This window comes from Jaculus jaculus, chromosome 3 (assembly GCF_020740685.1).
Source record: "Jaculus jaculus isolate mJacJac1 chromosome 3, mJacJac1.mat.Y.cur, whole genome shotgun sequence".
Classification (NCBI taxonomy): domain Eukaryota; kingdom Metazoa; phylum Chordata; class Mammalia; order Rodentia; family Dipodidae; genus Jaculus; species Jaculus jaculus.
Genome location: NC_059104.1, coordinates 29,971,563 through 30,115,741, shown reverse-complemented (window position 1 = coordinate 30,115,741; position 144,179 = coordinate 29,971,563). Strand labels below are relative to the sequence as shown.

At 41.6% G+C, this 144,179-nt stretch overlaps 1 protein-coding gene and 2 long non-coding RNA genes across 3 annotated transcripts; 2 read left to right on the top strand and 1 right to left on the bottom strand.

Moving 5' to 3' along the window:
- Window positions 1-54,408: 54,408 nt before the first annotated feature.
- Spry2 (sprouty RTK signaling antagonist 2) lies at window positions 54,409-59,630 on the bottom strand. The gene is made up of 2 exons (XM_004651039.2): window positions 59,090-59,630; window positions 54,409-56,217 (listed from the first exon to the last, which is right to left on the bottom strand). Exon 2 carries the CDS (start codon window positions 56,164-56,166, stop codon window positions 55,219-55,221), a length of 948 nt encoding a protein of 315 aa, XP_004651096.1. The 5' UTR covers window positions 56,167-56,217; window positions 59,090-59,630; the 3' UTR covers window positions 54,409-55,218.
- On the top strand, window positions 57,555-58,429 carry LOC123459571. The gene is made up of 2 exons (XR_006636341.1): window positions 57,555-57,799; window positions 58,349-58,429. It is a non-coding gene; the product is annotated as an uncharacterized LOC123459571 (long non-coding RNA).
- A 20,357-nt stretch (window positions 59,631-79,987) lies between the features above and the next one.
- Window positions 79,988-137,080, top strand: LOC123459529. Its single transcript, XR_006636318.1, has 3 exons — window positions 79,988-80,171; window positions 134,776-134,860; window positions 135,884-137,080. It is a non-coding gene; the product is annotated as an uncharacterized LOC123459529 (long non-coding RNA).
- Window positions 137,081-144,179: the final 7,099 nt, after the last annotated feature.

The following is a 144,179-nucleotide window of genomic DNA, read 5'->3' as shown; positions in this document are numbered from 1 at the left end:
ATCACTGATGAAGATCTAGCAGCATTGGTGAGGGGTTGTGCAGGAGAGTCATGAGCCAGCCAGATCTTGATGCCCAACCATGGTTATGGGAACAACAAGAAGAACAAGCCCATGCTGCCTCATAGCTCCTGGAAGTTCTTACTCCCCAACGTTAAGGAACTGGAAAAACCATGGTTGTCTTCTCAGTGACAAATCTTACTGAGCGGCCGGGCATGTTGCTCAGTGGCAAAGTGTTTGCTCAGCATACACACAACCTAGAGTCCAATCCCTAACTCCACATAAAGAAAAACAAAATGTCTTTCTGCACTGAAATTTTTCAGAAATTTTCCAGGAACTTCAAAACCTTTGTGGAAAGAGCGGGCAGTCATCAGAATCACTAAGACCAGTGTCAAACTGCTCAGTGAAGAAAATGAAGAGAAAGTACACACAAGGCTTTTACCTGTGCTTACATCCATAAAAACTACCAAGAAATTAATTAAATCAATCAATCAATCAATCAATCAATCAATTAATAGTAAGTGGCAAAAACAAACAGGGAAGGTTTCAAGCTGAACAGGCAATATTTCTTTTCTTTAACTTTTTATTGACAACTTCTATAAATACAATATACAATGATCACAATCACCTATCACCACCTTCCCTTCCCCCCTCAAATTCTCTTTCCACTGAATCCCTTCTTTCCAACTAGTCTTTCTCCTATTTTTTTAAAATTATTTATTTATTTATTTGAGAGCGACAGACACAGAGAGAAAGACAGATAGAGGGAGAGAGAGAGAATGGGCGCACCAGGGCTTCCAGCCTCTGCAAACGAACTCCAGACGCGTGCGCCCCCTTGTGCATCTGGCTAACGTGGGTCCTGGGGAACCGAGCCTCGAACCGGGGTCCTTAGGCTTCACAGGCAAGCACTTAACAGCTAAGCCATCTCTCCAGCCCCTATTTTTATGTCATGATATTTTTATCCTCCTGTTATGCAGATATTGAGTAGTTACCATCAGTCATTGTGAGGTCATGAACACCAAGGCCACTCTGTGTGTGGAAGACAGCACTGTAAACACTACTCCTTGTCCTTTGCTGCTTACGTTATTTCTGTCACCTCTTCTGAATTGGTCCCTGAGTCCTGGAAGGAGGGATAGTGATGTCTCAGTGCTGAACACTCCACTGTCACTTCTGAACATTTTGGTGAGTTTTCAGTCACCCCAGTGGTCCCCACCATCTGAAAAGGGGAAGCTTCTATAACCAAAAGTAAGAATAGCATTAATATATGGGCATAAACATAACTGTTGGGAGGGGAGTTTGGTGGGCATAATATATCCATTCAGCTGGAAAACAGCAGTACTCCCCCTCCCAATGGATTATGACCTCCCAAGCCATAGGTTTTCAGTGCCAGACAGGAATTCACTCCTGTGGAGTGGGTCTCAAGTCCAGAAAGTAATTGGTTTCCCCCATAAAAGTCACGCCACCATTGCACCAGTTAGTACATTTGTCCTGGCTGCTCAGCCTGAAAGCCTGTAGAGTCCACTGCTGGTTAAAACCCTTGATGGCTTTTCTCCCCTATTAGGCTGCATAGGTCTTTCCACCATCCTGACAGCTTGTCAACGGAGAGGAAGCATCCAGCTCAGCTCCAGCTTGCTTTCTCGGTGACCAGGCAGGCAATATTTCAGTATGCCATCTTGGCCATGCGCTAGACTACGGCCTCTTTTTTTTAGTTGTTGTTGGGTTTTTTTGTTTGTTTGTTTTTCTTAGCCTTTTTATTTTTCTTTTTTAGTGACAGCTTCCATACTTACAGAAAATAAGCCATGATAATTCCCTCCCCTTCCTCACTTTCCCCTTCATAGATCTACACTGAATCCTATCCCCTCCCTCCCTCCATTAGTCTCTCTTTTATTTTGATATTATCATCTCTTCCTATTATGAGGGACTTGGGCAGATAGTGCTAGACACTGTGAGGTCATGGATATCAAGGCCAGTTTCTGTCTGGTTGATTGCATTGTAAGCAGTCCTACTTTTCCTTTGGCTCTTACATTCTTTCCACCACCTCTTTTGCAGTGGACCCTGAGCCTTGGAAGGTGGAACAGGGATATTCCAGTGCTGAACACTCCTCTGTCACATCTTCTCAGCACCATGGTGCCTTTTGGGTTATCCCAGTGTCACTGCCACCTGAGAAGAGAAGCTTCTCTAACCAAAAATGGCTTAGTGGTTAAGGTGTTTGCTTACAAAGTCAAAAGACCCAGGTTTGATTCTCCAGTATCCATGTAAGACAAATGCACAAGGTGACAGATGTATCTGGAGTTAATATGCAGTGGAGACAGGCTCTGGCACACCCATTCTCTCTCTCTCTCTCTCTCTCTCTCTCTCTCTCTCTCTCCTTCTCTCTCTCTCTCTCTCTCCTCTCTCTCCCTCTGTTTCTCATTCAAATAGATAAATAAAAAGTTTTTTATTTTTGTAACTTTTCGTTATTAATTACTTTTGTATTCAGCAAATACAGTCAGTTTGGTAACATTATTAGGCTCATCCATGACCTACCCCATCCTCTTGGTCCCTCCTTGTTGAGGTATATGGGTCATGCATTATAGAGTTAGCCCACAGCTATGGGTAAGATAAATGTCTCTGCAAATCATGATCCAACATGTGGCTCTGGCATTCTTTCCGCCCCCTCTTCCGCAAAATTTCCCTGAGCCATGTTGATAAATAAAAAGTATTTTAAAAATCACAGAAGTATGTTTTGGAGTGTATCAGAATTGTTGAAAATTATTCTAAGACCAAGCCTAAATTCATCTAACAATTTTTTATGCAACTCAAACAGCAGTTTTTAAAAAAAAATCAAACATTTTAACCAGGTTTGGTGACACATACTTTTAATCCCAGCACTTGGGAGGCAGAGGTAGGAGGATCACGGTGAATTTGAGGCTACTCTGAGACTACATAGCAAATTCCAGGTCAGCCTGAGCTAGAGTGAGACCCTACCGTGAAAAACAAATGAACAAACAACAACAAAAAAAATTAAACATCTTGGGCTGGAGAGATGGCTTAGTGGTTAAGTGCTTGCCTGTGAAGCCTAAGGACCCTGGTTCGAGGCTCGATTCCCCAGGACCCACATTAGCCAGATGCACAAGGGGGCGCATGTGTTTGGAGTTCGTTTGCAGTGGCTGGAGGCCCTTGTGCGCCCATTCTCTCTCTCTCTCTCTCTCTCTCTCTCTCTCTCTCTCTCTCCCTCTCTGTCACTCTCAAATAAATAAATAAAAATAAAACAAAAAAAATTAAAAAAAACAAACATCTTAACACAACATAATTCAAAGATATCTACATACTGAGGAATTATGTTACTAAACTATTAATGTCTTTGTTTTCTACAACTAGGCCACTGTTTCTATATGTTCAGAAACTTTGTATGTCCAGTGATAACACTGCAAATCATAATATACAATAGTCTAGATTGTGAGACAAGGTGTTTCAGGCAACAGTCACTGGTGTTACATAGGTCGGCAGCACGCTCATTTCAAAGTGCACATACTGTGTATTCAGAACCAAGACTAGAGAGAAGTTGCACATTACAACGTGGGCCAAAGCTATTAGGAAACGCCTCAGATTTGTATCTGTACATTCAGAAACTTTTATTTGTTGCCAAGTTTTCAAACTGTTACCATAGTTTAGGAATCTGTGTTTGGCCCAACAGGGTGGGGCAAGCTTGTAAACTGGGCACTTGGGAGGCGGAGACCAAGGTTGCTGACCTGGAGAGCGCTATGTAGTCTCAGGGTGGCCTCAAACTCATGGCGATCCTCCCACCCCTGCCTGCCAAGTGCTGGGATAAAAGGCGTGTGCCACCACACCTGGATAGAAAGGATAAATCTAATCAAAGAAAATAGACACATTTTCTGTGCCATGCTGGTTTGTGTATATCACCCAGCCTTTGTGATCAGCCCGCTCCTGTACAGGCTGCCGCCATTCCCAAGACTAAGGCATGCCTGTTTAGGGATCATCAGAAGCTCCGCACATAATCCAAGGTAATCTTAAATTTTTCAAGCCATCTAACTTTTGTAAAATATAATTGTAATCTTTAGGATTTACTTAGAACTCTTGTTTAAAAAGTATATAAATTTAAAGTTCATTTTAATGAAGGTACCATTTCCTCCATAAAGATGAACTTTAATTACTCTTCAAATTATATATTTTAAGTTTAATTTCTATTAAAATTCATATTTAAAAAAAAAGAATAATCAAGGCTGGAGAAATGGCTTATTGGTTAAGGTGTTTGCCTGGGAAGCTTAAGGACCCATGCTCTCCTTTCCAGGCCCTATGTTAGCCAGACTCACAAGGTGACGAAAGCATGCAAGGTTGTATACACATACAAGATGGCACATGCATCTGGAGGCCCTGGTATGCCAATTCTCTCTCTCTATTTCAATCCCTCACTTAAAAAAAAAATATATCAAAGTAAGCTCCAGGTTAGGTATGTAGGCTAGAGTGAGATCTTGCCTCCAAAATATAAGTCAACAGGGCTGGGCACTTGCTAAGGCACTTGGCTGTGAAGCAAAGGACCTAGGTTCAATTCTCCAGTACCTGCATAAGCCAAATTCACAAGGTGGCACATGGGTCTGGAGTTCATTTGCAGTGGCTAGAGGCCCTGGTGTAGCCATTCTTTCTTTCTCTTTCTCTCTCTCAAATATATAAAATAAAGACATTCTCTTAAAAAAAAAACACAAGCAAACAAAAATTATTCAGAGGCTGGGGAGATGGCTCAGTGGGTAAGGTATTTGCTTGCAAAGGCCGCCTACCTGGCTTCAAACCTTAGTACCCAAGTAAAACCATATGCACTAAGTGGCGCATGCATCTGGAGTTCCTTTACAGTAACAAGAGGTCTTGGCCAGCCAATTTTCTCTCTCTCTCTCTCTCTCTCTCTCTCTCTCTCTCTCTCTCTCTCTCTCTGATTCCTCTCTCCTTGCAAATAAACAAAAACTTTTTTTATTTACAGTTTCCAGAAATTATATACAATATCACATGGTAATTCCCTCTCTCCCTCCACTTTCCCCTTTGAAACTCCACTCTCCATTGTATTCCCTCCCCCTCTCAATCAGTCTCTCTTTTCTTTCGATGTCATCATCTTTTCCTCTTATTACAATGGTCTTATGTAGGTAGTGTCAGGCACTGTGAGGTCATGGATATCCAGGCTATTTTATGTCGGAGGAACACATTGTAAGGAGTCCTGCCCTTCCTTTGGCTCTTACAGTCTTTCCACCACCTCTTCTGCAATGAACCAATGAGCTTTGGAAGATGTGATAGAGATATTGCAGTGCTGAGCACTCCTCTGTCACTTCTCAGGAAACTTCTGAGTCATCCCAAGGTCACTGCCATCTGTAAAGAGAAGGTTCTCTAACCAAAAGTGAGAATAGCATTAATATATAGGTACAAACATTAAAGAAAGTGCTTACTGGGCAGTTTGGTGAGCATAGTGTGTACATTTAGCCAGTCAGCAGCAGATGTTATACCCCTCAGGCTCATGACTACTTGAGGTAGGTTTTCAGTATCAGGCATATATTCCCTCCCATGAAGCAGGCCTCCAGGCCAATTAGACAGTGATTGGCTTCCCCCATACCAAACATGCCACTATTGCACCTGTTGGCTCATTTGGCCTCACTGGCCAAATGTAAGGCTTGCAGTGTCCACTGGTGTGTATCTCCACTGGCGATTTCTCTGTCTTCCATTGAACATGCAATGTAGCTTTTTCCAGCTTTCTGTCAGTTAGTCTATATTAATAATAATAATTATCAGGTTGTAGAGATGGCTCAGTGGATAAAATACCTCAGTTCGGATGCCAAGCACCCATATAGATGCTGGGGTGGGTGTAGGGGCCAATTGCAGTCCCAGCACTTAGGACTGACAGACCCTGCTTCAGTAACACAAGGAAGAGAGCAAGAAAGGAAGACACCCAACATCACCATCTGTCCTCCACACATGCACCCACAAGCATACACACCTACACACACAACCTGCACATATACACAAACAAAATTAGATAAAGCAAAGAATAAGCTTTCAATCTTGCAATAGATACATTTTAAAGTTGAGAACTGGCTGGGAATCCTAGTACTCGGGAGGCAGAGGTAGGAGGCTCGCCACCCTGAGACTACATAGTGAATTCCAGGTTAGCCTGGGTTAGAGTGAGACCCTACCTCAAAAAAAATAAAATAAAAATAAAAATTAAGAATTGTAGCCAAGCATGGAGGCACTTTAATGCTAGCACTCAGGAGGCTGAGGCAGGGGGATCACAGTGAGTTCAAGGAAAGTCTGAGACTACATAGTGAATTCCAGGCCAGCCTGAACTAGAGCAAGACCCAAACTTGAAAAACAAAACAAACAAAAAAAAAAAAAATTGAGAGTTGGGGGCCACCTGCTCAGTGGTTTAGGCACTCTTCTGCAAAGCCCAAATGGCTACCCATGTAAAGCCACGTGCACAAAGTGGCACATACATTTGGAGTTCTTTTGCTGAAGCTGGAGGTCCTAGCACAACCATTCTTTTTGTCTGTCTCTCTTCTCTCTGCTTGCAAATAAGTAAATAAAACTAAAACTTGAGGACATAAACCTAGGTGTTGGCGCTGTCCTCCCAACACTGGAGAGATTGTACTACTTAGCAAGGACCAGGCTAACCTGGACTAATACTGTCTCAGAAAAGCAAAGAAACAAAGAATGAGAAACGTATCAGTGACAAAATTAATTATTTGGATTGAGACATCTCAGTTTTAATTACATTTTCTTACCATAGTCATTTTTGTCAATGGCATTCTCTCTTTGGATTTCTAATGTATTTTTAAAAATTAGGATAATGAGGGCTGGAGAGATGGCTTAGCGGTTAAGTGCTTGCCTATGAAGCCTAAGGACCCCGGTTCGAGGCTTGGTTCCCCAGGTCCCACGTTAGCCAGATGCACAAGGGGGCACACGCATCTGGAGTTCGTTTGCAGAGGCTGGAAGCCCTGGCGCGCCCATTTTCTCTCTCTCCCTCTGTCTTTCTCTCTGTGTCTGTCGCTCTCAAATAAATAATTTTTTTAAAAAAAATAGGATAATGACAATGGCACACGTTTGATTAGTATCCTAACCTTGTGAAACAAGGCACTGTCCCTATCCTTACATAATGAAAAGCAGACAGGGTGAGTGGCTTGGAAAAGGGACAGAGGTATCAGACACCATCACCCAAAAATGCCAACCAGGCTCAAATTGTATTAGTGATACAGGTTAGTTACCCCTTCCTTCCCACAACACATTTCAATACCTCGCTCCCAAGGGACTCCACTTTCAAGGTGCGTCCATTCCCACCCACCCCTTTAACACTGTGCCCTGGGGTGTTGGAGGGGGGGAATGGGTACCTGAATCTGAGCTGTGAAAAGATGTCCTTGGACTGTACCAAAACGAGTAAAATCCAGAGCCAGTTTCTATCCATCCCTGCCCCCTTCCCCAGTGCCCACCAGAAGGAGAGAGTGGTGGAAAAAAAAAAAAAAAACCCACAGAGCTGTTTGATTGCTTAAGCCGGGTGGTCAGACAATAGGACCAGAAAGAATGGCCGCTTCCTTCCTTCCTGTTGAGGGTTCTGCCTGAGTGAGCAAGCTCAATAGCACTTTGCTTCACAGCAAAACTGGGCTCTAGCATGAGGGAAAATCAACAAAGAGCCATTCTAGGGCATTTCCAACCCCACCTAAGGCAAGCTGAGCTATAGAACCAGGGGCGGGGGGCGGCGATTCAGGCCCTCCTGGGGGAGCGCCTCGCCAGCGCACTTATTTACATTAGGGCCTTGTTCTCGCTGCTCCGTGGATTTGGAGGGGCCCCGCTCAGTCACCGTTTTCACCTTTCTCGTGTGCAGTTCGCACCAGGGTTTCAAACTTCCTTCACATGGGCCTATTTTGTAGTGATAACAACAAAGTCAAAATCGGTACAACTTCGATGACATTAAATTTAGAACCATCACAAATTAATCATCCTCTCCCCAACTGGCTTGCAGAGATCTGCGTGGAGGAGACACGTGACTTGGCCATTCTGGAAGTTTGAGAGGAGAATCCGGAGACAGTGTCAAAGACATCAGATATGTATTTTCAGTGGCACATTATCATGTGGTGGCAGAAACGTGCATGTGGCTATGGAGAGTGTGCTTCCAAATATCTTTCAAATTGTCTCGCATTCATGCACAAGAAAAATAACATGAAGGACGACTGGCTCCATATTTATTTCAACGTTTTTACCTAACTGAAAAGTTTTGCAGCCAAATCTAGGTTGCCCACGTTTCAAATAATACACCTTTCAACTGACTGCATTACCTTACAGAATCTACTTTGCTCGTTTTTCCTACAGTATCTGACTCAGACTTAGAACCTAGTATTCTTCTGTGTGATGGTCCCAAGATGCCAGCACTTTACTCTTAGGGACTTGTAAAAGTGATGGCTTGTCACTCCTTAGTTATGCTAAATGGAACCATTGACCTTAAAAAGGGTAGATTATCCTCAGAGGTCTTTGCTAATTACACAAGCTCTTAAAAAGTAAAAAACTTTCTCCAGATGTGGCACGAGAGGAATTAAGAGACAAAGTGTGCAAAGGACTCTGACCCATGGTTCCTGGTTTGAAGATGGAAGAGGTTTTGTGAGATGCAATGTGTGTGGTCTGGCCTTGGGCTAAGAGTCAGCCACAGACAACAGGGAAGGAAGCAGAAAACCCGTCCTGAAACTGTAAGGGACATAATACAGTCAACAGCCTGTTTGAGCCTGGAAAAAGATTCTCTCGCCAGTAAAAGGTGCACCCCAGCAAGTAACCTGGGTTTCTGCTATGTGAGGCCTCCAGCAGGGAATCCTCCACCCAGACTTCTGCTTCAGAGAACCATGAGACATTAAGTGGATGTGGTTTTAAGACACTAACCAACCAGGGAAACAGTCCCAGTCACAACTGCAGTCTCATGAATATGAAAATTTGTCCTCTTTTGTGGTTGATTTGTCGACACAGTTTCTGTCTCTGAGCCATCCATACCGCTAGAATATTTCTGACTATGAAATCCTATACATGTTTATTTACACTTGGGTGCTTCCACAACTGGAAAGATGGTTTAGTGGTTAAAGGTGCTTGCTTGCAAAGCCTGCTGTCCTAGGTTCTATTGCCAAACCATCCACATAAACTGGACACAAAAGTAACTCAAGTGACTGGTGTTCCTTTGCAGCAGCAAATGGCCCTGGCATGTCCATACACACACATGCAAATATATTAATAATTTCTAAAAAAATAAATAATAAAGGCAGCCGAGTAGTTCAAAGCCCATACTATGTTTTCATTGTTTTTCCTTCTGATAGATTTTAACAAGACCATAACTTGGATTCAAAAAGGACAACAGGGCTGGAGAGATGGTTTAGCAGTTAAGAGGCTTGCCTTTGAAACCAAAAGACTCAGGTTCAATTCCCCAATACCCATGTAAGCCAGATGCACAAGGTGGCACATGCACCTGGAGTTCGTTTGCAGCAGCTGTAAGCCCTGGTGTGCCAATTCCCTCTCTCTGTCCTTGCAAGTAAATAAATAAAAATATTAAAAGAAATATTTTTAAAACGATGCTGCATTCTCACTGTGCCGTATCTAGTGGCTCATGATGATGTTCAAAGTGGTCTCTTGATTAAGGTGGCATCTGACAGACTTCCGTGGATTTGTTTTTAATTTTTTGTTATCAAGAGCTTTGCCGAGGAAGTTATTTGTAGTATGAAATAACTTGTTCCTTCTTTTCTAGAAAATTATCTATTCATTAATTTATTTGAGAGAGAGAGAGAGGGTGAGCATGGATGTGCCAAAGCCTCTTGAAACTGCAAATATACTACAGTTGTATGTGCTATTTTGTGCATCTTGCTTTAAGTGGGAACTGGAGACTTGAACCCAGGCCGTCAGGCTTGTCAAGCAATTACCTTTAACCACTGCGCCTTCTCTCTAAGCTGCCCCCTTGTTCCTTCCTAAAATTTTACTCTGTATTATTTTATTGATTTATAGCAATATCATCTCATATAACTCTAGTTTATTCAGTAATTTGTAATCCATTACTACCTTACTATTATTGTGTATTTTTATATCTATCAAGTGAGAACTAATTTATTCTGCCTTCTGGTATTCTGCCTTCTGGGTCTAGTAGACTCTCTCTCTCTCTCCATATATATATATATATATATATATATGTCTTTGATGCATTAATTTACTTTCCCATGACACTCTAGTCATGGATTATGCCATGAATCAGAAAGCCTACTGAGTGACTTGGGTATCATATAGAGTAAGTACTTCAGTCCTTGGCTATAGAATTAACAGCTCTTGGTTTCACGGCCCCACAAGCATTCTTTGAAATGTTCTTGATTATTTATTTATTTATTTATTAGAGGTAGGAGAGAGAGAGAACAGGCATACGAGGGCCTCCTGCCACTGCAAACAAACTCCAGGTGCATGTACCACTTTGTGTGCACCTAGCTTTATATGGGTACTGAGGAATCAAACCCAGCTGGTTAGGCCTCACAGGCAAATGCCTTCATGGCTGAATCATGATTTTTCCAGCCCTGTTCTAGATTTTGTGTGTGCATATTTTTTTTTTTTTTTAAGGTAGGATCTCACTCAAAGCCAGGCTGACCTGGAATTCACTATGTAGTGTTAGGCTGGCCTTAAACTCACAGCAAACCTCTTATGTCTGCCTCCTGAGTACCGGGATTAAAGGCATGCATCACCACACCCAGCAGACTACGTGTGTGTGTGTGTGTGTGTGTGTGTGTGTGTGTGTGTGTGTCACTGTCTTACCTCTGATGTAGCACTTTTCTGAAGCAATGGTCTCAAAATCAACCATTTCTTTCAAGTTTTCTGATTCCTCTGTGTAGAGAATAATTGCTAAGAAGACCAGATTTTGGGGTATTGCAGTCAGGTTTGCATTGCTGGCAGAAATCACCCAAGGCCATATCTCTTAAATCTATTGCATTAAGATCAAGTTTTAGGCTGGAGAGATGACTTAGCCATTAAGGCACTTGCCAGTGAAGCCTAAGGAGCCAGGTTCGATTCTCCAGGTCCCATGTAAGCCAGATGCACATGGTGGCACATGCATCTGGAGTTGATTTGCCCATTCTCCCTCTATTTCTGTCTCTCTCCCTTCTCTGTCTCTAATAAATGAAAATAAAACTTTTATTTAAAAAAACAAAAGAGAGATAGGGCCTTTAGGAAGTGAATAGTCCATGGGGGCTCCACCCTCATGAGTGGGAGTAAAACCTACATTAAAGAGCCTTTACCAACATTCCCTCTTTCACCCTCCTGCCATATGAGAACACAATGAAGTCCTTTCTTGGATGCAGAAAGCAACCTTCAGCAGACAAAACTTGCTATGGCCTTGACTCAAAAATTATGAGAAATAAATTTCTGTTTGTAACTCACCCAATCTCAGATTGTTTTGTTATAGCAGCCCAAATGAACTAAATACTGTGCTTGGGTTCACAAGTCCACCTGAGGCCTAATTGCCCTAGCCAGCTTTCCTCAAGTTAGAGCTCAGCTCTCATTCACTTACATGAGCAAGGAGAAAAATAAACCTATTGCACTTTACCACATAACGATTTCATTCATAAATATTTGGCACCTGGCATGGAAGGATAAAAGTTGTTACTGAACTTGTCCAGAAAAAGAGAAGTTTAAGTAACTCCTTTTACCCTAATTTCCTAGGCACCCTAATAAACATTTTTTTAAAAAAAGTTAGAGAATTCTGTTTTGATGATGCCATTTCATCTGGTAATCTCTCTCTTTTAGCACATTTATTTTTGAATAGTTTTGTAAGGTATTGGGGTCTGCCTTCATGAACAAAGCAAATTTGGTTTTATTTTTTATAGAAAATACTGTAGTATTCACCTATTTAGAAATAGTCCCTGTCAGCATAGAGAATGTGTTCTTTGACTGATGAGCTCTGCTCTTTCATAGAGAGTATCATGTCTAAATTTGCCACCAAAAGCATATTAACTAACTGTGGCAGTTTGGATGTATGGCCCCATAGACCTGGGCATTTTTCATTAAACTTCCTATTTAAGGCCCCAGCAGACAGATCCCTGCTTAGGGCATGTGTCACTGGGAACAGATCTCTAGTCCAGCCCTACTAGGTAGGTTGAATGCAGTTGGAGCTCTGGCCGTTCATTTTTGCTGCTGTTGGTGTTCACGTTTGGCGATGCCTCTGTGCTTGGATCTATGGAAATGATCCAGCTTCTTCCACCATCGATGGTGCTGCCCTGGAAGTTATGTGCCTGAAATAAACCCTTTTCTCCCATTAAGTTGTATGTGGTGCGGCATTTGTCCCAGTAAGGAGAAGTCGGCTGCAAGAGTAAATTGGTACCAGGAGTGAGGTCATTGCTGCCTGGCTACAATGGGCATTCTTTAGAACCATATTCTAACAGCCAAGCAATGGCTGTTTTTCCTCCCTAAATGAGGAGTTTTGGAAAAGCGGCACCAGGCAAATAACCTTGAGGCCAAAGAACAAATGTGGAAACTGCATATGCATTTTTGGCAGGAGAAAAAAGCATCTGTTCCAACTCATGGATCTTGAGGGACAAACCACTGAGTAAAGACAGGCTAGAGCATTCAGGGAGCTGAGGTTGGGAGATAAGTTCAGGCCAGGAAAGATTTACTCTCATTACAGAGGGGTTGAGGATGGATTTTAGCAGCAGAGAGAATCCTGATGAGGCTCAAGAGGAAAGTGTGATTGTATTTTTTTTTTAATTTTTATTTATTTATTTATTTGAGAGCGACAGCCACAGAGAGAAAGACAGATAGAGGGAGAGAGAGAGAATGGGCGCGCCAGGGCTTCCAGCCTCTGCAAACAAACTCCAGACGTGTGTGACCCCTTGTGCATCTGGCTAACGTGGGACCTGGGGAACCGAGCCTTGAACCGGGGTCCTTAGGCTTCACAGGCAAGCGCTTAACCGCTAAGCCATCTCTCCAGCCCTGATTGTATTATTTTTAATTAATCAATTTGTTTAGTTATATTGCAATAGGGTCTCTTGTATCACAAGCTGATTTTGAGCTTGCTGTGTCACTGAGAATGACACTCTAACCCTAACTGCTGAGATTATAGGTCTTGATACCCTACCCTTGTGTGAGGTGCTGGGGATCTATCCAGAGCCTCAAGTCTATTAGGCAATCACCCTACCTGCTGAGCTAATCCTCTGCCCCTATCGGTTATTATTTTTAAATGTCTTTATATACTGTATTTATTTATTTACAAATGAGGGGGGCAGAAGACGGGCATGCCAGGGCCTCTAGCCACTGCAAATGAACTCCAGATGCATGTGCTAGTTTGTGCTTCTGGCTTTACATGGGGAAATTGAACTGAGGTTGCAAGCAAGTGCCTTAACCACTGAGCCATCTCTCCAGCCCCTTGGTTATTATTTTTACAGAAATGCAAGCAGCAGTGAGAGGTATAGATAATATTGAGAAAGAAAGGATATAATTTTAAAAATAAAAACACTGGGTTGGAGGATGGCTTTACTGGTTAAGTTGCTTGATTGTAAAGCCTGAGGATTCATGTTCAGCTCTCCAGGTCCCACAAGAGTCAGATGCACAGAGACGCAAACATGAAAAGTCACACATGCACACAAGATGGCTACATGTCTGGAATTTGATTTCAGTGGCTGGAGGCCCTGACATGCCAATTCTTTCTCTTTCTCTCTTGCTTTTTCTATGATTTAAAAATAATAATAACAAAAAAAAAAAAAAAGAACTGAGCCAAGGTTTATTTAAGCTATCTATAGCAAGTGGGTGGGAGTAAAGTCTGGACAATTATCTCAAGTTTCTCACCTTTTACTTCAGAACTCTGTTGGCTAATTGGTGATATCCTGAAAGAGTCCCTTTTTTACAAGTTTCCTTTGCATCCTCTGCCAGAATTCTGAAGGGACTATGTCTTAATTTAGTTTATAGATAAACAGCAACGTTTACTCTCATTTTCATAAAGGACCACACAATCTCTAACAACATCTGTTCAGTTAATGCCAGTGATGTTCACGCCTGCACTAGAAAGTTGAGGTGAGAGCTGGAGAGATGGCTTAGCGGAAGGCAATTTCCTATAAAGCCTGAGGGCCCAGGTTCAATTCTCCAATACCCACTAAACCAGATGCACAAGGGAGCACATACATCTGGAGCTCTTTTGCCTTAGCAGGAGGCCCTGGTGCACCCATTCTTTCTGTCTCTCTATCTGCCTTTTTCTCTCTCAAATATATATATGTATGTATTAAAAAAAAGAAGTTTGAGCTGGGCGTGGTGGTGCACGCCTTTAATCCCAGCACTCGGGAGGCAGAGGTAGGAGGATCTCCGAGAGTTCGAGGCCACCCTGAGACTACATAGTGAATTCCAGGTCAGCCTGAGCCAGAGTGAGACCCTACCTCGAAAAACCAAAAAAAAAAAAAAAAAAAGAAGTTTGAGGTTGGATGAAGCTTACTTTCCTCTAGCTGGTTTATGAATACAACTCCAGAGTGGGGAATAACAGCCACCTTCTTTCAGCAGGTCTCTGGGCCCCTTTCAGTTAATTAAACACTAGACTGGACTACACATGCTAATTATTCATAATGCACTGTCTTCTATGCACTGTTGTTTACTTAGTTATAAATATTAGAATATATTTTATTTCACCTCACAAAAGAAAGATCAGAAAACCTTCATTCTTTTTGAAAGACTGAGTTGTGCCCTCAGAGAAAGAATAAAACAGCAGATGGAATTAAACCAAGGTTTTATTTACTTGTAAACTACAAAGCTTTTTGGTAGGGCTATTTCAATTATGGTGGTTTTCTATGAATATTGTGTTGCCCAAACTCTATTGATAATGGGAAAAATATTGCCTATTGAGGTAAAATATTTGGCATTTTCTTTCTTTCCCTCCTCAGCCTCACAGTACAAATTTATCTCTTTCAAGATTAATAGATGCTCTTTGAGTAGTACGCGTGTATGTGTGCGTGAGAGAGGGACGGAGTTTGTACGCGAGAAATGGAAGCAAAGGCTTCATGAATGTCAAGCAAGTGCTCTGCCACTACTCACAATCCTTTAATTGAAAAAACAACTTGCGCTGCGTGAGAAGGAAAATACTTAGTAGCAGAGGCCAGTAAGTTGAAAAGGAGACATAAAGGGCAGAGAAAGGAAGGGAGGAGGATACTTAATAGGTTGATATTGTATATATGTAATTACAATGGTTGTAATGGGGAGGTAATATGATGGAGAATGGAATTTCAAATGGGAAAGTGTGGGGGTGGGGAGGGAGGGAATTACCATGGGATATATTTTATAATCACGGAAAATGTTAATAAAAATTAAAAAAAAAAAAAAAAGGAAGGGGCTGGAGGGATGGCTTAGCGGATAAGTCATTTGTCTGCAAAGCCAAAGGACCCAGGTTCAATTCCCCAGGACCTATGTAAACCAGATGCACAAGGTGGCGCATGCGTCTGGAGTTAATTTGCAGTGGCTGGAGGCCCTGGTGTGTCCATTCTCTCTGTCTGTCTGTCTGTCTGTCTGTCTGTCTGTCTCTGACTCTCTCAAATAAATAAATAAATAGAAAAAAAAAAAAAAACTTGTGAAGGGGAGCTGGAGAGATGGCTTATCAGTTAAGGCACTTGCCTACAAAGCCAAAGGACCCACGTTTGATTCCTTAGGACCCACATAAGTCAGATGTACAAGGTGGTGCATGCGTCTGGAGTTCATTTGCAATAGTTGGAGGCCCTGGTGTGCGAATTCTCTCTTTGTCTATCTACTTCTCATTCTCTCTCTCTAATAAATAAATAAATAAGAATGAAATATTAAAACAATGAAATAGGGCTGGAGAGATGGCTTAGTGGTTAAGCGCTTGCCTGTGAAGCCTAAGGACCCCTGATCGAGGCTTGATTCTCCAGGACCCACGTAAGCCAGATGCACAAGGGGGCGCACACATCTGGAGTTCATTTGCAGTGGCTGGAGGCCCTGGCACGCCCATTCTCTCCCTCTCTCTCTCTCTCTCTCTCTCTCTCTCTCTCTCTCTGCCTCTTTCTCTCTCTGTTACTCTCAAATAAATAAATAAAAATGAACAAAAATAAAAACAATGAAATATTTTAAAATTAAAAGCAAAATGGTTTTGGGACAGCCTTACTAAGTTTCCTAGGCTGGACTTGAATTTACTATAGCTCATGCAAGCCTTGAACCCTTGATCCTCCTGCATCAGCTTCCTAAGTACCTGGGTGGACAGGATGACAGGCTTTCATGCATTTTGGAAATCTGGTACATCATTATTCTTACATGATTACTATAATGAGATAATTTCCCGAAACAAAATTTTAGCAAACCTATTTAGTCCAACCAGGCACCATCACAGAAGTTTTCGTGAGGGTCTCAGTTCTCAAAATCAGAAGGCTGTTTTAGATGCTTTATCAGGGGTAAATACAAAGTTAAAGTTCTGCAGGGTTCTCCCAACACTCCCACTTCCACCCCAGGGAGTTTTCTCTCCCCCACACCTAGGGAAAGAAGCTAATCAACATTACCACACGAATGCAAAGTTCCCAGCCAGGCTGCTCCTGGGAACAGAACCCAGCAGCAGGTAGCTGACTGCATGGAGCGCTAAGGTGACTCACCAGGAAAGGATGACCAGAGAGAGTGAAAGCGGACCTAGTGTAACTTTTGTCATTTTAGGTGACATCTTGAACTCTTTGACTTCTATCCCCACCAAGTAATAGAGCTTCACAATGGAAAGTTCACAGATTCAAACGGTATTTGAGTTTCTTTTTATAGGAGGTAATGATAAAAATTGAATATTGGTTTTACTAGGACATATAAATACAATAAAGATTCGGTGATGTTAAATAATTGGTCTCTATACCTTTTCACTTGCTTTAATTTAAAAAAAAAAAACTGAGGTGCACATTAGCTGAGTGTACATTTCCTTTTGTCTTTTGGTCTCTAAATTGCATGCAAATTAGGCCTTTTGATGTTTATACTTTTTGGCTTGGGAAGACAGAATTTGGCTGAAAGCTGGAATCCTGTTTGTTTGTTTGTTTGTTTGAGGAAGGGTCTCTTTCTAGCCCAGGCTGACCTGAAACCCTTTCCGTAGCCCCTGCAGATTTTTCACAAACTCACTGCAATCCTCCTACTCAGATTTCCCCAGAGTGCTGGAATTAAAGGTGTGTGCTGCCACTGTGCCTAGCATGAATTTAATTTTCTATTTAGATAGATCTTTTCTTTCTTAAAAAAATTTTGTCTGTTTGGTATGCATGCATGCATGGGGGTTCATATGTATCTGTCCAGGTGCACACGCATGAATGCATCTATGCATGTGGAGAATAGAGGTCAACATGTCAACATCAGGTGTTTTCTTCAGCTCCTGCCCACCTATCTTTGGTGATAGGATAACTCACTGAACCTAGAGTTCACGGATGTGACTGAGCAGGCTGGCCAGCAAGCCCTAGAGATGCTCCTGTGTCAACCTCCCCAGCACGGAGATTACAGGCACACACTAACACTCTAGTTTACATAAGGGTCCTAGGGATCTGATCTCAGGCTTGCACAACAAGCAATTTTCCCAGCCCTTGAGCTATCTCGTTGGTAACCAGTGGAGTCCCACCAGTACATTTTGTGATGATTTTGACATCCATGGCCAAGCAAGTATTCTAGATTGTTGAAACTTTGGATATCCAGAAAGTCATATTCCATGCAGAGCAAGTAACAGCCTGCACATGCTGTAACTGGGAGATTGGGGTCCCAGGGTGCTTCCTGGAACCCCAACCCCTGAGTTCATATCTGCAAACTAACCAAAGAATAGGCAATTCCAGATTCAAGAGAAGGATTTTTAAAATACCACATTTGATTCAGATTTTATAAAGGAGTGCAGAAAGGGGAAGGCTGGGAGGTAAGGGGAGATAAAGTGGGGAGAAGAGTACACCATCATGGAGCCTAGGAGTGAATGTGACCAGATACGAATCTAGAAAGAAAAGAAGAAAAGAAAGTTCAAGGACCTCCTGCCATGTGGTGAGCGGGAGGAGATGAAGAACCCATGCCAAGAGTAAGAGCTAGGGGGCCCTCCTGGCTGGGGCTGGGCCTAGCCAGCCCAGGCCCAGCCCAAGGAAAAACTCACCCACAGCTGAAAGTCCCAAGTTATCAGAGAGAGCAAGCATCTGCCCTCCCCTTGCAAAGGTATTTATAACCCTAGGGTGGTGAGCTGTCTTTTGGCCCAGGTGAATCAGAGAGCCAGCTGGTTGGTTAAAGGGCTAGGGGATGTCTCAGCAAGAGATTAGCTCTGGCACCAAGTTCCAGGAGCTGAACTTGATTAATCACAATGTTTAAATCCTATGAAAGACCTCCCTCCTAGGAGGGGTCCTGATGGGTGGAAAAACAGTTCTACCGAGCTATGCAAGAGGCAAGAAGTCAGATCACCTTGGATTTTTAGCAAGTGCAAACTTTGCTGCCCGTTTTACCTTCAGGGGTCCAGTCACCCTAACTCTACCCCACCTTAATACCTTCTCAAACTAAAATACAAATCATTTCTGCTGCCTCGGTGGCTCAAAAGAAAGGAAAACATCTGATTATAAAACAACAGTGGAACACAGAAGTGCATAATTAGCCAAGAACACGGTTTCTTTCATGCAAGAGGGGATAGAAATAAGAACCAGAAGACAGAGAAGTGCTCTGGAACCCTGTCTTCTGGGCATGAAGAGACTGTCGCATTCATGACTTCATAATGACTACTGTTACTACATAAGACCTGTACAATATTGGGCCCATCAGCATGCCGTCATGTATGCTGGTGAAGGGGGGAGAAGACATCAAAGCAGAAGAGGGGCTGGGTTGGAAAGAGGGAAGGCTTCAATGGAAGTGGTGAGGAGAAGGGACAAAAGGAGGTAGTAGACTATATGACCCAGCAGCACCACTCCTGGGCATACATATGCCTTAAGGACTCCATACTTAACGATAGAGGAACTTGCTCACAGAAACTTGCTCATACATGTTTATTGTTGGTCTATCCACAATAGCAAAGAAATGGAATCAGCTTAAATTGGTGAATGGGTAATGAAGATATGCTGCAAGTATACTATGAAGGTTTATTCACCTTTAAAGGAAAATGAAATTTGCAGAAAAAAAAAATGGGTGCATCTGGAAAATTGTACAAGAACGATAAATGCAGATTCTAACTTCCAAATTTTTAGATTAGTATGTAAGTTAGAATTAGAGTGAGGAGAACCCAGGAATCCACAAGGGAGACTTGAGATAGGAGGAAGGGTAGGGCTTAAGAGGAGGGAATGAGGGAAGAATGGATACGTTACCAGAAGGACAGAATACCAAAGGGTGGAAAAGTTAAAATGAGATTCAAGGAAGGGAATGTAAGATGGGGAGGGTTAATCAAAACTAAGATGTTAGCCAGGGGTTGCAGCCCACATCTTTAATCCCACCACCCTGGAGGAAGAGGCAGGAGGATTGCTATGAGTTCAAGGCCAGCCTGGTACTACAGACCAAGTTGCAGGTCAGCCTGGGCTAGGGTGAGACTCTACCACAAAAAAAAAATAAAATAAAATAAAATAAGATATTATAAAACCTAGAGAAATCCACTTCTTTGTCAACTGATTTCAAATATAATTAAGAAAAAAAGAGATTGAGAGAGAGAGAGAGAGAGAGAAGCTGGACATGGTGGCACATGCCTTTAATCCCAACACTCGGGAGGTTATAGTGAATTCCAGGTCTGCCTGGGCTAGCGTAAGACCCTACCTTGAAAAATAAAAAATTAGAAAAATCAAGAGCCTTAGTTGGAGCAAAAATATTCGTGGGTGGGGGTGGGGGGTAAATAATGCTGGTCACAGAAGTCATGCATTGTTATAAGATAGTCCTAAGACCAGAGATGGAATATTTCCCAGTGAGTTGTTGGTCATGGAGGTCCCATGAGGCCCCCCCAAAAATACAGGCTATTGTCAAATCTCTTGGATATGCATCAGAACTAGATAGTAAGACCTTATTGCTAAACTAGATACTTAGACCTCATTGCTAAACCCAACACATATGTTGGTTACAGGGCATTGAAAAATCAAACTCATTGAGAGGAGGGAGGGATATGATGGAGAGTGAAGTTGTCAATGGGAAAGTCTGGACGGGGGATTAAGAGGGGGAATTACAATGGTTGGAAGTTGTCAATAAAAAATAAATTTAAAAAAAAAGAAAAATCAAACGAACTGAGCTGGAAGCCACCTCCCTCTTAGCTATCTGGCATAGTGCATAGTACTAGAAACATCTATGCAGGCTGCTGGGTGAGAAAATTCATCAACAGGCTTACTTACCTTCTGAACAACCCTGCTTACTACACAATTGACTAGCCAGCCAAGAGGTACAATAGTGGCATGACTGGTATGGGAGTCACCAGCGGACCTCAGATGGATCTGAGACCTGCTCTGGGGGAGAGAATGAATGTCTGGTACTGAAAAAGCTGCAAAGGTCAGAGACCCTAAGAAGGAAGCCACTACTGTTGATTGACTAGATAGATGTGCTGTGCCCAGTAGTTGCCCTGTAACTATTTATAGTGTGTTTATCCCCATAGATTAGTGCTGACTGCACCTTTGGCCAGAGAACCTTGCTTTTGCAGATTGCAATGACTACTGGGGAGACTCAAAGCCCATCAAAGTGCTAAAAATAAGTAAAGGCTGGATATTCAGTGTTAATCAGACATCATTACCATACCCTCCAAGGCTCAGGAACGTTGCACAATAGGAATCAAAAGAGGGCTGGAGGGATGGCTTAGCAGTTAAGATGTTTGCCTGCAAAGCTACAGGACTCAGGTTTGATTCCCCAGGACCCACATTAGCCAGATGCACAAGGGGGCACATGCATCTGGAATTCATCAGCAGTGGCTGGAGGCCCTGGCACACCCATTCTCCCATTCTCTCTCTCTCTCTCTCTCTCTCTCTCTCAATTTCTCTGTCAAATAAATGAATAAATAAATAATAAATATTTTTTAAAAGAATCAAAAAGAATGCAAAGAAAAATAAATAAATAAATAAAATGTTAAAAACAAAAAGATTGTTGGGCTGGAGAGATGGCTTAGTGATTAAGCGCTTGCCTGTGAAGCCTAAGGACCCCGGTTCGAGGCTCGGTTCCCCAGGTCCCACGTTAGCCAGATGCACAAGGGGGCGCACGCGTCTGGAGTTCGTTTGCAGAGGCTGGAAGCCCTGGTGCGCCCATTCTCTCTCTCTCCCTCTATCTGTCTTTCTCTCTGTGTCTGTCGCTCTCAAATAAATAAATTAAAAATTAAAAAAAAAAAAAAAGATTGTAAAAGCCTGAGAATGGAGAGCAGTACTTTTTGACACTATTTTCCAGACACAAAGTGACTGCTACATTATGACGTCATAGCAGTTGATGCTGCCTCTACTAAATCACCACACAATTTTCTACATCAACATTCATACATGGATGACAGAAGAGGGCAAAGAAAACAAGGTTATCAAAGTAGAGGAAGGTCTAGTTGGAAAGAAGGAGTTCAGTGGGGTGAGTTAGGCAAGGTTGTGTTGCGGGTAGGGAGACCAGAGAAGGTATGTATTATATTCATGTGAAACTTGTCAATAAAAAAGTTTTAAAGAAAAAAAGACTTAAGGTTTCTATGACTACAGCATATTTTATATCAGGTCTAAAACTTTCCTATAATTTTATAGCAATGCTCTTTGGACTCAAAGTCTCACACATGCTAGGTAAGTGCCTTACCAAAGAGCTACTTCTCCAGCCCTTAATATAATTTTTAATACTGGAAAGATGATCTTGTAGTTAGAGTGCTTGCTTGTAAAGCCAAAGGACCAAGGTTCAATTTCCCAGTGCCCATGTAAGCCAGATGCACAAGGTGGTGCATATGTCTGGAGTTTGTTTGCAGCAGCTGGAGGCCCCAGCATGTCCATTTTTTTTTCCTCTCTCTCTCTCTAGAAAATAAATAAATAAAAATAAATTATTAAAAAATGTAATTTTTAGTTGTTTTAGTAAGAATCCAGTTTCCAACCCCTGTCTATTGCTCTATCTTTTGGGACTGAGGCAGGAGAATCCTTTGAACCTACTTTAGGCAATATAGTCAGACCTTTGTCTCAAAGAACAAAAAAAAGAAAGGCATTTCCTAATTTGGGGATGCAAGACCTGGCTTTAAAACTGATAGACATTGGGCTGGAGAGATGGCTTAGTGGTTAAATTCTTGCCTGTGAAGCCTAAGGACCCCGGTTCAAGGCTCGATTCCCCAGGACCCACGTTAACCAGATGCGCAAGGGAATGCACGTATCTGGAGTTCGTTTGCAGTGGCTGGAAACCCTGGCATGCCCGTTCTCAATCCCTCTCTCTCTCTCTCTCTCTCTCTCTCTCTCTTTCTCTCTCCCTCTTTGTCTGTCTGTCACTCTCAAATAAATAAAAAATATAAATAAAAATAAAAACTGATAGAGGGGCTGGAGATATGGCTTAGTGGTTAAGCACTTGCCTGTGAAGCCTAAGGACCCTGGTTCGAGGCTCGATCCCCCAGGACCCACATTAGCCAGATGCACAAGGGGGCGCACGTGTCTGGAGTTCGTTTGTAGTGGCTGGAGGCCCTGGCGCGCCCATTCTCTCTCCCTCTCTCTCTCTCTCTCTCTCTCTCTCTCTGCCTCTTTCTCGTGCTGTCACAATCAATAAATCAATAAAAATACCAAAAAAAAAAAAAAGCCTGATAGATATTGTGAGTCATATGGTATAATTAATGGGGAGTCGCCTTCTCTTTGCCTACAACCACACTTGGGTTTATCTCTTAATTGTTAAGGTTTTGATAAGACTGGATTTGAAAATGGATTGTAGTTGCTGAAGAAAATCTAATGACATTGAAACAGAGAAAATGTGTAAAGAAATATATACTAATGGGCTGGAAAGATGGCTTAGTGGTTAAGGCACTTGCCTGCAAAACCTAAGGACCCAGGTTCAATACCACAGTACCCACATAAGCCAGATGTACAAGGTGGTCCATGTCTCTGGAATTCATTTTCAATGGCTTGAAGACTCGGCTCTCCCATTCTCTATCTGCCTCTCTCTCTCTCTTAAGTAAATAAATAAATAAAATATTTTAAAAGGCCTGAAATACCTAAGATGGTCATTTATCTGAGGGTATTAAGGACCAGGGAGCTGGAAGACGGGCAAGTTTTGCAAGGTGTGGGCGACCATGTGTGTTATAGGTGTTTACGTGTATGAGGTCTTATTGCTCATAGTATGTCCATCTCATTGGGCCACAAAGAGAGAGAGAGAGAGCTTGGGGGTTTGTGTTTCAATGGTGACAGCTAATCCATCATCTTGAACTCTTTTTTTCTTATTTCTTTGGTGATATTAAGCTTTTAAGGACAAAAAAAAAAAAAAAAAAAGGCTTTTCTTTTTCCAGTGGCTTGAATAGTATTGTTTATAAGACTCATGATTTAAAAAATTCTCATTCTTAACAAAATGGTGTTTGTGTAATATCCACCAGCTTTGGTCTTCTCTCACAGGCAATGCATGTTTCTTTTCTGACATCTATCAACAGTAAAATTCCTATCTAGGAGGCGGTCATGAATGCCAGGAAACTGAAGAAGCACATTCTCTGAAAACTATCTCATCCAAGGATTTTCCCAGAAAATGCATTGACTACTTCTCAGTAGGTCACCACTGGCATTGAAGAGCAGAGGCCTTCCCCACCTCCTGATGTTGTTCCCTGTTTATTCTCTCACAGTTTCAAAGCGATAGTGTAAAGTCAAGTCGTGGTGAACACAAAGGCAATAGGATGTTACGTTAGCAGATGAAGATCCAGGCTTTGAAAAGAGATAGACTTTGAATGGAAGGCGTTATCATTACTTGTCTATCTTCAGCATTCCCTGACATCTCTGTGCTTTGACATCTTATCTACACCTAGAGGAGAATAATATCTCGCTCCTTGAGGAGGAAGTGCAATCTGGTTTGTAAGTTGCATGTAGACCCAGTGCCTGCTCAGAGCTGCAGCTGACTCAGTACATGGAAGCCTATTTCCTCGCAGGCAATGAGCAGAATTTGCTAATTGTGCAATGGTTTACTCATAAGGAGGATGGCTTTGGGTAGGATGAGTGGGGGTGCTCAGCGGGATATATGAAAAGGTAAACTGGGTGTTAAGGTGGGAGTTACTGGGAATGCATAGCGAAGACTGAAACTTGGGAAGCCCGGGATAAGTTGGTTTAAATTAAGAGGCTCCTTACTATTTACGGTGTCCATATTTTAGACTGTTGTACGTCTGCTCTTCCATAGGCTACAAACTTACAGAAGACTCTACCTTATGCCTGGAACTGGAAACTCTGTATCTTAGAGCCCCTGGATACTGTGCATATGTCCCCAACCAATCACATCAAACGCTGTACAAATAATACGTAAGCTTCTGTGTCCAAATCCACTGAGCTCTCGCACTTCCTAGCCCTGTGACCGGCGCGGTTATCTATCCTTTGTTCTCGTTGAAGATGTCAAATGCTCAGCGAGTCATGTGGATGCATCCCAAAGTCATTTGCCCTTTATCTTTATCGCCTGTGGTTTTCTCTGAACCCATGCTTTGATCCCCGCCCCCAGCCCAGATAGGCAGTTATCTTCACTTGAAATGCCTCATTTTTGCACCCTGAGTTATGACTCCTATTTCATTCAAAAAAAAAGCTCTGCGTCCCCACTGGTGAGGCTTTCTCAACCTCCTCTGCAGATGGGTGTTCCCACTCTGTGACTTCATATGGAAAAGAAATCTTGACCATATCCTAGTCTAGTGTTCATCCCTACGTTTTCCACAAATGCCTCTGGTTTAAATTATAAAACTTATAGGAGAAAAGTATTCATAGTGATTCAGTAGTGTATAATGTATAAAATGAAGAAGATAAATGTTTGTCCTCATAGAAAATCACTAGTGCCAACAATTTGGCGGATGGCCTTCCACTCTAAATGAAAAGATTCGCAATCTCACGAATACAAACATGTGTATTTGGGCTGCAGGGATAGCTTAGTGCTTAAGGCATTTGCTTGCAAAGCCAAGGACCCAGGTTCGATTCCCCTGGACCCACGTTAGCCAGATGCACAAGGGGGTGCACACATCTGGAGTTCGTTTGCAGTGGCTGGAAGTCCTAGTGTGTCCATTCTCTCTCTCTCTCTCTGTCTCCCTCTCTCCCCTCATTCTCTGCCAAATAAATAAATAAATAAATAAAATATTTTTTTAAAAATATGTGTATATTCATAAGTGACTTTAAATGCAGACTACTCTGTATTTAACATAGTGTATTAACTTAATATATTAGCATGCTATATAAATCTGTATATATAAATTATATTTATATCTAGGAAAGCTGGCCCTTTTCAATAGAAACTGTTTTCTTTTTCAACTTTGGGTTCTAATACATTAGGTTTAATAAAGCTTAACAAAATATTTTGTTGGAATGAAGGAAAGTTGATAAATGTTTCATAAGAAACAATACCTTTATCAATATTTAGACTTCTCATTTACTTCAAAAAATACTTCTTTTTTTTTTTTTTTTTTGAGGTAGGGTCTCACTCTAGCCCAGGCTACACTGGAACTCACTATGTAGTCTTGGGCTGGCCTTGAACTCACAGTGATCCTCTGCTTCTTGAGTGCTGGGATCAAAGGCATATGCTTCCATACCCAACACTTTTATATTTTATATTCTTCAAACTATAAGAAAGTTGATAGCTTTGTTCATATAGATGTTATGCATTTTTATTAAATTAATTCCCACTTTTCTTGTTGCTATTGTGAATAGAACTTTTAATATTTTATTTTTATTTATTTGAGAGTGACAGAGAGAGAAAGAGGGAGAGAGAATGGGTGCGCCAGAGCCTCCAGCCACTGCAAATGAACTCCAGACGCATGCGCCCCCTTGTGCATCTGGCTAATGTGGGTCCTGGGGAACCGAGCCTCGAACTGGGGTCCTTAGGCTTCACAGGCAAGCGTTAAACGCTAAGCCATCTCTCCAGCCCATGAATAGAATTTTTTTTAACTATATAGGTATGGTGTTTGTTTTTATAAAGAGTGGTACAGTTCTTTGGAACTATTTCTCTCATCAGCATACCTTAATTGAACTGTGCTATAAGTTCCCTCTCTCTCTCTCTCTCTCTCTCTCTCTCTCTCTCTCTCTCTTTCTCTCTCTCTCTCTCAATCTCCCTTCCTCCCTCCCTCCCTCCCCCCCTCTCTCTCTCTTTCTCTCTCCCTATTTTGAGGTAAGGCCTTGCTGTAGCCCAGACTGACCTGAAATTAACTGTGCAGTTTCGGTGTGGTCTTGAAGTCAAGTTGTTCCTCCAACTTCTGCATCCTGAGTGCTGGGATTAAAGGTATGTGCCACCACATCCGGCTTTTTTCATTTTTGTACTATTAATTTTTTAACCTGGGCTGGAGAGATGGCTTAGCTGTTAAGCGCTTGCCTGTGAAGCCTAAGGACCCTGGTTCGAGGCTCAGTTCCCCAGGTCCCATGTTAGCCAGATGCACAAGGGGGCACACGCATCTGGAGTTCGTTTGCAGAGGCTGGAAGCCCTGGCGCGCCCATTCCCTCTCTCTCCCTCTATCTGTCTTTCTCTCTGTGTCTGTCGCTCTCAAATAAATAAATTTTTAAAAAAATTTAAAAAATAAAAAAAAAATTTTTAACCTGTTTGTGAGAGACTGTGACTACATTACAGAAATTGGACTTAAATAATCTTCCTGCTTCAGTCTCTGGAGTAGTCAGGACTACATGTGTGCTCCACAGCACCCACTTGATTGTCCTTAATAAGCATCATGTCATCTCACCTGAAAACAAGTGGTTTGTCTTATCTTTTCTGTTCATTTTTTTTTTCCTAGCTAAATATATTGGAGAAACGCTCTAAAAGAATCCCAACCAAGCGTGGCATTGAAGGGTTCAAGAGGTGTGTGTTACACTCTGAGTCACACACTGCAATGCTGGCCTGAAGGCCTCTGGGGAAACAGATATAATGGAAGCTCCAGGAAACTATGTGCTCCGAGCAAGACCTCCCATTCTTTGGTCTTGCTGACGTTCATAGTCAGTACAGCAACTTACCTCAGACACCAAGGAAGAATGTTGTCATGTCCTTAGCCATTGGTCTTGTCCAAATCACAAGATATTTAAGATTTCCAGCTCACTCTGCTTCACAGACTCCAGTTCTCAAAGAGTTCTGTAAAATCCTCTTTATGACCCCATCTCTTTCAACTCATTTCCTGGAACCCTTTCATCTACCCTTTGGAACTCCTCAACCTTTCTTATTGGGTTGTGTTTTAAAACCTCCCTTATCCTGAAGCCATATTTCCTAAGACCCTGGCCATGGATGACTATTTCCCTTTTGCAACCCTGTCTGTTATCCCTAAGCTCAATGGTAGGCTCATTATCTGTGTCTGAAATAGTTTAAATAACCTAGAAATTATGACTCCTTAATAAGTTTATAGGTAGAGCACCCCATAATTTTATCAATAGCTTATATTCATAAGAAGTGAAGTCTTGGAGAATCTTTCAAATTGTTTCTGTGGTTACTCATTTATTGATATTACATTTTCCTTGAATAAATCATGTGGACTCTATTTGCTTAGAAGAGTATATACTTAATATAGATTTTTCAGAATGCTGGTAAATAATCACAACTCAGAAGAAGCAGTGCTCTTTATGTGTGACATCACTGGTTTCCTCATATATCCATCAAATTGACTAAACCACTCTCAAATCCCCTGGGAACCATAAAAGTAATTTTTAGCTTTATACACCTGATAAAATAGCTCTGCTCAGGTCCTTGAAGGAATATTTTGGGGGAAGGCATTACAGACAGCCTCTTCCCTCCGTTATTTCTATTAGATACAACAAACACTCCTCCAACAAGGAATGAAGGACTACAGCAGGCAGCATTGCGGACTTTCTTACTCTGGACATATGATAGAGGAGTGTTAAAACAAGTACCTCACTTGCCTTTGTTTTCTTCTTTAATTCATTTGATTTCTTTGAGTATAGATAAAATAATTTTTTTTGAAATGTTTGTTAGGCACTTCATCTAAAACAGTATCGTTGGGGGTCATTTTTGATGGATTTAGACTTTTTGGTGGGAATGTATTTCCTTGATTCATTGTGTTTCTTGTATTATAATGTTGCAATTTTTACATCCTAAGTTGATTTAATGGTTGAGGTTTTTAATTATCCATGCTGCTCTTAGACTTAGAAATCCAATTTTTTTAAATATATTTTTTTAATTTTTATTTATTTATTTATTTGAGAGCGACAGACACAAAGAGAAAGACAGATAGAGGGAGAGAGAGAGAATGGGTGCACCAGGGCTTCCAGCCTCTGCAAACGAACTCCAGACGCGTGCGCCCCCTTGTGCATCTGGCTAACGTGGGACCTGGGGAACTGAGCCTCGAACCAGGGTCCTTAGGCTTCACAGGCAAGCGCTTAACAGCTAAGCCATCTCTCCAGCCCTAGAAATCCAATTTTATGTACCTTCAGAGTAGGAGTTTAAGATGCCAAGTATAGCTCTTGTCCTCCCGTCCAAACGCAAAAATAATCCTAGGTGTTGAGTTTGCCTTCTATTCAAGTAGTCTAGTGGGCTGGGTGGAGCAACTTACTGGCAAATTCTAAAATTCAACTGAGCAATATACACATCCAATAAAAACCAGCAGAGAGTATGCAAGTGCGGGGATTGAAACACAGATAACATTATAAAGCCAAAATCCCTAAGGGTAGGTTTTGCTCTACACCCTTAATCCTATCAGCTGTGAGGTTGAGATTTCGGGTGTGAAATAGGTTCCAAGTCAGCCTGGGCCTGAAACAGACCCTGCCCCCAAATAATGACAGAAGAAAAAGACAAAAGCCCTAAGAACCTGAAAGCATCAAAGGAAACAATAGTCAACCCCCAAATATAGCTTAACTGCAAATGGTAAAGCCGACCACAAATATGTAACCTATAACCTGCCCCAGCATGGAGAGAGAGATCGGCACTTCCAGTACAGACCTATGTACCTGCTTTTTTGGTCAGTCAGCCTCTGCGTTTTGGGGTGGTTTCCAATGTCTCCAAGGCTGAGTGCTCACCTCCATCCCCCTGTGTTGTGCTGTGGACCTGGTGCTCTGTTCAGCTTTGCTAGACGCCCAGCCACTGGAGGCTGAATGCATTCTCTGGAGGTTGGGGCTCTGACAGGTGAGGGATGGGAAAGTGCTGGAAGCCTGGGGTTGTACTGGAACTGCTCAGGTGGCCCCACCTGTGTCCCCTTGGGCTGGTCTCTGTTGTGCCCCTTCAAGTTTCTTGACTTTGCAAGGAAGCTGATGAGGTTGGAAAATCCCCTTGTTTGGTCTCTGCTCCCGCAGCTCGGTGCTGGGCCAAGTGAGCAAGTGCATCCGCATGGATAGGGGCCACAAGTGCTTTGGAGGGATGATGGCCAGTTTCTTCCTTTCTGGTCGGTCTTGGTCTCTCCTGCTTCTCCACTGTGGTCAATCAAAACCTATACACCTTCACTTTTTGGAAGAAGAGTATTTTGCTGTGGTTTTGGTTAAATCCTTCCCTGGGCTAGTTTGGAATAACTCCTATGCAGCCACTTTACCCGGAAGTCTATATATATGTATATTTTGAGCAACCCAATACCTTGATGGCATCTAAACACGAATTTATTAGGTTTATTATTAAGCCATTAATCCAATTAACTAGAGTTTAGCTATAGTCAAAATGCTACACTAGGTATTCTGAGATACACAAACAAAAATTCAAAGGGAAAAGTCGGGGGAGGGAGGGAATTACCATGGGATATTGTTTACAATAATGGAAGTTGTCAATAAAAAAAAAAAAACAGGAAAAAATGAGATATGGGTTGCCATCTATATGTTAATAGTTTGCTAGGGAAAACTTGCTTGAATGTGGCTGTAATACAAATCAGCATATAGCTGGGTATGGTGGTACGTGCCTTTAATCCCAGCAATCAGGATGCTGAGATAGGTGGATCACCACTGAGTCTGAGGCCAACCGGAGCTACAAGAGTGAGTTCCAAGTTAGCCTGGGCTAGAGGGAGACCCTGCTTTAAGAAATATAACGCTAGGTGTGGTGGCATATGCCTTTCATCCCAGTACCCTGAAAGCTGAGGTAGCAGGATTGCTGTGAGTTTGAGGCCAGCCTGAGACTACATAGTGAGTTTGAGTTCAGCCTAGGCTCGAGTGAGACCCTACCTCAAAAAAATTAATAATATAATAACAAAATTTAAAAGCCAGCATATAAAAGGCATCCTAAGCATAATCATAGTATTAGTATACTCAACAAACTTTCATTCAATATCTATGTAGCCAGATGAACACTAGGAAACTAGTGACCTTAAAGAGCCACCAATAAAACAAGGGGAAGTTATGTATACCAAATGACGACACTACGATGTGACTTTTTTCTTTCTTGTTTTTGTTTGTTTGTTTGTTTAGGGAGTTCTGAGGATGGAACTCAGTGCTTTGTATGTCCCAAACATTTACTCTACCTACCACTGAGGCTCCAGCCCGGCGTCATTTCCTCATCTATGTGATAAATAAAATGCCGCTTGGGAGTTGAAGAAAAGAATAGAGAAATTAGTATAATTTAAATAAATATGGATATGATAAATTTAAATGATGGAGGAAAATGCAAGTAAAACAGCACATTTTAGTGATACACCATGAGTGGTTAAAAACAAAAACATCAGCCTTGTGGTTAGTTTCCTGTCAATACCATCTAAAACCCTGAGAAGAGATGACTTGGCTCCGAGAGAGACTATAATAAGGTGAGACCATTAAATGGTGTCAAGGGCTAGTGTGTACAGAGGTATGAATTCAATTCCCCAGCTCTGCAGAAAGAATCAAAAACAAATCAATAAAAAGAAAAGGCTAGAATCAGGGTGAAAATCCACTATGTACAGAAAGTCAAAAGAGATGCTGAGGGAGAGGTTAAGGAGGCTTGTGCCTGGCAGGCTGAGGAAGTCGGGAAGGTGACTCCAAGTAAGTGAGATTCACACAGGAGTTACAGGCACAGATGGGAAGCAGAGTGGAAAATGGGGGCTTCCCCATTGAGAGGAGTTTGGCTAACAATTGATCAGTGTTGCTCCAAGAAGCCACAGCAGTCAGAGGGAAGAGTGACGTTGGGAGGAGAGAGGACAGGAATTGTGCAGTGATGCGTGAAGCTGGATGTTTGATGAGGTCAGCTCGTGGAGGACATGTATTCCTGTGGGAGAATTGTGTGCAGGACAGTCTCAAGGATCAGTTCCGAGTTTCAGGAAGAAAGCTTGCAGAAGGCTCCCTGTGGAAAAGAGAGGCTCCGTTGTCTCCGAATGACCGCTGTGTTCAGAAAAGGAGAGAGGAATATGTTAAGTCTTTCCTAAGCAGAAAAAGGCTGTGGAGGGATAGAGTTTCTTTCTCACAGACCCTAGGAAATCTTTAACTCAGACCCCTATCTGACCCATAAGCTAAAGAAACATTCATTAATCATCTAATTATGAAAAATCTGGCTTTTAACTTGAACAAATTTATAAACTAGTTATGGCAGCTTTTCAGAAGAAAAATATCTTCCACATCATCCTGTGAATTAAAGACCAGAACTTTAAGTTATATATTATTTACAGTGTTAAAAACTTGGACATTGTTCAAAAGCCTAAGATCGAAGAAGAAATTAGTTGTGACTTTATAATTATTTATATTTCAGATGTGATATATTTGTTCTTACAAGTAGATAAATTTAAAAATGATTTTTTTTTCTGCCGTAGGAATTTCTGCAGCTTCCTTTATTTACACATCTCAGTGATTTATGACATACATTTTTATGCTCTATTCTATTTTTTTAAGGAGAAATGTTTAAGAATTGTTATTCTTGGAAATAGTTCTGTTTATTAAAGGCTAGTAAGTTTTCTTAAAACTGTTTAACAATGTTCTCTCATATTTTGATTTTAATTTCATATTTTACACATTTTTTTTCCAGAAGTAATGACATGGAAATGCTTTTGTTTGTGAGTTTTCAGGAAAATATAAGAATGATGTTATTTAAAAAATAAAATATTTAGAATAAACTGAAAAGAGTCACATACCATTTTAAGTAAGATGTTGAATGTTTCTTCATGACCTTGGCTATTGGCAGGAAGGGTTAAAAGTTTCGCATGTAACCAGTGTTGACGCTTGTGTTTATAGGAGATTGGGAGGAAGTGCGACTCTCCTGTGAGCAGGTACTCCGCACGGCCAGCGGTTTACCCTGGAGCCCCAGACAGAAATGAAAATCTATTCTTCTCAGAGAGTGAAGTGTTTGATTCCTTGTGTCCTCTCCATGGAGAGCCTGTTGCTAAATTTGTGTTCAGCAATGTTCATACTTGGTCCATGCTCTATAAAGACAGACCAAGGGATGTTAAAGTTTGCTGAGCAGATTTGAGTGCAGTGGTATTTGTACATCCTTCTCCTCCTCTCCCAACATACTCTGCTGTTGTTTAGACTTATTGATATCTTTTTTTTTTTTTCCTGCTTATGTGTGTGTGCATTTAGTGCGGTGTGGTGTGTGTATAGGGAGGGGCAACTCGCTTAATGTGGCCAGAGGGCAGTGAAGGGTGTCCTACTCCCTTGCTCTCACACCAGTTTGTTTTGAGCCTGGCTCACTTTACTAATTGCTGGGTTTGCTGGGCTCCAGTGATCTGCCAGTCTCTGCTTCCCCATAGGACTGATGTTACAGGTGCGCGTGGCCACACCCAGCTGTTTATGCGGGATCTGGACATCCGGACTCTACTGGTCGCAGGCCCCCCATCAATCCTCAGTCTTGAGCAGGAAGCTCGCTTCCCTGCTGAGCCTGTATTGCTATCTTTGACACTAGCGTGAAACACTGCAGTGAGGAGAGATGCGCTGGTTTTCGTTTGTTTGTTTTTTTGAGCAGGGTCTCACTCTAGCCCAGACTGACCTGCAACTGTGCAGCCCAGGCTGGCCTTGAACTCATGGCAAACCTCCTACCTCAGTTTCCTGAGAGCTCTGAATACAGATGTGAGTCCTGCTCAGAAACCATGATTCAAATTTAAAAAAACAATTTCACTTATAGCTGGGCGTGGTGGCACACACTTTAATCTCAACACTTGGGAGACAGAGGTAGGTGGATAGCCATTGAATTTGAGGCTACCCTGAGACTACATAGTGTATTCCAGTTCAGCTTGGGCTGGAGAGCGAGATCCTATCTCAAAAAAAAAAAAAAAAAAAAAAAAGCCTCACTTATTCAGTAAAGGTTTTCTGTAAATAGGAACCTAAGCCCTGAGGGTTTCTATCAACCAGCTTGAATTTAATATTTATCTCACACAAACAGCAGGATGGCATGAAGAACAAACAGATAATGCATGATCAGAGAGGTCCTTCTCACCAACTACTTTGAGATATGTTCATACATGCTCCTCAAAGAAAAATATAACATATACATTCAAAATGGATTTTGTTGATATTATTGTAACAGATTGGGAAGATGGCTCAAGGCTTAAAGGTACTCGTTTGATTTTATTTTTAATAGAGTTTGAAAAGTTCATTGATACTATTTTTGCATTTCATATGTCAGTTAGCCTTTAAGAAATGACCAAGTGTCAAATTTGTTTTGGTATTCAGAAAATACACAATTTTTTGAAAATACTATTTTTAAACTCCTTCTGTTCCAAACTATAAATCTATGTAAGGCCATTTCTTTATTCAACTGCTTCAACTAAAACATGTCAAGGCAGACTATACTAGACTCGAGAATGTAGCCTCTTACTTTTAAGGCAAAGAGATATTAAAGAGATTTGCAAGCAGATAAAGCAAGGCCACTGTTCCTTGGGGAAAAAAAAATTTGTTTGGTAAGTTTTCACAAAAATGTGGTATTTATGTTGATGTGTAATGGCTTAATACAGGTACGAAGATTACTTTGTACATTAAAAATGATTTATGTGAAAGTTTAAAACAATGATTTCTGGGATCAAATGCATTGGAGAAGGAATTAAATTTAAACAAGTTACTTTAAGGACCCTCAAAACAGCAGATAGATATGTGTGTGTGAAAGAGAGGGAGAGAGAGAAAGAGAGAGAAAATGGGCATTCCAGCTGCTGCAAACTCCAGACGTTTATGCTGCTTTGTGCATCTGGTTTACATGGACCCTGGGGAATTGAACCTGGGTCCTTTGGCTTTACAGGCAAGTGCTGTAATCCCTAAGCCATCTCTTCAGCCACCCTTTACCTGTCTTTAAGGTGTATATAAATTCACTGTAATGCACTCCATAGGATATGTGGTTTGTCTGTGTTGAAACTGAATTTGCTTTAAAAAGTTTCCTATCTCCTCTCCTCTCCTTTCCCCTCCCCTCCTTTTCCCTTCCCTCCCTTTGTTTCTTTCTTTGTTTTTTAGTTTGTTTCTTTGTTTCTTTGTTTCTTTGTTTCTTTCTTTCTTTCTTTCTTTCTTTCTTTCTTTCTTTCTTTCTTTCTTTTTCTTCCTTCCTTCCTTCCTTCCTTCTTTCTTTTCTTTTTCTTCTTCTTTTTCTTTTTCTTCTTCTTTTTCTTTTTCTTTTTCTTTTCTTTTCTTTTCTTTTCTTTTCTTTTCTTTTCTTTTCTTTTCTTTTCTTTTCTTTTCTTTTCTTTTCTTTTCTTTTCTTTTCTTTTCTTTTCTTTTCTTTTCTTTTCTTTTCTTTTCTTTTGAGGTAAGGTCTCACTCTAGCACAGGCTGACCTGGAATTGACTAAGTAGTCTCCAGCTGGTCTCAAACTCACAGGAATCCTACCTCAGCCTCCTGAATGCTGGGATTAAGGGTGTGTTCCACCATGACTGGGAGGTGTTTGGGGTGGTGGCAGAGAATGGATTCACCAAGGCCTCTAGGTACTACAAACAAACTCCAGATACAGTTGCCACTTTGCACATCTGGGGATTGAACCTGGGTCATTTGCTTTGCAGGCAAGCATCTTAACCACTGAGCCCTTTTCCCAGGCCTCTTGCCTTTTCTCTTCTGATGGCTTCTTACTATGTTACACAGATTGGCCTCAAGGGTCTCACTGTGCTGCACAGAGTGGATTCAAACCCCCGTGGGCCTGCCTTGGCCTCCCATGTAGCTAAGATTATAGTCACATGCCACTGTGCCCAGCTTGGAAAAAAGAAAGCATTTCTCCAAGCAACTGAAAAATATTTATATTGTTTTTATTTTATAAGGTACCTTTTCTTTAAAAAAATTTTTTTTGTTTATTTTCATTTATTTGAGAGTGACAGACAGAGAAAGAGGCAGACAGAGAGAGAGAGAGAGAATGGGCGCGCCAGGGTCTCCAGCCACTGCAAACTAACTCCAGACGAATGTGCCACCTTGTGCATCTGGCTAACGTGGGTCCTGGGGAATCAAGCCTCGAACCGGTGTCCTTAGGCTTCACAGGCAAGCGCTTCACCGCTAAGCTGTCTCTCCAGCTCAAGGTACCTTTTTCTTGAGGAGGTATCCGGAGGTGGAATTTTATATGCAAGATAGGTCTTTGCTGAACTGCTTTGTAGAACTCCAGGTTTCCCTGACACAGGACATCTAGCATGACTGTTCAGGGAGGCATGTCCACCATAGAAGCTGGCCTGCCATTGCTTCCCATTTGCAGTAGGTCTTAAGTGTTTTAGAACTCAAAGCCACTCCTCTTGCCGGGATCACACAAAGTTTTATCCCCCAGGGTGCAAGAACATGCTTTCAGAAAGGACCCATTTGTTTAAGGTCATAACAATGTGCTCAGCAACACCCAAAGAGGCTCTCACTAACTTGACTTCACAGAGACTGCAGGAAAATGGCATTGACTGCTCAGAGATCCTTTCCCACAGCAGCTCTGCCTAGGATGATCCCGACATCCCCAACAGCCAGAGGCCTGCTCCCAGTTCAGCGGTGTTTGCAACTTCCTTGACAGTTGAGCAGCTGGTAGAAATACTGGGCACCCCAGGTAAGGGAGAAACAAGAGTCCTAAAATGGGATAACAAACTTCATAGCAATGTTTTCTTTTGAGCAGGATGAATGGGGCAATGCAGAAGAAAGAAGAAGAAGAAGAAGAAGAAGAAGAAACCTCAATTCATGGTTAAGCCAGCTACCTTGCATCACTACAAATCTAAAGTGGACATCACCAAGCCCTGAGAATCAGGAAGGTCCCGGGGTATCATATCCAAGGTTGATATGACTGGGAGACGTGACGAGAATTAGGAGCAATGAAGCCAAGTTTAATTTATCACCCTGCCCCACTCTCCATGAGCTATGTGCTAGGCTTGGAAATACATGTACCTTAGCATGAATTCTCATGACTCTTAAGAGGTGAATCTTATTTTCTTCTTCAACAAGGGTGAAGAAAGTCAGAGAGGTTAGGACAGTGGCCCAACGTCATACAGTTGCCATCTGGTCAACTATAGCTCACATTAGAGTGTTCATGACTTCAAAGCTTGTGTGCTTTCTGAGATACCACACCAGGATAAGTTGAATAAATAAATAAACTGGACTGCTTATATTTGCAGGAAATTACTTCCTTCGTAAAACAAACAAATGTACCAACAAATAAAGTGACTCAGGAGTGTCAATTATAGGTGGGCTCCCTAACAGCATGTATTCCCAGCAAAGGGTCAAGAATACATTGACAATGTAGACAACATCTATGACAGCACCTCCGTATGACTTGTCCTTGTTCCTGTGAGAGAAACAAGAGTGAAGATTAGCTCAGTGGAGAGAGAAGTGGACAGCTGTCCCTTGTTTCCTGCCTTCTTAGGGACCAGCTCAGGTACATTATAAGCTGTCATGACTCATCCTAGGAGCAGTGACTCCTACAGAGACATGTCTTGTGTGTCTCTTTGTAAGAAAGGTTCCTAGAAACTTATTTTAAACAGTCGAAAATGGCTTATTTCCTTTCTTAGTGTACAGATCTTTCCTTTTGAACTGTGATTGTACTGCATAAAAAAAAGTAAACTATCATTTCTCCTGCACTGAATGTTTCATATTTTTAATAGTTTCAGAACAAGGATCAAGATTTCAAGGAGTTAGCCAGATACTCCAGCATATATCTGTAATCCCCAGAATTTGAGATTCAGAGACAGGAAGATCAAGAGTTCAAGATCATCCTTGGCTATGTAGCAAGTTCAAGGGCAGCCTAGATTACATGGAACATTGTCTCAATAAAATAAAATAAAATAAAATAAAATAAAATAAAATAAAATAAAATAAAATAAAATAAAATAAAATAAAATAAAATAAAATAAAATAAAATAAAATAAAATAAAATAAACAAAAAAAATCCAGGTGTGCTGGCACACGCCTTTAATCCCAGCACTTGGGGAGCAGAGGTCGGAGGATCACTGTGAGTTCGAGGCCATCCTGATACTATATAGTGAATTACCAGGTCAGCCTGGGCTAGAGTGAAACACTACCTCGAAAATCCCCCCAAAATAAATAAATAAATAAATAAATAAATAATAAACCAAAAAAAGTAAGGCTGAGTTGATAGGTTGTTGGCCTACATGCACGAAGTGTTGGTTCCATCCTCAGCACCCCATAAACCAGTTGTGGTGACACACCCTGTAAATCTAGCAATCTAAGGGTAGAGGTTGGAGGAACAGAAGTTTAAGGTCCTCTTCAGCAACATAGTGCCAGGCAGTGAGCGGCTGTACAAAGCGGACACATTTACCCGACTAGGGAAATGGACAAATACAAATAGAAGAATTTGTTCTGCGAATTTCAACATTTTAGGTGACTACCATGTTTCTTTTTCTTTCTATAACTCAATTGTGTCATTATGGTGAGACTGACCTTCAGGGAGGCTCAAGTCTATTTAATACTCTACCCCAATTCTCTTCTCCACTTCTGTTTGCATGATATTGGCTGAGCTGCGGGATGTGTGGGTTCTAGGTACAGAAGACAGGTGAGGTGCAAGGCAAGTTAGCCTCCCACCAGGTCCTCCGAGCCCTGTCGAAGAGACACCGGGAGGCTGGAATCTGAACCCCTGAGTCTGCACAAGGGCTGAGATGGGCCTTTCTGTGTATCTAAAGTATTATTAACTTAAAATACAGCATGGTGATTTGACATGAATATAGGTAGATTTGGGCTATCAAACTACTTTTTGCTACTAAAAAAGAAATTCAGCTTCCCCACCCCCCCAAGTTAGGGTCTCACTCTAGCTCAGACTAACCTGGAACTCACTCTTTAGTCCCCAGCTGGCCTTGAACTCATAGTGATCCTCCTGAGTGCTGGGATTAAAGGCTTGTGCCACCATGCCCAGCTGAAATTCAGATTTTGAAAGTGCAAATTATAGGACCTCTTTATGGCAAAAGAGCAGTCTTTTGAAAGGTTGTCATTCTCACAACAGAGGCTGATTTTATATTCCTAATGAGGCATGAGAGACAAAATCTATTCTTGAAACATTTCAGCTCTCTCCAGTGTTTCCTATTTAATTAGAATTACTCCCCATTCTAATCTCCCTACCTAGCAATCTAATAGCCATTAGCAGAATTTATTTACTGTTGAACTTGCTGCTTAAAGTTCTGGCTTGTTTCCAAGGAGTTAGGCAGGTAACCAAGAGAAAGTTTGTCCTTTCAAGTAAACTCTTTGCCCCATTCTTTAACGTATGCATGACCTTCCTGTAAAATAAATAAATTGAAAGTCCTAAGAAAAGAGATTTTTCTTCCCAGGTGAGGCAGGACAGATGAGAGAGGAAGTAAACAGATGATTATAAGCATGTGAATGTACCTGCAAATCTTTTGAACTTGGAAAATGTTTAAGTAAATTTTGTTTTTCTGTAGCACACTTATAGATGTGGATCATAGTTTAATAGTATGTAAGGCAGGTAGTGTATACAAAAAAAAAAAAAAAAAAATAGACCTGCCACAGGCATAGGTTAGCTCTTTTCTTCTCCTATAAGGGAGAAAAGAAAGCTGGAGGAGTCTTGGTGTGTTTTGTTCTGCCACAATAGAATACTGAAGACCAGGTGGCTTCATAAAGGAAAGAGAGCTATTGTGACTCACTGGTTTTTGTATGCTGTGATGCATAAGGCAGTAAATGTCACATAGTAGAAACACACCAGAGAGTAGCTTACATAGAAAAGGCCACAGGGAGAAAAGAGGCAAGATAGTAAGCAGAGGAAGCCAAGCTTCCCACTGTAATAACCCACTATCAAGCTGACCAATCTAGTCTGAAGAGACTTAATTTCTACTCCCTCAAAATAGGTACTGCTCCCTGCCCAAGTTGGTGTCCCAAGTGATCCAGTCACCTCCAACTAGACTGCACCTTTTTTTTTTTTTTTTTTTAATTTATTTGCAAGGAGAGAGACAAGAGAGAGGTTGAGAATGAGAATGAGCACTCCAGGACCTTTTGTCATTGCAAATGAACTCCAGGCACATGCACCACTTGGTGCATCTGGCTTTATGTGGGTTCTGGGGAATCGAACCCAGGCTATCAGACTATGCAAGCAAGTGCCTTAGCTGCTGAGGCATCTCTCGAGCCATAGACTCCTTCTCTTAAAGTTTCATCCATCTCTCAGTATCATTACCTTGGAAAAGAAGGCTCCAGTATTGAACCTCTGTGGGAGAAATCAGAGCAGTAACCAACCTAGAATTTGGGAGCTCACAATTAAAACTCCAGAATATTCCTTAGACAAACTTACAGCTTGCTGTTCTATCCAATTCCCACGGAACATAAAATTTAGCACTGTGGTTTTCAAATTTACAACTCTTTTTCTCTTTTTTAGATTAATAAGAATGATTACCTACTATTACTTTTAGGATTAAAATGCTCCAAGTACTATCTCAATTTGGACTCATTAAAATGGAAGATATTCCGTCGATAGGAAATAAATTTTTAAGCGTTTTTCTTCCTTTAGCTATGTTTGCAATTTAAGTTTATATATAATATATGAAGGTCTGTGTATTAAATGGACTTAGAATTTATGAGAAGCAAATGGATGAGATGTACTTTATTTGAAGAAATATCAGCAACAGTAATAATAATTCCAATGCTTCCTCCATAGTGTTCGACCTCTGACAAAGCGATACTGTGTAGTACCCTCACTCTAGGTAACAATTTATTGCCCATGTGGGAAGATGTCAGAACAGAAACATTATGAAGGCAGACTGTCTTTAAGAGAGATTTCTTCACAAGCCTTGATGAAAAGAAACAGCAATAATGTGATCAGGACGTTGGAGTTGGAGTCAGAAGTCTATGTTTGAGCAACGTGTTTCCCTTTGCACACACATGGAAGAATTCTCTCATCTACAGAATCTTTAACTCCCTGTCATGTAACATAGGGATATTAATATCCATCTCACAGATATCTCAGAGCTAGCCATAAGGATCAGGAGTTAAAGAGATCATCATGTGAAAACAAGCAGTCATCAACAAGAGGACACTATTCCATAAAGTGTGCGACAACCTATGATTTGCACTGCATGGTAAGATCCAGGTCTGGATCTTAGGAAAACAAAAACAGAGATAAGGTACATTGATTGATATGACATTTAATCTGACACAGTGTTATTTCTCTCCCACTTTACCTGACAGTGGAAATGAAATGGCTGAGACTAAAGCTACCCCTGGTTAAGGGCTTTGCTTATTGGCTTATTTTCATGCCACAAATGTTGCAAACCCAAGGCTCATGCTAGAAAGTGGAATAAAATATCTATTGCAGAGGATTACACAAACCACTGTCGAAAAGACAGTGGCAACACAGCACAGTTTTAATAATTATGAAACAACCCACAGGAAAAAGTAGTTTTAATCCCTTCTTTATATGAGTAAACTGATGCTCAGAGACATTAAGTAATCACCCCAAGGCCATTCAGCTAGGAAATGGTGGCGCCAGTGTGAGATGTTATCTTTTAAGTTCCAAAGTCAGTGATCTGGGCTGTTATGTTTGTATTGCATCAAAATAATTTTTTTGTGTCTTCCACTAAAGGTTCTATTAGATAGCTTAATACAATGAACTTATTCTTTTATAAAGTTATAGATGCATACATAGGAATATCTTAAATATATCAGCTTTGAGCCCGATGTGGCGGTGCACGCCTTTCATCCCAGCACTTGGGAGGCAGAGGTAGGAGGATTGCCATGAGTTCGAGACCATCCTGAGACTACAAAGAGAATTCCAGGACAGCCCAGGCTAGAGTGAGACCCCACCTCAAAAATCCAAATATATATATCAGTTTTCACAATAAAAATAGATGTTTGGTATCCTTTACTGTAGCTTACTGTTTAAGACAGGAAACTCGGTGTCACATTTAGTAAAATCCCACACAGTTGTCACCAGTTAATTTATAATATGTTGATAAATCCCTAAAGACAGAGCAAATCAGACATAGCTCTTCTATTAACCAAGTGGTTCCCTAGATCCTTGCTGCTGGCAATGGCTAATTTTGTGTGACAAGTGGACTGGCCACCACACCAAGATTTTTCTGCACACTGAACATTTTGGATGCTTCTGTAAGAGTATTAATATGCTCGCTTCGGTAGCACATACACTAATAAAAAAAGGAGTGAATATCATGAGTGAGATTAGTATTTCAACTGGTGAACTTTAAATAAAGCAGATGGCCCACCATCGTGAGGTGGGCCTTATCTAATCAAAGCTTATAAAGGAACAAAGACTGACCTCCCATGAGCAGAAAGGAACTCTGCCAGGAGTTGGCTAAAGCCATCGAAAGACTTGAATTGCTCTACCAGTGATCCTTTCTCTCTAGCCATCCAGTCCCCTCTTCAGATTTTGGACCTGTTAGCCTCTGTGATCATGTGAACCAATTCTTGAAAATAAATTCCTCTTCATTTTCTCTTCTGTCCTCTTTCTCCCAATCTTCTCCCCACTTTTTCGCTCCTGCTTCTTTGGAGATCTGTAACATACTCTGATGCAAGAAGGATAAGCAAGATCCGTGTAACTGATATTAGAGGAAGCATTCTAGAAATGTGAATCTCAGGCTCAGGCTGTGACCAGCTGGGAATGCTAAAAGGACCTTCCTGGTGTTTGATATGCACGGGACAGAACAGAGAAGTCCTGCCCAGAATGACCAGAAGTTCAAGTGACGTGTACCATTGTGGTTCTTCAGGGCACCTCCCGGTCCCTGCCTCGAAGGCTCGTTAAAGGTTCTCCAACAGGAAAAGGTTAAGGAGGGAAATTGTTGCTGGGTAGGTCAGCTTTAGCCAGAAGTTGAAAAACACTGTATATTCTGTCATTTTACCCATTACCACCAGGAAAGCCTAATTTACATTTCTTTATGAGGTTTTTCTCTGGTTTGTTTCTTGTGTTGTCCGAGACAGGGTTTGACTACACAGCTGAGGATGGCCTAGGAGACCCTCCTGCTTCAGCCTCCCAAGTGCTGGGGTCACAGCTTTGTGTCATATCACCTGGCATTCAAGTTCACATTTTAGAAATATTTATCTTATTTATTTATTTGTATCTGTGTTTGCATGGTCAGGCCAGGATCTCTTGCCCCTGTAAACAAACACCAGATTCTTGTGCCACTTTTTGATTCTAGCTTTACATGGGTGCTAGGGAAGTGAACTGGCAGGCTTTGCAAGCAATTGCTCTTTAAACTTCCAAGCTATCTCCCTATTCCTGGAGTTCCCATTTCTGATTGAGATGAGGAAGAAGTCGATGCATAATCCTGTGCACCCGAGGAGGGGAAACTTATTCTAAGAGGTCATGAGTATCTAAAATCAAAGTACACATATAAAATGATACTAGATAAGTCTGTACAGTGGTCATCTTACGGTTAATCATAACCTATTCAATCAAATGACACTTAGTGGGCGTCTAATTTTGTGATTGTGACAAGAAGTTGAGACATGAAGAAGTCTTCATCTCCACCTTTAAAAATCTTACACACAAGCTAGGTGCGGCAGGACACGCCTTAACTCCCAGCACTCCAGAGGTAGAGGTAGGAGAGATCGGAGACTACCTAGTGAATTCCAGGTCAGCCTGGGCTAGAGTGAGACTCTACTTCGAAAAACCAACCAACCAAACAAACAAACAAAAAAAAAAAAAAAAGAGGAAAAGAAAAAGAAAAGAAAAAAGCTTTAAAAAAATGTTATACACAGTTCAAGGGTGGGATAGAGAGTGAGTGGCAGTGAGTAGTGAGGCTACCTTCTGTGTGGCCACAACTCCAGCGCAAGGGTAACAAGATGGAAGACAAAGTTTTCTTTAAATTCTTGTTTTTCTAAATCACTTCACATGAAACAAGCATCTGAGCTTTCCAAACCAACTTTTTAAAATTTATTTATGAGGCAGAGGAAGATAGAGCATGCACCACCTTGGTACGTGGTATGTGGGTACCAGGGGATTAGAACCTGGGTCCTTTGGCTTTGTAGGCAAGTACCTTAACTGCTAAGCCACCTCTCCACCTCTCCACCTCTCCAGCTCATTCTTTTTCTTTTCCTTTTTTTTTGGAGATAGGGTCTTGCTCTAGCCCAGGCTGACCTGGAATTCACTATGTAGTCTCAGGGTGGCCTCGAACTCATACTGATTCTCATACCTCTGCCTGCCAAGTGCTAGGATTAAAGGTGTGTGCCACTACATTGGGCTCGCTCTCTCTCTTTTTCTTTTTCACTATTATTATTTTGTAGTGCTTGGGATCAAACCCAGAGTCTTGGCTATGCTAGGCCAGCATTCTACCAATAAACTACATCCCCACCCCATCATATCTTTTCTTTCTTAAATGCCATCAGTACGTGTTGAGTTCACTTTTACTGATTTCATTCACCAAGTCATTCATTCATTCTTCATCAATCTCTACCAGGTGATGGGCATACCCTGGGAATCAAAATTAACAAGATCCAATGACGAGAAAGGGATTAAGTAACCACACAATTGTGTAACTAGGATGATAATATGAGCTATGACATCAGAAGACTGAACAATGTGACAAGAAGCATCCTAGGGGCTGTGAGTTTAGCTCAGTTATAGAGCTCTTCCCTAGCACCTGCATGGCCCTGGGTTCAATACCTAGCAGGAAGAAGAAAGGCTCCTCTTTGGTGGGGATGTGCTTTTTACAGTTTTAAGGGATAAGTAAACATTTTTTGAGTGAACAGCTATGGAGCAAGGAAGGGAAGGCTCCGCGTGAGGGCAACAGTGTTCATGAAGGATGTGAAAGAGGGGAGCGGTGAGCATAAGTAAGAGGTAACCTTGTTGCCAGGACAGTGGTTAATTGGAGAAGAACCAGACTGCCCAGAATCTGACAGAAATGGAACTTTGCTCAAAGAGCTGAAAAAAAATACATTGATAAGTTTTAAAAAGAATAAAGATGATTGAAGTGCACTTTTAAGTAGTCTCAGGTTGTCCTTGATCTCATAGTGATTCTCTTACCACTACCTCCAGAGTGCTGGGATTAAAGGAGCCAGTTGGATCTGGGAAGATGGACTAAGATAGTCTGGCATTCAGGTTCCTTGGCACTGAGGTCACATCTTCTTCCCAATGCATTTGTTCGGTTATCCTTTACATGAATACACATTCCAAGCAAGTGCCTTTAACCTGGAGCCATCTCCCCAGCCTAAATATTCATTTCAGCTAGCCTGCTCCATTCAGTCTCTGGAACAGAACTCTGTTCAATCCCAACTTGCCTTCCCCCCGCCCCAACCTGACTTTTCTAACAGTTCAGTACTTATTTTTCAAGAACCAGGTGAGGACTGGAGAGATGGCTTAGTGGTTAAGCACTTGCCTGTGAAGCCTAAGGACCCCGGTTCGAGGCTCGATTCCCCAGGACCCACGTTAGCCAGATGCACAACGGGGCGCACACGTCTGTAGTTCATTTGCAGTGGCTGGAGGCCCTAGTGTGCCCATTCTCTCTCTCTCTCTCTCTCTCTCTCTCTCTGCCTCTTTCTCTCTCTGTCTGTCTCTAAAATAAATAAAAAATAACCACAAAAAATTAAAAAAAAAAAAAAAAAGAACCAGGTGAATTTCATCAGTCTTCAGTACCCTGGCTAGGCATCGTCCCTTTCTCTGAGTATGAAATGACTATCATATTTCTGCAAGTAAAAAATACAATGGATTGTAAAAAAAGGAAAAAAAAAAGCACTACTCTTTTTGAGCCACGAGGAAAGTAAAAGTGTTGCTGATAAATTTATGCCCAAAATCTTTTCTTCTTTTTCTTTTGTTGCTGGTCTAAGGTGTGTGTGAGCTCTACCGCGGAGCTATATCTCCAGCCTTCATCACCAAATGCTCATGTTAGCTTTGGAGATACGTGGATTGGTCATATTTGTCTATTATGAGTCTCTCCTTTTTTTGGGAGCTATAAAGCACTTGGTTTTTGTCAGAAAAAATAGATTGCATTCACTTATCCAGACAAATTCTCCCCATTAAACTAAAGATATGATAGTTAATATTCTTAACTTCAGAATACATAACTTTTCATTCATATTGTTTCATGAAGATATTTCCATTTTATTTTATTTATTTTTCATTTTTATTTTGTGTTATATTTTATTTTATTTTGGTTTTTCCAGGTAGTTTCACTCTAGCCCAGACTGACCTGGAATTCATTATGTAGGCTCAGGGTGGCCTTGAACTTGTGGCAATCTTCCTACCTCTGCCTCCTGAATGCTGGGATGAAATGTGTGTGCCACCACATCTGGCTTCATGAAGACATTTTAATAAAGGTACATTTCAAGAGCATAAACTGTATGTGAACAGAGTCAAGGTCAAGCCCAGCAAACATCAAATAGTTATGTCTGTTGCCTAGCCAGTGGCAACTGTGAATACATCATTTATTGAAAAACACATTTTTATTTCAGAGATGCATAAATGGGTAGGTGCATGTGTCTAGAGTTGGTTTGCAAGCCTAGAGGCCCTGGCATACCCATTATCTCTCTTTCGCTCTCTGCTTCTGCCTTTCTCTCAAATAAATAAATAAATATTTTAAAGAAGAAATGCACAAATGGGAATCGTAGAAATATCTCTATCTATTTTTATTCTTTTTACTTTATGCTAGAGTAAACCCCAGGTCGCGTATGAACTGCAGTCCCAGGCTCAATGCATTGTTTTACCATTCAATTGATATTTACATTTTTTATATTTACCTATTGCCTTACATTCTTCTTCTTCTTCATGTCTTTCTTAGAAGTCGTCAGTGTATTTTTAACTCTTGATTATAATCATTCATTCATCAACTGCTCAATAAATATCTGCGTGCCAAGTGCTGGACTCTGCTCCCACAAACAATTGCCTCTATACTTCACCCTCTCCAAAAGACAAAGCACCTCCCATCAACGGCATCATCACAAGGACTCTGGGAAGGCGTTAATGTAAAGACACAGTACTTGGGATCACGAACAAATCCTGAAAATTCTTCTTTCTGATAGTATTCTCAAAGTAAACCAAGATTGGATAAAACTAAAGTCAGTCATCATCATCATACCTAATTGCAAAATGTATATACAAACCAGAGTGTGGTGGTATATGCTTGTAAATCCCAGCACTCAGGAAGTAGAGGCAGGAGTATTGCAGCAAGTTCAAGGCTAGCCTGGTCTTCATACTTAATTCCGGATCAACCAGAACTACCCAGAGAGCTTATTTAAAAAACAGAACAAAACAAACAAACAAACAAAAAAAAAACAACGTACAATCACACACACATACACATTCTTTAAGGAGAAACTGGTTTAGGGTTAGGCCTTTTTATAAACAGAATGGATTCTTTGTTTGAGTGTTTCAGAGAATTAGGACTCAGAACGGACATCCCAAAGCTAAGAACAAACTCCCCACATGTTTGACCTTATCGTTCTTCTGGGTTGGAAAGATGTGTAGGGCTGGGGTAAGGGCTAAGTCAGTAAAATGCCTGACCCGCTGGCATGAAGCTCTGGGCTTGGTCCCCAGCACTGCAGAAATCCAGCACTTGGGAAGTGGAGGCGGGAAGATCGGTTCAGGGTCATGCTCAGGTCCCCTGCAAGGCCGCCGAGGATGCATGGAACCTTGTCTCAATAAATAAATAAATATAGATGGATGGATGGATGGATGGATGGATGGATGGATGGATGGATGGATGATTGATAGATAGGTAGGTAGGTAGGTAGATAAATACGTAGGTAGGGGGCTGGAGAGATGGCTTAGCGGTTAAGCGCTTGCCTGTGAAGCCTAAGGACCCCAGTTCGAGGCTTGGTTCCCCAGGTCCCAGGTTAGCCAGATGCACAGGGGGCGCAGGCGTCTGGAGTTCGTTTGCAGAGGCTGGAAGCCCTGGCGCGCCCATTCTCTCTCTCTTCCTCTATCTGTCTTTCTCTCTGTGTCTGTTGCTCTCAAATAAATAAAAAACAAATTAAAAAAATAGGTAGGTAGGTAGGTAGGTAGATAGATAGATAGATAGATAGATAGATAGATAGATAGATAGATAGATAGATAGATAGGTACCATTTTCCCCACGACTCTCTCTAACTGGCATCCTGGGGTAGAGAATTCTGCTATGGAGAGAGGTCCTGGGAACTGTAGGCTGCCTAGCATTATTGTTCTCTCCTCACTTCCTGCCAGTGGTAAAAATACATCCAGACTTGGACGAATGGACCTGGCGATCAAGGACCCCAAGGCAGGAAGTGGCTAATGCTATTACCCCTGTCTATGATTTAGCACCTGGGCCCTAGATGATCCGCCTCCAATTACAATGAGCAAAAAAACGAAGGTAGAAGTCGGCCTTCAGTCAATGAGAAGCACTTGTACCCTGGGTCCGCAGGCAGCGGTGTTTGTTTTGGAGTGCTGCGAATCCAACCCAGGACCTCCCACGTGCTGGGCAAGCGCCGCAACACTGGCCTGCATGAGGTCTGTTATTCTATACACAGATCTGCTGTCACGGAGCAGGGCAAGGACCCAGAGACCCATTACTGGGCTCACATCATGTGACTTTAGATGATTAGGACAGAATCAAAGCAATGGCAAAAAAAAAAAAAAAAAAAAAAAACCACAAAAATATGTGTATTTTCAGTATTTCCAAAGCTTCAGTCTAAAGATGAAGTCCAAACAAAACTAAACTTATTGGGCTTTATCCTAATGTGTAGGTCAAGTCTAGGAGGCCTCTGGAGCTCACACCAGTGTCCATTGTGTGGCTGCCCACGCACGCATGTCAGTCCGCTGCTAGTTGACTCACAGGTAAGGCACACACATCTTAGAGCATCCTTAGACATTTTTAGTCTTCAGAGTTTCTCCCAAGTCTCTGCATGTGCAATCATTTCCTGCATGAAAGCCTACTTGGTCATTGGGTTTTATCATGGTTGCAGTGACCTTTCGATATGCCTTTTTTAAAAAATATTTTATTATTTTTATTTAATTATTTGAGAGACAAAGGAGGGGGCAGAGAGAGAACAGGCTCTCCAGGGCCTCCAGCCACTGTGAATGAACTACGGACGCATGCGCCACCTTGTGCATCTGGCTTATGTGGGTCCTGAGAAATAGAACCAGGGAATTTTGGCTTTGCAGGCAAACGCCTTAATCTCTAAGCCATCTCTCTAGCCCATGCTGTCTTTATATATATACACACACACACATATATATATATACACACACACATATATATAATAAATATATATTTTTTATAAATAAATATATATATATATATATATTTTTTTTTTTTTTTTTTCAGAGAGAGAGAGGGAGAATATGGGAATGCCAGGGCCTCCAGCCATTGCAAATGAACTCCAGACACATGCACCACCTTGTGCATCTGACTTATGTGGGTCCTGGGGAATCAAACCTGGGTCCTTAGGCTTTGCAGCCAAGTGTCTTAACCACTAAACTATCTCTCCAGCCCAGCTACAGCTTCTTAAGTGCTGTTCTGAGTTTCCAAAGATGGCTTTCTAACAGAAACCTCCTGGAGTGTTCTATTGTAGGCAGACACATTCAAAAGCTACTTTGTTTACTGTGAAGCAACAAGGCTGGAATTGGGCCAGGGTGGAGGGAAGGCTAGGAAGAATTTGCAGGATGACTTGACTGGGACAAATATGTTTCCCCAAACTCTGTGTGAAACCAAGAGCTATTGATACAAGTCAATGGGCCAGGTGTTATTCAGAGCACAAGCTGATTCAAAAATAGCGGCCGCATTACTTAGATACACATGGACCCATGGGTTTTGAGAAGCAAAAGGGCCTAAGCATCCAGGTCTCAGGTGGATTTTATTTTTATTTTTTATATTAGATACGGACATATTTTGTATGTAAACATCACATGTTGGTACCATCCTTTACTCTTTCCTGCCCCTTTTCTTTTTTATTTTTTTGTTACTTTTTACTTATTTATTTGAGAGTGACAGACAGAGAAAGAGGCAGATAGAGAGACAGAAAGAGAGGATGGGCATGCCAGGGACTTCAGCCACTGCAAAGGAACTCCAGATGCATGCGCCCCCTTATGCATCTGGCTATTGTGGGTCCTGGGGAATCAAGCCTCGAACCGGGGTCCTTAGGCTTCACAGGCAAGCGCTTAACCGCTAAGCCATCTCTCCAGCCCTCAGGTGGATTTTTGTTTTGTTTCATGTTAGTTTGGATCAGGGCAAAATTGCAGTATAGTTCAACAATTTTTTTAGTTAGTTTTTTTTTGTTGTTGTTGTTGCTGTTTATTTTGAAGTGGGGTCTCACTTTACAGCCCAGGCTAACCTAGAACTCACTCAGTAGTTCCAGGCTGTCAGCCTCCCCCACCCCCATGCTGAACTTTCCTTTCCTGCTTCTCCCAGCTTCATGACCCCAGTTCTTTCTTCACAAGTGTTCTTCCTTAAGTGCCAAGGCAAGCTAAAATAATGGGAAGACTGAGTACAGATAAGTTTCACCAAGAGCTGGAAGAGCAGTAAAAGACTTAATTCTTAATTGTGTTTTAAAAATGTCTTATTTACAGCTGGTTAGCTCGGCTGTTTAGAGGCTGGTGCTAATAAAAACGTCTTCAGGGCTGGAGAGATGGCTTTGAGGCTAAGACGCTTTCCTGAAAAGCCAAAGGATCCAGGTTCGATTCCTCAGTACCCATGTAAAGCTAGCTGCACAAGGTGGTGCATGCGTCTGGAGTTTGTTTATAGTGGCTAGAGGCCCTGGCACGCTCATTCTTTCTTTCTGTGCATGTTTCTTTCTCTCTCTCTGTCTTAAGTAAATAAGTAAAATATTTTTGAAGCTGTCTTTAGGGCTGAGATGGCTCAATGGTTAAAGGTGCGTGCTGGCCCAGTTTTGATTTCCCCAGTGCCCGCATAAAGCCAGATGCTCAAAGTGGAGCATGTATCTAGAGGTCATTTGCAGGGGCAAAAAGCCGTGGTATCCCCATGTTCTCTCTCTACTGGCTAACGTAAGATGTCTTGTTTGCATGAGCATGTGGGTGTTTTCATGCTGCTGTGAACCAGTGCTGGACACACGTACCACTTTGTCCGACTTTACATAGATGCTGGGGATCTAACCCCAACTGGCAGGCTTTGCAAGCAAGCACCTCCATCTCCCTAGTCCCACACTGTCTTCTTAATCTGTATTATCATTATTATTATTATTATTTGAGGTAGGGTCTCACTAGCCGAGGCTGACCTGAAATTCACCACGTAATCTCAGGGTGGCCTCGAACTCACGGCTATCCTCCTACCACTGCCTCCCGAGTGCTGGGATCAAAGGCATGCACCACCATGCCTGGCTCTGTATTTTTTTTTTTTTTTTTTTAATATTTTGAGAGAGAGAAAGAGGCAGATAGATACAGAGAGAATGGTCATACCAGGGCCTCTAGCCACTGGTAATGAACTCCAGATGCATCTGGCATTATGTGGAGACTGAGGAATGGGACTCAGGTCCTTAGTCTTTTCAGGCAAGCGCCTCAACCACTGAACCATCTCTCTAGCCCTAATTTGTGTTTAAGTGAAAGATTTAGTAAATTATATATTTCAAATTCAATAAACAACAGCTGGACATGGCCAGTGCACCTATGAAATCACAACACAAGACTGAGGAAGGATTGCTGGAAATAGCAAGTTTCAAGCCAGCCTGGCCTACATTAAATAACTTAGCAAACATGGAAAAATCTAGCCAAATATTCATCCTACTCTACATTTCATTAGGACATAGCAGAGCACAGTGAGCCTGTTGAAACTCCTTGAGCAAAACTGGCTTGTAAGGATCTACAGTCATTGCATGAACCAGGAGCCCTAGCTGCCAACTAAACATGATACAAATTAACACCAGTTAGTAATCTAGTTCCATGTTTAGATGACATTGACCTTGAACTTCGTATCCTCCTGCCTCCATCTCCCAGGGGCTGGGGTTACAGGCATGTAACCAAGCCTGGTTTTACAGGGTGCTTGGGATCTTTGTGCCTGCTAGGCATAAGTACTTTTTTTTTGGTAGTTTTTCGAAGTAGGGTCTCACTCTAGCCCAGATTGATCTGATATTCACTATGTAGTCTCATCTCAGGCTGTCCTGGAACTCACAACAATCCTCCTTCTGCCTCCCAAGTGGTGGGATTAAAGGCATGCGCCACCACACCGAGCTAGGCAAGCACTCTTAATCAACTGAGCTACAGTCTCAGTCTTCCTATTTTTTTTTACTGAAAGTGTCAAATATTATGCACAAGATAACAAACTTGTTCTCTTGTGTGTGTGGTGGTAGGGATTGAATCCAGGGCCTTATACATGCTACACACACTATCTTTGAGCTATATTCCCAGATCAAAACAAATGTTTTGGTGTAGAATTCAACCAATACTCAAAATTGAGGCTTCAGTACTTAACACTGTGGTCTTTTTGCATAATTAGAAAGGAAGACAAATGGCCACTTGTGACCCTAACTGCAAGTGAAACTCTAACTTCAGTAAACCTTCGACCTGTGCTTAAAGGCTAATGTGGAACATCAAACCGATCAAACGCCTGCCTACCAAATACCTCTCGGTACTGTACAGTGAGCCGATTCATTTATCTGACATCACCAATACCTTAAGCATTCCAGAGTCAAACAGTCCTTAGGACTGAAGTATACTGCAGAAAGTTATGCAAAGAGCTGGGTTGGGATTACTTCCCTATGTTTGGCTTTCTTCTTTCAGACAATCCCCAGAGCATGCTCCAACATGGCAGAAATTTGGCAGGGCCTTAAAAATCTCCTCTTCAAAACACATAAATGAATGTTTTAAGTTACAACAATCAAGTTGTCACTGTTAAGTGAATCTCAAATAGAGAGTACACATAGGTTTAAAAAAAAAAAAAAGAGAACAGAGAGTTTCTTAAAATGTCCAGATGCTCAGTCGTTACTTCAGCTGTATGGCTACTTTGAATCCGTCATATCAAAATAATGCTCACTGGGCAAAAACTGATTGTATTGCATACAGGGTTTCAATTTTCGATAGAGATTAATGATATTGTCATTCCTCTGTATTTCTTCCCAAGTGAGGCAGCTGTTTGCACATCTCTTAACACACCTAATGAATAAGCACTAGGTGTTTTCAAAGTTATATAGACATACACTTATTTTTACATATTCTAAGGATGAGTTGAACAGTGGTTTATAGGCTAGTTGGAAACTCCTGGAGGAATCCAATCTTCTTGCTAATTTTAAACAAATTACTCATCAGCACTTAATGTATTTATACCAAATCCTCTATTTTAATTTCAGTTGACTATCATTTTATAAATCAGTGAGTGTGCTTCATATCAAAATTCATTACTTTAAAAAAATCATAAAACAATTCCTAGGTCAGGTTATATTGTAGATAACTAGTTTGGAAATGATAAAAAAAAAAAAAATTGCCATTTTCCAGGCAGTATCAGTAGATTCAGAACTTATGGGGAAAGTTCTTAATCTAACATCAAAAAATATTCAATGGTATCTTCTGTAATTTGTCTACAGAACATTTTGTGAACTGTGCAAACAGTGTAAGAGAATTTTGACTCTCACAATTTCTATACAAAAAAAGACCTCTAAATGCTATTTAGTCAAAATTGTGCTTTTCAGATACTTTAAGACTACAGTAAATTAAGAAAACCTACTCTATTTTCTAGCTGTCTAATTTTCCCCTCGATCACCAGGGAGACAAGTTAAGAATACATATCAATATCAGCATTCCACAAACATTCAGTATCCCCAAGTTGAAACTCAAGAGTAAACAATCTCTAAATTAATTTAATCTTCTGTTGTCTGAAGGAAGTTCAGAGGAACTGAAAGTCCTGTTTAAGAGGCTCCAAGGTTCCTTGAAAGCCAATTAAAAAAAAAACAAAACAAAACAGAAGACAACTTGTCCTAAGACCTCTTCACCTAAGAGAACAGGAAACAAGAGATTAAATAATGGCAGGTAAATCATTTCCTCAACTTCCGGTGATTCTTGGCAGCAAAGGGTGTACATTTAGAAAAAAAAAAAACAAGTTCATCAGCCACAAAGTGACTAATCAAGTGACTGAAGACAACCTAATATTTGTCAAGATGGGCTTGTAGCAGCTTGCTGTCTTTGGTCCCCAAGGACAGTGCTAAACACTATGACTTTTTGATACACTGTCTTTTATAAATAAATGTCTTTTATAATAAAAATTTTAAATGTAAATAAAAATTTAAAACATAGTTATAACTTTATAACTAACTTGATTCAGTAGGTCAGGGATGTAAGGTGGCATACTTGGGCTTTAATAACATGGCCAATAGAGGAAGAAAACTGTACTTAAGTTACATTTTTCCTCTTTTTTAATAAGGTATTTGGTGTGGTTGTGATGAACTAGTTCAAAACCAAATACACTAGAAAAGACAGTCATGATCAGCCAAGCCAAGGAAATATTCTGCCCCAATTACAAGGTAAGTCAGGGCATATGCAAGCTCCATGTTCAATTCTGTTGAACAAACTATTCCTCTGGTTTTCAATACCTTCATGACATTATTGGTAATACTGCGCATTAGAAAAATATCTAAGCCGGGCGTGGTGGTGCACGCCTTTAATCCCAGCACTTGGGAGGCAGAGTTAGAAGGATCACTGTGAGTTCGAGGCCAACCTAAGACTACATAGTGAATTCCAGGTCAGCCTGAGCTAGAGTGAGACCCTACCTCAAAACACCACCCCCCAAAAAACTAATTGTTAATCTTTTCAGATAGTTGCCTCAGTAAGCTCAAAATTAAACCATGGGCTGGAGGGATGGCTTCATAAGGTGCTTGCCTGCAAAGCCCAAGGACACCGGTTTGATTCCCCAATACCCACATAAAGCCAGATGCACAAGGTGGCAAATGAGTTTGGAGTTCGTAAGCAGTGGCTAGAGGCCCTGGTGTGCCCATTCTTTCTATATATCAAATACATAAATAAAATATGGGAAAACAATCAAACCAAACCACCTTGAACAAGACCATGTTAGCAAGTCTACCAAAACACAGGGAAAAATAGGCCAATGGCACAGCCAAGCTCTGCTATGATTAATGCAACCCAGAATCAAATATTCAGTCATTTCATTTCTTGATGGGCAGTGTGATCTCTGAAAATCAAGTTTGCTTGAAAGCAGTGTTCACATAAAAGGAATCTCAGAGCTCAAGGAAACTCTTTCATTTAAAAGGCCTCACCATGAGTTATGCTTTCTTTCATTTGAAATAAACAAACAGGTGAAAGAAGATAAAACAAGCTGTTTAATTTCAAACGTTAATATATTTTCTATTTTATATTGAACATATGCATCTGTAACCCCCTCATTTGCAGCAACTATCATGTCCTCATAAAAGGGGCAAAATTTATAAGATGCCTCTTAAAATAAATATTCTTTTTTATAAAATAATAAAACTTCAAATAAATATTCTTTACACTAAACAATATGTTGAAAAAAATTAGAAAATAAAGGTTGAATTTTACTGTAACTGTACAATATACATGAAGTCCAAAGGGAAATCAGTCTTACAATAAAGGCTTCTTGTAAGGCAAAATACAATCTAAAAAACATAATGATTGATTCACATTCTTCCGAATGTACAACATATTAGTATAATATTGTGTGACCGTGCCAGGCCGTATGTTTTTCACAGTTGCAAATATTATTGTATATACAAAAATATAGCACATTATCTCTGGAGAAAACAATGGAAAAATGTCATTTACTAATTTACAAATTTTGCAAGAACTATTCACAAACAACAACAAAAGAAGTTCGCCTAGGAGTGTCTTGTTGCTTTAGCTTATGCAATATATGGGTCTCCCAAGTTTTGTCTCCCTTCCTCTGCTCCATTAGCTGAGTTCTAACAAGCACATCAGTTAAAATGGCACACGGACAATAAAAGCATCTCACTGCAAACAGCAAATTTACCCCAACCCTCTATTAACAGTGCCAAGATTACAACTGTTTAGTTGGTTGCATATGTGTGTTAAAAATAAAAAAAAAAAAAAGGAACACAATCCTTATTACTGTACTATTCCTGATTAATAATGCTATGATGGTTTCTCAAAGTTCCTGGGGGGGACAGTGGGAACCTTGCAGCAAACTGTGTTAGAGTTTTTACAACGGCACCCAGGCCTATTCACCCGGTCATAACACCCCTGGCACAATTTAAGGCAACCCTTGGCTGGAAGGTAACACCATAAACAAGGCAAAAAGAGGGACATGACACCCATGGCGGACCATCGTGTACAACAGTGAGACTGGCTGCAGGAACAGGGGTTGTCAGCACAGTTGTCCTCATCGTCGTTGGAGCAGTGGTAGAAGACGCCTTTCACACAGCACACACAAGTCCCATAGTCAATGACGTTCTGGGCCGAGCAAAGGCACTGCTTGTCACAGATCCAGTCTGATGGCAGTGGCCTCGGGTAGGTGCACTCCTTACACTTGCACTTGCCGCAGTCCTCGCACCGGTAGGCGTGCAGACCCAAGTCTTCCTTGCTCAGTGGTTTCAGCTCACCCGGCTTGAGCTCCGACTTAGGCTGCACCCGGATTATGCCATCAGCAACGAGCCCAGGGGAGAAGGATGGTCCTAACAACCTCTGTTCCGAGGAACTGCTGCTGGTACTTGTCCTTGGACTGCTCCGTGACCCTGAGCTGACCATGCTGATGGACCTGGACAGAGGGGCCCTTGTAGAAGAATGGACCTGTGGGTGCTGAGGCCTGGGGGGTTGCCGGTGCTCTGGCAGACTGTGGAGTCTCTCATGCTTGTGCTGGCTGGAGGGGCGAGGAGCAGTCTTGAGCCCAGGTCTCGGGAGCACAGTAGGTCCCTCAGTGTACTCATTGGTGTTTCGGATGGCTCTGATCTGATCCAGAGATAACACATGTACCTGCTGGGCGAGGGCATCTCTGGGGTCTGGCTCACCACGCTGCCTGCCACTGTCATGGGGCGCCTGCAGCAAAGGCTGCGACCCGTTGCCACTCTGAGCTCTGGCCTCCATCAGGTCTTGGCAGTGTGTTCACTCCAGCAGGCTTAGAACACATCTGAACTCCTGGGGAAACCAAGAGGAAAGAAAACGGTTTACACTCTGCGACTTCCCACTCTCCACCCACCAGAGTTGACTCTTCACTGCCCACATCCCTCACAGAAACAGAACACGCAATGCAGTGGCAGCTGAGCTGAAAACCACCTCACCTACGTGACTCAAGGCAGGGATGAGAAAGTAAAGAGCTGTGGCAGGGGAACTACCAATTCTGCAATTCCTTGATGCACAGTGACACAGAGCTTATCTTCTGATTCACTTAAGCAACAATCCCTTACTGAAGTAAGGATGCAATTGGAAGGTTCAGGCTCAATGTAGAAACTCCAAGACAGTAACCTTGGAACTTACTTGTAAAAGTGTTCACAAGTCTTCAAAATCCCAAATAGGTTTAATTTTGTCATGATCACTTTCACCACAAAATGCCAATAAATACAGCCTAGGAAAATCTGTGTGGGTTCTGTAACCCTGCTTTTACCTTACCAATTTGCACCGTGACTTATTTATTCTGTACAATGCATGACTATGACATGCAAAAAAGGGGTGCATTTCTCCAGCAATGACAAGGTTTGCAACATTTAAGAATAAGAGTTATTTCAAGTCCTATTAAAAACACATGAACACCAATGCACGAACTCAAACTTGCAGAACAAGCTACAAGAAATTTACTTTAAATTTCAATAGACATAATCAAATATTCTATAGAATGATGACCTATGATTCCAGTCCTAGATTCTATAGCTCAAAAGTTGTTCTCCCTGCCTTTTAGGAAAGCATGTCAAAAACCCCCATTTTCCCATTTTGAAAAACAGCTGAGCACAGAAACCAACTCGTCGTCACAGAAGTTAAAATTCAAGTGTGACACTTGAAATCTAGCCTTCTGTTAAGAAATGCCTAAATTACAGTCATCCTTAAGAGCTGAAAAAGATCCACTCCACATCCCAAGCTTACATGAAAATAGAAAGCAAAAATAGGCAGAAGTGGACTTTTATCCAATCTCTGCTTTTTGGGAAGAAAAAAAAAAAAAGAAAAAAGAAAAGTAAAGAGAAACCGAGAGCCACAGAGAACAAGACAGGTGTCAGGACAAATGCCCGATTCAGAACTGGAAACCGGATCAGCTCACCTCCAGCAGGAAGACAGACAAGACTACGCCGCTCAAGACTTCCCCTCGGCTTATCCGCGCGATCAGCGCCCCCACACCGTCCCCAGCAGGTGGGACTCAGCCAGAAGCGGGAGGAGGGGGGAAACGGGGACGACGACTTCTCTGCGGGCGGACTGACGCTGTCCAGGGGCCAGGCTACGGCCCCAGCACAGTCCCCAGACGCACACCCGGGCGGTGGGGGGGGGGGGGGGAGCGGGCGCCTGGGAAGGGGACGTGTCGTGAAACGCACAAGCACACTTACCCCCGCCTCCTCCAACTCCAGCAAGAGAACTGCCGCCCAGCCCCAAGAGGGGGAGCCACTCCAACACCCCCACCGCAAGCAAGGTCACCACAAGGAGTTTCTGCAAAGGCCCAGTACCATCCAGAACAAGCCTGCAAACCCGACGCCCCGGGGAAGAAAGCCGGGACAAGGGACTCACATCGGGGACAGAGGTCTGTCTACCCCACGCGCACAGCGACTCCGCCGCCGTGCACGGGGCTACGTGAGCCTGTAACCTTGCACACACCTATCTCCTTTTAGATCCAGGAGGGGAGGAGATATGCGTGTGTGTGTGTGTGTGTGTAAAAGAAAAATGGCTTTATCCAGAGGCCCCCCCCCAAAAAAAACATGCACAACAGGCGTGCAAGACCCAGGTTTCTGGGCTGGAAACTTCCCGTGTTTGCAATGGAAAGCTGCATCTTTGGGAGGGAAGTGATTTCTGTTCATTCTTGGCATCTTGCTTCGCAGCCCCCACCACACCCCTCTGCGCTCTCCCAGTTCCTCTCCCTTCTCAGAGCGCTTAGAAACCCCCATTAAGAACAGTGTGTGATCAGAGTAAGGATTAGGTGGGAAGGACTTCAGCACTAGGGTGGGGCAAACCGACACAGAAACCGCTTTGTAAAAAAAAAAAAAAAAAGGAAAAAGGAAAAAAAAAAACAGCAATAACACAAAAGAGATAGAAAACAAAACAAACCCCGGCCTCTTTTGCCACCTACTTTCAGGTAATGGAAAGAGATCGTGACCACTTGACGACTTTCTTCCTGTACTAGTTCAGCCCAAGCTTCCAAAAATAAGTAAATATTTAAAAAAAAAAAAAAAGCGTGACCTAGGCCGACCACGAAGAACGGAAAAAAGAGAAAGCTGCACTTCCGAACCGCAGAGCCCCGGCGCCAGGCTGGGCGACGCTCCCACCCGCACCAGGCTAGACTGTCCACCCCGGGCAGAGGCGGGGACTCGCGGCCGGGCTCTCCCCCGCGGGGTGCCCCGCTCCAGCCCGGCTCCCAGCCCCTCCGGAGCCCCGGCCGCCGAGCTTCTCCCAGAACTCTGCACAGGTCAGCCAACGAGCGCCCGCGACCTCGACCTGAAAAGGCACAAAGTTTCTCTTTCCTTCCCTCTCGGGCTCCCAGGGACCGATTTGGCCGCCTAGACCCGGGGTGGAAGCAGAATCCCGGCCAGCCGTCCACCGCCCCTAGCTTGCCCCTCTTTGGGGGCGCGGGGACGCAGGTTGGGAACACTGCAGAGGGGGCAACCCGCAGCCCTTGGCAAGGCAGGCCAAACCCATACCCTGCGGGCGAGGCAGATAAGAGGGAGGGCAGCTCCCGGATCCGCACGGGGGTCAGGGGAAGAGGAGGGGTACACCATTGGGCAGCAGCCCCGGCTGCACCTACTCCATGCCCCCTCCCCCCCATGCGCTGCCGGCCACGGGCACCGGGCGGGCGGGGAAGAAGTCAAACGCGTCTCACCGTGGTCGCGGCTTTGCACCAACCCCTCTCTCCTTTTTGGATTCTCTTCTTCTTCTTGCGATGTGCAAATAAATCCAAGAGCCGATGCAAAGTTTTTCCCTTTTCTTGCTTTTCCAAACTCTTGCTTCGGTCCGACTTGCGAGCGATCGGCGAAGTGGAGTTTAAAAAAAAAAAAGAAAAAAAAAAAGGCCGCGGGGATGTGTGTGTGTAGGGGGGGGGTGTGAGGGGATTCAGAGCCAAACTCCTGGTGGAACACTCCGGGATTCGGGGCTTAGAGACGACCCCCGTTCCAGAAGCGCACGCGGAGTATTTCCTCTCCTCTCTCTTTTTCTCAATGAACAAGAGGCCGAAGCGCCAACGGCGAGTTTCTTTCTTTTATTATTACTATATATATATATATATATATAATTTTTTTTTCCTGGCTGCTGAACGAATGAGCAAAGAACCGGCCTTACAAAGAGGCTAAAAAGGCAGATGGCCCGGCGGTGCGGTGCGGAGGCGGCGCGCTCGCGCGCGGTGCTGCTGGAGACCGGGCTGGGGAGGAGGAGGAGGAGGAGGAGGAGGAGGAGGAAGCCGCGGAGCCGCGAGCCGAGCCGGGCCGGGCCGGGCGGCGCGGGGGCCTGGGCGCAGAGCGCTCCGCCGGCCCCTGTCGTCCGCGGGCGCTGCGGCGCGCAGCTCTGGGCCGTGCAGACTGGGCGTTGTGGAGGCGCGGCAGCGAGGCCGAGGCGGGGGCGGTGGGTGCGGAGGAGGAGGGGGAGGAGGAAGAGGAGGAGGAGGAGGAGGAGGAGGGTCTGGGGCCCGGCCGGGGGGGGGGGGGGGGGGGCTCGCCGTTGGCCTGCGCCCTCGCCTTTCCGGAGGAGGAGGAGGAGGAGAAGGAGGAGGAGGAGGAGGCAGGGAGCTGTGCGGCGGCCGCGGCAGCAGTAAATGGCGTCATGTGGATCCGAGGCGGAACAGAGCAGTTGTTGTCCCAGAGGATATATCGCATCCGGTCCCAGCTCATTGGCTCCGCGGGGCTACATTCACTCGCGCTCCAGCGCCCGCCAGCGCTCCGAGCCGCAGGAGGCATTCAAAAGGGCAACCGCGCCGCCCCGCGCGTCCCGGCCGCCGCTGCCCGCCAGCCCGGGCGCCGTCACGCGGGGCGCCTGCGGGCCCGGCCGCCGCCAGGTCACTGCGGCTACTTGCAAGGGAAACACTGACCTTAAAGCTCTCCACCCCACCGCCCCACTCCCACCCCCCACCCCAGGACCGAGCCTGGCGCTGACTTGGGCAGTTGGCGGGGGTGGGGAGGGGTGGGGGATTTCTCCTCGTCCCCACCGGGGGAAAAAGGGCACAGGCGTGTTTTTCAAACTCATCCTGGCCGTAGCCGTAAAACCGACTTTCAGCTTTTCGACTGGATGCGGAATCCATGGGTCGATGCCCTCCCTTCCCTGGTCGGGTCTCTTCCCTCACCCCCACCCACCCACCCACCCACCTCCGCCCCGCGCCCTGGGAGGAGGGGAAGGGGAGCGGGAAGTGAGGTGGGAGGGCTATTGGTTTATTCTTTGTCTACTGGATTAACCCGATTATACACCAGGCACCAGCACAGCCCGCCTCCCCCACACCTCCGAGCCTTGCACGGGCGGAACGGAATGCAGATTCGGGTTTCAAGGCCCCCATCGCCCTCTGCCTTTTGGGTTGGGTCAACTTGTACTTCCTCGGTTTATTCGAATTTTATTTTTTAGGCGAATTACCTACACATGGGAGGTTGTTTTTTCGTGAACTTAAAAAAAAAAAAAACTGTTAGCCTGTTAAAGTAATTCCGTAATAGCCCACGCGATTACTCAGGGCGACATCATGAACTTCCGAAATGGAGGGGGAGGGAGGGAAGACTTACTGTTCCCAGGCAGAATTCCTCCTTGGCGAAACCATAAATAAAAGAAGCGTCATGTTTCCTTTTCCACGATCACTTAGAATATTCCTCAAGAAGCCCCTCCCCCGTTGTCCATGTTAGAAGTGGACTGTATTTACCCACTTAAAAAAATAAAATACAAAGTACATATGTGCACTGCACCGCTTTGAGGGGGATATTAAAGTGCATTATATTCTACATGTCTTTTATTAGGAGGGCACACAGCTAGTGTTTGCAGCCTGATCTAGTGACTTCCAGCATGCTTTGACTTTATAGGGAAGTACCTGCTGGTAAGATCAAAATTCCCGCACAGCACCTGCGACCTTGCGCCATGCGGGGTGAGGTACTAGGACGATGTGCTGAGTTCTTCCAGCTCGAGTCCACCCCCTGGCTGCTGCCCGGGCCCGAGCTGGCTTTCCCAAGTCCCCGGGCGTGCTCGGGGCCTCGCAGCGCTCTCGCCCTGCCCTCCTCTCTCCATGTTTCCCGGGTTTGGAACTAGACATGGCAGGGGAAGTGGCATGCGTTATTTCCGGGCGCTGAGCGACATTCCCCCGCCTCTCACCCTCCGGGTGAGGGTAGCCTAGGCTACGTCTTCGGCAGGCCGCCTCTGCCGCGACCCTAGGGGCTTGGGGCCGGGGGACCACTGGCCCTCTCCGGCCGCTCGCTGGTCGTCCGGACCCCGAGCCTGCAGCGAGCTCAGGCGCCGCTGCGCTCACGGAGTCCGGCCAGCAGGGGGCGCGCGCGCCCGGCGCGGGCCGCAGCGCTTCCAGCAGCAGCAGCCGCATTCTGCTCACTTGAAGGGGTGGCCTTCAGATTGGCATTGGCATCCACAAATATGTATAGTAATTATTATTAATAATAACAAGAAAACGCCACGTGTAGTAGCTTTCCTTGCCACCGCGTGTCGACTTGAACGCGAGATGAGTACTTGGGTTCAGAAGAATCTCAGCTTTTACCCAAGGGGAGGAGCTGGGGGGGGGTGGGGGTCAAAGGCATTGTTGGTTGTGCAAGGCTGGTGTGGAAAGAACCCCTGGGGCCAGGCCTGCAAGTTGTTGGAGCCGAGCTGGCGAGAGAGACACCTGCTCCTCAAACCCCTCTGCGCCCGGTGACAGCTTCTGGGGACACATTGGTACCCGGGCTGCAGCACGGGTACTGCGAAGACGTCATTAGGCATCAAAGCATAAAATGGAATTTAAATCAGGAAGTTCCGGCTGGTCAGAGCACCTTATGTGTTTAGTGAGTCAGTGGAGAGGAATCTAGGAATTTATGTTTATCTTCCGCAAACTAAGAGAACCTTAGGTAATTATCTTGTTCTCTTTTTTTTCTCTTTCCCCCCATATCTTCCACTTTGTTGATTGGAAAAACATTTAATCTGTTACTTAAGGAAAAGTAAATATAAGAATCTGTTGGGATTCTTTCTAATTATTCCTCAGGCTTTAGTTATTTAGTGTCATATTGTTTTCCAACCATTGAAGATACCATACTGTGCCTCCAAAGAGATTATGTCGGCACCGCGCATTCACAATGAGATGTTTGATGCAACTATTGGCCTCCAGATTGATTAGCGTGTTACATTCAGAAATTAAAAATTGGTATTAATTGTGACAGATACTCTAGAGCTGTAGAGCTCTGCAAAACCTCACAAAGGAGCCCCTGTCCATCAGTGTTGTGGAAAGTTCCCAAAAGAGAACCCTGATACAAGCGTACGTTTCTCCACTTATTAAATCCCGAATAACTCCAAATACACGTTGCACCAATGCACACTTCCTAAGATTCATCAAGTAATCTACTCTTCCAGTCCTACCTGTGGAGCATAACTGTCATACACTTGGGATTCCATTTCTTTGTATGTACTTCATTTCATAACTAGAATCTTCCCCCTTTTTTTTTATATTTTCCAAGTGTGGTCTCACTCTATCTCAGGCTGACCTGGAACTCACTCTGCAGTCTGTGCTGGACTCAAATTCACAGTGATCCTGGGAAGCTGGGAGTACTCACTGGCCTTGAACTTACAGCATTCCTCCTACCTAGCCTGGAGTACTGTGACTAAAGGGATGTGCCCGGTTTGCTTTGTTGTTGTTTGTTTTTAATTAGATAATATAAAACATGTGAATATTGCCTTTTCCAACGTTTGGCAGAAGGCAGCAGTAGAGACAGCATGGGCACGTTTCTTTGCCTGGAATTGTATTGGGTGAGGACAAGCCATGGGTTTAGGCTGGCATTTGCCAGCAAGTCTAAACTTTGGTTTTTATTTTGGTCGTGACGGGAAGATGTACTCTTAAACAGATCAGTGTAGTTTCAAGCTTGTTGTGCAAACCACTCACCCTTCCAAGGGAGAAGTCCTCTTTTCAGTAACCTATGAGAAACCATACAAGGTATGATGGACTCTTGAGACCCAGCTAATGATTACTTGGGCATTTTTTATCACTTCTATTACCAAAGCAATGTTTTTATGTGTTCACATTTAAAGATAGTACAGAGCCTATCCTGTTTCCAGGAGTGACTATTTGGGGCTTTCAGGTTTTTGTTTTGTTTCTTTGTTTTGTTTTGTTTTTGAGGTAGGGTTTCCTTTTGCCCAGGCTGACCTGGAATTTATTTATGTAGTCTCAGGGTGGCCTCGGAACTCACGGTGTTCCTCCTACCTCTGCCTCCCAAGTGTTGGGAATAATGGCATGTGTCATCAAGCTCTGACGCGGATAGTAAAATTTATTCAAGCAAGTATTCTTCCCAGAAACTTCTTTATTGTTAGTAGGACTGTGACTGTTATCATTTCAGATTTTGAATTGCTTTGATTCCTCACATTCTGTTGATAATGCCTCTAGGAGGAGAATCGGGAGTGGCTGCAATAAAGGTGCAAAGGAATTCAAAATAGAGGACTTGAGGTCTTATCTAGATAGCTTGGAGCACTGGAAGCAGTTTATCTCTGCATCTAACCTTCTTTGCTGCTGTCCACCTTTATCTCTAAGTAGACTCCGGGAAAGATCTGGGGTTATCCTCCTGTAAGAGGAGTGGCATTGCTGAGTGACCTTGAGGCTGAGGCTCCTGCGAGTCTGGTGTTTTTGAGAGGTCTAGTATTGAGCTGAAACCCACCTATAGTTTCCATTGGCTAGTGGGTGAATTTTCCTGCTACCTGCTGTGCATATTATTACCACAATCTATGCAAAGTCAGATGTCGGTTGGAATTCTGTAACATGGCAGGAAAAGATATTTGCTGCCTGCCAACATGAGCTTTTCTCATTTTTTTTGTTTAACATATTTGTCCTTTGACCCAAAGATCAAACTTTTTCCTTTGTGGGGCTGCATGTGCTGGAGAGATCTAATCAGTGAACACTGCATTCTTGCTTTGGCTTTCTCTCAATAGCCTTGGGTTTGTTGTTCTATGTGTTTTTTAGCATTTGATCTTCTTTGTTCTGAAAGCCTCCTAGAAAAGAAAATCATGAATTGATTAGTCTTTAGATATTACTAGTCATGTTTAATGTCAGTAGGAAGATTTTAGCTTCTGAATACATAGGATATTTTAGTTTTTTAAAGTTTTTCTGGTTGTTTTATGAGACTGTCTCACTATGAAACCCTGCTGGTATGAAACTCACTATGTAGAACAAGCTGGCTTTAAACTTGTCAGCAATCCTCCTGCCTCCGTCTCCTGAAGGATGGAGTTACAGGCACACAGGTGGCTATTCTAGTTTGATACTTCCCTTAATGTAAACACTTGGTCAAAAGGGCACAGGAAGTTCAAATTGGTCTCTAGAGATGATGTAGTTATTCTTAATGGTCCAGATGCCATAATCCTGAGCACTCTGAAGCTGTGGTGGCAGGTTAAGACTAAATACGTTCAGCTATGAAAGTGGATTATGATTGCTTATGTATGTAGCTTGTTCCCATGGGGAGAAAGTGTTTTGAAATGACATAAAATCACTTGGAATATCGGTGCATTAAATACAACAGCTTTTTAATAATATGATGTACTGAATGTAACTCTACAGGACGGATTCCTCTTAATGATCCAGGCAGTCTGTATCACGTCTGCCCAGAAGTTTATTCTATAGGGCCTGGAATTGAAATAGAACAATTCTTGGAGCCTAATACTCCGATGGCTTAAGCATATCATGTTTATTTATTTAATTTTTAAATTTCAAAGCCAGATTTTCACTGTCTGATTCTTTAAAAAATACCCCAGTTTTCAATAAATTGAAAGATGTAAAGAATATGATTAAGCAGATATTTCTAAAGTCTTAATTTTTTTTTTTTAATCTCAGGCTGGCCTTGAACTCATGGTGATCCTGCTACCTCTGTCTCCACCACCATACCTGCTCTAAAGTCTTAATTTAAAAAAAAAAATAATTTAGTTGATTGAAATAGAGAGAGAGAGAGAGAGGGAGACTCTCCCAGTCCTCCAGCCACCACAAATGAGCTCTAGACACCTGTAGCACTTTGTGCATGTAGCTTTACATGGATGTACTGAGGAATGGGACCAAGGCCGGCTTTATAAATAGGCAAGCGCTGAGCTATCTTCCATCCTTGAAGTCTTAATCATGTAGAAGCAAGTTTTTTTTTAATTTTAAATTTCAGGGATTTTTTTCCTGATTAATTAGAGACAGAGAGAGAGAGGGAGAGGGAATGAGAATGGGCATGCCAGGGCCTCTAGCCACTGCAAATGAACTCCAGATGCATGCACCATCATATGCATCTGGCTTACGTGGGACCTGGAGAATTGAACCTGGGACCTTAGACTTCAAAGGCAAGTACCTTAACCGCTAAGCCATCTCTCTAGCCCTAACTTTAAATTTCTTTTAATTGGTGTTCTTCTTTAATTTTCTTCAAGGTCTCATGTATCCCAGGCTCTGCTATGTAGCCAAGGATGACCTTGAACTTCTGATTCTCCTACCTTCTGAATGCTGGAATTACAGTTATGGGCTACATATCTGGGTAAAAACTAAATCTTTATGAAAATTTCATGGAAATGGAAAGTAGTCTGTATAGAAAACACAATCATTATTTTTAAAATCTATCTTGGCATGTGTGTGTGTGTGTGTGTGTGTGTATGTGTGTGCTCACGCATACTCCAGGCTCTCCTGCCTGCATACAAACATCAGACATGTGTACCACTTTACAGGGGTGTTTTATATCTGGCTTTATATGGGTGCTGAACAATTTGAATGTGGATCAGCAGGCTTTTTAACTTCTGAGCTATCACCTCACCATGGTCCCTTAGTCCTCCATTTAATAAATAAGTTACCACACAGGCTGGCAGGTGGGTAGAGAACGTAGAGAAAAGTCAATTCATAAACATTTCACAATTTTCTTTTCTTACTTTTTTTTTTTGAGGAAGTGTCTCACCATATAGCCCTAACTAGAACTTGTAGTAACCTTTCCGTAGTAACTCCCAGCATTTGGGAGGCAGAGGTAGGAGGATCACCATGAGTTCAAGGCCAACCTGAGACTACTGAGTAAAGTTCAGGTTAGCCTGGGCTAGAGTGAGACCCTAAGTCAAAAAAACAGAAAGGGGCTGGAGAGATGGCTTAATAGTCAAGTGCTTGCCTATGAGGCCATGGCAAACCCATTCTCTCTCTCTCTCTCTCTATCTGCCTCTTTCTTTCTCTGTCACTTTCAAATAAATAAATAAAACTAAACATAATTTAGAAAAAAACAGAAAATAAGTATGTCTAGGGCTGGAGAGATGGCTTAGTGGTTAAGGCACTTGCCAGCGAAGCCTAAGGACCCATGTTCAACTCTCCAGATCCCACATTAGCCAGATGCACAAAGGTGAGGCAAGCACAAGGTTGCACATGCCCACTAGGTGGTGCAAGCATCTGAAGTTCAATTACAGTGGCTGAGGCCCTGGCATGCCAATTCTCTATCTCTTTCCCTCTCTAAAAATATAAATAAAATAAGAAGTATGTCCACATTACTAATAAAAATCATGAACAGGGGGGCTGGGAAGATGGCTCAGCGGCTAAGGAACTTGCCTGAAAAGCCTAAGGACCAGTACCACATAAAGCCAGATGCACAAGGTGGCACATGCATTTGGAGCTCATTTGCAGTGGCCGGAGGCCTTAGCACACCCATCCTCTCTCTCTATTTGCCTCTTTCCATCTCTCAAATAAATAATACATAAAAATATATTTTAAAAATCATGCACAGGATCTGGGCATGGTGGTACATGCCTTTAATCTCAGCAATTGGAAGGCAGAGGTAGGAGGGTCACTGTGAGTTCGAGGCCACCCTAAGACTATGTAGTGAATTCCAGGTCAGCCTAAGCTAGAGTGAGACCCTACCTTGAAAAACAAAACAAAACAACAACAAAAAAATCATGCACAGTACCAAACTATAACTTGAAATTAGGAATTTAGCACTTTTCAAGGATACATTTTAAACTACTTGAAAGGGAAGCTTCACAGGTAACATGTGTGGTCTGACAAGTAGAGCCAGAGTCAAGTTTATAGCCTTACATGTGGAGATGCTCCTCCACCCACGGCCATGTTTGTACCCAAGGACATCTCCATCCATTGGCAGAAAAGAACTGACCAGAAAGAATCAAGGATACCCCATGTAAGCCAGAGATGCACAAGGTGGCGCATGCATCTGAAGTTCATTTGCAGTGGCTAGAGGCCTGGTGAACCTATTCTCCCTCTTTCTCTGGCTCTTTCTCTTTCTGAAATAAATAAATAAAAACAAAAATATTTGTCATAGAAATAGTGAAAATAGCACATATGAAGTCACATGGAATATCCACTTTTTTGCTGCCTGTGTTTTATAAGAAAATCCTTTTATAATTAAAAAAATAATTTACTTTAGTTATTAGAGAGAAAAAAAAAAAAGGCACATAGAAAGAGAGAGAATGGGCACGCCAGGGCCATCAGCCACTGCAAATGAACTCCAGAAGCATGCACCACCTTGTACATCTGGCTTACATGGGTCTTAGGGAATTGAACCTGGGTCCTTTGGCTTTGCAAGCAAGCAACTTAACCGCTAAGCTGCTATGCCATCTTTTCAGGCCCCCTTTGTAATTTTGAGAAATAAACTTCTCATCCTTGTTTTGTTTGGGGAAAATTTATTTATTTGTTTATTTATTCATGAAAATAAGAACAGGCTCATCACAGCCTCCTGCCACTGCACATGAACTCTGGATGCATGCACGGCTTTGGGTGCATGCCTTCACATAGGTGCTGAGGAATCGAACCCTGGCTGTCAGGTTTTGCAAGCAAACGTCCCTTGTTTTGTTTTGTTTTGTTTTCTTTGTGGGAGGGGGTTCAAGGTAGAGTCTCACTCTAGACCAGGTTGACCTAGAATTCACTCTGTATTCTCAGGTTTGCCTCAAACTCAGAGATCCTCCTACCTCTGCCTCCCAAGTGCTGGGATTCAAGGTGTGCACCACCATACATGGCCCCTTATTTTATTTTGTAATGGCAAAGACATACTTGCATTATGTCCTAAAATATATTAAAATCATCCACATCCATGAACAAATTACATGTTTTATTGTTGTTGTTTTTTCGAGGTAGGGTCTCAATCTAGCCCAGAGTGACCTGGAATTCACTATGTAGTCTCAGGCTGGCCTCGAACTCATGGTGATCCTCCTACCTCTGCCTCACAAGTGCTGGGATTAAAGGAATGTACCTGGCTAAAATTGCATCTTTTAAAATTTATTTATTTGAGAGAGAGATAGAGAGCGAGAGAGACAGGGAGAGAGGCAGATAGAGGGAATGGGTGTGCAAGGGCTTCTAGCCACGGCAAATGAACTCCAGACTCATGCGCCACCTTGTGCATCTGGCTTATGTGGGTCCTGGGGAATTGAACCTGAGTCCTTAGTCTTCACACACAAGCGCCTAACTGCTGAGCCATCTCTCTAGCCCTGAAATTAAATGTTTAAAATCATTCTAATTTCAGTAATGTATATATCCCCACCTCCCAAAAGAATCCCAAACCAAACAAAAATACCACAAATGCTGCTCAATATTGAGCTCAAATATTGTAACGTTTCCAAAGGTTTGGGAATTAAGGAATCTGGACTTTGAGCTAGTCTGGTGCCCTGTGAACTAGTGTGACTGCAAACCTCTGCGGCTTCTTGTTCCTCTCAGGGTAAAGATCTCAGTGCTCAACATAAGCTCCAAGTTTCCATTTCTGCCCCACAGCTCTAAAGATTACTTAGTTGTTCCAACGTACCCCCATCTTGCAACAGGGGCCTTTGAACATGAACATGCGAGCTCTGCTGTACTGCCAACAGCCCCCCTTGCCTTAATAACTCTTATTTACCCTTCAAGTTCCTACTGCCCTATTTTTGGAAAAGCTTTTTTTTTTTTTTTTTTTTTTTTGAGATAGGGTCTCAGTCTAGCCCAGGCTGACTTGGAACTCACTTTGTAGCCCCAGGTTGGCCTCCAACTCACAGTGATCCTCATACCTCAGCTCCCAAACGCTGGGATTAAAGGCACAAGACACCATGCCTGGTGCTTTTTTCATTCATCTTTAAAACTTTTTATTTAACTTACTTATTTATTTATTTTTGGTGTGTGTGAGTGCAGACGTGTGTGTACCATGGTACTTATGTGCAAGGCAGGGGATAACTTATAAGGGTTGGTCCTTGCCTTCCACTTTTTTGTTTGTTTGCTTTTCAATGTAGGTTTATTTTTTAAATTTTTGTATATTATTTATTTGGAGAGAAAGAGAGAATGCCATGCCAGCGCCTCTTGTCATTGCAAACAAACTCCAGACACATGCACCACTTTGTGCATCAGGCTTTACAGGGGCACTGACGAATTGAACCTAGGCCATCAGGCTTTGTAAGCAAGTGCCTTTGACTGCTGAGCCATCTCTCCAGCTCCTTGTACCTTATTTTTGAGGCAGGGTTTCTCATTTATGTTGCTCAGTGCTCCAGGCAAGCTCTCTTCCTCCCATCTCAAGGCAGGCTTGCTAGGATTGCACAAAGCCACCACAGTTTGTTTATGTAATTATTTATTTATTTATGACAGAGAAGAGAGAGAGAGAGAAAGAATTGGTTCCCCAGGACCTCCAGCCACTGCAAATGAACTCCAGACACATGCGCCACCTTGTGCATCTGGTTCATATGGGTCCTAGGGAGTCAAACCTGGGTCCTTAGGCTTCACAGGCAAGGGCCTTAACTGCTAAGCCATCTCTACAGCCCTTTTTCTGTTTCTTTGTTTTTCAAGGTAGGGTCTCACCCTAGCCTAGGCTGACCTGAAATTTCCTATGAAGTCATAAGGCACTCTTGAACTCATGGCGATCCTCCTACCTCTGCCTCCTGAGTGCTGGGATTAAAGGTGTATGCCACCATGCCTGGCTTTCCTTTTTTTTTTTTTTTCTCAAGGTAGGGTCTCACTCTAGCCCAGGCTGACCTGGAATTCACTATGGAGTCTCAGGGTGGCCTCAAACTCACAGCGATCCTCCTACCTCTGCCTTCCGAGTGCTGGGATCAAAGGCATGTGCCACCCCACCCAGCTATTTTTTTTAAAACCTTGGGTTCCGGGGATCCACCTTAGTTACTAATGTTGATACTAAGTTGTCTCCCCTTTCCTTTTTCTGACCTTATGACAAGGTCAACTATACCCCTCCCTTATTTCTTGTAAGTTCAAATGAAGCCTCATATGTAATTCACTTATCCTTTCATACATAGCTGCCTCTACTATATTCAAAGCTCCCCAAGTCATTTTGCTCCTTCATCCACAGCCCTGAAGAAATGATGTATAGATGGGACTTCAACATGACTTTTTTTTCCCCAAAATAATTATTTATTTTATTTATTTATTTGCAAGCAGAGAGATATAGAGAGCAGACAGAGCAAGAATGGACGTGCCAGGGCCTCTAGTCACTGTAAACGAACTCCAGATGCATGTGACCCCTTGTGCATCTGGCTTATGAGGGTACTGGGGAATGGAACCTGGTTCATTTGGCTTCACAGGCAAGCGCCTTAAATGTTATGCATTCTCTCCAGCCCATCCAACATGACTTTTCAGTCAGATGAATGAGCAAGGGAGTGGAATTTTTAACCTCAGTTCCTGGTGGAGAAGACTTGTACTGAGGATTGGGTGAGAAAGTATCTAGGAAACCTAGCGTACAAGAAGTTCTCAATAAACAGCAGTGAAGATCCAGTTCAATTAGGCAGTAAATTTGTGAAAATTAGGTTTTTTTCCCCCACCATATTTTCAAAAAGTTTAAGAGAACACAAATTTATTTAAAAAAAAAAAAAAAAAGCCAGTGGCACACAGTGGTGCATGTATCTGGAGTTCATTTGCAGCAGCTAGAGGCCCTGGCATGCCCATTCTCTCACTATTTGCTTCTTTTCTTCTCTCTCTCTCTCTCTCAAAATAAATAAATAAACTACTTAGCAGGGTGTGGTGGCACACGGCTTTAATCCCAGCACGGGAGGCAGAGGTAGGAGGATCATTGTGGGTTCGAGGCCACCCTGAGACTACGTAGTGAATTCCAGGTCAGCCTGGGCCAGAGTGAGACCCTACTTCGAAAAACAAAAATAAATAAATAAATAAATATAAAATTAAATAAGTAAAGTAAAATACTTAAAAATGCACTTAGATATTCAGAGCAAATTTTAATAGCTGTTATACTATGTTCAGATACTAATAGTATTTCTGCAGAAATTTTTTGAAACCTATTTATGGACAATTTTCAAATATGTAGATAATATTTAAATATTTTTATCATCATATCTTTTCACTGCCTTCTTTTGGCTCTCACTCCCCATCTCCTTTCCAACCAGTCCCTCTTCTCCTTTGATTCTCCATGACAGAGGCTGGTGGGCCCAACATTGGGCAGCCTTACACAGGTAACCACAAGTCGCTGGAGTCATGAATGCAGTGGCCACTTCCTGTAGGGAAGACAGCGTTCCACAGTACTCTTCTTCATACTCTGCCTCATCTGTTCTTTCTGCCCCTTCTTCTGCAGTGTTCCCCGAGCTGCAGGGGATTGCTAGAGTTGCCTCATTCAGCGATGAGCACTCAGCCGTCACTCATTCTCAGTTCTGCAGAAATCTTAAGCATACATCGACTTTTGTTTTCCCTAGGACCTTTTCAAATTAAGTAAAGCACTTTAAAGAAAGGACTTTACCCTTTAATACCAGCACTCAGAAGGCAGAGGTGGGAGGATCGCCTTGAGTTTCAAGGCCACCCTGAGACTCCATAGTGAATTCCAGGTCCGCCTGGGCTACGGTGAGACCCTACCTCGGAAAAAAAAAATAAGAAAGAAAGAAAGAAAGGACTTTACACAGCTGACATGTTTATTTCTGGTTGAATGTCTACTCATTGAATTATGTATTCAAAGAAATGTGACCTGGTAGAGTACATGGCCTAGAGTTTCGACTGTTCAGGAGGCTGAGGCAGGAGGATTGAGGTTAAGGCTGGCCTGGACTATAGGTGAAATTGTGAAACCGAAAGAAAGAGGGGGCGTGGAGGGAGGGAAGAGGCATGATAACGAAAGTTCCTTCTTGTATGAGAGTGGCTGCCACATTTGGTGAACTCCCCAAGACTGCACTTAGCTGCATGTTTTCAGAACTGGGCCCTGTGATTGAAATGGTTTTAGAATCTCTCTGTGTGCGAGAAGATTATTCATTGACTTTACATTATGTATAGGTCTTTATTGTGTACTAAAGTGCTGTGAGATTTCATTATTTTAAGTTATTACAATCCTTTAAAGGTGAATTTAGGGCTGTGGAGATGTTCAGTGGTTAAAAGTACTTGTTTGCTAAGCCTGATGGCCCAGGTTCAGTTCCCCAATACCCACATATGTGCATGTGTCCAGAGTTTGTTTGCAGTGCCAGGAAGCCCTGGCATGCCCATACTTCTCCCTCTCTAATAAATAGGTAAAATATGTTTTAAACTGAATTTAAACATGGCTTAAGACAATGACAACAAACACAATTCTTGGAGTTGTTTAGAATGTGACACTATACAACAAGTCATTTTCTTTTATATTTGACATCCATTTCTGAAGAAGATTGATAACATAGTCATTTCAATTCTTGGTCTTCTTGACTGCTTTTCATATTATTAGTCGATCATGAAACGTCTGAAATCTAAGCATTTCCAAATATTCTCAGTCATCCTGAGTACTGTAGGGACATTAGTGTGGAAGTCATTGGCATCAAGGCTCAGCATTTATTTTAAGTCCAATCAGCTGGGGTTGGAAGGGATTTAGCCTGTTTTCAGTAGTAGAACAGGGGTTTTATAAATAATTCTATTCTCGGGCTGGAGAAATGGCTTAGTGGTTAAGGTGCTTGCCTGTAAAGCCAAAGAACCCAGGTTTAATTCCCCAGGACCCACATAAACTAAATGCACAAGGGGGTGCACACATTTGGAGTTTGTTTGCAGTGGCTGGAGGCCTTGGCGTGCCTATTCTCTCTATATATTTTTCTCTCTCTCTCAAATAAATAAAGAAAAATAAAATGTATATAAAAATTTTATTCTCCTGACATGAACCCAGAGGGGTGTGTGTGACTCCATCGTGGCTGTTAAAGCCCTCGTAAGACTTGCACTGTTCTGAGGCCATCAGCCTTTTGGCATGGAGGACAGAGGAGGAAAGAAGAAATGGAACAACGCAAACAGAGGAAGGACTAACTAGAAAGAGAAAGGTCCTTAGTGGATGGCAGCAGGAGAAAGGATATGAAAGAATTTAATGGGATGAAAATATGATGAAATTACAGTATGTTCATATATTAAAAGTTCTCCAAAAAAACCCATCAACTCACTCCCTGCCCCCCCAGAAACAAATGCATATATAGATAAATACAATGTGAAAGAGAGGGAAGTGTGCAGTTTTGTGTCACTGAAATTTCAGATAATATGTTTTGCATTTTACTCACTTTATGAATTTTAGTGCAAATTATATTGAAATCAGTTTTCTCTCTGTCTCACATTACTGAATAAATGGTCAATTTGTTTTAAGGAAAATCCTAATTCCATATTAAGTGACTGGTGTTTATTAGCTACTACTTTTTTAAGTTTCAAATTCCATCGTGTTCCATGGGTGGTGTGTGGGGGGTTGAGCTTATTTTCTTAGGATCATTTTCCATTAGTTTATATTGAGTACTTTATATTCAAGAATTGTCCAGAGATCATTGACCTCTATATTTTCCCTATCATGCAAGCCCTATTAAATGCTAAGTGGATTTGTTTATTCATTGTCTTTCTTTTGTGTGTGTATGCTTGTGTGTGTTTTTGTACGTGTGTGTGTATGTTCATGCAGATGAGCATGGACATGTGTGCCATGGGGTGTGTGTGTGCTAAAATCAGAGGGCAATATTTGGAGTCAGTCATCATCTTTCACCTTGTTTGAGGAAGTCTATAATTGTTAACCACTACCTTCTCTAGGCCAGGTAGTCTGCAAGCTTCTGGAAGGTTCTTCGTCTCTGCCTCCATCTTGTCATAGACATGCTGAAATGAAGGAAGCCAGCTAAAGCAACCAGCTTAAAAAAATATATTTATTTATTTGAGAGACAGAGGGAGAGAGAGAGAGAGAATGAACACACCACAGCCACCATGCACTGCAAACAAACTCCAGATGTATGCACCACCTTCTGCATCTGGTTTACAATGGTACTGGGGAATCAAACTTGGGTCCTTAGGTTTTGCAGGCAAATGCCTTAACCACTAGGCCATCTCTCCAGTCCAGCATCTAGCTGTTTTATATGGGTTCTAGGCATCCCAACTCAGGCACTCATGCCCATGTGTTCACTGAGACATCTCCCCAGCCCTATTTATTTTCTAAAATATATGTTAGAAAAAAAAATCAACTCATTAAAATTATTGAAGCTAAAATTCCACTCATGGGTGATACCTGTGTGCTCTTACTTTTTAAATTCTGCATTCCTTATCATTAAATTCTAGATCTTTAGAGGTTTAGGGACAGGCTGTTTCATTGTAAAAAAAATACAGTATGATTATCAGCATGTTCACATATATTTGCATATTTCTTTGTTTCTTCTAATGTCTGTTCAACAGTGAATTTTGTTAAACTTTAATTGGTGGTTATCTGGCAAAACTGCTATCTCCTTGTTTCTTTTTTTATTTTGAAGTTGAATGTGTTTTCTTATATTTATTTATTTGTTTATTTATTATTATTATTATTATTATTATTATTATTATTATTATATTTTGGTTTTTTGAAGTAGGGTCTCAGTCTGGTCCAGGCTGACCTGGAATTAACTATGTAGTCTCAGGGTGGCCTCGAATTCTTGGCGATCCTCCTACCTCTGCCTCCCAAGTGCTGGGATTAAAGGCGTGGGCCACCATGCCCGGCTCTTATATTTATTATGCATTTGCATTTTTTTTCCCTGTAAATTCAACTTTATGTCCTTTGTCCATGATTTGAAGTACTTGTTTCTGAAAAATAATTTTTGCTTAACTTATTTTAAAATGTAAATATTCCTCATCTTTCCATTTACCTTTCAAACTTACTTTTATTACTGTTTTGATTTGTGTTTTGTCATACAAAACATTCTCAATTTTTAAAATTATTTATTTATTTATTTGAGAGTGACAGACAGACACAGAGAGAAAGAGGCAGGTAGAGGTAGATAAAGAATGGGCACGCCAGAGCCTCCAGGCACTGCAAAGGAACTCCAGATGTGTGCGCCCCCTTGTGCATCTGGCTAATGTGGGTCCTGGGCAGTCAAGCCTCGAACCGGCGTCCTTAGGCTTCACAGGCAAGTGCTTAACTGCTAAGCCATCTCTCCAGCCCAAGATTCTCAATTTTTTAATGTAAACTCATGCATCTCCATCTTTTCGTTTATAGCTTTTGGCTGTATTCAGTCCTTCAGAATAGCTTCTTGCATCCAAGATTATAAGACATGGACTTTTCCAGTACTTAGCATTAAGAACTAAAATACTTAGCATTAAAGAACTAAAGGAATTTGGTTGTTGCAAGTAATAAATCTGTGTTGCTAATGGGTATCCTCACAAGGACCAGTTGGATGGACCACTGTTAGGAGTAGAGATACTGCTGACAGAAGCCAACCCTATATGAAGTTTTAGTTAGTACATGATGAATCTGACAAAAAACACAGGATATTCAGTTATATTCCCTCCCCCCCCCACAAAAATATAGTTCAAAAGTACAAGAATATTTCATACTACAGTTTTTTCTTTATTTTATTTTTTTTATTATTGACATCTTCCATAATTATAGACAATAAACCATACTAGTAGCTTCCTCTCCCTCACTTTCCCCTTCAAAACTCCACTCTCCATCATTGTATCCCTTCCCCCTTCCAATCAGTCTCTCTTTTGTCTTGATGTCATCTTCTTTTCCTCCTATTCTACTGGTCACGTGTAGGTAGTGTCAGGCACTGTGAGGTCATGGGTATCCAGGCCATTCTGTGTCTGGAAGAGTGTATTGTAAGGAGTCCTGTCCTTCCTTTGGCTCTTACATTCTTCCTGCCACCTCTTCCGCAATGGACCCTGAGCTTTGGAAGGTGGGATGGAGATGTTTCAGTGCTAAGTACTCTTTTGTCACTTCTTCTCAGCACTATGGTGCCTTCTGAGTCATCCCAAGGTCATTGCCATCTGAAAAGAGAAGCTTCTCTAACCAAAAGTGAGAGTAGCATTAATATATGGGTATGAACATTAGAAGTGATTATGGGACAGTTTGGTGAGGATAATACATGCATTTAGCTAGACACCACCAGGCATTATACTCCTAGGGCTCAGGACTTCCCCTGCATAGGTTTTCAGTACCAGGTATGTGTTCCCTCCTGTGGAGCGGGCTTCCAGTCCAATTAGAGAGTGGTTGGTTCCTCCATAACAGATATGTCACTAATGCACCCATTGGCTCATTTGGCCTGTCTGGTCCAACTTAAGGCTTACAGTGTCCACTGTTGTTTATCTCCACTGATGACTTTGCTCTCTCCCATGGAGCTGCATGAAGTACAGCTTTTTCCAGCTTTCTGTCAGCTGGTCAACACAGGAGGTTTTCAGCTAAGCCCCAGCAAGATTTCTCAGTGACCTTGTAGCCCAAGTATGTGGAGTGTTCAGCAATAGGGTCTTACCATCTATTTCTGGTGGGAAACCAAGAGCTTTGGCAATGGCCTGTAATGTTTTGGGGGCATCAGAGACCTCCCTGGCCAATAACTCAGTGGAAGGTATCCTATCCCTGGCACTGAAAATTTCCTAGTTATAATCTACGGCTTCTGGATGTGCCACTGTTCAAAAAATTAGGTTTCCATATGACTTATTCATATCCTCTTAGATTTCAATTAGTCCTTCCCCACCCTTCCTTTATTTAGTCTCTTCCCCTGACTTCACTTAGGCCTTTCTACCTCCAGTAATCTGTTTTTCTACTTACATATATACAATATCATCCCCTTAGGGTAAGTTATTTAATTTTGTTTGCGAAAACTCAGCAATGTGTGAAGATATGCCAGGGAAGTAGCTATACAGCAAACGTGGTCATCTAATTTTATTTTGGCTTATTTGCATACTTGGTTTTGTTTTCTTTTGTTTGTTTCGTTTTTCGAGGTAGGGTCTCACTCTAGCTCAGCTGACCTGGAATTCACTATGGAGTCTCAGGGTGGCCTTGAACTCACAGCGATCCTCCTACCTCTGCCTCCCAAGTGCTGGGATTAAAGGCATGCGCCACCACGCCCGGCACATACTTGGAATGTAAAGCAAAGTAAGTGAATGAATGACTGATTGAATAAATAATATAGCCTTCAAGATCTACCTAGGACTTGTTTCAGAATTCACCAAGAATGTGTTCACAGGCTTGTGTTTTTATGAGTACTGAGGTAGAAATGGACAGAAAGTTCTAGAATAACTGAGTATGGTAGTGCACATCTATAATCCCAGCACTTGGAAGCAGAGGTTGGAAGATCATGAATTTAAGGCCATTCTCAGGTACCTAATGAGTTCAAAGCCAGCCTGAGCTATAGTCAGCCCTGTCTCAAAAATCAAAACCAAAGGGCTGGGGACTTGAGTCCCCAGTTAAAGATGCTTGCTTGAAAAGCTTGACAGCCTGGGTTCAATTCTCCATCCCCCATGTACAAGCCAGATGCAAACTTGCAGTAGCACACGACCCTGGCATGCAAACATGCATGCACACACACACACACATGCACATGCAAATAAATAATATTTAAAAAGAACAAGAATGGCTGGAGAGATAGCTCAGAGGTTAAAGGCACTTGCTTACAAAACCTGATGTCCCAGGTTCAGTTCCCCAGTACCCACATAAAGCCAGATGTACAAAGTGGTACATGTATCTGGAGTTCATTTGCAGAGGCAAGGGGGCCCTGGTGTGCCTATTTTCTCTCTGTGTGTGTCTCTCTCAAATAATTTTAAAAAATGGGCAAAAAGTACAAGAGTATCTTCATGCCCGTTTCCTCACTGATCAGAGCAGCATGATTGTGAGAAGGGAATGAAATGAGAAGCAAACTAGCGTAGTGACACATGTGTGATAATCTTAGCACTCTGGGGGCTGAGACAGAATGATGGGAGTTTGAGGCCAGCCTGGCCTAGATAGTAAGTAAATGAATAAAATGAAATGATAGTTGTTAAGGATGTAGTAATTTTTAATGAATGAATTGAATCTGTTTATGACTTAAGAACTTAGGGAAAAGCACATAGCCAAGATCTGAACTTTGACCTCAAGGCTCCAGTAGCCATAAGTACCCTGTAAGGACATGAGTCCTAATTGACTAAATGTTGAAAACGTCTTCTTGCTGGACACTGCAGAAATCAGCATGTTCTGAAATTACACTGATTTTGAAAAGAGCAGCTCTAATTCTGCTATTCACAAAAGATTCAAAATTCTACAACTCTCCCATTTTAATTCCTACAAGTCTGCATCTAAAATCATGCATTTTAAAAGCACTTCAACAATTTGACTATTTAGGCAGTAAAAATAAATCCTGCCACATTTAATAATATTGACGGTATTCAACCAGAAACTTACACCTTTGCATATTCTGCACCTTGAACGCATCAAGTCTGTAACGTCATTGGGGACCATTGCTTGCATGCACAGACTGAGTATAAATCCCAAAGATGAGCTTTTTGGGATCCAGGCTCGGTGGCCAAGCTGGAGACCCCAGGAAGCAAACTCTTTGTCCAAATGTGTGACAGATACCAGAGAGTGTACACTAGTTTTTTCTTCCTCTTTTATCCCCCTTTCTTCCTCCCTCCCTCTTTTTTGTTTTTCCTTCTTTTTCTTTCTATCTTTTTTGTTTTTGCAGAGAGAACCAACAATGGAGGAAAAGACCCACTTCCTGTGTACGCAGTAGGTCTTCGGATTCTGTAAACCTCTGGCACGTAGCTTAACCCCAAAGTGAATGAAGTCCTATTCCAGGCCCCTGGCACTCCTTCCTGCTTCTATCTTCTCACCTTTTAAACACTCCATTTGTATTTGTATGCACGTGTGACCCTCCCGTCGTTGGCTTTGCAGCCCGGCACTTTCCCCCACATCCTCTCCTTCCTCCGTTTGGCAGGCGGTAGCGCTCCTTCCTGCCCTGAATACCACATTCCCTAGTTATTCAAGCGCAGTCATTAGCGCCCTGTCCCCTACTAAAATTATGAATGAAAAGCCTGTTCTTTACAAATAACTCAGGCTGCCTCAGTCAGTCAAATTCGAATGGAAGTGACTGCCAGACAAAGGGGCGGGATGATGGACAGTCCTCACAGCAAGTCGTCAATGCCCACAGGAAGTCTTTTAAGCCACAATATAGGTAGAGAGACAGAGAGAGAGAGAGAGAGAGAGAGAGAGAGAGAGAGAGGGAGAGAGAGAGAGGGAGGGAGGGTGGGAGGAAGAGAGAGAGAAGGAGAAGGAGAGAGAAAAAGGGGGGGGAGAGAGAAACCGGGGCGTTCCAGGAGTCCAAGCCTACAGAAGGGGGCTGGGAGCCTGGGATGGGAGGGGGGTTGCTCTTTGTGCCTGTTTGGATGTCAGAGAAAAAGAAAAAAGAAAAAAAAAAAGCAGAAAACGAGAAAGGAAAGAAAGACCTGGAAAGTCCAGAATAATCTGTCCAGAGTCAGTTTTGCTCCAGCGAGCCAGCGAGCGAGCGAGCGAGCGGAGCACGTAAAAGTGGGCCTTGCAGGCATGTCCACCTGGCCTGATTCTGGCTGGAGCTGACCCAGACAAAAGTGGGGTCTGAATGCTGACCGCGCAAGAGTGGGCTAGGGACTCGGGGCCCTGCTGAGAAGTTGCATTGTCCCGGGCCCTTCTTTCACAACAGGGGAAAAGGTAATTGACAGCCCGATTGTTCTGCCGGGCCTCCTGCTGTTTTAAAATCCTGGAAGGCCCCAGTCACACGTTGTCAATAATGGGCCGTCGGAGGTGAGGAGTGAGGAAGGGCTGTTCAGGAAACAGTTTGAGCCCTTCAAGTGGACAGGCCTCAGTGACTTCTGCGCTCAGGCAGCCACAAGCAGCTCATTCAAAAATAACCTTCAAGTAATAAATCAAACTTGTTTCCTGAACTATACAAGGAACAGCTGGTTATTTTTCCTTTTTTTTTTTAAGTCAAAAAAAAAAAAAAAAAAAAAAGGACAGAGATTTTTTTTTTTTTAAACTACAGGAAACCAAGCAAGTCAAAATTTGGCAAAGCAATTTGGATGATATAACAGTTAAACACTTCTCTTTTTAATGTTATGCTTTCATCATTTTTTTTATTTTAAACTAAGAGCTTCTTTTTTTTTTTTTTTCAGTCTGTTGCAATGAAAAGCCGCTTATCTGTTTCCCCCTGTTTTAAAGGAAATAGAAAAACACCTTAGATTGTTTGCTGTGTAATTTCCAATGCATTGGTCAATGAGCTCAGATGATTTTTACAGGTGAATTTTGCTTTCTCCAGCAGAAAGAGAGAATTGGGGTTTTATCTATATAACTCCACATCGTTTTTATTGAGATCCATGTATTTTGGGGGTCTGATGACAAGGCAGGTTTTCTTCAGTCTGTTGGCTTAGTAACTCCAAGCTAGTACATATGTTATCACCGTGGTCTGGTCTCTTAAGAAAGCAAAATTTGCAATTTTTCTGTCTCTTTTTGTGCCTGTCTTTGTGTATTTCTTTTTCTTCTTCAACATATTTGCCCTGTAAGGTTCTGGAACGACCTGCTAACCTCTGACTTCTTTACTAATAATTAAATATCCGTGTGAATAGGTAACATAAAACAATTCTTTTCTGTATGGTTACTGTCTTTATTTTATTAATGTCGAATGTTTTGAATGGAGATCCATTCTTAATGAAAATACTTTCTGATCCAGTATGCTGTTTGGAAATCAGATTTTCCACAACATGTGGGCAATTGAGTTAAGAAAGAAATGTATTTAAGGTTCTATGAGATCTTCAGTTGCTCTATTTCAATCAATTTAAGCATAATTAAACAGTCAACCTTTCAATTAATTCTAAGGCTCTTTAAAACGAATCTTTTTCACAGGACATTATGATCATTAATGCATTTTTTAAGTATTGTTGGTCAAAAGTTAATAGCCTATGAAGAAGTATAAATTATAGTTTGGGATATTGGCCTATCACTAATAACTTTATCTTCCTGATTTTGTTAGAGATACTCTATTTCTGTAATAAGGAAAGGTATGTTTGTTTACAGGAAGATGGTGAAATTCAATTTACAGTTGAATTAAGTTACCATGGACTTCGTTTTCTTTTGTATTTGTGATGAAAGACAGTGTTATGGAAGCACCAATGTTTCCACCATACAGTTAACTTTCTGTGTACACATACTATGTCCCAGCTGCTAAAATAGTGAATTCAACAGTAGGTGTGGTTTCCATATAAATATTTCTTCCATATATGGTTCATATTCATTCTGAACCTGTTTGGATGTAACTTTACTTCTCTTTCAATTTCTTAAGCTCCAAACATGTGACATGTGGCTAGGCAGGATTCCTTGAGAACTGTGTTAACGTGTTTCAAAGAGCTGAACTCATGCAGGTTAGTAGCATGTCAGAGAAGAGGATTCCTGGAGTTGGCACAGTAGCCACAGACCCGATGCATTATCATGGAATATATTTAAACAAATGTAAAGTGCCCAGATGTGTAGATGATTGGTTTCGTTCACGTTGAATCCTAGCCTTCCCCTTTGCTAAAGACGCTCAGAGTTGGACCAGTTCACTGGACTTGCTGACCCTCAGAGCCAGTGCGGACTCTGGGCCACAGGCAGGACGAGATAGGAGTGTGGACTGAAAGAGCTCTGTCCAGACTGGCTTTCGGGCCTCCTGTTCAGCCGCCACTCTCACAGCTTGCCCTGAGAATGGACTTCCTGTGCTGTCATTTACACTCAGTATCTCACTAAGCACTCTTTGTCACTCAGCCTTTGAGCCCAAAGGGGGAGAGATAACAAATCTAGACTGCTTGTGTTGACTTTGCGGATAAAGTAAAGGGCTGGAGTCAAGAACCTAGGGTCTAATCCTAACTCTACCACCGATTTGCCTTTCCTGTGACACTGAGCCAGGCTTTGCACCTCCTAGTCCTCTGGTTCCCTCATGGATGAAACGAGGGTTATGATGCTGTGTTCCTATCACAAAGCATGGTGACTGGAAGTTGTTGTTTTAATATTGAAAACCCTTAGAAAGTGAAACAAACAGACAACAAAAACCAAAGAGAATGGCCTTTTTTTTTTTTTTTTCCTGTTCTTGAGAGATGGTAGGGAAATTACAGTCAGCTAATTATTTTCCACACCACCCCCAAGTAATTCTTTTTGTAATCTTGGAAATGGAGGCTTTCTCTTCTATCCTTTTAAGTTATCCCTCATCATTTCTTCACATTCTCGCATCCCCTCCCTGCAGTATTTTCTCTCCCTCCTTCCTTCTCTCTTTCCTTTCCTCCCTTCTTCCCTCCCTCCCTTCCTCCTTCCTTCCTTCCTTTCTCCCTCTTTCTCTCTCTCTTTCTTTCTTCTTTCTTCTCTCTTCTTTCTCCCCTCCCTCCCTCCCTCCCTCCCTCCCTCCCTCCCTCCCTCCCTCCCTCCCTCCCTCCCTCCCTCCCTCCCTCCCTCCCTCCCTCCCTCCCTCCCTCCCTTCTTTCTTTCTTTCTTTCTTTCTTTCTTTCTTTCTTTTTCACTGCGTAGTCTCAGGGTGGCCTCGAATTCACAACCTCCAGAGGGCTGGGATGAAAGGCGTGGGCCATCACTCCAATCTCTCTTCTCTGCATGGGTCACCATAGCACCATGTTATGGGACCAATTGGCAATGGTGAAGAACACCTCGAGCAAGCTGTGTGCCAGGTGCCTGTGCCGAGACAAGGAGGGTGACTGGGGGATTGGGGCTGCATGGTGGGCCATGGTGAAGGCTCTGGAGGCTTCAGCAAATTCACTGGCCCAGAAGGATAAATCCACAGAGGTAGCTACTCGCAGGCTGGGCGCATCTCTGGGTCCTAGGATCACATATTCAGAAGGAGTTCTTTTCAAAAGGGATGGTATTGGATGGGGGTTGGAACCTATGGTAACCTTCAAGGATTCTTTCTATTGCACGGGAAGGAGTGTCACCTTGTACAACTATAGCTGCATTTCCTGTTTTTATTTATTTTTGTTCTGTAATGTAAGATGGAGTGTAGCTGTGAGGTGAAAGGGATTTAATTATTCAGTTGGATTACAATTTATTAAGTATTGTAAAAAAGTCAAAGATTGCATTTATAGTTCCCACCTGTGTGTGTGTGTGTGTGTGTGTGTGTGTGTTTAAACTTTTTAATGTATTTGTGTTTTGACACAGGGTCTCACTCCAGCCAAGGCTGACCTAGACCTCACTCTGTAGTCCTGGCTAGCCATAAACTTAACAGAAATCCCCCTACCTCAGCCTCTGTAGGGCAGTTTGGAATTAAAATTTTACTTTGTAGGGCTGTCTCAGTTCGATTCCCTAGTACCCACATAAAGCCAGATATAAAAAGTGGTTCATGAGTCTACAGTGGCAGAGGCTCTGATGTGCTCAGGTTTTCTTTGTGTATTTTGGACACTTTCTCTCTCTCAAATAAAGAAAAATAATTTTAAAAATTCATTTTGTAAAAATTTTAAATGGTTGAGTTTTATTACTGTTATTTTGTTTTATGAATAGATCAGTAATATAAATTGTGAATTGGAAATAAATTCACCTAGTATTTCCCACCATATTTTATTTCAATTGATATATTTATTATTTCACATCTACATATTCATCATATATGTAGAGATTTTACTTGACAAAACAGTGATAACATTTCCAGTGTCACATGGTTTTGACCCTTGCCCACATATTTACTATGTGCCCTAACGTTGTGTTTATTTCACATTTCTAAAAAGACATATTTTGAACATATTTTATATTTATGTATAAGAAACAAACAAATAAAACCTCTATATTGGACACACACACACATACACACAAATATTTTTTTTGTTGATTTTGTTTTTCAGGCAAAGTCTCACTTAGCCCAGGCTGGCCCGGTATCTCTAATCCTCTTGTCTCTACCTCTCAAGTGCTATGGTTAGAGATATGGACTACCACTCTTGGTTTATGAATTTGTTGTTAACAAAAAAGTATGATACGATACACATCAGTCTGTCAGAAGGGGAAATGTATTAGTAACTCTTTAAAGATTTGTCTGATTTATTTCACTTGTATAACAAATATGAATTACTTTAATGAAAACATTAATTAAGAAAATATTTCAAAGGACTATAAGAGTATGACTTTTTAAAATAAAAAAGTTAATCAAAAAATTAAAGAAAATATTTCAAGACTGATTTCATTACAAGAACAACAACATAAAATTTAGCAATGGGAATAACATTGTAGCTTATAAGAGCTTTGCCAATGTTGAAAAAGTATCTGAAAACCTAACTAAAAAGTCTTGTTTTTAAGACATACACTCAAAAACACAATGATCGGTGCTCCCTCTGCTGGTTTTCTTGGAACAGTCAGTTGGACGTTTTGGAAGATGAAATGACAGAAAAGACAATTACTATTGTTATTATTATTTGAGTCTTCACATAGCATTCGTACATATGTTACTTTTGATCAATATAGTTTGTGAACATTTTTTTTCTCTAACACTTAATGGTTATTTCATAGTGAAGGTCCTAGAACTAATGTTACAATGGAAACCACAGGACTGGAATTAAGGGAAGATACTCAAAATTGTGTCATAGGGGCTGGCTTGGCAGTTAAGTGCTTGCCTGTGAAGCCTAAGGACCCTGGTTCAAGGCTCAATTCCCCAAGACCCACATTAGACAGATGCACAAGGGGGTGCACGCATCTAGAGTTCATTTGCAGTGGATGGAGGCCCTGGCAAGTCCATTCTCTCTATTTCTCTATTTGCCTCTTTCTGTCTGTTGCTCTCAAATAATTAAATAAAAATAAACAAGAAATTTCTTTAAAAAATTGTGTCATCAATATATATGTAAAAAATGGAGAAACATGATAGAAAAGCATGACATAGTTTAATCTATAGAAAATGGTGAAAATATATGTCAATACTAAAGGCAATATGACATTTTACTTTGAGCGATATCTCATGTGTTTGAGGTAGTGGGTACATGCTTATAACCTCTCTCAGACAAGTCTACTGGATCCCTTGAATGTAAGAGGGGAAAAAGGGAAACAGAAGAATCAGGAAAAGAAAGAAAAAGAACAAATCATGAAATAAAAGAATAGAGTTGACTAAGCAGAAGGAGAGGAAAATAAAAAGGAGGGTGTGTGGCCACATATCCCATCTGGTGAGGTGCAGTTTGTGAGTTACTGAATTTGGATAGTGAGTTGAGACAATAGAGGTAGAATGTTATAGGATTTCATTGTCTCTGCACCTTTCATGGAGTCAGACAGTTCATTTGGGTGCAATCTTCTATGTTCTAGCAAGGAAGTGGACAGACAGAATTGCAAGAGGCCCATATGAATTAGCACCACACAATAAATTTCTATAGCATTTCAGTCATGTTGGACAGACTTCCATTTTCTTTTATAAAAAAATCATTTATTTAGTTTTTGAGAGAGGGAGAGAGAGAGAGAGAGAGAGAGAGAGAGAGAGAGAGAGAGGGGAAGAGGAAGAGGCTGAGAGAGACAAAGAGAGAGAAAGGGAGAAGGGAGAGAATGAGCACACCAAGGCCTCTAGCCACTGCAAACAAACTCCAGATGCATTTGCCATCTGGCTTATATGGGTACTGGGGAATCGAACCTAGGTCCTTAGGCTTTGCAGGCAAGCACCTTAACAGCTAAGCCATTTCTCCAGCCCCAGACCTCCATTTTCAAACACATTTCACAATACATTCCTGCACAGCCATGTGGTGAACTTCAGACTAGAGTACCAGAGCAGGCCCAGCATTAGGCATTGGTGCTGGAATGCCAACCTAACCTTATGAATAAAAATCAAGAACATGGAGCCCGATGAACAACTCCTGTGGTGGAAATGGGGTCCATGGAAGATAAAGGGTTGGATTTAGGAGAAAGGGAATGCACATTCACTTATCTACTCACAAGGAACAATTCATCAACATAAACCTTCGTAAACTAAGACAATGTCATACAGGAAACCTTATTTGTGAATAAAACTATCAAACTTGCTCATGGCAGGTCAGGGAAGGCATCATAGCCGGTCACATCCAATTCACAGCCAAGAAGCAGAGTGCTGACTGAGCTCAGTCTGTTTCCTCCTTTTTATTCAGTCTGAGACTCCAGCCCATGGAATGGTACTATTCACAGTTAGGGTGGGTCTTCAGACACCTCAGTTAATCTAAGCTAGACGTTCCCTGCAAATACACCCAGAGATTTTTCCACAGTATTTCTAGATCGAATTCAGTATTCAATTCAAATTATCCATGACAGTTTATCTTCTATGTTTTTTTAAAAGTTTTGTTTTTTAATCTATTTTATTTAGTTATTTGAGACAGAGGGAAGAAGGGAGGGAGAGAGAGAGAGAGAGAGAGAGAGAGAGAATGGGCATGCCAGGGCCTTCAGCCACTGCAAACAAACTCCAACACATGTACCACCTTGTGAATCTGGCTTATGTGGGACCTGGAGAATTGAACCTGGGTCCTTAGACTTCACAGGCATATGCCTTAACTGTGGAGACATCTCTTCAGCTGCCCCCCCCCCCATTTTTTTAAGGTAGAGTCTCACTTTAGCCTAGGCTGACTTGGAATTTACTATGTGGTCATGGGTTGGCCTCAATCTCACAGCAATCCTGCGATGTTTGTATCCCAAATGCTGGGATTAAAGAGCATGCACCACCATACCTGGCCACCTTTTTCTTTTTCTTTTTCTTTTCTTTTTTTTTTTTTTTTGAGGTAAGCTCTATCATTGGCCTGGAGCTCACCCATTAGGCTATACTGGCAGGTCAGTGAGCAGCATGGCTCCTCTGTCTCACTCTACATGCTCCATGATGGGATTACCACCACTGTAGTATTTTCACAAGCGCACTGGGGATTGAACACAGGGCTCATGCTTGTGAGGCGAGCGCTTCACTGACGGAACTCTCACTCCAGCCCACTCCTGGCGTCTGAGCACTTCATATGGCTCAAACAGCTCAGCCACCGTCATATCGACTGCACACAGCAATACTGGGATGTGAACTTGGGCAGTGTAAGGTGGATGTTTACACTGACCTTTGGGGCTGTGTGAGACGTATCAGGGTTGGGAAGGTGGCTTAGTCAGTAAAGTGCTTGACTTTCAAGTGTAAGATGTGTCTAGATTCCCATGGAAATGTCTCGTGTGGGGGTGCATAACTATAACCTCAGTGCTAGGAAGGGGGAGACAGGTAGATTGCTGTAGTTTATTGACCAGCTAAGCCTAAATTGGTGGGGTCCAGACCAAAGAGAGATTCTATCTCAATAATAAGTGGATAGCAAACCTAGGATAACAGTCAAGGATGTCTTCTGGTTTCCATAGGCACCCGCCCATGCACACACAGCCACATGCATGTCCACACATATGAACATGCATACACACCACACATATACACACTAAAACACATATATACATTAAAAATGGTATTATTGAGCTTTTCATGGTGTATGCATTCTTACAGTGTTTAAAAAGCATGTGTGATAAGATTATATTCTTGTTTTTCCTTTTGAAAACAGATTCTTGCTATGTAGGTGAGGATGACTTTAAACTGATGATCTTCCTGTCTTATTGATACCCTTGAGTGCTTGGGTGGGTCTGCCTCCATGCACAGCCATTCATCTTTGGTTTTTGAGGTAGGATCATACTCTAGCCCAGGTTGACCTGGAACTTACCCTGTAGTCCCAGGCTGGCCTCAAACTCACAGCGATCCTCCAACCACTGCCTCCTGAGTTCTGCGATTAAAGGTGTGCACTACCACACCTACTTCCTTATTTTAAAAATATTTTATTTTTATTAATTTATTTGAGAGTGAGAGAGAAAGAAAGAGGGAGAGAGAGACAGAGAGAGAGAATGGACACACCAGGACCTCCAGCTGCAACCTCAGTCCATTGGTATTGAAGGCAAGTGCTTTAACAACTTCAGCCCCTCCTTATTTTTAAAACAGGATAGCAACAATGAAATAACAAAAGGATTTAAATAAGGAAGCTAACAAAACAATGATTTAAAAAAGTGCAAAACAATTTAAAAAACTTTTCCCAATATTTTTCTTTTAAATAAAGTTTTATTTTTTAATTATTTATTTATTTGAGAGAGAGAGAGAGAGAGAGGGAGAGACAGAGAGAGAGAGGATGAGAATGGGCATGCTAGGGTCTTTAGCCACTGCAAATGAACTCCAGATTCATGTACCACCTTGGGCATCTGGCTTATGTGGGTCCTGGAGAATTAAACATGGGTCCTCTGCCTTCACAGGTAAGTGCCTTAACAGCTGAGCCATCCCTCCAACCCTTCCCAATGCTTTGTAATACTAGTATTTGGACACTATGACTCTAAATGGTACTTATTTTACACAAATATGGATTTTCTGTGTAGTTGTACACTCAAGGAAATACCTTTTGCTCCCAGGTTTGAATTATTGCTTCTATTAAATTTTGGTAGGGTTGGAAAATAGCTTAGTGGTATAAGGTGTTTGCCTGCAAAACCAAAGGAACCAGGTTCGATTCCCCAGGACTCATGTAAACCAGGTGATAAGGTGGTGCATGTTGCCGGGCTCACCGGCAGGTAGGGCTGTAGGAGGGCCGGTCCGCCGGTCTCTTCCCGGGCCTGAGCGGGATGGCGAGTGTCGATGACCCAGACCCCCTCCTAAGCACTGGAGAAAACCACACTGAGTCGGGAGACTTGTCGAAGCAGGATCTCACTTTATTGTGACAGGCAGGTGTTTATATAGCATTGAGAACGAAGGCGGGGACCTCAGGAAAGGATGAGGTGTAAGGGCCAATAGCATATCGTGACTTTTGAAATGATTGGTTCTGAGAGCGCGTGGGAACTCTAACTCTTTTTGCAGAAGTAGCAGGCCAGAGGCAATTTGTGCCCTGCTGAGTCCTAGCTGGCCAGAGACAGGTGGCCAAACTTTAGCTAGGCTCAGGAAGTTCCACGAGGCCTCACATCTGGGCCTCCCAAGGCGCAACACATGTGTCTGGAGTTCCTTTGCAGTGGCTGATGGCCCTGATGTGCCAATTCTCCCCTCCCCCCTCTCTCTTTCCCTCTTTCTTTCTCTCTCAAATAAATAAATATAAAAAATGTCAGTAACTGTCAGTAATAGAATCAATTTTAAGTTCAGTTTCATAGGAGACATATTTAATGTTGGCTATTAAAAGTTAATAAATGTCATTTATTATTTTCTAGTAAAAATACTGATAAAAATAAATGTGTATCATACTAAACACATTATGCTAAAACCCTCAGGGGACCAGATATGGTAGCATGTGCCTATAAACCCAGCACTGAAGCAGGAAGATCATAGTGTGAAGCCAGTCTGGGATACGGAACATGACCCTGTGTCAAAGCAACAACAAAACCTTTAGTTACATGTCTGTTAGAGTTGTTTTCCATTTTATTATTTGCTCTACATAATAACTACATGTATTAATAGATTTCACATTCAAGTTAGATACACCTTTTTTCCCTTTATTTACTTATTTATTATCTTTTGGCTTTTTGAGGTAGGGTCTCACTCTAGCCCAGGCTGACCTGGATTTCACTAAGTAGTTTCAGGGTGGCTTCAAACTCACAGCAATCTTCCTACCTCTGCCTCCCTGCTGGGATTAAAGGTGTGTTCCACCATGCCCTGCAGGGGCTTATAATTTCTTTCAGATCTAAATAATAGCTGGTCTCTTTTGTTCTGAAAACAAAATTTAAAACAACAATGCTAACACCAGCAGGGTCTTTCCTCTACCCTAGAAGATTACAGTGGACAGATGGCGTTGGATTGCTTTGTTGGCATTTTTTTGTGTGCACCACAGAAAATAAAAAGCTGTCATACACATTTAAAATCATCAGGTGTATCAAATGTATCAAGATAGATAAAAAAAAAGATACTATCTTTGGGTAATTCTTAATTATATATGAATTATATATAAAGTAATGAGTAAACTCATCTCCTACATGAAGCCGAAGAATAGAACTTTCCTGAGGCCAGTCTGAAATGTAGGGTCATTTTAGGGTGTGCAGTTCATGGCATCATTTATTCTTGAGATTTTTTCCAATAAAGAAGTCAATTCTGAGCTGCAGAGATGGCCCTAGTCATTAAAGGCACTTGCTTCCAAAACCTGCTGGCCCAAGTTCAATTTCCCCACATCCAAGTGAAGACAGATGTGCAACATGGTGCATGTGTTCGGAGTTTGTATATAGCCACAAGAGGCCCTGAAACACCCATTGCCTGTCTCTCAAATAAGTAAATAAAAACATTTTTAAAAAGAAGCATTTATTTTCTTGAAGGAACCTATAGTCTTGAGTTCTCTTCTAACTCAAAGCCAAGTTGACTATCTGCTTCAATATATTTCTCTACTTAGGTATCTATCATCTTTTATCATCTATTACATTATGATTCAGCTTAGGACCTCATGCATGCATGCTAAGCATAAGCTCTGTCTTGGAATATTTGCTTTTTATTTTAATTAATTAATTAATTAGATTTTTTCCCTCACTTTTATTTATTCATTTGAGAGAGAGAGAGAAAGAGAGAAAGAGGCAGAGAGAGGGAGAGAGAGAATGGGCACACCAGAGGCTCCAGCCACTGCAAACGAACTCCAGAAGCATGTGCCACCTTGTGCATCTGGCTTACGTGGGTCATGGGGAATTGAACCAAGGTCCTTTGGTTCTGCAGGTAAACACCTTAACCACTAAGCAATCTCTCCAGCCCCCTAATTAATTTGATTTTTGAGGTAGGGTCTCACTTTAGCCCAGGTTGACCTGGAACTCACTCTGTAGTCCCAGGCTGGTCTCGAACTCATGACGATCTTCCTGCCTCTGTATCCTGAGTGCTGGGATTAAAGGCGAGCACCACCATGCCCAGCCTCCTTGTCTCTTACTCTGTTTCCTGGTCATTATGAAGCAGCTCTGCTTCTCCACAGCCTTTGGCTATGATGCCCTTCCTTACCATGGCCCAGAAACAATGGAGCAAGCTGCCTCTTACCCAAACCCCTGAAGCCACAGTCATATAGATACCGTACCTCTTTTAGGTTGTGTCTGTGTGTGCATAGATTTGGGTCTGTGTAGGTCTGTGTGGTGTGTATGTGTGTGTGGAGGCTAGAGGACAACCTTGTATAGTTTTCCCACAGGAACCATCTACCTTTCTTATTGAGACAAAGTCTCTTATTGACCTGGAATTTGCCAAGTAGGCTGTATTGGCCGGCCAGTGAGTCCCAGACTGTGCTTTCCCAGCACTCACATTGTAAGTGTGTCATCATGCACAGTTTAAAAAAATATTTTATTTATTTATTTTTATTTTTATCTTTTGGTTTTCAAGGTAGGGTCTCACTCTAGCTCAGCTGACCTGGAATTCACTATGTGGTCTCAGGGTGGCCTCGAACTCACAGTGATCCTCCTATCTCTGCCAGATGCTGGGATTAAAGGCGTGCTCCACCACACATTTTTATGTGTATGTGTGTGTATGCGAGAGAAAGAGAGAGAGAGAGAGAGAGAGAGAGAGAGAGGGAGGGAGGGAGGCAGATGGAGAGAAAATGGGTATGTCAGGCCCTCTCGCCACTGTAACAATCTCTAGATGCATGCGCCTTGTGCATCGGGCTTACATGGGTATGGAGAAATTTAACTTGGGTCCTTAGGCTTCACAGGCAAGCACTTAACCACTAAGCCATCTCTGCAGACCCCCTCTCCCCATTTTAAACGTGTTTTCTGAGGATCAGACTTAGGTACTCGTGCTGGCAAGGCAAGCTTTTTGCTGACTGAGCTCTCTGTCCACTCCCTCCCCCATCTCAGCTTCCCATGTGCTCGGATTGAAGGCATGTGCCACCACCTCCACTCCCCTGTCTTAGGTTGGTTGGCATAGCTATGGAAAACTATCACAGTGTATGATATAATATAATAAATATAATAGCCACACTATATTATCTGAAATAGACTTTTATATGATAAATATTACTACCTATTTAATCTATGTAGAAGTTAATGAAAGAAATGCTGTGATGTGTGGGTTTGATTCAGAGCTGCCCTGACATGTGTGCGGTGGGTAGTGGACAGGGGTGGAGGTGGCAGTGTGGTGATGATAGCCATGGGTTGACACCTGCTAAAGTTGCTTGATGGACAGTGTTGGCTCAGCATATCATGTTCTCTGCTTAAGTGTGATCTTGAAAAATTTCCCTAGTAAACGTTTGAAGAAGAATGTCTCCAATGTGTGTGTCCAGGCAGTGTCTCTGCTCTGCATTCTTCACTTCTGTGCCAGCCTCTGTTGCTCAGGTTAATAAAGTGTGCCCAAGTCCTCCACATGCTTCGAAGGCCACTTCCGTTTTCTCTCCTCGGTGCAGCGGGGAGCTGGGACTTAGCACTGAGCTTCGGGCTCTGTAGCCAAGTTCCCTCTCAGACCCCAGCGCTCAAGGTATATGTGGCAGGGATCTCTTTACTTTCTATCTTCATCTCCAAACCCATTTATCAATGTGGTTTCCTATCTTTAAAGGAAATACGTGAAGTCTTAACCTCGGTTGCCAGAATATGGTCAATGTAGAAAGCTGTACAGAAAGAAATCCAGCTTCATGAGCCAGGCATGGTGACATAGTCTATCATTCTGGGACCTGGGAGGCTGAGGCAGAATGATTGCTGCTAGTTGAAGGCCAGGCCAGTATGGGCTAGAGTGTGAGACCATGCCTCAAAAAAAACAAAAACAAAAACAAAACAAAACAAAACAAAACAAAACAAAACAAAACAAAACAAAACAAAACAAACCTGAAAAGAAAATGGGTTGGAGCACTAGCTCAGCTGTTAAAGGCACTTGGTTGCAAAGCCTAATGACCCAGATTCATTCACCCAGTCCCCACATAAAAAAAGATGCACAAAATGGCACATGCAGCTGGAGTTTGCATTGGTAGGAGACCCTGGAATGCCTGTTTTCTTTTTCTCTCTCCATCTCATTTCTCTCTCAAGTAAACAGATTAACATAAAAACAAACACAAAAAACAAAAACGTAAATGACCTGGCAAGATGGCTCAGCAGTTAAGGTGCTTGCCTGCAAAGTATAACAACTCAGGTTAGATTCCCCAGTACCCAAGCACAAAGTGAAACATGTATCTGGAGTTTACAATGGCTAGGGGCTCTGGCATGTCCATTCTCTCTCTTTCCTTGCAAATAAACAAATAATTAAATAAATTATAAAGAAGAAAGAAGTGGAATAAAGAAAGCTTTGGGGCTGGAGAGATGGCTTAGTGGTTAAGCACTTGCCTGTGAAGCCTAAGGACCCTGGTTCGAGGCTCGGTTCCCCAGGTCCCACGTTAGCCAGATGCATAAGGGGGCGCATGTGTCTGGAGTTCGTTTGCAGTGGCTGGAAGCCCTGGTGTGCCCATTCTCTCTCTCTCTCCCTCTATCTGTCTTTCTCTCTGTGTGTGTCGCTCTCAAATAAATAAATAAAAAAAAAATTAAAGACAGCTTTGTTGAAGTCTTAAATGTAAGGATAACCAAAAGCTAAACACGTTCCTCATGAAGAGTAGAAGATCCAGACATATGTGTTATGAATTTAGCAAACCATTAGCAACCATCACTTGGCTAGGGCTATGTGATGGTTATTTTTTAAATTTATTTTTATTAGATATGGACATATTTAGTATGTAAGCAGCACATGTTGGTACCATTCTTTCCCTCTTCCTTGCCCCTTTTCTGAAGAGGCCTTCCTGGTTGTGCATGCAGGTCAACCCCATAGGGATTGTGGGACATGCATTATGAGGGCAGCAGTCAGTTATGGGGGAGAGGCAATGTCTTTGCAAAATGTCCCAATTTGTAGCTCTAACAATCTTTCTGAATCCTCTTCCACAAAATTCCTTGAGCCATGTTGGGTACATTTTAAGTCTACTTCAGTGATGGGCACTTGGGAGCCTCTGGATCTCTGCTTTGGTAGGTATTGAGTGTCCTCAGTGTCTATCTCCTTCACTTTTGTGCTGATAACCAATTCTTTAAGAAAGCAGAACTCCTGCTCATTTCCCCAATTCCTTGTGGTTTCAGCTGGGCTTGTGATGGAGTGCTCAACTCAGGTCCAGCTCCTGACTGAAAAAGAGAAACAGATTCTCCAACGGAGAGTGAAGTCAGTGCCAGTTAAATAGGATGACCATTATTAATTTAGAGAGAATTTAAAGGGTGTAGACCCTCTTATAGCCCAAGATTAGTGGGAGCTTGACAATGGAAAGCAGAATCATTATTTGGATATGATTCTGACTTGTTTCCCAGTTCCAGATATGGTTTCCTTTCCACTGAGTGGATCTGTTAGTCAATCCAAGATCAGTTGGTTACCCACCATGGCTGTGTGCCACTATTGCACTTGTGTGAGAATCACATCAGGTTATTTACTTCTGAGTCCCTTAGATTTTCAGTTGCTCGGACAGATGTTGGCCACTTTTTCCTAATAGCTCATGTAGTGCCTTTAAGCACCATTTAGATGGGCTAATTGTCTGGGGATAGGCTCTTTTCTGGATTTCAACCAGGTCTCCCCATGTTCCATACCTTAGTGTATGGTGTCTTCAGCAGTACCGGTACCCTCTGGTGGGTAATCAAGTGCTCTGACAGAAGTCTATTTTGTTTGTTTTGGGAGATCAAGTAGGTTTCTCTGATCAACAGCACCATTGTGGATGAAGACTACATCCTGGTACAGGGAGTTACAGGACAGCACCAAGGGAAAAGAAAAAAAGAAAAAGAAAAGAAAGAAAAACAGGGCAAATTTAAGGTTAGGCTTCATCTCACTCTCTCCAGGGCCCTTCAATTCAGCTGCTCCACTAAGGTCCTCTTGAGGGTTCCACCTTTTAGTCTAATTTCTAGGGTATAGAATTCTGTGGTACCAGTTCAATTTGGGTTCAGTTTTGTGCCTATCCCCCACCCTTTCCCTTCCCTTAAACCCAATCCTCCTTATTGTCCAAGCCTAAAGATGCCATTCAGGTATGTCAGTCACTCGGGCTGATCCAGGTTAGGAACTGCAGATGAGTGAGACCATGTAATGATTGTCTTTCTGTGATTGTGTGAGTTCTAATAATATAATAATAATAATAATTCTAATTGAATTATCTGTTTCAAGTTTGACCAATTCTCTACAAATTTCATTATGTCATTTTTTTCTTGCTGCTGAGTAGAATTCCATCATGTAGATACACCACATCTTGGTTTTCCCTGGGTAATTCCAGTTCTTAGCTATTATGAATTGAGCAGCTATAAACATGGTTGAGCACACATCTCTGAACTGAGATGTGGAGCTTTTAGGGTAAATGCCCAGTCAGGGAATAACAGGGTCTGCTGGTACCTCTATATTCATCTTTTTCAGGAGTCTTCATATTGTTTTCCATAGTGGTTGTTCCAGCCTACATTCCCACCAACAGTGGAGGAGTGTTCCTATTTCTCCACAGTCTTGCCAACATTTATTTTCATTTGATTTTTTTAATGTTTGCTATCCTTACTGGGGTAAGGTGGAATCTCATAGTTGTTTTAATTTGCATTTCCCTAATGGTTAAGGATGTTGAACATTTTCATAAGTGAGTTTTAGCCATTTGTAATTCTTCCTCTGAGAACTTTCTAATTAGTTCTGTGCCCTACTTTTGGAGTGGATTGTTTGATATTTTTTATTGTTTAGTTTTTTTTTTTCAGTTCTTTGTAGATTCTAAATATTAGGCTTCTGTCAGTGGTATAGCTATTAAAGATATTCTCCCACTCAGTCAGCAATCTATTGGTTCTGCTTGTGGTAAGTTTGTCTGTGCAAAAGCTTTTTAGCTTCATGAGGCCTTCTCTGCACCAATTGAGATAATCATGTGGTTCTTACGGCTAAATTTATTTATGTGGTGTATTACATTGGCTTATTTCTGTATGTTAAACCATCCCTGCATTCCTGGGATGAAGCCTACTTGATCAAGGTGCATAATGCTTTTTATGTATTGTTGAATTCAGTTTACAAGGATATTGGTCAGGATCTTTGCATCTAAGTTCATTAGGCATATAGGCCTATAGTTTTCTTTCCTTGTTGCATCTCTGTCTGGTTTTCATATTAGGATGAAGCTAGCTTCATAAAAGGAGTTGGGGAGGATTCCCTGGTCCCTGATTATGCAAAACAGTTTGAGAAAAATTGGGTTCAGTTCTTCAATGAAGGTTTGATAGAATTCAGCTGAGAATCCATCTGGTCCTGGACTTTTCTTTTCTTTTTCTTTTTGGTTTTTCAAGGTAGGGTCTCACTCTAGCCCAGGCTGACCTTAAATTCACTATGTAGTCTCAAGGTGGCCTCGAACTCATGGTGATCCTCCTACTTCTGCCTCCTGAGTGCTGGGACTAAAGGTGTGCGCCACCACTCCCAGCTTGGAATTTTCTTTTGGGGGTGATTTTTGGTTACCTTTTCAATCACCATGGATGTGATAGGCTTGTTTAGGAGATTAATCTGCTCTGACTTTAGTTTTGGTTGGTGGTATGTATCTAAGAATTCATCCTTTTCTTCCAGATTATTTGATTTTGTGGAGAAGAGGTTTGGAAGTATGCCCTGATGATTGCTCCAATTTCATTGATGTCGGTTGTGATCTCTCCTTTTTCATTTTTGATCTTGTTAATTGAGACTTCTCTCTCTCTCTCTCTCTTTTTTGCTTGATCAGTTTGGCCAGAGTTTGTCAATTTTGTTTATTTTTTCAAAGAACCGTTAGCTCTATGTTTCATTGATTTTTAAAAATTGTTTTCTTAGGTTCCAATTTCTGCTCTACTCTTGATTCTTTCTTTCTGTCTGGAGCTCTTTGGCTGGATTCTTCTTGTTTTTCCAGTGCCCTTAGATGTACAGTCAGGTTATTCATTTATAATCTCTTTGTCTTTATAATGACAGCATTTAGGACTATGAATTTTCCCCTTGACTGTCTTCACTGTGTCCATAAGTTTTGGTAGGTTATGTTTTCATTATCATTCAATTCTAGGAATTTTACTATATATATGCATATATATATATATATATATGTGTATATATATATATATATATATATATATATATTTTTTTTTTTTTTAATTTCTCCCATGATCCATTCATTGTTTAAAAGTGTGCATTTAGTCTCCAGGAGCTGGTGGAGTTCTTCATGTGTCTCTTGTTGTTAGTGTGTAGCTTTAAGTCATTGTGACCTGACATAATACAGGGAGTAGCTTCAACTTTCCTGACTTTATGGCCTAATATATAGGAAATTTTGGAGAAGGTTCCATGGCTGTTGAGGAGAATGTGTGTTCTGTAGAGTTGCGGTGGAAAGTTCTGTAGATGTTCGTTAGGCCTGGTTGGTCCATGGTGTTGTTGAGCTCTATTATTTCCCTGTTGAATTGCTGCTTAGGTGATCTGTCTATTGATGTTAGTGGAGTATTGAAGTCTCTGATTATGATGGTGTTGGTGTTTATTTCTGTTCTATTGTCAAGTAGGTTTTGTTTTATAAACCATGGTGCAGCTGTGTTTGGTGCATATATATTTGATTGTGATGTTCTCCATGTTGGATCATTCCCTTGATGAGTAAAAAGTGGCCTTCTTTGTCCTTTTGGATTACTTTTGGATTGAAGTCTATTTTATCAGATATTAACATAGCAACTCCTGCTTGTTTTTTATTTCCACTTGCTTGGAAAATCATTTTCGAACCTTTCACTGTGAGGAGGTGTCTATCTTTAGTGGTAAGATGGGTTTCTTGAAGGCAGCAGACAAAAATCCATTTTGATAACCTGTGTCTTTTTATGGGTGAGTTAAGACCATTCATATTTAAGGTTGATCCCTGTCATTATGAGGTGTTTTATGGAGTTTGGTGTTTTGTTGTGTTTTGTACTGTTTTGAGCCTGCTCTGTTTTGGTTATTGTGATCTTCTTCTTGTTGGTTCCTGAGATTGGTTGTTAGACTGTTCTGTGTGGAGTATTCCCTCAAGTATTCTCTGTAGGTTTGGCTTTGTGTTCATATAATCATCAATTTGACTTTCTTCATAGAAAGTTTTTCTCTTGCCATCTAGTATGAATGATACTTTTGCTGGGTAGAGTAGCTTGGGTTGGAACCCATAGTTTTTTGGACTTTGAAGTGCTTTACTCCAGGCCCTTCTGGCTTTCAGGGTTTCCATTGAGAAATATGATGTAATTCTGATTGGATTGCCTTTTGTACATTGTGAGTTGTTTCTTTATTGCTGCTTTTAATGTTCTCTGTTTTTGTTGTTGAGAGTTTTAACTATGATGTGTCTTGGAGAGTTTCTTTTTTGGTCCTGTCTGTTTAGTGTTCTGTGGATATCTTATATCTGAATGGGCCTCTCTTTTGAGAGATTGAGAATTTTTCTTCCATAATTTTGTTGAATATGTTTTCCATGCTTCTGGCCTGGATTTCCTCTTCTTCCGGTATACCCATTGTGATAGTTAAGGTGTTGTCAACTTGATCTGTTTAGTAATCCACAGGCTGCTTCTAGGAAGGATCAACTAAAGGAGGAGGTCTTTCTCCCAGGTTGAGCCCTTCCCCCAGAGTGGGCGGTCCCGCTCAGAGAGGGACTTGATATAAGGAAGCTCTGGGTAGAAGAGTTCCCTTTTTTTCCTTCCTTCCTTCCACTTGGCTGCGGGAGCTGCTCCCTACCTTCTAGCGTGGATTGAAGACCAGTGCGGACTAAAGACCAACATCAACTGAAGACCCACGTGGATCGAAACCCAGTGGCTCCTCAGGAAGCCTCCAGGCTTTCCGGCTCCTCAGGAGGCCTCCAGGTTTTCCGGCACCATCTGCAGTGCTGGTCGGGACTGCTGAGGCATCTGGCCACGTGGACTGAGCAGCTACCAGGTTCGGTGATTCTCAGGCCTGCAACTGCTATTGGACTACTGTAAGCTAATCCAATAAATTCCCTTTATAAAATAATTCATTCTAGTAATTCTGTTCCTCTAGAGAACCCTGACTAATACACCCATCATCCGGATGTTTGGTTGTTTTAGGGTGTCCCACAGTCCCCTCTTAGCAAAGTTTCTGGCTTCCCAATCAATTTCTTCTGTCTTGTATTCCTGGTCAGAGGTTCTGTCTTCCACATGAGTAACTTTGTTGGTTAGTGCTTCTAGAGAGGTTTTTGTTTTTATAATTTCTATTTGATTTTTGTTTTCTGTTGTGTTATTTTGCACTGTGTCCACCTCTTTTTTGAGGTTCAATTTCAATTCAAGTTCTAATTTTCTTGATGCCTCCTGGAATTCATTCTTGCATTTGATCAACTCCTCATTAAGCTTGATCAACCAGTTGTTGAGATCTTCCATTTCTTGATTCACTTTCAATTTATCCATATCTTTTTGGAGGGTTCTTATGTTTTCTTCCATCATGATAAGCCTACTGTCAAAAGCTGAATGCTCTAGGAGACAATTCTGTTCAATTTCATTGATATAATTGTTGGTTCTTTGATGGTTTGCTTCCAGTTCAGTGATTTTTATTCTTTTTTTTTTTTTTTTTTGTGATCAGGCTTTCATTTGTTGTTGTGTTTTCATTTTGGGAATGAATTTCTGTTGATTTCACTGGAGGCTTCCATAGTAGGACTAGACATCTTTGGTGGAGATCCCTGATTCTGACTTCTGTTGGCTCTTTTGAGTTGTTTTCTACCCATTTTAGAGAGACTCTTTATTTTATTGAAGAGGAAGCAAATTTTTATCCTTTGGCCTGAGCACCCTCTGACTCAGGTGAACAGGAATGTTGGAACCCTGTGGCCAGTCAGGATACCAGGGCAAAAGGCCTGATTCTGCCACTCACACAGGGAGCAGACCTCCCCAAGCAGGACACAATGGGACCTACCAGTACCCTGGGACTGGGAGGAGCTGGGAATCAGGGGTCTGGCCTACTCAGTCCACAAGGCTGTACCCACCCACACACTGTTCCAGCAGGGAACCCAGACCAGGGCTCTGGGAGGAGCCAGGAAACAGGGGTCTGGCCTACTCACTCCACACCTCTGTGCCTCTCAGCACAGAGTCTAAACAGAGAATCCAGACCAGGGTGCTAGGAGGAGCCAGAAGATAGGGGTCTGGCCTACTCACTCCATACCACTGAGCCTGCCTGCCTGATGGTCAATTTTGGTTGTCGACTTGAGTAGACTGCGAAAGTCTAGGAGATTAGTATAGCACATGTCTGAGTCTACTTGTGAGGGTGTTTCCAGAAGGGCTTAAATAAAGAGGAAGGGCCCTTCCTGAAAGTGGATAGCACTTTTCCATATGTGCAGGTCCCAGATAGAATAAAAGGGGGAGAGGAGAAAGCCAAATAGCATGGGAATTCTCTTCTCGCTGCCATTCCTGAGCTGCTACCCTCTGCCATGCCCCCTTGCCATGATACACTGAAACCTATGAAGCAGCCAGCATTATTCTGCCTTTTAAGTTATTTTTCTCAGTTACTTGTCACAGTGGCAAAACATCTGACTATAACCAAACACTGCTGGCTGAGTTGTTTAACCAACAGAAACTTATTTCTTGCAATTTCTGGACTCTAGAGGTTCAAGGAAGGAGGTTTGCTCTGAGGCCTCTCCCATGGTTTACACATGGTCACCTGCTCACTGTTCTTGCATCATTTCTTTCTGTGTCTCTAAACACCCAAGGACCTCTAATCTCCTCTTTCAATACTGATTCCCTCTAGCCCAAGCTGACCTGGAACTCACTACACAGTCTCGGGGTGGCTTTGAATTCATGGTGATCCTCCTACCTCTGTCTCCTGAGTGCTGGGATTAAGGGCATGCGCCACCACACCCAGCTCTCATTTTATTTTTTTTAAAAAACATTTTATTCATTTGTGTGTGTGCGTTGGAGTGTCAGAGCCTCCTGCTACTGCAAACAATGTTATCATACTGGCTTCATCTTAATTACTTGTTTGTTGGAGAACATGTCTCAAAATACACACACATCCAACAGCAGGAGAGGCGTGAAGAATTGTTCATCTATAAAGAATTCCCTTTGTTCCTCAAGCAACAATACAACTGGACCAGGGTTTTCTTTCTTCCTTTCTCTCACTCTCTTTCTTTCTCTTTTTTAATGTACTCCAATACCCATCCAGGGAAGGCAAAATATATATATATATTTGGTTTTTCAAGGTAGGGTCTCACTCTAGCTCAGGCTGACCTGGAATTCACTGTGGAGCCTCAGGGTGGCTTTGAACTCACAGCAATTCTCCGACCTCTGCCTCCCAAGTGTTGGGATTAAAGGCGTGAGCCACCATGACTGCCCCTCTCTCTCTCTCTCTCTCTCTCTCTCTCTCTCTCTCTCTCTATATATATATATATATATATATATATATATATATTTATTTATTTATTAGTTTTGTACTCAGTGTATACAGTCAAGTTGGTACCATTGTTAGCCTTTTCCCTGTTCTCCCCCCTTCACAGGGACTGTCCTCGTTGGGGAATATGGGTCTTGCATTTTGGGGTTAGCCATCATTTATGGGTAAAAGGCAATATCTATGTGCATAATGACCCAATGTGTGGCTCTGACATTCTTTCTGCCCCCTCTTCTGCAAATTTCTGGACCAGGGTTTTCTTTGGAGAGATACCAAGATGGAACCAAAGCTTTGCTAATTAGCCTGCTAATGCCACCACTCTGCTCTGGTTTTGTTTTGTTTTGTTTTTTTTTGCTTTGGACTCTGTTGGGCCACTGCTTCTCCATTTGTCAACTTCGCATGATCTCTACTTGAGGATTAGAAATGATAAACTGTGTAAAGTGTCCGGGGCAATGATGTAGTAGGCATCGAGTTAGCCCCACTTGCTTGTCTTCAAGCATACATTTAAAGGATTCTGTTACTGAAAAGGAAAGACATTCTGTGGTTCCACTTTAAGGACTGACTAAGAAAATATCAAAGGGGGTATTTGGAGTAGCTGAAATACCTTCTTTTAGATGTTTTCTGGAATACTTAGGCTTCTGTAGATATGCTGGAAACAGATGGTCATTTATAGGCTATGATGTGGAGGAATGTGATTTGGCTTAGGAATAGGAAATAAGGCATCAAAGGAGTGGAGTCAGAGGGCAAGAGATGGCAAGGGTTAGGTTGGAGGTTCTAGATCCCACAGAAGATTTGCTGAGTGAAGCTAGTCACTGGGGCTGGAGAGATGGCTTAGTGGTTAACGCTCTTGTCTGAAAAGGATTCATGTTCAACTCTCTAGACCCCTCATAAGTCAAACACACAAAGTGACATAGCGCACAAGGTTACACACACCTGTGCACAAGGAGGTGCATGCGTCTGGAGTTTGATTGCAGTGGCTAGAGGCCATAACATGCCAATTCTCTCTCTTTCTCACACAAAAAAGAAAAGGCTTGTCTGTCAGGCTAGCCTCAAGAAAAATAAAAGGAAAAGAAAAAAAAGGAAAAAAGAAAAGCCAGTCACTAGGATGGAGCAACCAGCATTGATGAGCGACAACTACCTTTTAGTAGGATTCAAAGTCTTTGGGGCTGTAAGGCAATTTTCAATTTGATTCTATTGGAACAGTTATGCTAAATTGTTATTATGTGAGTCCTTCTTTCCTCCCTTTCTTCTTTCCTTCCTTTCTTCCTTCATCCCTCCCTTCTTCCCTCTCTCTTTCTTTCTCCTTCCCTCCACCCCCTTTTCCTTTCTTCCCCTCTTTCTTTCTCCTTCCCTCCACCCCCTTTTCCTTTCTCCCTTCTTTCCTCCCTCCTTCCTTCCCCTCCTTCTTTTCTATTTCATTCTAGGAATTGATCTAGGACCTCTCACATGCTAGGCAAATGCCCTACCAGGGAGCTGTGTCCCAAGCATGCACATTGCTAATATGAACTTGGGACCCTCACTTGCAGTGGTAGACCTGTAGAATTTGTTAGTGGAAGCCAAGCAGGAAGGAAAGAATCTTGTACTGGCCTGCCATTTTAGGGCAAGTTATAACATCTTTTGAACGTAACTACTGCTCATGTATTTTGCTGTTTATCTCATAGAAATAATGAGTAGATGACATGTAGTTTATAGATTATCATCTTTTTTCTTTTCTTAAGTGCCCAAGATGAAAACTCTGGCCTCATAGGTGGAAGGTAAGTGCTTTACCACTGAACTATACCCCAGTCCCTAGAAAACACTTTAGATTTTTTTTTAAAGGTCATAATTATTTAGTGTGGGACTGTATAAAGAAAAAAAAATGTGTAATATTAAAGGTAAAAACAAAAATCAGGCATCTACTGGTAATTTTCCACTACCTAAGAGAAAACATGACCTCTCTTCCAAACATCCCAATCCTTATTCTTATCTAGTACTGTACATAACATGATTGATATTGCATACCTGCTATGTAAACATTGCTTGAAGATTTTTCACTACTTTTGCCCAGATGACCCTGTGTAAATGTGGTGTCTGGCACAAGGTGCTCAAGTGGTGGCAATGTTCAAAGCCAAAGGCTCCGTTGCACAATATGGAGCCCTGAGTACCTTGGCACAGCTAAGGTTTTTTTTTTTTTTCTTCTTAAAAAAATTTCTATTGGCTATTTCATCCTTATAATATATAAAGCTCTCTTACTTAGTAATCAGACAAAGGATAAAGGGAACCAAACAAATGAAAATACTTTTAATACACTTATGGGGTGTTTAATACTATATATTTGAACAGCAGCCAGTGGCTGGCAGTATGTTTTCATTGATACACACACACAGGTTTGTAATCATAGGAATCCACTTGAACAGAAATTAAGGTTACTTTCTAAAATAGAAGGAATATTATCACCTCATAATCTTTCATAAATGTCTTTATACCCACTGATATTAACATTTGAAGCAAATATTTTAAACCTCAAAGTCACAGCTGTGCCATTATTCACTAAAGGTAAACTCTCTATATTTGCCCCATGATGACAGACAGATTTCAAGCATATTTAGATTTCATTATCTTACCCGATGGGGCTCAAAGTACAGAGGTTTTTTTTCCCTGTTTTAGTGGGAAATTAAGTATAAAGTTTCAACACAATTTTTAAAATCCATTTTAAAAACTTTTATTTCATCCTCTTGGTGTCAAAGAGTCATGAGCTGGGCGGGGGGTGGGGTTGCCCATCTTTATTGCCAGCACCTGGGCAGTAGAGGCAGGAGGGTCACTGTTAGTTTGAGGCCAGCCTTGAGACTACATAGTGAATACCAAGTCAGCTTGGGATAGAGAAATGTTTTGCTTTAAAAACAAAACAAAACAAAACAAAAATATCTGAAAAATTCAAAATCACATACAACAAGTATTTAAATTCAGTTAGTCACGTATGGTCATGACCAGGAGGGTCAATCCGTTCACACAGGAGCTATTTAACGGTGGTCATCATGACCCCCATGACAAAGGCTGATCACCGCAAGTCTGGAAGAGTCGCTCTGTGTAATAGACACTTTCTTTCTGAAAAAATATCTGCAGATACTCAACAAATCTTTTCTCACACAAAGGCAAATCTAGCTATCAAATGTTTAAATAGTTGGGCAGGAAGAACTTAAACTAGAAATAGGAGACAATTTGTTATATCTGACAGAAATATGATGCGAGTGGAGGATCTGGTTTCTGGCTTCTTGATTTGACTTTACCGAAAGTTGGATCTTGGGTAAATGATTAGCTCTCAAACTTCACCATCTTGGCCGTTGGTGTCTACATCTGTATGATGATACCTCAGTGGCTTGTTCTGATAAATCTGTAGTGTAGTTCTAGGGTCAAATGGCATTAAACAAGTGGAATGCTCTCAATAATTCTGAGTGTTATGTGAATGTAGGCAATTGTCATTTTTTCACATGTGTGTGCATAGCATGTGTGATATATGCATGTATGTGCACAGACATGTGTGCCTCATGCTCATATGTGTGGAATCTAGAGAAGGATGTTTGTGTGTCTTTCTTTATTGTTCATCAGTGTTTTTAATTGAGACAATTTTTTTTTCTTGCGTTTTTTTTTTTTTTTTTTCTTTGAAGTAGCTTCTCCTCTCTAGCCCAGGTTGACCTGGAATTCACTTTATAGTGTCAGGCTGACTTTGAACTCACAGTGACTCTCTTACTTCTGCCTCCTGAGTACTGGGGTTGAAGGCATGTTCTACCACATGAGAGAGAGAGAGAGAGAGAGAGAGGGCGAGGGAAAGAGGGGGAGAATATGGGCATGCCACTACCCCCAGCTACCCTAAACAAACTCCAGATGTATGTGCCACCTTGTGCATCTGGCTCTAGCTAGGTACTGGGAAATCAAACTCGGGTCATGGGACTTTGCAGGCAAGCACCTTAACCACTGAACAATTTCTATAGCCCATTCTCGCAGTTTTCTTAATTGAGAGTTTTTTTTTAAATTTATTTATTTATTTGAGAGCGACAGACACAAAGAGAAAGACAGAGGGAGAGAGAGAGAATGGGCGCTCCAGGGCTTCCAGCCTCTGCAAACGAACTCCAGACACGTGCGCCCCCTTGTGCATCTGGCTAACGTGGGACCTGGGGAACCGAGCCTCGAACCGGGGTCCTTAGGCTTCACAGGCAAGCGCTTAACCACTAAGCCACCTCTCCAGCCCGAGAGTTTTAATATATGAACATGCTGTATTGAGTAAAACCCTTCCTCTTACCCTCTTTTGTTCCCCTCTCCTGTCTCCCAGTTCCACTGAAACTCCTCCTTTTTCCAACTAGTCCTTCTATCTTGGTGTCTCTTTTTTGTCCTCCTCCATTATCTGTCAGAATGTTGATGGGCTTGATATAGGTATAGGTCATGAGGTCTTGATATCCTGTGTGAGGTCATGAGTGCATAGGTCAGTTCATGTTTGGAGGATAGCACCCCAAAGTATTCCACCTCCCTGCCTGGCTCTTTCTTAATTCTTTCTATACACTCTGCAATGCTTCACAAGCCATGGAGGGTATGATGGAGATGTTTCATTTAGTTCTGACCTTTCAACAGCCTCTTATTTTCAGTTTTGAGTTTCCAGTACAATTAGAGATTAAGCCGATCAACTCGATGACTCTTTGGCAATGTCCCTGGAACCCTCTGTTGAAAGTCAGGTGAAGGAGCCTAGGCTGTCCTTGTATGAAAATCTAGACCTCCAACTGAGAGGTGATTTAGAAAACCATTAGCACACAAGTGAAACTCTTTAGCTTTCATTTTTTGAATAAAATGTACTTGAAAAGCGTAAGTGAATGTGATTTCTATAAGTAGAATATGTAGGCCTGGGAGATTGCCCAGCTGTTAAAGGCCCTGCTTGTAAAGCCTGCTTGTCTGGGTTTGATTCCTTAGTACCCACATAAGGCCACATGCACAAAATGGCACATGCATCTCTAGTTTGTAGTGGTAAGAAGCCCTGGGAAGTCCCATAAACACACACACACACACACATATTTTCTCTCCTCTCTCTCAATAATATTTTTTTATTTTTAATTTTTTTAAATTTTTAAATTTTAAATTTTAAATTTTTATTAACATTTTCCATGATTATAAAATATACCCCATGGTAATTCCCTCCCTCCCCATCCCCACACTTTCCCATTTGAAATTCCATTCTCCATCATATTACCTCCCCATTACAATCATTGTAATTGCATATATACAATATCAACCTATTAAGTATCAATAATATTTTTTTTAAAGGGGTATGTAGTTGTTGATAAGACAAACCCACATGCCAGTTTCTAAATTTAATGATCCCTTCTAATTTCTCTTATACTACTTTTTATGTTATTAACACATTACTAGTGTTGCATTTGAACTATACTTTTCAGGGTTAATAATGAGTTTGAAGTACTAGGGATTGAATTAAAGGACTTGCATATGCCAGGAAAGCACTTTATTAGAACATTTCTTTTTAAGTGGGAAAATTCAAGGAAAATATGTGTCATATATATTTGAGTGGCTTTATTCATTTGCATTGTTTTTAAACGGAGCCACATAAGTTGCAATGCTTTCTTAGCTGCTTAGTTTTCCTCAGAAAGTAGCCCTCAGAGCACCCCACTTCTGTCATTTTCTTTCTTTGACTCTTTAACACTATTTGGCCCATGGTAGGTTGTTATAAGTGTTGTCCTATTTGGCAATGGAGAGCAGGCAGTCATGGTTCTATTATAGTAATAGGCAGTGGGCAGTCACAAGGTCTTCAACCAGATAGCCTTTTATGGTTGTAAAAGTATTATACCACCATAGCCCTGTACCCCTATTTTATTACTTTTTATTATTTATTATGCTTTTTGTCAGTTAACATAAATGTGTATGTTTTACATAAGTTATATAGTCTTGTAACCCTTTACCTCCTTTCCCGGTCTCCATTTCCCCAAATATTCTCCTCAGTAAGGTCCTGGGTGTTCACTGTGGAGTGATTGGGACATTAATCGGTCTCTGTACCCCATTTTCTTTTTGTGCTCTGTTTCTGATAAAAATTACTAAAGGAGCACAGACTCTGGAAGAACCTAAATGCCCCAAGGAAGGAAGACCTACTCCTGAAGCTCACAACCAAAGGAGAGGAACATGGTCTGCTAAGGCAGCCACAGTTGGTCTCTCTGAGCGCTCTTCATAATTCAGCTGATGCAGTGTTCCTGGGGCACTTGAAGGTTCCCAAGAGAGGGGCATCTCACTGAGCTTGTTTTACCTGTTTCTGCCCTCTTTCTCTCTCCCTCCCTTACTCCCTCCCCTCCTCCCTCCATCTTTCTCTTATACACACACACACACACACACACACACACACTCACCAGCTACAAAGAACAAATACAATGGTCCCTCTATACCTATGAGGAATTGGTTCCAGGATCCTCTTCAGATGTTCAAGTGTACAGATATTCTAGTCCCTTATGTAAAACAGCATAGTATTCACCTATAATCTATGCCTACCCAATTTGTAGAGTTACAATAATCTCTCCATGACTTACAATACCTAATGCAGTATAAGTCATGTATATAGTTGTTATACTGTATTGTTTAGGGGAAATGACAGGAAAAACATTTGTCCATGTTTAGTACAAATATAAATGCCTCCCCCAAAATATACTTGATTCATGATTGGCTGAGTACAAGACTGCCAAACTCAAGGGCCCACTGTACTTCTTCATTTATTTTTTTAAACTAGGGTCTCACTGTAGCCCAGGCTGACCAGGAATTTGTAATGTAGTCTCAGTGTGGCCTTGAACTCATGGCGATCCTCTCACCTCTGCTTCCCAAGTGCTGAGATTAAAGGCTTGCATCACCAAGCCCAGCTACTTCTTTATTTTCTAGTGTGTGGAACTTTCTCAATGCCAGTGACCAAAACGAACAAGCAAACGAATAAACAAATAATGCCACATGGCTTTGGGACTTCTATTTATGAAGATATTTCCTAATAGGCCAGTAGTTCAGAAAACTGTTTTAGTAGTTAAGATTTCACAATGGTCACAGCACTGTAACTTTGAAGAAATCTTTTTCCTTCCTGTCAGTCAGTAAGTGTGGATTGAGTGGGGCTATGCTACGTTGTGGTGGTGTGTTTGAATTGTAGCCAACCAGAACCTTTTGTTTCCATGGCTAAGGGATTATTTTGGAAATGTACTTATGAACCAAGACCACAAAGGACATTGTTTCTAGGAGTTTCTTCAGAACCTCAGAAAAGAATTGCTCTCGTTTTCCCTCTAGGGTTGCTAAGCTGGTAGAGTGTAAAACCTGGTACTGCTAGAGTTTTCACTGTGAAGAGAGAAAGTGTGTGAGATTAGTTCTCTCAGAAAACTGTGAATCAAGAGAAAAGGCGACTTGAGTTCTGAAAATATTTTTGAGGACTGGGTTCAGGAATGCCTGAATGAAGTGAATCTGAATTTTACAGCTATGTGAGTGAATGCTCACTTCCATTCTTTGTTTAGGCCAGTTTTTAAGGCAGTGGCAGTGCGTAATTATGTTTTCAGAAACAGATTGGTTGCCTATGTTGTGTACCGTTTTCCATTCGCACTGGCTGAGTATGCGTTTCAGCTCTTCTGCACGTTTGTCAACAGTATTATATGCATCTTTTGCTTCAGTCAGTGTGATAGGGGTTTGTTTGGTGTCTTTCTACTTGATTTTCATCTGTTTCTCTCTTTTCAAATGTTGTCTGTGTTTGTGTGCAATGTGTTTGTGTGTGCAAATGAGGGTGCACATCTGCCGCAGCATATATGTGGAGACAGGACAACATTAAGGGTTGCTCCTTCTGTTTCACCCTGTTCTGACGCAGGGTCTCTCTTGTTCACAACAGCTTTCACCAGGGTAGCTACCTGCAATCTTGGATATTTTTGTGCTATTTTTTTTTCTTTTTATTTATTTATGAGAGAGAGAGAGAGAAAGAGAAGGAGAGAGAGAGAAAGAGAGAGTGGGCAAGCCAGGGCTTCTAGCCACTGCAAATGAACTCCAGATGTGTGCATCTGGCTAGTCTGGGTCCTGGGGAATTGAACCTGGGTCATTTGGCTTTGCAGGCAAGTGCCTTAACTGCTAAGCCATCCCTCCAGCCCGGGATTCTGCTATTTCTGTTCCCCTTTTATGTGGTAGAAATGCTGGTGTTACCAATGCTTGTGCTGTGCATCTGGCTTTATGTGGATTCTGTGGACCTTGACGTGGGTTGTCAGGCTCCTGTAATAGGAACTTTTACCCAGTGACCCATCTCCTCAGCCTCTTCGTTCCTCTCAGGATTGATAAAATTGAAAAATCTTGGAAACTGAGAAGGATGACATTTACTAAAGTTATTGGACATTCCAAAATACAGCGGTGGATTCAAATCCTTGAGAGATTTAACAGAGAGTAGGGTTCACAAGGAAAGAATGGGTCCAGAAATCTTGGCTTGCTTTTGGACATTTGATTTGAACATGTGGACAGATTATTTTGGCATCATATAGAAGGGTATGTTACTATACCTTGCCAGCGCACCTGCCTTTAAACACATGGTCTGGGACTCTGGTTTGGGAATGTAGCTTACAGGGTCCTTGAGGCAGACAGGAGTCACAATCTCTCTGGATTCAAGGAACATTTCAGGACTTCACAGAACCTCCCAATGGATTGCTTGCTTCTTTATTAAGAATGTGTATTAAGAGGCTGGAGAGATGGTTTAGTGGGTAAGTGCTTGCCTGTGAAGCCTAAGGATCCAGGCTCGAGGCCTAAATCCCCAGGACCCACGTTAGCCAGATGCACAAGGGGGTCCACATATCTAGAGTTCGTTTGCAGTGGCTGGTGGCCCTGGCGCACCCATTCTCCCTCTCTGTCTCTCTCTCTCTCTGCCTCTTTCTCTCTGTCTATAGTTCTCAGCTGATACAGGGACTCATTAGAAATAATAGGGGCTTCTTATCTTAACCTCTTAGTTTTAGGTTAATTCGTTATACAGTGTGACAGTTTGAATCTAAAGTGTCTCCCACAGCCTCATGCAATTGTGACTTAGCCTCATGAGTAAACCTCACCAGGTGGCGCCTTTGGGAGGTGGAGCCCTGATGGAGGAGGTGTGTCACTGGTGGCCCACCTTAGGGCTTGTTATTCCAGCCCGCAGACTGCTCCGAGCCAGCTCACTTCAGCTGCTTTCTACCGGCTGGTGTGACAAGATGTGACGTCCTAGCCACCCGTCTGCCATGCTCTCCCCACCCTGATGAAGCTGTGACCAGAAATAAACCCTTCCCTTCTATCAGCTGCTCTGGTTGGGTGTTTTATTCTAGCAACAGGAAGTTAACTGCAACATATGACAGTAATTAACATCTACATGTATCCAAGTTTCAAAAATAAGGAAAAGTGTTTTTTAAAATCTTTTCAAGGACTAGAGGGATGGCTTAGCTGTTATGATGCTTGCCTGCAAAGTCAAAGGACCCAGGTTCAACTCCCCAGGACCCACATGAGCCAGATACAGAAGGTGGCACATGCATTTGCAGTTGGTTTGCATTGGCTGGAGACCTTGGCTTGCCCATTCTCTCTCTATCTGCATCTCTCTCTCTCTCCCCTCCTTCTCTCTGTCTAATACAATAAATTAAAAATAAAATATTAAAAAAATCTTTTCAAAACTTTTTGTTGACAACCTCCATAACATATACACAATATGCTATGATCATAATGACTTCTCAACACCCTCCTTTGTCTCTTCTCCCCTGTGCCTCCTCCTTTGTTCAGAAAAGAAGTTTTTTTTTTTAAAAAAATATTTATTTATTTAAGGGGAAAAGGAGAGGGGAAGAAAGTAGGCATATCAGGGCCTCTTGCCACAGCAAATTAACTCCAGATACATGTACCATTTTGTGCATCTGGCTTTATGTAGGTGCTGAGGAATCAAACCCAGGTCATCAGGCTATGTAAGCAAGTGCCTTTAACTGCTGAGCCATCTCACCAGGCCCCAGAAAAGAAATTCCTTAGGGAACTTGTAACTCAACTTCCTCCTTCTTTGGTTCAGTTCAACTTAAGGAACCAGAGACATTTTTCTTTCAAGTCTTTTTATTTGTATTTCTTTATTCATGACAGAGAGATGGAGGGAGGGAGAAAGAAGAGAGAGATAGAGATAGAAAAAGAGAGGGAGAGAATGGGGATGCCAGGGCCTCTAGACACTGCAACAAACTCCAGATGCATGCACCACCTTGTGAATCTGGCTTATTTGGGACCTGGAGAATAGAACCTGGGTCCTTAGTCTTCTCAGGCAAGTGAGTTACCTACTAAGCCATCTTTCCAGCCTGGATTTTTACATTATAATCTTTGTTTCAGACCTTGGTGCTTGACAGATCATCACAAACCCAGATGAATTTTTCTGAGAGAAGAGGGAAGAAACATACTTTAGGACAACACACTGAAGAAATCAATGATTTTCAAGGTCTTGAGGGTATATCTCAAGGATACATTTCTTTGCTGGGTCCTGGAGGAGTTCAGTTGTCAGACATATCACCAGTTACTTTAGATTAGAAATCTAAGGATGGTTGTTCAAGTTAATGGAGAGGAGCTGAAAACCAACTTAGAAGTCTACAGAGGAAACATGCTCAAATCATTCCTTAACAAGAGGAAACACACTGAGGCATAATGCTGAGAATGTGTGCATATAAGAATTTGTGTAAAAGCCTATCGTGGTGGTTCGCATCTGTAAATTCTAGCATGTAGAAATTGAGGCAGGAGAATTGCTGTGAATTCAAGATCAACTTGGGGCTGGAGAGATGGCTTAGCATTTAAATTGCTTGCTGTTGAAGCCTAAGGACCCAGGTTCAATTCCCCAGTACCCACATAAGCCAGAGGCACAAGGTGGTGCATGTCTCTGGAGTTTCTTTGCAGTGGGTAGAGGCCCTGGAACTCTCATTCTCTCTTATTCTCTTTCTTTCTCTCTCTCTCAGATAAAAACAAAAGATCAGGCTAGGTTAATCAGTAAAACTCTGTCTCAAAAAAAAATATATATATATATAGTCTGGGCATGGTGGTGCATGTCTTTAATCCCAGCACTCTGGAGGTAGGAGGATCTCCATGAGTTTAAGACCACCCTGAGACTACATAGTGAATTCCAGGTCAACCTGTGCTAGAGGGAGACCCTACCTCAAAAAAGAAAAACAAAACAAATCAAAACAAAAACAACAAAAAAAGAAAAAAAAAACTAAAACCAACTCAAACCTAATAAACAAACAACAACAACAGCAAAAAAAAAAAAAAACAAAAAAAACCCAAGATATAACAAAAAAGAAAGAAGAGTAATTTGTAGATACTGTCTTAAAATATAGAAGTCATATAAAATTGGGCTGGAGAGATGGCTTCGTGATGAAGACACTTGCCTGTGAAGCCTAAGGACCCAGTTTGATTCCACAGGACCCATGTAAGCCAGATGCACAAGATGGTGTATGCATCTGGAATTCGTTTGCAGTGGATGGAGGTCCTGGAGCACCCATTCTCTCCTTCTCTGTCTGCCTGTCTTTCTCTCTCTCTCTTAAATAAATAAATAAATAAAACAAATAATATAAAAGTTAGTTCTGAGGTAAAGGAAAAGGAAGTCTTAAAGAAAAATAATGGCATCTCAGTCAAGATCAGGAAACTGATGTTGCCTCATTGCACATTTCTACCTTTTTCTTCCCATGTACATACATGCAAGTGTGTGTGTGTGTGTGTGTACATATGTGTATATGTGTGTGGGTACATGTGCACACTTCTAGGTGTTCATGTGGAGGCCAGAGGTTGACATCTGGGCTTTTCCTTGACTGCGTTCCCCTTTATCTAGTCAGGCAGTGTTTCACTTGAACCCAGAGTGTGCTGACTCACCTAGTTTAGCTACACAGCTCTGCCCCAGAGATCACCTGTCTCAGCCTTCCAGGAGCTAGAGCTGCAGGTGAGCTGCCATGCCCACCTAGTATTTCCAAGAGTGTTGCAGTTCTGAGCTCCAGACTCCATGCTCTCATGTTTAAGCACTTTATCCACTGAGCCATCTCCCCAGCCCTTGAATTTCTGCATTTGCTGGAAGCTGTATAAACTTCACCAGGCACTGGATTCTGCCACACTAACAGCTCCTTAATGTCAGTGGTGATCACATGAGACAACTCTATTGCTTTCACTGGCCACATGGCCTTTCTGGCTTGCAGGGCATCTGCTCCCAGCGGTCTTTCAGCAGCATAGACTGACAGGTGCTCCATCTCAACACTTCTTCCCATAATCACCAGGGCTAGAGAATACAAGAATCAAAGAAGGATCGTGGAGAATTGCATACTGGTGCTTAAAGCTACCACATGCAAGAAACATATGGTCTTTCCATTCATGTTTTACTGGCTTAAGAGAGTGACATGGAAGAGAGAAACACAATCCTGCTGTTTCCTGGAAGGAGTGGACAAGCAGAACATTCTCTAATATCTTCCATGGCTGTCTGTACAATTAAATATTTGGTTCAGGACTCTTTTTAATGTGCAAAGTTATTACATCCCAAGTCAACAATGATCGAAAGAGACCCATAAAGATAGAAGTGAGCAGTCCAGGATACCTGGTGATTTACTGTCATGGTTCTAGCAGGTCTAGATATCATACTTTTTGGTCCAGAGAGACTTAAGGTTTAAAATGGTTAAGTTTTCTCTCCTTTAATCCATCCATTATAAAATGATGTTATTGGGATAGGGCAATTTCAGTCAACTTTTCCATTTGGCAAAGAAATGACTGGGACGTGTCCAGAAAATTTCTGAAAGGAGTTGCTGCAAGGGGAGTTTTAAAGATTGCCAATACAGCACTTCTGTCTGGTGGCAGCCATCAAGTGAGGCAAGATGGGTGCCTACACGTACCTCCAGAAGCTATGGAGGAAGAAGTGGTCCAGTTCAACATGATGTCCTTTCTCCTGAGGGCTGGCCGCCGGCAATGCCACCAGCTCTCTGAGCTGTACAAGGCTCCCGGCTCCCCCCAGCCTGATAGAGTGCACAGTCTGGGATACAAGGTCAAGCGAGGTTATGTCACATGTAGGGTTCAGGTGAGCAGTGGTGGTGGCAAACACCTAGTTCCCAAGGGTGAAACTTATGGCAAGCCTGTCCATCATTGTAGTAAAGTTTGCCCAAAGTCATTAGTCTGTTACTGAGGAGAGAGAGCTGGATACCACCGTGAGGCTCTGAGGTCCTGATTTCTTAGTGAGTTGGTGAGGATTCCACATATTAATTCCCTGAGGTTATCCTCACTGGTCTGTTTTATAAAGTTGTCGGATGAAATCCTGACACCCAGAGGATCAGCAAGCCAGTTCACAAGAGTAGCAGGGCACATGGGCTGACACGTGCAGGCTGCCAAAGTCAGGGGCCTTGGAACGAGCCACGAGTTCCAGCACCCTCTTGGTGGCTCTGACATGGAGCTTGGAGAAGGCGCAATACTGTCCAGCTCCACCCATACTGCTAAGATAAGAAATGTTTGTAAGATCCGTACCTCATAAATAATTTAGGAAGTCATGCTCTTTGTTCAAACCGGCTCACAGGTTATCTCTTGGATGCTTTGTGAAATTATGTCAAAGTGCAATAATGTTTGAAGACTATATATGATGGTGTATCTTATTTCTAATAAGATAGACATATTGTCGTTATTTTATTAGGGAGTTACACTTACAGTGTTTGAAACTTGCTGTATGGCATAGGTATAAAATAAATGCTTTAAAAGAGGAATGCAGAATCTAAAAATGAAAGAAAGAAAATTCCTCCCGCAGATGCTTGGCAGCATCTGAGAGTGAGCTTGGCGTGTGTTTGTCATGGCCATTGAGTGAGCACAGTTCATGGTCTCATCTACCACTCCCACAATCCAGCAAAAGGCACAGTGAGTTAGCCTTGAAAAATGTGGAAAAATAAACTGGAATGCTTAGGTCAGCCCCACTCCTCTTCCTTATGGGGGTGAGTTGCCTTTAGGGAACTGGTTTTCACCCGTGCTCCATCATCTTTCACTGATTAATTAATTATCCCACATCTACCTCCCAAGTGAATGCTGCACCCTGAGTCGGCACTGCACAGTAGGGAAGGTGAACACTGAATCAGAGGGGGGGCTGCTTAGCTGCCCAATCAAGCATCCTTAGTCTTGATCCACAGCAAGAGGGATATTTTTGTTCTGTCTCCCTGGCCTACTTTCTTTCCCATTTTATTTCAGATGGGAATGATTAAACACGTTTCTGTCCGAGAATTCAACTGTTGGGTGTTCTGTATCAGAAATTCCAGTCAGCCTTATACTGGAATGCCTTTATCATCAGTGTTATGTTCTTTTCTCTAATTTCCTTGATCTGTTTATTTTACTGTACTCAAACATGTGTCTTTAGGACTTCCCTTCATGTTGGGAATTAGGCTCGTATGCTTAACTATTTCTGTTTATAATGATTTCAGTTCTATAGTAATGCTATTTTAGAAATAAAATAATTTTTCTATGGACAACTTTTTTGCATTGGCTTTCTGATGGTTGAGTTGTAGTATAGGTATTGAAGATTAATTTCTTCACATCTTTTTGAAAAATAAATTTTTATCTTATTGATTTGCAAGCCTAGAAGGAGAAAGTGGGAAGGAGGAAGAAGAGAGAGAGAAAAAAAGAATATATGGGTGCACCAGAGCCTCTTGCCATAACAAATGAACTCCAGATGGATGTGCCCCTTTGCGCATCTGGCTTTATGTGGATACTGGGGAATTAAACCTGGGCCATCAGGCTTTGCAAGCAAGCACCTTTAACCACTGAGCCATCTCATCAGTATTTCTTCATCACATCTCAGCAAACTGACAAAGATCTTGACAAACTAAATAAGGGCAGCAAGGGGAACAGACATAAGTGTAAAGATGCCTGGCTTCAGTGACTGTGGTACTGCTCAGGAATGTGGAGATTCTAGCAGGAGGAAGACATGATATTTACAGAATTTTTTTTTTTTTTTTTTTTTTTTTTGCACATTTCACTTGGAATGTGGTGGTTTGATTCAGGTGTCTCCCATAAACTTAGATGCTCTGACTGCTAGGTTCACAGCTGATGGAGATTTGGGAATTAACGCCTCCTGGATGCAGTATATTGCTGGGGGTGGGCTTATGGGTGTTATAGCCAGTTTCCCTATGCCAGTGTTTGGCACACTCTCCTGTTGCTGTGGTCCACTGTATGTTGGCCAGTAGGGTGATGTCCATCCTCTGCTCCTGCCATTGTGGAGCATGCCCTTGAGCCTGTAAGCCAAAATAAACCTCTTTTTCCCACAAGCTGCTCTTGGTTGGGTGATTTCTACCAGCAATGTGAACCTGACTACTACAATAGCATTCCTAGTAATACTTTCAATTTGAAAATGTAATAATTTTAATTAGTAAAAGAGAGAAAAATAGCTTTCAGAGACAAAAGCAGGCTCTTCTGTAAGACAGGAGACCTGGAAACACTGGGCTCCTAAGAAGGGGTTTGAAGACCTTAGGAAGGCTGGTAATAAGTATTGGGAGCCTGACCAGTAACTATCAGCAGCTACTGACTCCAGGGAAAGGGAAACCCTCTCTGTGTCTCATGATTTCCAATCTATACATAATATGACCTCAAGCTCTCAGAATTTACTGTTCAGTATCATAATTCATTTTGCCTGTTTGTTTTATAGGCTTGTATTGGATTATTAGAAACTATTTCGAACACATGGAAAATGAGTGTCAATTTTTTCGAGAAGGCAGTGTGTAAGCAGGAGCTATTAAATCACACGGCAGATGATGGAAGAACTCAGAGAAGGGGCCTGACGGATGCTGCCGTCCACTTCTCATCTCTGCATCTTCCCACATGGCAAGTCTGCCTCGTGTGTTAAGGCTATGGCCGTCCACAGCTAAGGGAATGGTGTAGTCAGGCATATATAGTCTACCTTACATAGATAACAGGTAAGGGTATTAAAAGATAAAAAGAGCTAGGCGTGGTGGCGCGCACCTTTAATCACAGCACATGGGAGGCAGAGGTAGGAGGATCACTGTGAATTCAAGGCCAACCTGAGAGTACATAATGAACTCCAGGTCGTCCTGGGTTACAGTGAAACTCTACCTCAAAAAAACCAAAAAAAAAGAAAGATTTTTTTTTTTTCTTTAGTGTTGGGGAATTGATTGGCCTTGTGCATGTTAAGCAAATAATTTAACCCTTGAGTACATGCACCAACCTTCAGGTTTAGCCTTTTTTTTTTCTTTTTTTTTTTTTTTGGCAAAGCTTCAATTTCTGATTAGTTTTTTCTCCCTCTTTTCAATTAGTAACATAAACATTTTAAAAGCTGGGCATGGAGGCTCATGTCTGTAATCTAGCAGTTGGAAGCTGAGGCGGAAGGATCCCCATGAGTTTGAAGCTAGCCTGGCCTATAAAGGTGAGGCCTTTTCTCAAAACAAAGAATGTAATTCATTTTACTATGTTCTGGAAATTGCTTTCTAAATGATTGTGTAATTATTTTAACAGAAATACTGTGTGTGTTTATTTCTTGTGCTATCTAATTTTAAAGGCACAGTTAATTCTTATGCAAAATTACTATAAAATTAAAAGGCAATAATATTAGTCATACACGTATTTTTAAATTAGTTAGTTAATTTTTAACATAGGTTGTAGTATGTCCCTTCCCTTGGTCTTCATTTCACTGAGGGCCCTCCCCAGTAGGGTCATTGGAATTCACTGTGGGGTAATTAGGGCCTCTGCCTCTGAGGGGAGCTGTGCCCCACGGTGTTTCTACCTGCCTTGTGGTCCTTAAAATCTTCCTGCTCCCTCTTCCACAACAGTCCCTGAGCCTTGGCTGGTGGGTGAGTTATCCCTTGGGGTTGCTTCTCTGTATTTCTATTGTGATGGGTTTTGGTTCACCATAGTGTTTGTTGTTATTTTTCTGGATGTGGGTGTCAGGCTAGCACTGGGAGCCATAGTCATGTTTCTACTTCCTCTGCAATTTTTTCTGGAATCCAGTAGATGTGGAACAGGTAGTGCATGTGGTTGCAAGCATTTGGCTGATAAAATACAGGCTGGCTATGTAGCTGAAATTGATCTTCAACTCCTGAAGTGGTCATCCTGTGTCCACCTACCAAGTACTGCGATTATAAGCATAAATATGTACTACATATAGTTCAGAGAGTCTTTAACAACTAATCAGTTGGTTTGACAGTAGAATAGTATTGCAGTGGCAATACACATAGCATAATAAACCACAGGTATTCAAAGAGATCAAGGCAAATAAAGCTTTTATCTATTTTTATTTTGTATACAAAGTAATAGATTTCATTATGGCATTTTCATACATAACTTGTTTTTGCAAATTCTGCTCCTACCTGTTCTCCTTCATTCTTCTGCCCCATGTTCCTTCCCACACTCAGCAGTCACCCATTCAATTTCATATCACCTGAGTTCTATTACGCTCCCCTCCCAGTAAACCTTCATTTTCTCTTTAATGTGTGCCTTTATTGTGTGTGAGTGTGTGCTCATGTGTGTGTGACTGTAAGTGAATGTACAAGTGCGTATGTGGAGAATGATGTTGAGAATCATTCCTTAGGCACTCTGATGGTTTGAAAGGATGTCCCCCAATAGTAGTTTTATTAAAGACAAACACTTCTCACAGAACTATCACCCCAGACCTTCACAATCCCCTTTCTAGCTTCCTCTATGTCTGCATATTATTATTCATTTGTTTTTTCTCTTTTGAGAACTCTTCCTTCAATTCCCTAGCCCTTTATTGATTAGAAGATTTGTTTTCTTGGTGCTCAGATTTGTGGCTATCTATTCTAGATATTAACTCTTTTTTTTTTAAATTTATTGGCAGGGAAAGAGAGAAAGAGAGAGAGAGAGAGAGGTGCTAGAGCCTCCAGCCATTGCAAATGAACCCCAGATGCATGCACCACTTTGTGAATCTGGCTTTATGTGGGTACAGGACAATCAAACCCAGGCCCTTGGCTTTGCAGGGAATCACCTTAGCCAGTAAGCCATCTGTCCAGCAATATATATATATATATGTGTGTGTGTGTGTGTGTGTGTGTGTGTGTAAATTTATTTTTTTGTTTTTTTGAGGTAGGGTCTCATTCTAGCTCAGGCTGCCCTGGAATTCACGATGTAGTCTCAGGGTGGCCTCAAAATCTAGGAGTTCCTCCTACTTCTGCCTTCTTCATACTGGGATTAAAGGTGTGTACCACCATGCCCTCCTCCAGCCCCAGAGATATTAACTCTTTTGTCTGAGATATAACTGGCAAATATTTCTCTCTTATTCTGTGGGCTATCTATACATCCTGCCAATAGTTTTCTTTGTTATTTAGAAGGTTTTTAATTTCACATAGTCTGATTTGTTAATTATTGGGGCTATTTCTTGTGCTATTGGAGCCTATACAGAAAGTTATTTTCTATGCCAAATCTTTAAATGTTTTTCATATGTTTTCTTATAGCTTCACATTTTTGTTTTCACATAAAGTTCTTTGATTAATTTTTAATTTATTTTTATGTAGTATGAGAGATATGGATCTAACTTCATTCTTCTGCAGGTGGCAATCCAGTTTTGTCTTTATTGTTGAAAAATTGCCTTTTTTTCTAGTGTATATTTTTGACCCTTATGTTAAATATTAGGTAACCGTAGCTGTATGTATTTATTTCTGGGTCTTCGATTTTGTTTCATTGGTCTACTTGTCAGATTTTGTGTCAGTTTCTTTCATATTTGTCATTATGACTCCAAAGTCTAATTTAAATCAGATAGCATGATATCTCTAGGTGTGCTCTTTCTGTTTTGGATAGCCTTTGATACTCATGTATTTCTTTGTTTCCATATGAATTTTAGAATTTTTAAAAACATTTTTTTCTAAATTTTTGTGCATTTTTATTTTTCTATTTGAAAGAGACAGACAGAGAAATAGGGAGAGGGAGAGAGAGAGAAAATGGGCATTCCAGAACCTCTAGCCACTGGAAAAAAACTCCAGACTCATGTGCTACCTTGTGCATCTGGCTTACATGGGTGCTGGGGAATCGAGCCTCAAACTAGTGTCCTTAGGCTTCACAGGCAAGTGCTTAACTGCTAAGCAATCTCTCCATTCCTAGAATTTTTTTTTTTCTAGTCCTATGAAGAATGTCATTTTAGTCAGGTATGGTGAGGCACACCTTTAATCCCAGCACTCGGAGGCAAAAGTAGGAGAATCGCCATGAGTTTGAGGCCACTCTGAGGCTACATAGTGAATTCCAGGTCAGCATGGGCTAGAGTGAGACCCTGCCTTTAAAGGTCAATAATAATAAAAAAGAATGTCATTTTGATGTGAATTGCATTGAATCTTGAATATGTAGATTACATTTGAAAATGAAGCAGTTTACACAATATTAATTCTGTCTCTCCATGAGCTTGGAAGATCTTTCTATCACCTAACATCATTTGGCCCCTTTTTCAGTGTCTTGATTTTATGTTTTTTGTTCCCCCCACTGTAGAGGTTTTACACTTCCTTAGCAATGTTTATTTCCTAGGTATTTTAAACTTTATTCTAGTTGAAGCTACTGTGAATAGGATATTTTTCTTAACTTCTCCCTCAGCAAGTGAATGGTATATAGAAAAGCTCTACTGATTTTTATGGTGATTTTGTATCTTGATACTTTACTGAAAGTGTTTATCAGATCTAAATTTTCTTCTGGTGGAGTCTGTGGAGCCTTGTCAGTATAGAATTGTGTCATTTGCATGCTCATGCGTGCGTGCGTGCATGTGTGTGTGTGTGTGTGTGTGTGTGTGTGTGTGTGTGTGTATGTATGTGATTCCTGTTAGTTGAGAGCCTGGAATACTACGTTCAGAATGATGGAAAAGATCACTTCAGGTGGCTGTTGCCTGCCTGGATCAGCCTGGTGAGGCTTTGCCTTCACCATGAGAAAGTATATTCAATAAAATAATCATCAAAATTCAGTTGTGGGGTGCTACACCTTTCATGATTTGTTTGCATTTATCAGTAATCTCTGCTAAATGTGCTAGCCGAGACTGTGATCAGGTTGAAATAAAGTTTTTAAAAGGCAAAAATTTATAGAAGTACATATAATATTTTGGAAAAAGTTACCCTTGACTACAATAATTAATATGGAGGGTGGCACCAGTCTGAAGTTGAGTACACACTTGGTGGGAAGAATGCCTTTATAGCCGTGCTTGTATAGATTTGTTGTGGCTTTTATTCAAGATTGTGGTCTGGTTATGGCTTTTGTGGTAGTTACTGTCAAGCAATCATGCAAGAGAAGTCTTCTTTTGTGCAAGTGTACTTATAGTGTGTATATGTATGGGCATATAGGTGCCGTGTCACATGTGGAGCTCAGAGGACAGCCTCCTGGTGTTGGTCCTTGTCTTCTATCTTTGTTTGAAATAGAGTTCCTCTGCAATTTTGCTGCTTCAAATGCCAGACTTTGGAATTCTCCTGACTGTCTCCCATTGCCATACATGGGTTGGGATTACAGACTCATGTTCATCAGGCTTTATGCCTGCCTTTACCTGGGCTCTGGGGATCCCAACACCTGTCATTAGGCTGCTGTGGGAAACAGTTTTAATCATTGAATCATCTCCTCAGTCCCTCATTTCTTCTTCTTCTTCTTCTTTTTTTTTTTTTTTTTGCTTGTATATGTGTGTCTGTATGTACATGTATGTAAACATGTTCTCTCTCTCTCTCTCTCTGTGTGTGTGCTTGTGTCTGTCAGAGGTCAACACTCAGTGCCTTCCTCCATCACTCTTTCACCACCATTTTGTTGAGACAAGATCTCTCACTGAATCCAGAGCTCACTGATTTGACTCTGTTAGATTTCCCAGGGATCCTCCTCTCAAGAACTGGGATTCGTGCATGCAACCCCATGTCTGACTTTTACATAGATGCGCTTTGCAAACTGAGCCATCTCTCCAGTTGTGAGAGCTGTTGTTCATAACCTCCGTCTTTTCTCTTCTCTTCTTTTCTTTCTCTCTCTCTTTTTTTTTTTTTTTTTGGTTAGGGTTGATACTAGACCCTCCATGTTGGCTCTAACAAGTTGTACAGTTATTGCCAGTCATATTCCTTGTGCTTAATCTCCCACTGCTTTTATAAGTGACTCTACTACAAAAATATTAATTTGTCCTGTTCGGAGCTGAACCATTGGAATATGAAGTCATAAAGTACAGAAATTTTGTTCTGGAAGTCAGTCTTTAAGAATACACATATTAGCCAGGCATGGTAGCAGACACCTTTAATCCCAGCACTTGGGAGGCAGAGGTAGGAAGATAGATGTGAGTTCAAGGGCACCCTGAGACTACATAGTGAATTCCATGTCTGCCTGGGCTAGAGTGACATCTTACCTCAAAAAAAAAAAAAAAAAACAAACAATAAAAACAAAACAATAACAACAAACACAGCATGCACACATATTAAGTAGAATTTTTTTTTTTTTTCTGCTTTAAAGAGCTAAAAAGGAAAGCATCACAAATGTGATGTGGTCAGGCTTAGTGGGATGAGAAGATACAGTACATTTTCGATTATAGAAGTTAGAGCTCCAACCCTATTCTGACTAATGAGTTTGTTCACAAATGATACAAAGGCCAGAGAATCCCATGTCCACCAATACACATACAAGTCTTCACACTACGTTACTTAATCGGCAGTGAAGTAGGGTACTGGTTATGTCCCCACTTCCACGATGTTCTGCATTCGGTTGCTGCCACCACAAAGTATCAGCTGTGAGGAAGAGGAGCATTATCTTCTATCTTTATTCCATTGGACGTCTCACTTCATTCCCTTGTTAAAATGCAAATCTGAAAGCATTATGCTAAATCCTTTGAACATTTCAGATTCCTTGGAAACATCTTATTTGTAGGTTCTTCCAACTTAAAAAAAAAAGTCGGTGCAAACCAAATGCCACTTAAAATGTCAATGTTTGTCACGAGAGGTATCAATACTGTTATTAGTGTCTCCTCGACTCATAGTAAAATATTTACTTTTCTGTATAATGAGCTCAAGCATTTCTTTAACCAAGACTGAGCTCCTTGCTTATGAGAGCAGCAACATATGGTTTTCCTCTTCCACTTTTTAATATTTTGGTCTCCAGTGAACACACACAAAAGCTTCCTTCCTTTAGCTGCAGTGCACAAATGAAAGGCCTTTCTTTTTCTGATTGTAGATTAGCCTGCCAAGAAACAAACACAAACTGGAGAACATCACTTTAATTTATTGATGGGATACAGATGACAAGGAAGTCGGTCCCCTCCAAGGCTTTTGGGAAAGCTTCACACTGACCCAGCACAGCTGAGTTCATACAGCAAAGACAGACTCTGCCAAAACCCAAAGCCAATAGTCACTGTGAACCTCTGAACCAAAACATTCCTTCAGCGCTTGCATTTCCCTATAATTTGTGTAGATTCCCTTTTTGTCAATGAAGCTGGCCATGGATAACTAGCCCGGTGCAATCAGACAAAACAACTGTACCATTCATTCCGTAATTAGACGATCGCCAGGCTGCTGGCGTTATGGTTTCCGCTCTCCATTCTTTCCTTTCTTTTCAAGTCCTTGGAGACAAACCCTGGGATGTTTGGCAAAGCTCAGGCCCTTGTTGAAAAATATCCTGTCTTTTTCACTTTGGGATTGCTAATAAGTTCTATTCTCAGAGGCAAAACATTAGATGCACACAGCAGGGGGAGGATCAGCCAAGCTGAAAAAGAAAAGACAAGAAAAGAAAAACCCTTTTGGTTTCTATGTATATTACTTTTGCATCACTTTACAGTTTTTTTCTTACTCAAAACCAGAGCGATTTTACTCTTCCCACTTCTAACAGCATGTAAACGAATTTGATACCCGAGTTAATACCTACAGCAGATCTTACATAAATTGCTTTCTAAACCTTGAGACATAAAGATTCTGTGAGAAGTGGAGACAGAGAACGGGTATGCATGGACAGGAAGGCTGGGCGAGGAATCTGCCTTGAAGAAGGGCTCACGGCTGTGCTAAACTGGGCTGAGAATTGCTGTGCTAATACCATTTCTTAGTCTTCACAAATTGTTTAATTTCTCCCACCAGTAAAAGAAAACCGAGGGAGAGCTTCCATAGAAAACAGTGAGGCTATTATTTCCGGACGTTTTGCCATTACTGCGTTGGATCCGCACAGGTGCAGCAGCTGCCAAGTTGCAGGCTTTGGCTGCTCCACAGAAGACATGGGTCAGAACCCATGCCTTGCAAGTGACATTGCTTAGGACCGCAGAAGGAAAAGGGGCATTTTGGGGCTGTTCGATACCATAGGAAAGACAAGGATAAAGCAGTCATCATGGACGTCTGGAATCAGAGGGTGGTCCTTGTCAGGATTCTCTTCCCCTCCCTCTCTCCTTTTTGCTTCTCTAACTTGTCATCTCCCCTAGAGCCTCCCCTGCACCCAGCTAGAAATATGGCTGGTGAAATTTTCATTCTCAATTACAGCTCAGATTTTTTTCTTAAAATTATTTATTTATTTGAGAGAGAGAGAGAGAAAGAGAGAGAGAGAGACAGAGAGAGAGAGACAGAGATAGAGAGAATGGGCATGTCGGACCCTCTAGCCACTGCAAATAAACTCCAGATGCATGTGCCACTTTTTGCTAAGGGCTTTACATGCGTATTGGGGAATTGAAACTAGGTCCTTCAGCGTTGCAGGCAAGCACCTGAACCGCTAAGCCATCTCTCCAGTCCTCATATATTGATTTTTTTTTTTTTTTTTGGTTTTGGTTTTTGAGGTAGGGTCTCACTCTAGCCCTGGTTAACCTGTAATTCACTATGTACTCGAACTCATACCTCTGCCTCAAAGACTAGCGTCTAGGACAATACTGTCATTTTTCTGGCTATGGATATTTTCCTCCTTTTGAACCAATCACTTGGAGGTTTTGAAGTAAAACATTGTAAGTGTCCCAGCCTAGGATGCAATTCCCCTGGCTCAGAGGTCAAGGCCATCTGGAACAATGAAAGAAGGGAGAGCAGATACAAGAACCACCAGAAAGTTCTCTCTCTCTTCCTCAGCTTGTACGGGAGTGGGGCAGGGCGGGGCGGGGAGGAGGGGGGCACGGGATGCTTGCACTGCCATTGTTGGAAAGTTTCCCTGAAATGTACTAGAATGAATCGATCAGGCCTACTTTCATTGTAATGTGGAGAAGCAGATTGAGTTGTAACACGGAATTACAAAGGAAGTGGTGTTTATAAGTCTTTGACTTGATGTATGAACTGAAGAAATCTTTCAAATTGTGTTGACATTAAGCTTCCCTTCTACTCTGAGGAACATTTGAACCTTTTGGTTTCTATGTTATACTCCCATGGGATAGTATTACTTACAGTACATTACAGTTAAATGATAGTCTAAGTTTTCTCATTACTAAAGTGGAAAACAAATTGGCTTGAAGGTGAGCTGTAGCGTATAAGTTTGGAAAGGATGAAGAAAACCACCATCTGATTTCATGACAAAGGTCAGATATGTTTTTTTTTTTTTTTCTTCTACAAGTGGTTAGATAATAAAAAAAACTTTGGCTCTGTGGGGAGTGCAATCTCAACTGAACCAATTCAATCCTGCTATCAAAGTGGCAGTGTCCATAGACAATTTGTAAATAAATGGGTGTGGCCATATTTCAACAAAACTTTATTTATAAACACAGGTGGCTTGTTACCATAACATGTACATAGAATGTTGAAGAAGCATGAAAAATGAAGTAAAAAATGATCCTACACATCATGGCATTTAGAAGTGTTCTTATGTGACCTAAGTGAATTTACAGCAATAGCTTGATCAGAAAATTGACAATTAACTATGCCAAATAGAAATTTCAAATGATAATTCTTGGTAAAAACCATAATTACAATTCAACTATTTTCCATCATTACAAAGTGTTTTCAGTTATAATACATATTATATGGTAAAAGATTTTCAAGAATGAGCAGCAGTCACTCACACTCAGATTTAATATAAACTTTTGGAATCAAATGTGCTTTTCAGAGGATGTGGACATGTCTCTCTTTTTACCTGTTTTCACTTCTGAGGCAAAATGGTAACCAGCCACACGAGTTGTCAGCAAATTTCTGTTTTTGGCAATGCTTGCAGTAATGTCACTGCGCCTTTATTGCTTGACATTTGAAATATGTCTTGATTGAAACATGAAACTTTTTATGAACCGAAGAACTTGGAAATCCATCAGGCAGAGGATTGTATTTATAATATAACATTTAATATTTCCATTTTATTCCCTTTATTTTAGGCATTTACTAGGTAGCAATAAAAAAATCATTTTGAGAACAGTCTTCATGTGCCTCCTAAATGTGATGACTGTACCACATAAGAAAAAGTGGTTTCCGTATTTCATTAGTTCTGAGATGCACATTCTTTGATATGTTAACTTTTCCAAAGTCAGGATTTTCCTAAAGACAGATGACATTTTATACCAATTGTTCTCTGCCAGGTCATGTCATAGTTTTAATTACCTGAGTGACAATGGTCTGAGAGCCTGGTCTTGGAATGTTGGGCTAAGATCCAGAGATTCAGCATAAAAAATTTTGGTATGAGGCTCAATGCCATGGAAGAAATTTCTTGAGATTATCATGGTGTGCTCATTTAAGGAATGTGCGTAGCAGCAGCCTCAATGCTTCTGAGACCCATGTGGAAAGTTCATAAACATCCATGGTGCTCATTCAAAATGTGATTTAGAACACGCTCTGAATGGAAGTTTAGTCTTCCGTTGGGAAGACCTTTATTGGTACACTTTACTAATACATTCCTTTTAAAATATGCCTAACAGTAGTGTAAAATAAAATCTTACCTGAAGTCCAAAAGAGCTCTTCCAATGAGCATGGAAAACTCTGTGATGAAAAAGCATTGTGTCATACTTTATGTAGGAATTGTTTTCTTAGTGGCCTATAATAATATTTTTATAATGAATTATGTTATAGATGAAATGATATAAAGTTATATGTTTGGGCTGTGGTAGAGCACTTTCTTAGCATGTATAAATTCCAGAGTTTAATTCTTAGCACTGCAAAAAAACAAGGTAAGTAATATATTTATTTTCTATTTATTTATTTATTCTTTTAAAAATATTTTATTTATTTGAGAGATAGAGAAAGAGTGGGGGAGGAGAGAGAAAGAATGGACAAGCTAGGGCCTTCGGCCACTGCAGACAAACTCCAGATGCAGGTGCCACCTTGTGCATCTTACACAGATACTAGGAAATTGAACCTGGTTCCTGAGGCTTTGCAGGAAAGCACCTTAACCAGGAAGCCATCTCTTCAACCCTATCTATGTATTTAAATTAAAGGGTGCCATATTTATTTCATATACTTGAAGCCATCATAATATATAAGACTTTACTGCTATATTAAAGACAATCCATATTGTTAACTTAAAAAAATATGGCCAGTATAGAATCCATACACTCATTAAACTATTACTGAGTCTTCTGAAATATAGCTTCACAAGATCTAGCATGTATGCTTAGTTTCAACATGCTGACCTTAACACCAAATACATTTTAACAAGCATCACGACTAGATGGCATTTTCAGCCTTATTCTCAACTTCATGCTTTATTTTTAACATCTTAAGTGATTTTTTAAAAAAATTGTTCATTTTTATTTATTTATTTGAGAACAACAGAGAGAAAGAGGCAGAGAGATAGAGAGAGAATGGACCCTTCAGGGCCTCCAGCCACTGCAAATGAACTCCAGATGCGTGCACCCCCTTGTGCATCTGGCTAACATGGGTCCTGGAGAATCGAGCCTTGAACCAGGGACCTTAAGCTTCACAGGCAAGTGATTAACCACTAAGCCATCTCTCCAGCTCTTAAATGATTTTTTTTGGAAATAGTTCATGTTAACACCAGTCTATTTTTCTTTTGTTGTTGAGAACTTTAATGTATGAATGTTTTGCATATTGGTCATATTCTTGTCAGGTTATAATATTATATGCCTTCCCTCCCCCACATTCTACTGAGGGCCCTTCTTAGTAGGATTATCAGTATTCACTGTGGCATCATGAATTCACTGGTTTCTGGGAAGGACAGTGCCTCACAATCCATCTACCCACACTATGGCTCTTACATATTTGCACGCCTTCTTCTGCAATGTTCCATGAGCCTTGGAGGGTGTGGATAATACAATTTTAGTATCAAAATAATAATTTTTGATTCTCTTTATGTTGTATTTTTGGAGTATCTTTTTAAGGAAATATTTCTATTTATTTGTGTGTGAGAGAGAAAGGTCTTTCAAAACATTTTTTTTACAACCACCATATATATACAATATACTATGATCATAATCCCCTCCTAACAGCCTTCTTTCTACTCCTCCCCTATGCCCCCTCTACTGAACCTTTTCTTCAGACAAGATTTTTTTTTTTTTTTTTTTTTTACAAAAATGTGTTTATTTAAGAGGAGGGAGAGGAGAGAGAGAGAGAGGAAGACAGAGAATGGGCACTCCAGGACCTGTTGCCACTATAAATGTACTCCAGATTCATGCACCGCTTTGTGCACCTGATTTTATGTGGATGCTGGCGAATCAAACCTGGGCTTTAAAGCTTTGCAATCAAGTGTCTTTAACCATTAAACCATTTCTCCAGCCCTCAAAAACTAGTTTTAACTTCATGTAAAAAGTCCCCTGTATTCCCTTGTGGATCGAGTTCACATACTTGGTAACATGAAATTTCACTACATGGGTAACTGAAATGCAATAGGGGCTTGGAAGCAGCATTTGGTGTAAAGTATGAGGCTAATACCAAGGAAGCCTACGTGTCTTTAAATAGACTGTAAATAAAACAATTGAACTGGATGTCACCGCCAAGCAAGACTTCTGAAAGAAGAACGTGCTATTGAAAACTCAAGGGCAAGAGTCTTACTAGTTAATGAGACCAAGCTTAGCAAGATAGCACCTTGCAGTTATGTGCAAAGCAGAAGTTGTAAGTCATGGACTTGGTTTTAGAGTTAACATTTCCTGGCAAGTCTCCGAAGGCACAGCTTAGCCTCTTCTTACTGCTAATAGGAATAGGTGAGAGGAGAGAGACAAACTGAGGCAAGCACTATTAAGTGAAGGACTTGATGATCTTTTCATTGCTCAGCCTTTCCATGGAAAAAAGAAAATTCCCAAATTGAGATATAGCTTCTGAGAAAAGTACACATTACAGAAAGGCTTGAAGCTGTGATGTTACAATTTTTGTTGAAAGCTCAGATATACATACCATGAGAAAGAGAGAGAAATGGAGAGGCAGGAGAGAGAAAAGGAAAACAAGAGGGAGAGGAAGAGAGAGAGAGAGAGAGAGAGAGAGAGAGAATAGGAGGGAGAAAGAGAGAGTTATTCTTAGTATTTAGACCATCTAGTATATTGTGTGATTTTCTTATTTATTATGATTTATCTTAGTATCAACTACAATCTAGGATAATATATATATTTGTCACTACCATATTCCTGATACATTTTACAAGACCAGGACTTTAGTTCTCAGCCTGTCTGTGTTTAAAGAATGAATGCAAACACAGACACTGATGTAAAAGTGTTTGTAAACTGAATCACCAACATTATGTGTTACTTCCTTTTGATAAATCCTGGAAGTGGAATGACTAGACTAGACCACTATTCAGGAACATTTTAGGGCTGGAGAGATGACTCAGCAGTTGAGACGCTTGCTTGCATAGCCTGATAATCTGGGTTTGATTACCCAGTACCCACATCAAGCCAAAAGATGCACAAAGTGGCACATACATCTGGAATTCATTTGAGTGGCAAGAGACCCTTTTTGTGCCCATATTCTTTCTCTCTCTCCTTCTCCTCCCTTCTCTCCTTGCAACTAAATAAATAAAGTTATATAAAAAGAATATGAAAAAAAAAATCTATCTTTGCTAGGTAGATTATGTTTGTCTGTTGTGTGTACTGCTGTGTGAGAGAATGCTACTCATGGCTTTTCAATTGCTTTTCCTAAGAAATTAGTTATTCCAAAGAAATAATGCAACTTTTGGGTAGAGATGTTTATATTAATTTATGTTAGTTTTTGAAACTAATATTGAAAACTAAAAGTTAAATTATAATATTATATATATTTTGTATTTTTTTAAAAATTTTTTTTTGTTCTTTCTTTATTTATTTATTTGAGAGCTACAGACACAGAGAGAAAGACAGATAGAGGGAGAGAGAGAGAATGGGCACGCCAGGGCTTCCAGCCACTGCAAACGAACTCCAGACGTGTGCGCCCCCTTGTGCATCTGGTTAACGTGGGACCTGGGGAACCGAGCCTCGAACCGGGATCCTTAGGCTTCACAGGCAAGCGCTTAACCGCTAAGCCATCTCTCCAGCCCTATTTTGTATTTTTGTACACACTGTAGATTTATATGGAGAAATTCACTGTTAGGTGTAACAGTAAGAGAAAGATATGCAGCATTATATTTTGAATAAATTTGTCCTATAATTGACAACAAATTATTCTTTCTAAAAGGACATGATTTGATTTTACCAGTACAGAGGTTTGACTTATAGACCAAGTCTGCCTCCTGTGAATTTTAAACACAGGCACATACATCCATTGAGGGATTGCCTATTAGCACATGTGAAACTGACACTGCTACAAATTGTTATTGTTACTGTTTGTGTACATGTCTATATCAAAAACAGTGTCAGGGGCTGGAGAGATGGTTTAGTAGTTAAGGTGCATACCTGCAAAGCCAAAGGACTCTAGGAGCCACAGGACCCATGTAAGCCAGATACACAAGGTGACACATGTGTCTGGAGTTCATTTGCAGTATCTGGAGACCCTGGCAAGTGTACATTTTCTCTCCCTCTCTCTCTGCTTCTTTCTGTGTACCTAACTAAAAAATTCAGGATTAGAGAGATGTCACTGTTTATTGCCACAGTTAAACCTTTTAGATACATTTTTTTTTTTTTTCAAGGTAGGGTGTTGCTCTAGCCCAGGCTGAGCTGGAATTCATTATGTTGTCACTCTCAGGGTGGCCTCGAACTCATAGCAATTCTCCTACCTTGGCATCCCAAGTGCTAGAATTAAATGCGTGTACCACAATGCCTAGCCTTGAAATACATTTCAAATATTTTATTTTTATTTATTTATTTGTGAAAGAGCGATGGGGAGAGGGAGGAAGGGAAGAAGAGAGAGAGAGAGAGAGAGCGGGTAAAAGGATGGGTGCACCAGGGTCTCTAACCACTGCAGACACATGCACCACCTTGTACCTTGTGGCTTATGTGAGTGTGGGGCACAGAATCATGGTCCTTTGGCTTTGTAGGCAAGCGCCTTTACCATTAAGCAATCCCTGTAGCCCTAAAATGCATTTTAAAGAAAAAAACACATGAAACAATTTCTTTACTAAAAATATAGTTTTAACTGGGTATGGTGGCGCATTCCTTTAATTCCAGTACTTGGGAAGCAGAGGTAGGAGGATCACCATGAGTTCCAGGCTACTCTGAGAATACACAGTGAGTTCCAGGTCAGCCTGGGCTAGCGTGAGACACTACCTCAAAGAACCAGAAAAAATAAAATAAACCTATAGTACTTTTAGGGCTGGAGAGATGGCTGAGTGATTAAAGGCACTTGCTTGCAAGGCCTGATGGGTTAGGTTTGATTCCCCAGTACCCACGTGAAGCCAGATACACAATATGGCAAATGTGTCTGGAATTGTGATTGCAATGGCAGCAGTCTCTGGCATGCCTATTCTCTCTCTCTCTCAGCTTGTAAACAAATGATAAAAGATAAGCGTGGTGGTGCACGCCTTTAATCCCAGCACTTGGGAGGCAGAGGCAGGAGGATCATTGTGAGTTCAAGGCCACTCTGAGACTACATAGAAAATTTCAGGTCAGCCTGGGCTAGAGTGAAACTCTGCCTTGCAAAACCAAAAAAAAAAAAAAAAAAAAAGATTAATAAAATATTTAAAAATGTATTTTTAGAGTTATAGGAATATAGGAGCAGTGTTCTTTTAAAAGCGGAAACCAATAACAAAATCTTATATTTTAATTGTTGAAAATTTATCTTATTTGGCATCAAAATTTATATAATATACATATAAAATATTAAATCTTTTAAATGGCAAATTTTCAAACTATTTAGATGCACATTATTGAATGCTTACAAACTCCATGCCCACAAATATTCTGCTATATTTAATCCAAAAATAATTTGAAAAAATAATTAGAACCTGTCCTCCTTTAAAAATGTCTTTGTGTATGTGTGTGTGTGTGTGTGTGTGTGTGTGTGTGCATGTGTCAGGATCTCTTGCTGCTACAAACAAATGCCACTTTTTGCATATGGCTGTACATGGGTGCTTGAGAATTGAACCCAGGCAGGCAGGGTTTGCAAGCAAATGTCTTTAATCCCTGAACCATTTTCTTAGGCTCCTCTTTAAAAAATTACTATATATTAATTTGTGTGTGCATGTGTATATGTATGTGTGTGCATGAAGTGTGTGTGTGGGTATGCATGGGTGAGAAGGTCAGTGGGCAGCCTTAGAGGTTTTGCCTGTCCTTCTCCCTTCTTTTGAGACAGGGTTTTTCTTATTTTCACTGTTGCTGTTTTAGAGCTTCCACAGTCTTCTGTCTCCACCCTCCACATAGCTACACTGGTATCACAGACATTCACAGACATGTGCACCACTTTGAGTCTGGATGTACATGGGTGCTGGGAATTGAATTATGTCTGCAGGCTTTCAAACAAGTGTTTTTAACTGCTGGGCCATGTCCCCACTCCCTTCTTTTTTCAATGAATTCAATCAAACGTGTGACCAAGTTTGCCATAAATCAGAACTAACATGATTACTTATGTACACTCATAGTCCATTAATTCATTCATGTTACTCAGGTTAGAATGTATAGAATCCAGTTTAGTTTTATATTCTTGGTTCTTAATACTTCTAGAAGTGTTTGAAGTAATAGTACAGGTTCGTTTGTTACTGAGCTAGTTAAAAAATTTTTTTTTTCTGCTTTGGGGTGACAAACTGTATATGTCTCTATTATACACAGTCTCATCAACAATTGAGCAGATACCAATTAACACTGGGAACTCATATACCTTAGGAGTGAATCATGATTGAATATTGCTGCTATTTTGAAGTTATCATGTAAATCCTTGGGGTGAATTTGCTTTAACCTTTCTTTCCTTTTTTTTTTTTTTAAATTAATGAGAGAGAGAGAGAGAGAGAGGAATACGAGAGAGGCAAATAGAGAATGGACATGCTAGGGCCTATAGCCACTACAAATGAATCCAGACACATGTGCCACCTTGTGTAGCTGGTTTATGTGAGAACTGGGGAATTGAACCTGGGTCCTTAGGCTTAGCAGACAAGTGCCTTAGCCACTAAGCCATTTCTCCAGCCCTGCTTTAACATGTTTATATGGTCCCTTTTCTTTGACTCTCAGGAGCAATAAGGAATTTTCATCCATCTTCACTCTATCTGTTACAGATACTGAAGGCTGACTCTCATAATATCCAATTCAAAATTCACCCCTTGATATCTTTTCCTATAAAGTGTAGAAAAAAAAATAGCATTCAGGATTCCACCTTCCTTGAGTCCAGTGATGGCGCTGGCGCGATGCTGTGCAAAGTCAGTGAAGGACATCATGAGGAATGCTTCCCTCTTTCTCTCACCAACACGCGGCCAAGCTGGGTAAAGAAGGTGGTTTTGCTCCTCACCTTGCAGCCCTCTGCTCTTTTCTTGCCAGCGATGCTATCCTGCCACAATAAAGATGATGGTCACAAGCAAAAATAAAATTTTAAGTAGGCCAAAAAGGAATATAGAAGCATGTTGACATCAGAAGCATGTTGATGTCAGAAGCATGTTGACGTCAGTGGTTCTTATCACTTGATAGACACACGCCGCTGAATCGGCCGGTGCATGCTGGGCTTCCTGTGGTTTTCAGCCATGCCCACCCCCGCTCTCTCACGAGGCTTGCACTCAGTTGCCCAGTCATTTGTTCTGTGAGGTTCTGCTGTCATCTCGTTGCTCCCTGTGCTCCGAGGAGCTGGCAGCCAGAACAGTGCTTCCTAATCTCAGCTCTCGCTCAGCTCATACAGTGCCCTGAAAATGTAAAGGCACAGGTACCAGGGTCAAGGTCAGGGCAATTGTGCCTTTCCTTGTTTGAATCTGAAGTCTCTTTTTTTTTTTTTTTTAAACTTTTGTGGCCAGAGGATGGTGTCTCCTCTCTCTCCGTTGCTTCTGCTCCCAGTCACCTGCACTCTGGACAATGATAAAACATTTGCTTCTCCCAGAGGTATGCTGAAACTTCTGTTTCCATATTTGCTACAGACTTAGAATGAAAAGATCTTGGGCTGTAATAGTGGAAGAGAGAGGTTTGCTATGTAGAGTTATAGTTATATTTCAAGAGTGTTAGCATGAAGTTAGATTTTGATAATTTTGGATTATGCAAAATAGGCCAATTTATGGGCTGGGGAGCAGGCTCAGTGGTTAAAGGTACTTTATTGCAAAGCCTGAGTCCAGTTACCCAGCAGCCATGTAAAGACGAATGCAAAAAGTGGTGCCTGTGTCTGGCATTCATTTGCAAGAGATGCTGGCGCATGCGTGCGCACACATGCACGAGCACACGTGCACATGCATACATTTTTCTATTTTCTATTTTTTTTTCAAGGTAGGGTCTCACTCTAGCCCAGGAATTTACTATGGTAGTCTCAGGGTGGCTTCAAACCCAGGGCGATCCTCCTACCTCTGCCCCCTGAGTGCTGGGATTAAAGGCGTGTGTCATAATGCCTGGCTACACATTCTTTTTTAAAAGTAGGCCAGTTTGGGGACTGGAAGATGGCTTAGTGGTTAAAGAGTTTGCCTGAGATGCCTAAGGACCCAGGTTTGATTCCCCAGCACCCATGTAATCCAGAAACACAAGGTCGCACGTGTGTCTGGATTTTGTTTGCAATGGGTAGAGGCCCTGGTGTGCTCATATTTTCTTTCTTTCTTTCTCTCTCTCTCTCAAGATAAAATATATATATTATGAAGTTGGCCAGTTTTCACAAGATACTATAAAGGAGTATGAAGATCACCGGGAAGGGGGGGGGGTTACATGGAAAGGATACATAACAAAGAAGAGAAAGGGATGAGGAAATTAAGAACAAAAAGTTTTATATTGTGGCCCTAAACTGAACGATATGGTTTATGAAGGAGGAAATTATAGCCATTAGGGTCACCAAAGGGCTTTCACATGATAGATGCAATGTTTAATTTGAACAGAGGCTTTGAATGTAAAACCTCTTCTATAGCTTGCCTGTCTTCTTCTATTAAACAGATGCTGAGTTTGCTACTTTCTGACTCGAGTTTTGAAGAGATGCTACAAGAAAGGTCAACTTTGGTTCACCACCATGAGAAATAGGTGCTGGAGAAGCAGAATGATTCTGTGAATTCAACTGAGCCACTGTGTATGGTGTCGTGGAAGTCACAGAAATGCTGTTCAGAGCAGCTGGAGCTGTGACCTGTGCTAACAGAGTCGGGAGAATCCAAGCGGCCTAAGAGACCCAGGAAAGAGGGGCTAGATCACGGCGTATCCTGATAGTGAGAAAATTTTACTCAAATATTACCATTTGCAAAAGTCTTGGGAAAAATATTTTTTTCTCATTATCACTTTTTGTCTTTTATATATTTTTTCTACACACAAGGTAGTATGTGGCGTGGTGTGGCATGGCATGGTCCTCCAAGAAAAACAGTTGCCATCGTCACCAGAAGCAGCTGTGAGTGCGCATGAGTGACCCTCATGTGAGATCTCTGCTGCATGAAATGATGTACAAGGTCTCATGGCTTGCAGTGGAGCTGGACAGTGGAGGAATAAGGGACAGGAGCTCACCTATCCAGTCATGGGGAGGTTGCTATCCATGTTGGGATGAGATCTTTCAGTGCTCTAGAATTACCATGCAGTCTCCTGTAAGTAACCCCTTGTCCATACTCTGTAAGGAAGTTCAGCAAACCCATTGGTTCCCCAAGGTAAACTTCGGTTGACCCAGACTTTGGATGGATGGAGGTGCCTGCCTGGGGAAGCAAGTGTCCATCCACTTCTCAGGAAAAAGTTGACACAAAACATGAGTTTGGGGGAGAGTCTTTATTTTGTCAGTACAACCAACAATTTAGACTAGCTCTAATAATCTTCAAAGAGGTCTCAACAAATACTTATGGAGTGATGAAATTAACTTAGAAGTGAATTCTGTAGGTATGAAATTGGGAGATTGTGAAACGTGATAAGAAGTTATGAATGTTTTTTTCTTCATCTCCTAATTTAAAGATAATATTGTAACACGCCAAGTATTGAAAACCTAGTTGGAAGCCTATGGTGGGGACATCAGGAATCCTAGGGGAGTAATGTCTGCTGTTGTCTGGCTGAATACATATGTTATGTTCACCAAAATGTCCAGTAAGCACTTTTCTTAATGTTCATACCCATATATTAATGCTACTCTCACTTTTGGTTAGAGAACCTTCTCTTTTCAGATAGTAGTGACCACTGGGGTGACTTAAAAGGTACCATAGTGCTGAGAAGAAATGACAGTAGAGTGTTCAGCACTGAGACATCTCTATCACACCTTCCAAGGCTCAGGGTCCATTGTGGAAAAGGTGCCAGAAAGAATGTAAGAGCAAAAGAAAGTGTAGGACTCCTTACAATGCAGTCTTCCAGACACAAAATGGCCTGGATATCCATGACCTTATAGTGCCTGGCACTACCTACACAAGACCCTCATAATAGGAGGAGAAAATGATGACTTCAAAATTAAAGAGAGATTAATTGAGAAGGGGAAGGGATATGAACTCATCTCTCCAGTCCATGTTCCTGTGTAAATAAATCCTTTGCCAAACTAATTTACGGTAGTTTTGTTTTTCATTCTTTTGATCTCTCTGTCTCTGTCACTGTCTCTGTTGTGGTTGCGTTTATTTTGAGGCAGGGTCTCAGTCTATCCCAGGTTGACCAGAAACTCATTCAGAATGGCCTCGAACTCATGCCTGGCTTGATTTTCATTCCTTATACATATTTGGATGCTGACATAAAGTACTAATTTAAATAAATTTATAATATGTGGTTAAATGAATATTAACAATGTTCAGTAACTTCAAATAATGGAAATTTAAAAACACATGGATTTAAATTCAGCACTCTGAAGTGCTATAAAAATTGCCTTCATATGATCATATGTTAAGCAGGTTATTGCTGGAAAAGTACAATTCAAACATATGTTATAAATAAAAGCTCACTATTTTGTTAATATGGACAACTATGTGAAAAAGTTTTTTTGAAAAATTTTCATATTTCTCAGTCTTAGTCACCACAACTCCTTTCTTCAAATAGCTTCTTCCTATTCTTTATAATGTGAAAATGGACATTTTATTCCTCAAAATAATAGATACAGTCAGACAAAAACTTCTGCTCAACTCAACTTTATGCATTTACCTTATAAATTACGATTGGAATGTATTGATTCTGGTGTCTTTAAATTTGTTTGGAAATTCAAAAGAAATGGTGATAACAGCAATGTCTAGTTCCTGGTTGCTACAGAATTTCTCTAGATTTTTTTTTTTTTTTGTTATTGTTGTTGTTATTGTTGTGTTTTTTGAGGTAGAGTCTCACTCTAGCTCAGGCTGACCTGAAATTCACTAAGTAGTGTCAGGTAGGTCTTGAGATCACGGTGATCCTCCTACAGCTGCCTCCCAGGTTCTGGGATTAAAGGTGTGCACCACCATGCTAGATTATTATATATTTTTAATTTTTTATACTTTAGTTATTTATTAGAGAGAGAGAGAGAGAGAGAAAGAAAGAGAGAACGGGTACTGCAAAGGGTCTCCAGACCACCTTGTGCTTATGTGCGTACTTATGTGGGTACTGGGGAATCAAACCTAGGTCCTTAGGCTTCATAGGCAAGTGCCTTAACCACTAATCCATCCCTCCAGCCCTAGATTATTTTTTTGAACTGCATGTGAACCAATAGTTATCTTCACTTTTTTTTTTAATTTTTATTAACATTTTCCATGATTATAAAATATATCCCATAGTAATTCCCTCCCTCCCCAATATCTTCACTTTTTTAAAAAAAAATTTTGTTCATTTTTATTTATTTAGTTGAGAGGGACAGAGAGAGAAAGATACAGGTAGACAGAGAGAATGGGCACGCCAGGGCTTCCATCCACTGCAAACAAACTCCAGATGCATGTGCCCCCTTGTGCATCCAGGTAACATGGGTCCTGGGGAATCGAGCCTTGAACTGGGGTCCTTAGGCTTCACAGGCAAGCGCTTCACTGCTAAGCCATCTCTCCAGCCTTTATCTTCACTTTTTTAATTGAAGTTGATTTCTAGGCAGAAGTCTATAAGCAAAGGTAGGCAGTGGTGAGGGTTAACATTGAATGCAGTCTGGATATTACTCAATTAAATCTTGCAGAATAGTATATCCTCTTTAAAAGATAATCCCTCTCACTTCACTGTTGGTTGATATGTGTTCAATTATAGAATCTTCCTTCTTTGGAATAATGCCTAAGTTTCTCTCATTTGAGTAACCTAGTGGCTTTCCTTAACTATTCCTCAATGTTGCTGCTTCATTCCCACTTCCCGCAGCTTCCAGTTTTTGATTTTGAGAAGCCATGGGGCTTGTGAGTGGATGAATTTAATTCTGAGGAATGTTGATGAGGTGTGTTCACTGAGCTCATATTATCACTCTGACCTAGAGATTGGCTCAGTGGTATGTATATAACAATCACTGATCCAGTGGAGCTCCAGAGAATATTGTGGGAATTCAAAGTCTTTGTGGTCTGAAGACATGCAGCCTGTATATAACTTTGGTTACACCCTGGGGATAAAGCTCATGTTCAGAGGTGAGAAGTCCTGAGAGACCCAGAGAAAAGGAATACTTACACATACTTTTTGTCAAGTGTATGAGATGAACAGGAACAAAACTGCCAAGACACTGTACCTTTATCAGTGCAATACATGAGTCTAACTTAATCATCCTGAATTCAGCCATAGGGAAGAAGATGTTGAGAGTGAAACTGTGGAATTGGCTAAGCCACGGAAGGAAGATGTAGTGAAGAAAATTGTCATCTGCTGTTGAAAAGTAGACTTCTTTATTTCTAGTTTCAAGGGAGTGTATTTAATCTTGGTCCACTGAGCTCTACAGTATGGACCATGTAATAAAGGTGAGGGCTGGGATGATAGCTCAGTGCATAAGGCACATTCAAGCATGACATTCTGAGTTCAGATCCTCAGAACCCACATAAAGCTGCATGTGGTAGTACATGTGTCTATAATCCCAATGTGCGTGCCTAAGGTGTGGTGGAGAGGTGGAGACAGGAGAATCCCCTGGACTCATGTGAGCCACATATCATAGTATACTCAGTGGAAAACAAGAAGAAACCCTGTCTCAAACCAGATAGCCTTTGAGGATTGATATGTGAGGTTGTTCTCTGACCTTCACACATCTGCTGTGCTATGTATGTGTCTACAATCATACACATAAACACATACACACAAAGATAAAAAAAAGGTCAGAATGCTACAGTGGTTGAAAACTTCTTTTAATGTTTACTGATGTCCCGTGGCATTAAACATATGATAGGAGATAAAATAGGCTTTATAAAGGAATGTCTTCAGTCTGGTTATCTGTTTTATTTATTTTTTTCCCCCTAGAGTTGGGCATGCAAAATTTGTGACCCCAAGCTGTAGTTAACATAATCAAGTTAAGATTTAACAAAAGATAAAATCCAGACGCAAGGGGCCCAGGTAGACACCCAGTTTTTCTCTGGAGTCTTTTATCTCTGTGAAAAGTGAAGTTATTTCTGTCTTGGGGAAACACTTGAGATCTTGTGGGCAAGGAGTTTGTTATATTTGTTTTGTCAGTCATGTGACTTTGACTGGAAACCACTGTAGAGAGGATGAGAAGAACCTAAATGGAACACCAAGGCTGGTCTGCTAAGAAACTGAAATATCCAAGTACAGTTCTGTGTTTGACAACTCTTATAAAGCATTATTTATTTATTTTGGTTTTTTGAGATAGGATCTCGCTCTAGCCCAGCCTGACCTGGAATTCACTATGTAGTCTCAGGGTGGCCTTGAACTCATGGTGATTCTCTTACCTCTGCCTCCAGAGTGCTGGGATTCAAGACGTGCACCAACATGCCTGGTATATTAGGCTTAAATTACTAGCCCTTGACACAGGCTGGAAGCAAATAGGCAGGAATCTTTTTTAATTTCTTACATGAATCGCACTACCAACTAAATATTGCTAAAGTTAACTTATCTGCTCAGTTCTTTTTAAAAAATATTTTTCTTCATCTGCAAGGAGAGAGAGAGAGAGAGAGAGAGGGAGAGAGAGAGAATGGGTGTGCCAGGGCCTTCAGCTTCTGCAAACAAACTCCACATACATGTGTCCCTTTTGTACATTTGGCTTTCCTTGGGTACTGGGGAATCAAACTCAGGTCGTTGGGTTGTGCAGGCAAGCACCTTAGACGCTGAGCCATCTCTCCAACTCTGCTTAGATCTTTGAGCATTCCTTCTCCACTTCACACTGTCAGAGAGTTAGCTGCTAATGTAGTCACCACCCAGACAAGGCTAATACCACTGCCCATCTTGGATGTGCAACAAGGGGGGATAGACCATGAAAATCTCCCTGGACACTGTCCCAGCAATAATTCCACTGGAATGACCAGAGAACACCAATGAGTCAGTTGGGCTTTTTCTCATGTGTGAGGATTCATTGTGATTATGTTGTTTTGTCCCACTAATAAATGCTGTGTGTTGAGGGATGAACACTTACTAATAAGCTACAAGCCCTTGGGCCATTCTTCTTAAAGAAGACTGCACCTGACACAGAGGCACTGGGCTACATGTACAATGTGGGAAGGATTTGGAGTTTACCCTCTTTGGGGGAGGGAAGGAATATATTTCATACAGGCCTGGGAAGATATTTAGATAATGAATATTGTAGACAAATTTGCGGGCAGTGGTGGGATCACTTGGTGGCGGTCTCAGTGGCTCCCAGCATCTCTTCCATGATTTCAGCAACAGCCTGTGATTGAGGGAAACATGAGTTCTTCAGGACACCTACCTTACCACTATCTCTGTTGAATAGGACTCACTGAAAAAGCCTTCTTCTGATTATACTGTTCAGAGACTTATCTTACTTCTGGAAATATATACCATAAAAGTCAATGCATTATTTATTTAAGCATGTGAAGATGGAGTTCATGTTTGTTGCATAGAACATGAACATGTAGCTTGTTGAAATCTCTTTCTGAGAAGAAAAGAACCTCCTTCAGCTTTTATCTCCTCGTAAACCTGGTATTTGCTTGATCTCTGTAGTTCCTTTCCTCTCATCATCATGACAACAAACTGCTTTCTTCCTATCCTAGTCCCTGTACAGAAACAGCTACTGACAAGGACCTGAGTGGTTGGATAATAGTCAAACCAGTGGATGCATTTCAGTTCTGAACTTATTCATTCTCCACTGGTGTCCGCTGACACAAACGTCCTCTTTTTTCTGCTGCTTTTTTAGCTTGGCCCTCTTACAGACCTTGTTTCAGAACATTTTAAATAATTCTCAAAGGTTTCTGTCCCGTCTCTTTGTTCTTTTCTCCTGCCTGTTAGCTGAGCCATATTTCCCAGAGTTGCGCTGATGTGGTTCCCTTTTTCCCTTGGCTTTAAATGAGGCCAGCCTTACTGTGTGACTTTATGTAAGTTATCAATAGTTCCATTATTGCCAGCAATCTGGGAACTCCTCCTTCTTCTAGTATGTTGGCTTCTAATCTAAATTGACTTGAACAATTATTTTCACTTCTGGTTATCTGAGCTTTGTATATATTTATTTTAAAATTTAAAAATATTTTTATTTATTTGCAAGGAGAAAGAGAGTATGTGTGTGAGAGAGAATGGGTGTGCCAGAGCCTCTTGCCACTGCAAACAAATTCCAGATGCACTCACCAGTTTGCACATCTGGCTTTATGTATGTCTTGGAGAATTAAACCCAGGCTGCCAGGTTTTGCAGGCAAGTACCTTTAACCTCTGAGCCATCTTGCTTGCCCTGTATTCTTTTATTTTTTGATATATTTATTTATTTATTTGAGATAGAATGAATGAGAATGGGCATATGGGCTTGCCAGAGCACTGCAGATGCATGTGTCACTTTGTGCTTTATGTGGGTATTGAGGAATCAAACCCAGGTTTGACGGCTTGGCAGGCAGGTACCTTTATAATGGCTGAATCAGCTCCCCAGCCCTAGTTTTTGTTTTTCTTTTTTACATGTGTTATCTTTTTTTTTTTCATTTTTATTTATTTATTTGAGAGTGACAGAGAGAGAAAGAGGCAGAGATAGAGAGAGAGAATGGGCATGCCAGGGCCTCCAGCCACTGCAGACGAACTCCAGACACATGCGCCCCCTTGTGCATCTGGCTAATGTGGGTCCTGGAGAATCAAGCCTCGAACCGGGGGTCCTTAGGCTTCACAGGCAAGCATTTAACCGGTAAGCCATCTCTCCAGCCCATACATGTGTTATCTTTATTTGAATCTATGAGGTCTTGGAACTGTGGAATACAACTCTTTTTCTATACATCTCCAACTCCAACTCCAGCTCCCTTTTTCCACCTTCCTTCCTTTCCAACCTCTTCTTTATGAACTAGATAGGTCTACTTTGAAACAACAGTTAATTTCAAGATAGCAAAAACTTATATGTCAACATAGCCCCCCCCATCTTTAACTAGCAACATTGGTTTGATATAAGACAACAGAGATAAAAATAATGTTAGAGGTTTAGGAATGAACTGGTACTGTCTATTGTGGATTAAAAAAAAAAAAAAAAGATCCTCACTGGTAGTTGAATTAGGAATGAACTTCTTTAGAACCTGCAAGCTCAGGTTGTCTTGGAGAAAGCTGGAGAATCCATGCACATAGGGACCTATGAGTAGTGTCATTGAAAGGCAACTCCTTTTGGTGTTATCTTTGGATATTTTTGCCCTGACAAGATTGCTTAAAATGTAGAGAAACTTGTTATCCTTCAAACCTTAAGGAAAGAAGTTTCCAGAAAAGAATGTGGAACCTGAACCTTAGATAAAAAACTTGAGGTAGGGCTGGAGAGATGGCTTAGCGGTTAAGCACTTGCCTGTGAAGCCTAAGGACCCCGGTTCGAGGCTCGGTTCCCCAGGTCCCACGTTAGCCAGATGCACAAGGGGGCGCACGCGTCTGGAGTTCGTTTGCAGAGGCTGGAAGCCCTGGCGCGCCCATTCTCTCTCTCTCCCTCTGTCTGTCTTTCTCTCTGTGTCTGTCACTCTCAAATAAATAAATAAAAAATTTAAAAAAAAAACTTGAGGTAGATAATCATTATTCAAAGTCATTGTTCACAGGAAAGGAGTTTGTGAAGAAAAAGAAATGATTTTCAAATGTTACTACGTGTCTATGGAAACAGTATAATTAAAGTCAAACCATCTCATCAAGAAATAAATTGGTTCCGAATGATGTGATTCATTTTCTAGACTTCTCTTGCTAAGCTCGTCTCTTAAATTATGGCATTCTCCAGATGTCCATCCTCGACCCAGTGTTCTCATGCTGCGAACTCTTGGAGTGATCTCAT

Coding starts and splice junctions, on each gene's coding strand:
- Spry2 (XM_004651039.2), bottom strand. CDS start 56,166: ATGGAGGCCAGAGCTCAGAGTGGCAACGGGTCGCAGCCTTTGCTGCAG.